Source organism: Phocoena sinus, chromosome 11, assembly GCF_008692025.1.
Source record: "Phocoena sinus isolate mPhoSin1 chromosome 11, mPhoSin1.pri, whole genome shotgun sequence".
Taxonomy (NCBI): domain Eukaryota; kingdom Metazoa; phylum Chordata; class Mammalia; order Artiodactyla; family Phocoenidae; genus Phocoena; species Phocoena sinus.
Window position 1 is genome coordinate 70,691,971 of NC_045773.1, and position 122,050 is coordinate 70,814,020.

The 122,050-nt window shown below is 54.7% G+C and overlaps 3 protein-coding genes across 3 annotated transcripts; 1 reads left to right on the plus strand and 2 right to left on the minus strand.

The window, feature by feature from the left end:
* The first annotated feature begins 22,873 nt into the window (after nucleotides 1-22,873).
* Nucleotides 22,874-37,244, plus strand: MDFI (MyoD family inhibitor). The gene is made up of 5 exons (XM_032649108.1): nucleotides 22,874-23,061; nucleotides 23,197-23,283; nucleotides 30,568-30,750; nucleotides 33,875-34,099; nucleotides 36,553-37,244. The coding sequence occupies exons 2-5, from the start codon at nucleotides 23,208-23,210 to the stop codon at nucleotides 36,804-36,806; spliced, it is 738 nt and encodes a 245-aa protein (XP_032504999.1). The 5' UTR covers nucleotides 22,874-23,061; nucleotides 23,197-23,207; the 3' UTR covers nucleotides 36,807-37,244.
* A 23,847-nt stretch (nucleotides 37,245-61,091) lies between these two features.
* On the minus strand, nucleotides 61,092-108,881 carry TFEB (transcription factor EB). Its single transcript, XM_032648575.1, is given in 11 exon segments — nucleotides 61,092-62,188; nucleotides 63,189-63,336; nucleotides 63,947-64,022; nucleotides 64,528-64,584; nucleotides 64,675-64,795; nucleotides 66,322-66,399; nucleotides 66,938-66,984; nucleotides 66,987-67,068; nucleotides 67,070-67,192; nucleotides 67,273-67,486; nucleotides 108,675-108,881. Coding segments are annotated over 10 exon segments (1,419 nt in total). The 5' UTR covers nucleotides 67,471-67,486; nucleotides 108,675-108,881; the 3' UTR covers nucleotides 61,092-61,699.
* A 1,572-nt stretch (nucleotides 108,882-110,453) lies between these two features.
* On the minus strand, nucleotides 110,454-119,099 carry PGC (progastricsin). Its single transcript, XM_032648574.1, has 9 exons — nucleotides 118,978-119,099; nucleotides 116,891-117,041; nucleotides 116,367-116,484; nucleotides 115,289-115,407; nucleotides 114,455-114,654; nucleotides 113,073-113,195; nucleotides 112,366-112,513; nucleotides 111,482-111,580; nucleotides 110,454-110,750 (listed from the first exon to the last, which is right to left on the minus strand). The coding sequence occupies exons 1-9, from the start codon at nucleotides 119,034-119,036 to the stop codon at nucleotides 110,595-110,597; spliced, it is 1,173 nt and encodes a 390-aa protein (XP_032504465.1). The 5' UTR covers nucleotides 119,037-119,099; the 3' UTR covers nucleotides 110,454-110,594.
* Nucleotides 119,100-122,050: the final 2,951 nt, after the last annotated feature.

A 122,050-nucleotide genomic window follows, 5' to 3' on the forward strand; every position in this document is an offset into this window, starting at 1 on the left:
AAACGCCCACAGTGGGCAGCCCCGTATCCACCACAGCATGGGCACTGGGTTACAGGAGGCTGGCCACGTGGGTCCCAGGGTTAGCAAGCTGGGCAAGCCAGGAGACTGTCTCAGAGATAGTATCCAATCGGGACCATGTGAAGTCTGGTGGTGTCCCAGGCAGGGTGGGGGGCTGGGATCCGTCTGAGTCAAAGAGTTCCTGGTCACGGAACCTCCTTCTCCCCACGTTAACCCCCAATGCAGAACCTGGCCTCCTGTTCCATCTTGCAGTGCCCTCCTCAGCCGGCTGCACTCTGGCCAGGGCACCAGAACGGTCCTGGACGAGAGCAAGTTGGGCGGCACCTCTCTCTCCCTCCTGGCGTGGGAACACGGGTTCTCCCCCAGTCTCCCAGCCAGCCCCTTGTCCTGCCCATCTTGGAGTTGGACAGACTAGGTCCAGTCTACACTCCAGCACTTTCTAGTTGTGAGACCGCGGGCATGGTGATGTCACCCTTCTGAGCCTGGGTTTTCCCATCCGTAAAATGGAGCGAAAGGTAACATTTCTCCCAGGGATGCTGGAAGGATTAATAACATGTGTAAGGCTGTTGGCGGTGCTTGGCATATGGTCAGTTGCCCACTGTTGTGTAAAAACTGCTCCAAAACATAGTGACTTAAAAGAACAGCTATTTACTTCTCATGATTCTGGGGGCTCAGCTGGGCAGTACCTGTGCTCCTTGTGGTGGTAGTGGGGCACTCATTGGGTTACATTCAGCTGGAAGTTCAACTGTGGTGGCTGGACCTCCTTCTCCAGCAAAGTGGGCTTCTCTCATGGCAGCCCAGGGCCCCAAGGAGTCCAGGCAGAAGCCGTCAGTTAATGCCTGGGCTAGAACTGGCACACTTCACTTCTGGTGCATTCTGTTGTTCAAGGTGAGTCCCAAGGCCAGCTCAGACTCACGGGAGTGGAGACAGCCTCTGTCTCCTGGTAGGAGGAGCAACATGGCACAGAGATGGGAGAGATTGTTGGGAGCTGTCTTTGGAGACAAGGTACCAGCACATAACGTTAGGTCAGTGGTAGATGGGGAAGTCTGGCTTGACCACTCGGCTTTGCACCCTCAGGAGTCTGGCCCAGAGCAATGTTTCCCAGACGATGCGGGCTGTTTCACTGGTGTCCCAGAGATGATTTGATGGCAAAAAGTAACTTTGCTTGGGACTTCCCTGGTGGCGCAGTGGTTAAGAATCCGCCTGCCAATGCAAGGGACACAGGTTCAATCCCTAGTCCAGGAAAATCCCACATGCCGCAGAGCAACTAAGCCTGTGTGCCACAACTACTGAAGCCTGAGCGCCACAACTACTGAAGCCCACGCACCTAGAGCCCATGCTCTGCAACAAGAGAATCCACCACAACAAGAAGCCCACACACCACAACGAAGAGTAGCCCCCTCTCTCTGCAACTAGAGAAAGCCCCCACACACAGCCAAAATAAAATAAACATAGCTAAAAATAAATAAATTAATTTAAATATATTTTAAAAAGTAACTTTGCACTTTGAGTCTTTTTTAATCCTTTTGATACCATCAAAGAGAAAGATGTTGGCTTAGTGCTAGCCTGTGTCTAACACGCTCTACCGCTAGCTATTGCTGGCCCGGCATTAGTGGTATCTGGCAGGCAAAGTATCTTGCCAGAACGTAGTATGTTGCTTTGTTTCTCATGCATTTTTAAATTTATTTTAATAAATTTATTTATTTTTGGCTGCGTTGGGTCTTCGTTGCTGCGAGCAGGGACTATTCTTCGTTGCAGTGCACAGGCTTCTCTTTGCGGTGGCTTCTCTTGTTGCGGAGCACAGACTCTAGGCGTGTGGGCTTCAGTAGTTGTAGCACATGGGCTCAGTAGTTATGGCTCGCGGCTCTAGAGTGCAGGCTTAGTAGTTATGGCGCATGGGCTTAGTTGCTCCACGGCATGTGGGATCTCCCCGGGCCAGGGCTCGAACCCGTGTCCCCTGCGTTGGCAAGCGGATTCCCAACCACTGCGCCACCAGGTAAGGAAGCCCTCATGCATTTATCTTTACAATCATCAAGTGAACTGGCTTTCCACTCCTGAGGGTAATAGAACATTGGCTGAAGTAAGGAGAATCATCTCAACAGAGTGGTCAGAACCCAAGTGCTTCCCAGCTCCAGGCTACAAGCTCTCTCCTGATAACCCTACTTCCAGTGAGTCTGTCATCCCCAGAAGAAAAGCCCTCAGCATCCCCACCGCCCTTACCTCCTTCACCCATTAAACTTTCCTCCTGTACGTTAAATTCCACTCCCACAGACATTCCTTGGCATCTTTACAGGCCTCTTTCAGAAACTCCTCTGTGCTTTATTCTTTTTTCCCCCCTACTGAAATATAGTGGGAATCGATTTATTTATTTATTTTTTGAATACAGTATTTTGATTATTTATTTTGATTTTTTTTTTGCTTTTGGCCATGCCGCACGGCACGCGGGATCCCAGTTCCCCAGCCAGGGATCAAACCCATGTCCCCTGCAGTGGAAGTGCGGATTCTCAACCACTGGACCACCAGGGAAGTCCCATTATTTTACTTATTTTTAAAATTAATTTTATTGGAGTATAGTTGATTTACAATGTTGTGTTACTTTCTGCTCTACAGCAAAGTGAATCAGTTATATATATACATATATCTACTCTTTTTTAGATTCTTTTCCCACTTGGTCTTTTTTTTTTTTTTTTTTTTTTTAGCAGTACTTGGGCCTCTCACTGTTGTGGCCTCTCCTGTTGCGGAGCACAGGCTCCAGATGCGCGGGCTCAGCGGCCATGGCTCACGGGCCCAGTCACTCCGCGGCATGTGGGATCTTCCCGGACCGGGACACGAACCCGTGTCCCCTGCATTGGCAGGCAGACTCTCAACCACTGCGCCACCAGGGAAGCCCTCCCACTTGGTCTTTACAGAGTATTGAGTAGAGTTCCCTGTGCTATACAGTTGTGATTTACTCTTCCCCAATACTCTCCCCGTTCTCTACTAGCAGGCAGTGTGGTGCAGTGGGGAGCACTTGGGGTCAGACCACTTTGGTGAGGTCTGGGGTCTATCACCTACTAGACACAGCCCCACATTTCATGTTTGCAGCCCAGGGCAAGAGTGCAGAGGAGACTCCCCAGTTCCATATCTTGAGAGTTAAAAGCTGCAAATAAAGCTAACAAACCATTACATTAAAAAAGTTCCAGCTTCCTAGGTTGACAAATATATCTTCCTTAAAACCAAAAATGTGTAAGCGTGTGTACACAGAGCTATGCTTTTTCTACGATGACAGACAGAAAAATATAAAAGTCACTGAATTTTGTGTAATTTTATAATAAGTCTTGAAATCAGTATAAGTCTTCCTACTTCTTTTCAAATTTGCTTTGACTATTCCAGATTCCAGTTTTTCTAGGTCTGAGAAAGTCTAGGTAGGTTGCCTTCATTTTGAAAGATATTTTTACTAAGTATAGAATTCTAGGTTGATGGTTTCTTTCTTTTCTTTTCTTTCTTTTTTTTTTTTTTTTTTTTTTTTTAGTACTTTAAGGATATCTCTCCATTGTCCTATGGCTCGCACAGTTTCTCACAAGAAATATGCTGTCACTCTTTTTCTTTGTTCCTCTGTCTGAGATGGGTTCTCTTCCCTCTGGCTGCTTTTACAGTTTTCCCTTTCTCACTGGTTTTCAGCAAGCTGATTATTATGTCTTCTTATGTGGTTTGCTTTATGTTTCTTCTGCCTGGGTTCATTGAGCCACTTGACTCTGTTGTTTTTAGTTTTCATCAAACCTGAAAAAAATTTTTATCATTATTTCTCCTTTGGAGAAATATATATTTTTTATTTCCCTGCCCCAATCTGGGTCTCCGATTTCTCATATGTTAGATGACTTGGTAGTATCTCAAATGTCACTGATGTTCTATTTATGTTCTTTTCCCCCCTCTTCTTTCTGTCTCTGGGCTTCATTTTGGACGTTTCTTATCGCTGTATCTGCATATTCACTGATCATTTCTTCTACAGTGTCTAATCTGTTCTTAATCACATTCAGGGTATTTTTTTGTTTAAGATATTATATTTTTCACTTCTGGACATTACCATTGGATTTTTTTTATAACTTCTGTTTCTCTCCTGATCATGTTCATATGTTCCTCTACCTTCTTGAATACATGAGACATGAGTGAGGCACAATTATATTATCTCAGTGTCTTCCTCTGCTAATTACTTCATCTCTTCATTTCTAAATCTGTTTCTACTGATTGATTTTTCTCCTGATTGTGGGTCATACCTTTCTACTTGTTAGCATGTCCTTTTGTTGTTGTTGTTTGTTTGTTTCTAGTTGTTTTTTTTTTTTTTTTGGCCACTCTGCACATCTTATGGGATCTTATTTCCCCAACCGGGGATTGAACCCAGGGCCGTGGCAGTGAAAGCATCAAGTCCTAACCACTGGACCACCAGGGAATTCCCTGTTTCTAGATGTTCTTTATCAGACTGAGGAACTTTCCCTTCTATTTCTAGTCTTCTGAAAGTTTTTCACAGGAATGGATATTGGATTTTGTCAGTTTTTCTACATCTATTAAAATGATCCTATGGTTTCCCTTTTTTCATTTGCTAATATGGCAAGTTCAATTGATTGGTTTTCAAACATTAAACCAACTTTTCATTCCTGAGACAAACCCCACTTTGTCATGATGTCTTACCCTCTTTTTTTTTTTTTTTTTGCAGTACGCGGGCCTCCCGCTGTTGTGGCCTCTCCCGTTGCGGAGCAGCAGGCTCAGCGGCCATGGCTCACGGGCGCAGCTGCTCCGCGGCATGTGGGATCCTCCCGAACCAGGGCACGAACCCTTGTCCCCTGCATCGGCAGGCGGACTCTCAACCACTGCGCCACCAGGGAAGCCCTGTCTTACCCTTTTTATATATTGTTGGATTTCTTCTTTTTTTTTTTTTTTTTGCGGTAGTACGCGGGCCTCTCACTGTTGTGGCCTCTCCCGTTGCGGAGCACAGGCTCCGGACGCACAGGCTCAGCGGCCATGGCTCATGGGCCCAGCCGCTCCACGGCATGTGGGATCTTCCCGGACCGGGGCACAAACCCGTGTCCCCTGCATCGGCAGGCGGACTCTCAACCACTGCGCCACCAGGGAAGCCCCCATATTGTTGGATTTGATTTGCTAAAGTTTTGTTTAGAATTTTTGCATCTATGTTCGTGAGGGCCATTGGTCTGAAGTTTGATTAGATGCTGGACATTGTGAATTTTCCATTGTTTGGTGTAGGAGTTTGTTGCATTCCTTTAAGCAGTGTTGGACTTTGTTCTGGCGACTTTGTTCTGGCACATAGCTAACATACTTGAAGTAAGATGTATACTTTTGAGGCTTGCTTTTAAGATTTTTAGGACAGATACAGAGTAGCTGTTAGTCGAAGGTTAATTTAGACCTGTGCTAAGGGGATACGCTTCTGAGGACTGTACTCAATACCCCGTGTATTATGAGGTCTTTCCACTCTGCCTGATGGGAACACAAACTAATCCCTGCCCTGTGTGAGCTCCAGGCATTGCTCTGCCTTCAGTGGCTCTTTTCCTAGCCTTTCCTTTCATGTGTGTGCAAATCAGTGCTCAGCCAGACTCAGGGAGACACCTCTGCAGATCTCTGGATATATGTTCAGCTCCACTTCCCTGGGACTCTGGCCTGTGAATTTCTAGCACCTTTCTAAATCTGTCTTCTCAATCAGCAAGACATCCAAGCTCTGTTTGCATTCCCTCCTCCCTGCACTGAAGCCTGGAAACTGCCGGGGGCAGGGAGCTGGGCTAATTACAGGACTCACCTCATTTGTTTCCCTCTCCCCAGGGACCAGTCCCGTGTTGCCTTTGTCCAAAGTCTGAAAATCATTTTTTCATCTATTTTGTCTGGAGTCCTAGTTTTTTAAGGCAGGAGAGTAAACCTAGCCCCTGTCACTTCATTATGGCCAGAGGCTGAAGTCTCATTCTGTTAGTAAATTTCTTTTCCCACGTGGCTGCGACATGCAGAGCCTTGGAAACTGCAAATCCCTGGTCGGAGGCCCCTTTGCCTAAGTCTGAGATCACTAGTAACTAGATGTGTCACTTTGGGCCAGTTACTAGTCCTCCTGGTGCCCCCATTTTCATTATGGTCAGATGGAGGGGACAATAATTGTATTGACTCTAAGGACTGTCGTGAGACATGGGTAAGATCTTATATGCTTAGCACCCCTAAAACAGTGCCCGACACATAGTGAATGGGTGTTTGATAAATGTGGATTATTTCAGGGACAATCTAGACCCCCCCCCCCCCCACCAGCTAGGGCTCCCTCAATCTCTCAATCTCCTCCCACCGTCTTCACTGAGAGAAAGAGGAATCCTTCCTTTTTTTTTTTAAGGCCATCATAGCCCCTGTCTGATGAGTTAAAAAGATCCTTCCTGGACATATTTTCTCCTGATTTCTCAGCCTCTCTCTCTTTCCACAGACTCTTTTCCCTCCGACTAAAACATATTCCCGTCTACTGCCTTCTAAACACCAAGGAACACAAACGTTCCCTCTCGTCTCCCTCCCCCTCACGCTCCCTTCCTCCGGCTTTATTTCCTTTCTCTGCCAAATTTCTTGAAAGAGAGCTCTGTGCTCTCTGCCTCCCATCCCTCACCTCACACTCACCCCACATCTCTGCACACCCCGCCCTACACAGACTCCACTCTCACCAAGCCCAGGGCCACCTTCTCGGGCAGTGGCCTTTTCTTAATCCTGTTCACTCAACCTCCCTGGAGAATGTGACATCGGAGGAAACCTCTTCTTAGGGCTTCCATAATCGTCTGCAAAATGACCTTTAGACCCAGACAACCAGAGTCTTTGACAGAATAAGGAGTTCATGAGGCCAAAGAGCATGCCCCCCCCCAACCCCCGGAGCACGTGACTTGTCTTCTAGGCCACGCTCCAGGTACCCAATATTTGGGCATCTTTGCCCAAACAGCTCAAGGCCCACTTCCAGAGCCTGCAAGGGCTTCCTGCCTTGGTTTGTCCTCTTGAGGGTGAAGCATGACGGGTGCGTGTGCCCAGGCCCTGAGGGGCAATTACGGGCAGCTGTTTGCAGGTGGAGAGCACGGACAGAGCTGGGGTTTATGGTTGGAATGTGCATGCATTCCATTAATAGAAGACCCTCACTCTGCAGGACAAGCAGAAAGTGTGAAAAGAAAGGGGGAGGGGCAGGCTGGGAGCCAGGAACCATTTGCATTTCCCAGGCCCTGCAAATGTCAGGGGTGGGCTTGATTTTGCCCCCTTGACTCTCCTGCAAGCTCTCTGACCACTTTGCCCTGTCTCCTTCGCTGACTTTGCTCCATCTCCCATCCTCCTGGAAAAGGTTTCCCAGGAGCCGGCCTTTGGCCTCCACACTCCCTCCTCTGCCCATCTCTCAGGGTGCTCACTGTGCAGCGAGGGGATTCAGCATCTGCCTGTCTGCCTTCTCCTCCAGATGGGAGCTCCTCGAGTCCCCTTGTTTCCCCTAACCCAGAGCTGGCACCCAGTGGGTGCTCCATCCATGTTTGTTGAACGACAAAGGGAATGGATAAATGAAGCTCACTCATTCTCGCCCATGAGCGTCTACGCTCACCCTGCTAAGCTTGCATTTCCCCAGCGGCCCGTGATGAAAAGACCAAAAACAGGAGCTCTGGAGTCAGACTGCCGGGCTGCAAACACCCCTCTCACCACTTGTAAGCTCGGTGTGTTCCGGGGCAAGTCATGTAACTGCTCTCTACCTCAGTTTATTCTTCTGCAAAGTGGGGATAATAATAGTACCTACTCCGTGGGCACCCTGTGAGGAGTAAAAGATCTAACCCACAGCCTCCACTTCTCTTCCTCTATGCCTTTGCTGGTGCTTTTTGTCCTACCTGGAATGCCACTGGCATCATCTCTGCTTAGTGAAGCCTACTTATTCTTGAAGACCCAACTTAAACATGCCACCTCCTTGCAGCCTTCCTGGATTCCCACATCCTGGTGCCTCCTCCCCAGTTAAACACCTATGACATGCTTCCTGAAGGCCACAGTCCTACTCTGCCCAGGTTACAATTATGCCAGTCCAAGGCCCACTCTCCCTCATAGGGCTGGAGCTTCTAGAGGGCAGGGGATACTTGGTGCTTAATGGATGCTTATTGAATGAATGAATGAATGCTTGCAGGATATTCCAGATGCTCTGGCAATGTCTGATAAATCTACCAGGACCAATTTTTAGGCAGCCCTGAACCAAGGCCTGTAAGATAGCAAACACATCTCCTCTAATTGACCCCTTGGATTTAAAGGGACTTTGACTTACTGAAAATCCACTTCCAACTTGAAAAGAGTTAATTATTAGCAGGGAGCTGACCCAGGAATGAAGAAGGGCAGAAGATCCTTCCCTCTGTCTGTTCTGTAAATTTGGAGACAGCATGGTGCCATGTGAAGATTAAACGACCCAGTGTTCTAAAAACCCCAGCAGAGTGCCTGGGGCGCAGCTGGCCCCCAAGAAATGGCAGCATCAGCACCAATGCTTTTTTGGTGCTTGCTGTTATTGTTCTGGAAGAACTGAGTTCGCAGGGTAAGAGGGCCGGAAAGCTGATTCATTTGCAGTTAGTAAGCAGTCATTTCTGCTTGAGGACTCTATTTCCACTTCCAACCACCGTGCTTGTCGGTACACGTATTAGTTTCCTATCGCTGTCTTGACCAACGTCAGCGGCTTTAAATACTGTAGGTGTATCACCTCGTGGTTCTGTAGATAGGAGGTCCAACACGGGTCTCATGGGGCTAAACTCCAGGCGTTGGCAGGGCTGCGTGCCTTCCTGGGGCCCGGGGCCTTTCCCTCCGCCTTCAAAACTGGCAACAGTAGGTCAAGTGCTTATGTTGCCATCTCTCTGACCCTCTGCCGTCCATGTCGAAAGCCACTGACCTTGTGTACCTTCTCTCTGTACTTTTATTTTTTAATAAATTTATTTATTTATTTATTTATTTTTGGTTGTGTTGGGTCTTCGTGGCTGCGCACGGGCCCTCTCCATTTGTGGCAAGCGGGGGCTACTCCCCGCCGTGGTGTGTGGGCTTCTCATTGCGGTGGCCCCCCTGGTTGCGGAGCACGAGCTCCTGGCGCGCGGGCCTCAATAGTTGCAGCACTCTGGCTCAGTAGTTGTGGCTCATGGGCTCCAGAGTGCTGGCTCAGCAGTTGCGGCACACGGGCTTAGATGCTCCGCGCCATGTGGGATCCTCCCGGACCAGGACTCGAACCCTTGTCCCCTGCATTGGCAGGTGGATTCTCAACCACTGTGCCACCAGGGGAGCCCTTCTCTCTGTACTTTTAGCCAGGAAAGCTTCTCCGCTTTTAAGGATTTATGTGATTAGATTGGCTCCCCTGGATGATCCAGAGTAAACTCCCCATCTCAAGGTCCATACCTTTAATCACATCTGCAAAATCCCTTTTGCTATGTAAGGCAACGTATTCATAAATTCCTGGGACATCTTTGGAGGGTAGGGGGTCATTATTCTGCCTAACCCAGCATACCGTCTTCCAAGTTGCCCTGAGTATGTTTTCTGTGTGGGGACCATCCAATCTCCTCTTCAGAGGGTCTCCCTATCGTCATCATAACAGCAATTCGTTCAGAAGGGTTACCACATGCCAGGCACCGTTCTAAGGAGCATGTATTTCTGCACCGATTCAGTCTTCACAAATTCCTTATGAGGTTCCCCACTCCTTAAGCATGGACTGTGCACAGCCACTTCCTTCCCAAGAGCACAGCCAGGAGAGAGGGAGGGACTTCACAGCAGAGAATCCTGACAAACACCACCTCAGCCAGGTGATCAGTCATAAGTCATGTTGATAGGATGTAGTATTGAGACAACACAACGAGAAGGGTGCTTTACCCCTGTGACCTTCTCCTCCTCAAATCTATAATCCCAGTCCAATCATGAGAAAAAGTCAGACACATTCCAGTAAAAGGGCATCCTGCAATATACCTGACTAGTACTCCTAAAAACTGTCAAGGTCATCACAAGCAAGAAAAGTCTGAGGGCTTCCCTGGTGGCACAGTGGTTAAGAATCTGCCTGCCAATGCAGGGGACATGGTTCGAGACCTGTTCTGGGAAGATCCCACATGCTGCGGAACAACTAAGCCCGTGCGCCACAACTACTGAAGCTCACGTGCCGCAACTACTGAAGCCCATGCACCTAAAGTCCGTGCTCCACAAGAGAAGCCACCGCAATGAGAAGCCTGCGCACGGCAATGAAGAGTAGCCCCCACTTGCCATAGCTACAGAAAGCCCGTGCGCGGCAACAAAGACCCAACACAGCCATAAATAAATAAATTTATAAAAAAAGAAAAGTCTGAGAAACCGTCACAACCAAGAAGAGCCTAAGGAGCCTTGACAACAAAATATAATGAGCTGTCCCGGATGGGATCCTGGAACAGAAAAAAGACCTTAGGTAAAACTAAGGAAATCTGAATAAACTATGGGCTTTAGTTAATAATAAAAAGTATCAGTGTTGGGTTATTAATTATAACAAATGTTAATAACAGAGAAAACTGGCATGAGATATACGGGAACTCTGTACTAGCTTCTCAATTTTTCTGTAAACCTAAAACTTTTCTAAAAAATAAAGTCGATCATAAAAACAAATAAATAAATAATTTTACAGAACTCTACAACATAGGTGCCATCATTATCCCCATCATACAAATAAGGAAATTGAGGCTCAAAGAGGTAACTTATCCTATGAATGGTGGAGCCAGGATTTGAACATTGGATTCTGGCTCCAAAGTTCGATGCTCTTAACCACCATGTTTTCCTGTTTCTCTAGGGGCTGTCTAATCTCCCCCATTAGTCCAGAAGTTCGCCAGAGTCAGGATCTGTCTCTTCCCTCAGACTAGGGCCAGTATTGTGCCTCCCTCCTCAAGGGGCAGGACTATATTTCTGCCAGACTGGGCACCATCTCCTGGCCACTGGCCATGTCCAGTATAGAGATACAACCTGAGTTTTGGGGATAGACCATTGCTTTTTTTTTTTCTTGGCTGCACCGCACAGAATCCTATTATCTGGTCAGGGATGGAACCCGGGCCCTTGGCAGTGAGAGCATGGAGTCCTAACCACTGGACTGCCAGGGAATTCTGACCATTGCTTTTCAACTGGAGTGCTTCCCTCTACCCTGCCCTGGGGACACTTGGCAATGTCTGGAGACATTTTCAGTTGTCACAACTTGAGGAATGCTACCGGCATCTAGTGGGTAGAAGTCAGGGATGCTGCTAAACATCCTACAGTGCCCAGGACAGCCCCAAAACAAAGAATCCTCTGGCCCCCAAGTGTCAAGAGTGCCAAGATGGAGAAACCCTGAGACAGACCCTATTTCTAACACTCTCTCCCATTTTCCTCATAAAGACAGTCACATGTGTCGAACCACATGTACCAATTTTTGGCTTGGGAAATCTTGTCACTCTAACTATAGCAGAGACTCTGCGATGGAGAGCTCCACCCTGGGGAACAGAGGAGGGAGGGTCCAACGCAGGGTCCTGCTCCTGCCTCTTCCAGCCCCTGTCTCCATTGACTAGCCTACCTGACTTCCAGCGTGGCCCTTTTGGCAGAGACGCGCCAGGATGCCCTATTTCCTGAGGCAGGAGGAAGTTCCCAGCCCTGAGGAGGTCACAGCTGAGTCAGCCCTTCTTGGCTCCAGCTCTGAGAACACTTGTAGACCTGAAAGAGACATCCACATCACAGCTTGCTCTGGGCAGCCAGACCGGAAGGCGTGGCGGGCAGTGGGGCGCCAACAGCTGCTAAGTCAGCCCTGTCCTCGCCCAAAACCTTCCCGAGACTTGTCAGACAGGCATGTCATGGCAGCTGGGTCCCTTTGGGCAAGTCATGACTTTCTGGACCTTGGTTCCTTCATACACTGAAAACGGAGAACACTCACTCTGTCTCCGTGGGAGGATAAAATGGTCAGGGAAAACAGCTTTATGGAGCACTGACTCAGGTACCCCATTCAAGGTGCTGGAGAAAGTGTGGTGGACAAACAGCACCCTGTCTTTAAGGAGGGCACCCCAGGGGAGGGGAGACAGAAAATTCAGTGGTCCACATGGGTCTGTTTCTGGTGGAGTCTGTGATGGCTGCTGTGACTTGCTGGTGTTCTGTTGGCTCCCAGCTTCATGTCCTCCCTTCTGTGTTCTGCAGGTGCTGGAAGCTAGCAAACTACATTTCCCAAACTCCAGTTAGGTTCTGCGAATGGGAGGAACCGGTGAGAGATGGGAAGGCACGAGGGAGGGAGAAGCAGAGTTTTCTGCTTGGGCAGGTTACTTCTGAATTGGCAGCAGCAGCGTGGACACCTGGGGTGGGCACTTCCTTAGCATCAGTGGGCAAGAAGGGTCCCTGCTTGCTGCTCAGTGGCAGCTGTTCCAGTGGCAACACTTCCAGCTACTCAACCCCAAGTGTGGGTTTGTGGGTTCCAGCCCGGGGATGGTAGCAGCTTCCTAGCCTCTGAGCATCACCTCCTCCCTTCTAAGACATTTGTGACCAATTCCCAGTGTTAAACCCCCTTCTGCTAAAAGCACCTAGAATGGTTTCTGTTTTCCTGTTTGGACACTAATTGATACGAATGGCAATAAGTGAGATGGTAATGAGAATGTGAAAACGGCTTGCTTCTTATTACTGCAAGGTCCAAAACAGAAAGGAAACCCAAATGCAAACTCTCCGTGATTTTCCCCTTATCGGGAATCTGACATTATCCCACCCATCAGCTTGGCGACTTTAAGCCAGACTGTCTATCACCCCAGTGGGAGACCATGGGCATCTTCAGGGGCCAGGATACACAGCCCCCCCCCAACAACCCCCCTTCTACTCCTACCACCACCTTCATCACCTGCAGTTCTGTTTTATTCTCTTGGCTATTCAGAAGCACTTTCTGATTATTGGATGCAACTCCAATCTCCATATATTTTGCTTTGTTTGTTCTCTTCAGCAATGTCAGGTTATCCTAAAAAACCCATAGACTCAGAGACAGGGCTGCGGACGTGAATAAAATTCTTTCTCCCCACCTTCAAATGTCACTGAGGCTTTCTGGGCTTCTATGGAGCTCCCAAACTTGTATTGGAAATGCTATGTTTATTGGAGGGAAGTTTTTTTGGAGAGTGCCCATAATTTTCATCAGATTGTCAAAGAAATATGAGATCCTGAGAAAGTTACAACCAGGAGGTTAAGGCAAGGCCGTCTGTCAATCACATATATTCTTTCAGGAAGAGTGGTGCATCATTGTCTCCAAAGCGGGATTCACGAAGAACACTTATTTATATTTACTTCATTATATTGGATTCATTCCTATTTACTCTTTGTCTCACCCTTTCACTTTAAGCATATTTATTATGTACACTGTATATAACATAATAGCACAGGTATATAATTTATAAGTAAATGACACATATGGGGATTGATGGGCAATTTTATTTTGTTTTGTTTTGTTTGTTTTGCGGTACGCGGGCCTCTCACTGTTGTGGCCTCTCCCGTTGCGGAGCACAGGCTCCGGACGCGCAGACTCAGCGGCCATGGCTCACGGGCCCAGCCGCTCCGCGGCATGTGGGATCTTCCCGGACCGGGGCACGAGCCATGTCCCCTGCATCGGCAATTTTAAAAACTTGATATAGGTGCACTGTCAAAATACTTAAGAGAGGGGCTTCCCTGGTGGCGTAGTGGTTGAGAGTCCACCTGCCGATGCAGGAGACAGGGGTTCGTGCCCCGGTCCAGGAAGATCCCACATGCCGTGCCATGGCCGCGGAGCCTGCACGTCTGGAACCTGTGCTCCGCAACGGGAGAGGCCACAACAGTGAGACGCCTGCGTACCGCAAAAAAAAAAAAAAAAAAAAAAAATACTTAAGAGGAAGCAGGGCTTGAACACTAATGTCCATTGTAGCATTATTCAGAGTAGCCCAAAGATAGAAACAACCCAAGTGTCCATCAACACATGAATGGGTAAAATAAAAATGTGGCATATCCATACAATGGACTATTCATTCACCCATAAAAAGGAATGAAGTTCTGATACATGCTACAACATAGATGAACCTTGAAATATTATGCTAAGTGAAATAACCAGACACAAGAGGACAAGTATTGTATTCCATTTATCTAGGATAAGCAAGTTCATGGAGACAGAAAGTAGATTACAGAGTGCCAGGGGCTGGGGGAAGGGAGGAATGGGGAGTATTATGGGTTGCATTATGCCCCCCACGAAAGATACATTGAAGTCTTAACCCCCAGTACTTCAGAATGTGATGTTATTTGGAAATAGAGTGTGCAAATTTAACAAGGTTAAGATGAGGTCATTTTAGAACTGGCCCTGATCCAGTATGACTGGTGTTCTTTGGACACAGAGACAGACATACACAGAGGGAAGGTGATGTGAAGACACAGGGAGAGGATGGCCATGTGACTGGAGTGATGAATCTACAAGCCAAGGAACTCCAGGGATTGCCAGCAAACACCAGAAGCTAGAAGAAGCAAGGAAGAATTCTCCCCTAAAGCCGTCAGCGAGAGCATGACTCTGCTGACACCTTGACCTCAGACTCCTATCCTCCAGAACCGTGAGACAATGCATTGCTACTGCTTTAAGCCATCTAGCTTTTGGTATTTTGTCATGGCCAAGCTAAGAAACTAGGGAGTTACTGCTTAGCAGTTGCAATTTTCTATTTAGAGTGATGAAAAAGATTTGGAAATAGATAGTGGTGATGGTTGCACAACATTTTGAATGTAATTACTGCCACTGACTTGTACACTTAAAATTATTAAAATGGAAAAATGTATGTTATAAATGTTTTACCATAATTTAAAACAATTAGTAATGTAATATACCAAAACCTACTAAATCGTACACTTTAAATGGGTAAATTGTATGGTATGTGAATTATATCTTCATAAAGCCGTTAAAAAATGGTTTGTATATGGAGGGGTGAAAGACCCAGAGTACCCAACACATTATTGAAGAAAAACAAAGTTGAATAACTGACACTACCCAACATTAAGACTCACTATAAAGCTACAGTAATCAAGAAAGTGTGGTATTGGCAAAGAATAGAAAAATAGATCATTAGAACCGAATAGAGAGCCCAGAAATACTCACATAAATAGAGTCAATTGATCTTTGAGGAGCAAAGGCAACCCAATGGAGCAAAGACACTTTTTTCAACAAATGGTGCTGGAACAATTGGACATCCACATACAAAAAAATAAAAATAATCTAGACACAGACCTTACAGTCCTCACAAAAATTAACTGAAAGTGGATCACAGACCTAAATGTAAACACAAAACTATAAAACTCCTAGAAAATGGTGTAAGAGAAAACTAGATGACCTGGCAGTTGTCAATGACTTTTTAGATATAATACAAAAGGCAGGGCCCATGAAAGAAATAATTGATAAGCTGGACTTAAAATTTTAAACTTTTGCTCTGCAAAAAGCACTTTGAAGAGAATGAATAAACAAGCCACAAACTGGGAGAAAATATTTGCAAAAGACATATCATTTTTTAAATTTTAAATTTAAGTTTTCTATTTTTTAAAAATTAATTTATTATTTTTTGGGGGCTGCGTTGGATCTTCATTGCAATGTGTGAGCTTCTCATTGTGATTGGCTTCTCTTGTTGCAGAGCACGGGCTTTAGGCATACAGGTTTCAGTAGCTGCAGCACGCGGGCTCAGTAGTCATGGCACAAATGTTTAGTTGCTCCACGGCATGTGGGAATCTTCCCGGACCAGGGATCGAACCCATGTCCCCTGCATTGGCAGGCTGATTCTTAACCACTGAGCCACCAGGGAAGTCCCACAAAAGATGTATCTGATAAAGGACTGTTACCCAAAATATACAGAGAACTCTTAGAATTCAACAATAAGAAAATGAACCACCCAATTTAAAAATGGGCAAAAGGGGCTTCCCTGGTGGCGCAGTGGTTGAGAGTCCGCCTGCTGATGTAGGGGACACGGGTTCGTGCCCCGGTCCGGGAAGATCCCACATGCCGTGGAGCGGTTGGGCCCGTGAGCCATGGCCGCTGAGCCTGCGCATCCGGAGCCTGTGCTCTGCAACGGGAGAGGCCACAACAGTGAGAGGCCCGCATACCGCAAAAAAAAAAAAAAGGGCAAAAGACCTGAACAGACACGTCACTGAAGATGATATACAGATACAAACAAGCATATGAAAAGATGCTCAACTTCATATATCATTAGGGAAATGCAGTTTAAAGCAACAATGAGATACTACTACACACCTATCAGAATGACGAGAATCCAAAACACTGACAACGTCAATGCTGGTAAGGATATGGAGCAACAGGAACTCTCATTCACTGCTGGTGGGAATTCAAACTGGTACGGCCTCTTTGGAAGACAGTTTGGAACTTTCTCAGAAAATTAAACATACTCTTACCATATAATACAGCAATCATGCTCCTAGGTATTTACCCAAATGAGCTGAAAACTTACGTCCAACAAAAACCTGCATACAAATGTTTATAGCAGCTTTATTCATAATTGTCAAAACTTGGAAGCAACCAAGATACCCTTCAATTAAAAAATGGATAAAGAAACTGTGGTCCATGCAGATAATGGAATATTATTCAGTGATAAAAGAAATGGACTATCAAGCCATGAAAAGACCCGGAGGAACATTAAATATATATTATTAAGTGAAAGAAGCCAATCTGAAAAGGCTACATAATGTATGATTCCAACTACACAACATTCTGGAAAAAAGCCCGAGAAAGCCCACGCACAGCAATGAAGACCCAACGCAGGCAAAAAAAAAAAAAAAAAATCAGTGGTTGTCAGAGGTTAGGGGGAGGGAAGGATGAATAGGTGGGGCACAGAGGATTTTTAGGGCAGTGAAAATACTCTGTACGATACTATAGTGGTAGATACACGTCGTTATATGTTTGTCAAAACCCACAGAATGTACAATGCCGAGAATGAGCCTGAATGTTAGCTGTGGACTTTGAGTGACAATGATGGGACAGTGCAGGCCCATCAGTTGTAACAAATGTAGCACTCTGGGGGGCATGTGGATGATGGGGGAGGCTGGGTATGTGTGGGGCAGGGGGTGCACGGGAACTCCCTATACTTTCCACTCAATTTTGCTGTGAACCTAAATCTGCTCTAAAAAATGTCTTTTTTTTCTTTTAAGACTGGCACTGTCCAGAAAATTTTAAGAGGTTTACTTATAATTGTTATAAAGTTGAATTACTTAAAAAAAAAAAAGTTCGGAGGCCAGTGCATAAGGGCATTTATACTTGTTTAACAGCAGCTCAGAATTCATTAACTTTCCTGGGGGATGAAGAGGATCTATCCAGTAGAGGATCAGCCCTGAGACCCCTCCCTCCCCCCAGGGAAGATGGTGCTGAAGGGAAGGCTGTGAGGCTTTAAGCAAGTTGCTGAACCTCTCTGTGCTTCTGTTTCCTCACCTGTGAAATGGGGGAAATATTGGTACTTGATATTTAATGTTGTGACTATTAAACTGGTTAATTCATGTAAAGTGCTGTGAACTGTGCCTGTCGCATAGTGAGCACCAGGTAAGGTGCTGGACACATGCCCTGTGAGGCTCCCCTTGCTTGCTGCCGGGTAAGCGTCAGGGAGGGCAGACCCGGACAAGGGAGCTACCATTTACTGAAGCCTCTGGTGTTGTACCAGGTGCTCACTTAATTTCTTCCCAATTGTGAAGTGGGAACCATCCTCCTGGGTTTACACAACAGAACTGGAAGCTCAGAGAGTTCAAATGACTTGCCCCAAATCACAGACCTAGGTAGAAGTGAGTGAGCCAGGATGCAAACTGGGTCTCCACGATACCAAACCAAGCCCCACTCTTTCTATGCGGCCAATTACCGATGAGACAGAGGAGGGGGGCCAGGACCATGCTTCCATCTCCAGCAGCCAGCTTGGAGGTGGGGGACACATCCCGAAGAATATCACAGTTCTCTCTCTGTGCTAAAGGCCATGTCAGGGATTGGAATGAGCACTGCAGTGGGCTTCAGAAATGTGGCGGTCCAGTGGTTGAGACTCCGCGCTGCCACTGCCGGGGGCATGGGTTCAATCGCTGGTCAGGGAACTAGGATCCTGCATGCCACACAGCACGGCCAAAAAAATAAAAAAAGAAATGTGGTACAAGTCCCGGCTGCAACCCATACTAGTTGTGTGGCCATGGGCAAGTCACTTCACCTCACTGTGCCTCAGCTTCCTCACCTGTAAAATGAGGATAACAGCTTTCCGGACTGTGTGGGTATTAAAGGAAACAACATGGGAGGGAGACGCAAGAGGGAGGGGATATGGGGATATATGTATACGTATAGCTGATTCACTTTGTTATACAGCAGAAACTAACACAACATTGTAAAGCAATTATACGCCAATAAAGATGTTAAAAAATGTAAATTTTAAAAAAAGAAAAGAAAGGAAGCAACAAATCTAGAACTATCCAGCAAGGGGCTGGCATATAGAACATACCCAACTCATGTGTACTGAATGTGACACACCACCGTCTCCTGATCACCAAGAATAGAAGAAAGGAAGAGAATCAGGCCTGGGGCCCAGAGCTGCCCTCCCACGGTCGCATGCCATGTCCTTGAGGAAGGGGGGATTAGAGCCCCATTCTCCACTCTGCTCATTAGGGAGGGTGTTCCTATCTAGTTGTTCAGTTCCTATCCAGCATCCCCCTCCCCCCACTACACACAAACACACCCCCTTCAACACAGCCCTCTGCAGGGAGGTCGTGCCACAATGGCCTGCCCCCCATTCTCCAGGGTATGGAGACCAAAGCTGTGGTCCAGCTGCGGAACCCAGCCCAGCCACTGACCAGCCCTGTGCCACAGACAGGAAGCCAGGAAGAGCTGTGCCTGCCTGCTGGACACTGGAGACGGGTGGACGCCGGGGTCTGGAGCCTGGCCAGGCTCTGTAATCACATTGTGTGGAAGGGAGCGTACAGGAGAGCTGTGCAGGGTCGCCCTTCGCTATCTGGAGGGCTGTGGGGGTAGGGGGTGAGGATAAGCCCCAGGAGGCAGGAAACAGCACTGAGTTGGGAGTCTGGAAACATGGGATTTAGTAAGCTCTTGCCACCAACTCACTGCGTGCCTTGCTATGCCCTTCCCCTCTCTGGCCCCTTGTTTTCCATCTGTGAAACGAAATATTTATTGAGCTCTCTGGGTCAGACCCAATTCTAGGGAATACCCTAGCAGACAAAGCAAAGTCCCCTCTCTCCTGGAGCTTTCATTCTACTAATCAACAAGAGGTGAAAGGTTTATGAAGAATAATAAAGTGGTGGGAAGGGACAGAGAGTGAGCGGTCTGGGATGCCCTCTCTGAGAAGGTGACATAAGTAGAGGAAACAAGGAAGGGGGCCAAGTGAATATCTAGGGGAAGCACATTCTGGGCAAAGGGAAGAGCAAGTGCAAAGGCCCTGAGGCAAGCACATGGGGCAAGTTGAAAAAACAAACTCAGGGAGCAGCAAGCTGGAAGGAAATGAGTGAGGAGAGATGAAGGCGAAGGCAGGTCGAGCCCAGCTCTTGGAGCCTGAAGGCCATTGTAAGGACTTTGCATTTGACTCTGAACTGATCAGTGGGCCCCAGGAAAGCTAGGCCTGGGCTTGAATGCAGAGCCTACCTGTTGTTGAGGGGGGTGGTGAGGGGGGTGGAAGCATCTTCATCCTCCCGCTCATTTACTCTGCAGTCCTAGCCAGGTCCTTCAGGAGAAGACAGTAATAGGCCAGGGACAACGGCGAGGTGTGTAAGGCCTAGAGTGAGTGAGGCTCAGGTGCAAAACTTAAGGGAGCATCAAAAAACTCGGTAATTACAATTACTTGGTAATTACTCGGTAAACTATATTTTCCTGCAATATATCTAAAAATCAAAATTAATGCAAAAAAATCTGTAATGAACAAAATGCCAATATTTTAAATAAAGACAGGATCTAACCCTGAACTTGCATGATCCCATCTCACTGGCTTCACCCTAATCCTGTCCCTGTTTCCAATAAAACTTTATTTATAAAAATAGGCAGCTGGGGAATTCCCTGGTGGTCCAGTGGTTAGGACTCGGCGCTTTCATTGCTGAGGATCTGGGTTCAATCCCTGGTTCCATCCTTGGTCAGGGAACTAAGATTTCGCAAGCTGGGACTTCCCTGGTGGCACAGTGGTTAAGAATCCGCCTGCCAATGCAGGGGACATGGGTTCGAGCCCTGGTCCAGGAAGATCCCACACACCGCAGAGCAACTAAGCCCGTGCGCCACAACTACTGAGCCTGCGCTCTAGAGCCCGCGAGCCCCAACTACTAAAGCCCACTCACCTAGAGCCCATGCTCCGCAACAAGAGAAGCCACCGCAATGAGAAGCTTGCGCACCGCAACAAAGAGTAGCCCCCGCTCACTGCAACAAAGAGTAGCCCCCGCTCACCGCAACAAAGAGTAGCCCCCGCTCACCGCAACTAGAGAAAGCCCGCGCACAACAACGAAGACCCAATGCAGCCAAAAATAAATAAATAAATAAATAAAATAAAATAAAACAAAAACGATTTCACAAGCTGTGAGGCACAGCCAATAAATAAATAAATAAAAATAGGCAGCTAGCTGGCAGGGCTGTAATTTGCTGATTTGGCTTTTTAAAAATATTGAATTAAAACATTTTTTCATCTTGGCACCTTCCTAAATTTTGCACCCCAGAGGAACGTCCCACTTACCTCACCCTAGTCCTGGTCCTGGATAACAATGAAACTATTAGGTTCCACACGGAGAGCCCCAATGTTCATCCCTTTTGAGGCTCAGAGAGGTAAAGGGACTTCTCCAAGGAAACACGTGGACGGTGGAGTTGGGATCTGGAACTGGAGTCCCTTGCCTGGTCATCACACCATACTGTGTTTTGCCCTAGAATGTTGATTTTAATGAGTGTTGATTTTTAAAAACATTTTATTCAAGTATGATAGCCATATAAAAAAGGGTATGTACCTTAAATGTTCAGCTTGCTGGATTTTCACAAACTGAGCACACCTGTATAACCGGTATGTGGGATTAAATGTAAATATTTTACATTTCCAACAAACCAGACATATTAATTAGTGCTGGGCCAGATTGAGAGGACTTTGGATCCCAAGCAGCTGATTTCGGACAGTAAGGCTGGGAGACTGGGCCGATCCAGAGTTTAGGGGCCCTGGATAGAGACTGAGAAGCAGGGGGGAGGCGGGGCGGGTTAGTGGTGTAGGGCTAGGGTCTGTGGTTAGGGAGGGGGCCCCACATTCAGGAGAGGATGGAGAGCGACGGTGGGGACTGCCCTGGGGACCATGTCCACCACCCCGCCCCCTTACGCCCTTCCACTTCCAGTCTTGGCGGCGGATGAGGCCAAGCTCGCGGACCCAGGTAAGCTGGTCAGAATGCTGCAGTCGCCAAGCCCCGCGGGCACGTCCCAGTGACTCAGCCCTTGCCGGGAAGGGGGAGTCCGCCCCGCTCCCCAGAATTTCCATACAACAGACTGATCCGGGCTGGCTCCCGGAGTTCCAGGCCGGGCCCCGCACCAGGCTGCGCGGCCGCGGGAGCCGGACCCCTCCTCCCGGCCCGGGGGCCCCCCACTTCCGGCCGAAGCCACCTGGCCTCATCGCGGGGACGCGGCCTCGGGTGGCGAAAGCCCTGGGGACCACAGCGGTCCTGGCCTCGACGGCGCCGCGAGGACCTTCGAGCGTCGTAAGTAGCGACTGCGGGAACTGGGGGACACCAAGGAGAGGCCCTGAGTCCCTAGCTCGGCCCCCGCGTCCCAGCCCCAGCTTCAAGCCCGGGCTGGAAGGCGGGACCGGGAGAACAGGCCTGGCGCCACCGTCGCCTCCCTAATTGCTCACGGCCCCTCGTGGTGGGGAGCCCATACTCGGCTCCGAGGAGTCCTTGGTCTAGCTGTCACCACAGCGGGCGGCCCCACCTGATCATTCCCACGGGCTCGCCCACCCCCACCCAGCGGGCCGCAGGCTCCATGCCCTCCCCCATCCTCGGGGACCTGCTCCCTGGGCGACGCTGAGGGTCCCTGAACTCCCCTCACCCCGACTCTCTGGCCACGGCTCCTTCCTAACCCCGGCCCTGAGGAGGGACCCAGCTCACAATTCCAGATGTGTCGCCGGGCTGCCCCCGCCGGGAGGGGCTCCCTGTCTCCCCTTTCCCGAGCGCCCGTAATTTGGAAGGCCTCGGATTCCAGTCTGGAGCCAAAAGAAAGGCTGAACTCGAGAAACTCTCTTTGCCTCCAAAGTTGGGTTTCTGACCAAATTCCCACGCACGGCTGGTGGAGGTGGGGGAATTAGGGCTGCTCTAGGACACGGGATGCTAGGTGGTCACTAACCGGATTTCCCGGAGGGACAACTTCTGGTCTGTGCCCAGGCTTAGGACCCCGGGGCAGAGACCAAGGGGGTGGGCAAAGGGTGCCTGAGAAACTTGATCACTCCCACCTTTGGGACAACGAGATTTGGGGGCCACAGATATTCAGGCAATTGGCTCGAGGTGGTCGTGGTCACCATGGTTTCTCTCTCTCTCTCGTTCTCTTGCTTTTTCAAAAACTTTCGCAGAGTTTAGGACAGGCGAAGGGGAACGCGCGCGGCCCCTTTTGCACGCCTCCCGGGGCGCTGAGCCTGGGAGGGGGGCGGGGATCTGGGGAGACTGGGCCCAGCTCCGAGAGCGCGGAGGAAACGCGCGGAGCCGGCTTCCTGTGGGGGCTCCAGCCGCAGCGCCCCGCGGACAGACATGTCCCGCCCAGGCAGCGCCGAGCCCGGCGCGGGGGAAGGGACGTGGGGGGGGGGGGGCGCCTGGGAAGGCGAGGAGGGGGCGGGGAGAGGGTGGGCCGGGGAGGAGGGGAGGGAAGAGGAGAGGCAAGCAGGGGAGGAGCGAGGGGGCTACAGGGAAAGAAGGCAGAAGGAAGCGGGCCAGCGGCGCGCGCTGGCGCCGAAATGGGAGAAAGGAGCGAGTGAGAGGGAGGGGCGCGGAGCGACCGCAGTGGAGCCGAGCTGCCCCTGGGCTGGGGCGCTCGCGGCCGTCGTGCATGGCAGGCCCAGCGCAGTGATCCCCGCGGCGCGAGAGAGCGGCGCGCAGCTCGCACGAGTAAGTCGGTCGGGGGCCGGCCTGGGAAGGGATGGGCGCACGGCTGCCGCTGGATCGCCCTCTGCCCGGCCCCCTTTTCCACTTTCGCGCGCGCGGGGACCTTCCGCTCCGCCCGCTGAGCCCTGTTTCCCGCAGGTCCCGGGCCGATGTCCCAGGTGAGTGGCCAGCGCCCCCCTCACTGCGACGCGCCCCATGGAGCCCCCAGCGCAGCCCCCGGCCCAGGTAGGACCGAGGATGGAGAGCTAGACTGGACGAGAGCCGGGTAGGGGGTTGGGGGCGGTGGTCATTCTCCCCCCTCCTCCCTGAGAAGCGGGGAGAGGGTTCGGGGAAGCTTGAGTGGAGGTGGAGGCGAGGAATCTGGGTATCGGGGACCGGGTCCAAGGAGAGTGGAGGGCTGAGGCGATGGGGGTAGGGCCCGAACGGAGGCGGTGGCCGCGCCAAGTTGGCTCCAACACTCCCCACTCCCAACACCAGACACACACACACCGCAGTGTCTGTCTGTCCGTCTGGGATTTGTGTCCCAGCCTTTTCTGCCCAGTGTGTAAATATTTATGGGGGCCTCAGGCGGGGTGGGGGTGTCTGAGTCTTTCTCTCCTTCCCTTCCCCCAACCCAGCCAGAGCCTAGTGCATCCAGAAAACTTTTGTCCGACAGGACCTGGCCCCTCCCCTCCTTGCCATTTCGTCTCGCTCGTCTTCCTCCCCACCGGGGCCCGGCCAGTCCCCACCACCCCTACCCTGCAGGGACGACACACACACACACACACACACACACACACACACGTTTTATCTCCTTCTCCGCCTCTATCTCTCTCTCTCCCTCTCTCATTCACTCTCCCCAATCAAGTGCTCACCACCCAAGTGAAACACCCCTTCCCTCAACTCACAGGGTCTGTAACCTCCCTGGGATTCCTGCAGGAGCCTCCCAACCCGGGAGGGTTTGTGACTTCCTGAGGGGGTCCAAGGAGGGGGCAGAGGGGAGTCCTGGGGCTGTGGCTCTCAGTCAATCCCCTCACCATACACATGTGAGCTGAGGCTCACAATGGACCACAGGGACAGGGAGAAGTCAGGAACATCTGGGATTTGTTGCGGGGGGCTGGAGGGGTTGCATGCAGGAGTACAGGCCCAGATTTCATGCCTTTACTCGCAGCTCTAGGTTAGTCTTATCTTCTGCCTTCCTCTCACCCAGCCCCATTCGCCCTTTCTCCCCTCTTTGAGTCTCTGAATAACGGAGGTCTGGTCCTGGACCTCTGACACTAACTCCCTGCATGGCCTTGGACAAGTTCCTTCCCCTCTCTGGCCTCAGTCTCCATATCCGCCCATGGGAGCTGGTCTGCCCATTTGGAGAGGCCCAGGTCTACCTGGTGTAGATGCTGGCCCTTTGGAGACCGAGGGCTGTGGAGGTGCGGGGTGGGGCTGGGGGTCTCCTAGAGTGAGGACAAGTGGGAGACGTTTGGTCAGGGGCCGGCATGTACGTGAGACTAGTGTGTCTGCTGTGCATCCCACCAGCCCTCAGATTCCCCCCTCTGTGGGGACCCTGGAGTAGGGACTTCTGGGGAATAAACTTCGCCAAGAACTGGGCTCCTGCAGCCTGGAGAGAGGGCTAGGGGCAGAGGCCTGGGAAGGCTCTTTCTCTGTCCCTCGCCCCTCCTCTCTTTCTCAGCCTCCTGCTTCTCTCCAACTCTCCCATTCTTCCCCTGCTTATCCATTTTCTGTGCTCTCGCCTCCACTCCTTCCTTCCAAGATCCTCGCCCCTGTGTGACCCATTTCGAGCCCCAGTAGGGAAAGGAGGGGCTGAATGTGCTCGGGGCAGGGGCAAGGGCCAGAGTGGGCCACTGGGAGGGTTAAGCCCTGGGCTGTAACTTGAGGCCCTCCAGTGCCCCAGCGAGCCCCCTCCCCAGCCTGGGCTGGGCCAGACAATGTGGCTTTCATAACACGAGAAGGCCTGGCTCTGCTGCCTTGGGAAAATGAGCCTGCTGCCCAGGAAGCCCAAACCGCAGGAGACCCAGCCAAAACCCCACAGACGCCTAAATCGGAGACCAGAATCCCCCACGCTCCCTGCTGAGCGTTGACAGAACAGCAAGGCCGAGGCCCTGCTGGCAAGATAGCCAGGGAGTAAGTCAGCCCCTCCCTCAGCCACCTAAGATGCAGACCGGGGTGCAAGGGGACCCAGGGCAGCTCTGGTTGGGGAAGGTGGCCAAGCCCGCACACCCTTGGCTCCCCCAGTGGCCTCTTCCCATCCAGCCCCGAATGCCCCAGGAGCCTGGCTCCCTAACCCACAGATTTCTGTCCAGCACTGTGGTGTCACATTCCTGCTCTTGGTTCTAAATTGAATTTCCTGGGGAATTGGAGCCTTCAGACCTAAAATAAAACCAACTGGACCCAGCCTAACTGGCCATCTCAGGCCCTCACAAGTCCTTAGCCTGGTGACCTGAGCCTGTGACCTGTGTGTCACAAGTGTGTATCAAACGAGTCCACATTCTTGCCTTCTTGGTGCTGGGCGCCAGCCCTAATTCTCACCTTCTCATTCTCTCTCCTCCTGACCTGGGGCTCCAGGCCCCAGAACTCAATCCTCAGCAACAGACATTTGCTAAGTGCCTACTGGGGGTGCAGAGACAGACTGGGGCTGCAGTCTGACTGAGGACCCGCACTTCACTCCCTAGTTACGGTTTACAGCAGGGAACCCTGGATGCTGAGTTCTCAGTAAGTGGCCACTCCGAGGAGAGACTATTGGCTCGAGGGTCAGGGAAGGCTTTCTGGAGGAAGAGGTGAAACTCCAGCTGGGTCATGAAGGATGAGCTGGAGTTGGGGAGAGGGGAGAGGTAGGACATTCTGATCAAGGGGAACAAGATAAGCTTCCCCTTGATGGGGAAGCTTGGATGGATTGGGCAGAAGGCCCTGTGGTGGCCTGGGGCCATGGAGAGGTCGGCCGGCCTGGAACATAGGATCCTGGTCCATTGAGTAGGCTGAAGATACAGACCAAGGCCTTGAATACCAAGCCAAGGATAGATTGGAATGTGGGGCTTTGGTCACTACTCTCTGAGCAGATCAGATCCTGGCCCTGTCTCTGCAGAGATGGTCGGAGCTCCAAAGGGGAAGGCTGGGTCCACTGTCCACGAAGACACGAGAGGGCTCGGCTGGAGGCACCAGGCACTGGAGCTTGGGGACGAGGGCCCTGTGGACACTTTCCAGGCTTGGAATGAACCCTTCCCACCTGGAAGAGGTCCCCCGAACTCCTTTCCATCCAGGGACAGCAGGCAGAGGGAGCGCACAGGGTCCGGCTGAAGTTTGGGTCTCTCTGCTTCGCTCTCAGGCTTACGGATTTAAACGTGACTTTTCCACCCTAGAACTCAGGGCATTGACCTGAACCTTATCCCATGTTAGGGATGAGAATATGTCGAGGCACACGGGCTCTTGCCTTTCTGTGTTTCCCCCTTGGAGATGGGGACTCTTGAGAGAAGTGCAGGGCTAGGGCTTCTGCTCAGAGACGCCACCAGCATGGCTGGCCCGCTGTGCACATTATTATTTTGTTTAAGTTTATTTATTTATTTATTTTTGGCTGCACCGTGCTGCTTGCAGGATCCTAGTTCCCCAATCAGGGATCGAACCCGTGTCCCCTGCAGTGGAAGCGCGGAGTCCTAACCTCTGGACCGCCAGGGAACTACCCCCTGTGCACATTAGAAAAAGGTGGCTCTGGTGGGGCCCCAGCCAGGGACTCCAGCCCCACCCCGACCCGGGGCAGATGCCTTCACACACAACTTGAGTTTCTTGTCCACACAGTGGCCCTTGTCCTTTGCTGGCCTCCCATTCTCCTGGAGTTTCTCCTCAGAGATGTTCTCCCCTCTGTGGCTGGGCAGGGGTCTCCTGGTAGCAAGAAGGAAAGCAGGGCTCTTTCCGTCTTTTGATGGTTGAGCACATGGGTCCCGCCTCTAGTCTGGTTTTTCGGCTCCATGTGCTTGCAGGGAGAGCCGTTTCTTCTCCAGCATCTTGGCGTCGGGGCCCCTGGGCAGCATGTCACCCGCAGACCAGGTCCTCCTGCCACTTCTTGTTCCTTCTCTGCCTGCTCCCACATCTCTGGGCCCTCAGCACAGTTTCCTCTTCTGCCCTCAGCGCTGCTCCCCCAGTGTCTGCTGGGTCCCCTCCGCAGCCCTCCCGGCTCCAGGAGGTCTGTCCCTCAGTGTTTCCAGGTCAAGATGACTGGACTAGATTTACTTTCCCCCCTGGTTTCCTTCCAAGGTCTGATGCTCACCCCAGAATGGCAGGTTTCCTGCAGGAGGGGCCTCCTTGGGACTTTGTCTGTGCTCTCTGTAATTTCGTGTTCCCACCAGATTCAAGGTCACCAGCCCTGTAGGTGACTTAGGAGAGACTACCCAGAGAGTGGCAGGCCACATAGGGGTAGGAGGGCCCAGGTGAGGACCAGTCTCCTAACTCCTAACCAGGCTTCCTCACCTTCCTCCCTCTTCAACCCTGGGGGCCAAGAGGCTGCAATCCTGGCTCCTTCCACTGCAGGACTGACAGGGTCACCTCTGTGTGCCCTGGTGACCTCAGGAGAAAGCCTGGGAAGTGACCACAAGGCCCACCGTGCCTCAGTTATCATTCTAGTCTCCCCTCGTTCATGCTGTAGCTGTTCACACTGGGCTCTTGGCTTCTGCTGGTTTTCTCGAAAGGTCCTTTTCCCCTTCTTTGCTGACTGATTGATTATTTAATACCCAGCGTAGGCATTGCCTTCTCCAAGCAGCCTCCTAGACACACACAAACACACACACACACACACACACACCCCTGGGGTAAGTGCCCACCTTCTGTGCTCCCACAGTTCTTAGATGCCCCTGCTGTAATTCTTGCCCTGCGGTGTATGTGACCGACCCCAACCCCGACAGAGAACTCCTGGGGGAGTGACCAGGTTTTCTCATTTTGGTCCACCCAGTGCTTGACGTATTGGGAGGTGCATCGTAGCTGTTACACCAAACAGCACAGGAAGGAAAGAGGAAAGGAAGGAAGGGAGAGGAGGGAGGGCAGGCAGGGGGATGGGCAGGTGGAAGGGTATGTGAGTGGCCCCCTGCATGCCAGGCTCTGCTGAGTGTTTCATTTACTCTTTGAAACCCTGAGGGACAAGCATGGTGAGCCCCCTTTCACACAAGGTGACCCAGTTCCTGGTAACTCGCCCAAGCTGGTATCTGGTAAAAACCAGGGCTTGGGGCTTCCCTGGTGGCGCAGTGGTTGAGGGTCCGCCTGCCGATGCAGGGGACACGGGTTCGTGCCCCGGTCCGGGAGGATCCCACATGCCGCGGATCGGCTGGGCCCGTGAGCCATGGCCGCTGAGCCTGCGCGTCCGGAGCCTGTGCTCCGCAACAGTGAGGGGCCCGCGTACCGCAAAAAAAAAAAAAAAAAAAACCAGGGCTTGGGTCTTCCAGCTGCTGGCTCAGGCCTTTGTCATTACACCACCTGCGAGAGTCAGCACTCCGCTTCAGGGCTTTGGCAAGACGCCTCTAGGGCCAGAGGCTGGAGCTGGGCAGCCCCCTCCCTTTCTGGGAATTAGGACTCAAGCCGTGAGCCTCCCTCTCCAGGCCAGGTTGGTCGTGACCCTCCACTGTCCTGTCCCGTCTGTGCTGCCGTAGACCAGGCTCTGGGCTGGGAGAGGTGCCATGGAGCAGGTGGCCTGGATCCCCCTTGGGGGTCATCTCTGCTTCCCTGCTCCCCCTCGTCCGAGCCCTGCGATCCTCCCAAAGCCATTTGACCTCTCATTAACGCACAGAGCTCTCAATAGGCCCAAGGAATGGATGGGGCTGGAGGGACCTGCCCCCTGCCTCCCTGGGCACCAGGGGGGGTTCCCAGCACAGAACTGCCACCGTTCAGGAGTGGTGGGAGCCCCAGCCCTCCCTGCACCCTGTCCCAGCTCCCAGCTCCAGGCAGGGTCAATGGTTTCCCTAGGCAGGTGGGAGCATGCCGGCTGCTCTCTGTACCACCCACGTGGGGTCTCTGGGGCCTCGGTCCCCCTGGCCGTGGGAGACCAGGGTCTTTGGAACAAGGACTGTTCAGGGGTCTCTGAGCCCGTGGATCGTCCCCCCCCCTCAGGATGTTCCCATCCCCCAGACCTACTTGCCCAACCTGCATTGATCCCTCTAATGGTCTCCTTCCCTACCCCTCCGCCCCCATTTGGAGACAGCTCAGGGAAGGAACCCCTATGTAAGGCCCTCTGTGCTCTGTGATTCGTTCTGTTACTGTTTCCAAGACTAGCTCTTGTCTCTCTCTGTCGCTGTGGGTGTGTCTCGTGATTTCTGTGTGTGGTGTGTACGGGTGGGCGCTGACCTGTTACTCTCTGGGTTTCATCACCCTTTCTCTTCATCTTTCTCTGTGGCTCCCTGTGTCACTCTCCTCTCCCTGGGCCCTTTGGTCTCTGTGTCTCTCTGAGTCTCTCATTTCTGTCTCCCCTGCTCCCAGTGCGGCCTGGGGGAGGGGCACCCTCTTGAGGCCCCTGTCATTCCCGCTGCACGACCTGGGGGCTGATGGGAGGCCCAGGCTGCACCCTGTCATTGCCCAGCCTGGCCCCTGGCCCCATGACCCTGGGCTTCACCCTTCCTGTCCACCCTCAGGCCTTCCCACGCCCAGTCACCTTTCTGCCACCCTGCCCCACCTCTCAGCCCCCAGAACTTTCCTCCCCTGGGCCCAGGGGCCCCTAGTCCTGCTGCTCAGGAACTGTAGGTGGCTCCATTTCTGCCTTCCGCCCACCCTGCACAGAGGGGCCGAGCCATTCACTGTAATTACATGTGGCTGCCATACGCCTCTTCCAGCCCTCTTGGGCTGTCTCCCCGTCTCTCTTCCTGCCCAGAGCCCCTCCGCCTCACCCCCCAGGGTTCTCTGACTCTTTCTCTTGCTATCATCCTCTTTCTCGGCCCCAATTGCTCACTGTCTGTCTCCCTCTTGCTCTGTCTGTACCCCACTCCCTCTCCATCGCCTCTGCCTCTGATCTCACCTTTATCTTTCTCTCCATCGCTGACTTTCGCTCAAGAGTCTCCTGCCTGTCCCGGGCTGTCTGTCACTGGGCGTCTAGGGCGCCCCCTCCGTGCCCAATCTCCCACATTCTGATGCACTGTCTGTCTTTGCTTCAACCTTCCACTGTGCCTTTGATTCTTTCTCTCTCCACGTCACTCTGGATGCCTGTCCCTGTCTCCCCATCACTGCCTGTCTCTTCTCTCCTGCGCTGTGTTTCTGCCTCCCCCCACTTCCCTTATACCATGCATCTTGGGCCCCACTCCCTGACGGTGCACACACAAACACACACACACACACACGTGCACATGTACACACCCTTGCTTGTTCACGGGCTGTGGTTTGGGAACTTTCTATTCTAGAGTCTGGCACTGTTGCCAGGTAGGGTAAGGGCTGTGTAACTGGTACTGAGTCCGAGAATGAGGGCTCACGGCATTCTGGGCCATGGGAAGGGGACCAGGGCTGGGCAAACAGGAGGGCACCAGGAAAATGTCCTTCAGTCGTCTGCTTTTTCCCTAGCCCAGACCCTATCCCTCCTGCCTGGGCTGGAGGTAGTGACAGGATCTGCTCAACCTGCGGAGTCAGCGCTAGAGGAGGGCTCCCTGGAGGAGGCGGCACCCTTCATGCCCCAAAGCAATGGTCCTGGGGCCTCCCAGGCCCTGGACAGCACTGACCTCGACATCCCCACAGAAGCTGTGACACGTGAGTCCTAGGGGTCAGGGGATTGGGATGGCAACATGTAGGGGTTGCTCTAGGGAATCCAGTGCAGATGGGCTGGCAGAAATGCCATGGGTGCCTGTGGGAGCCTAGCGGTGGGCTAGGACCTTGAGGTGTGGGCAGTGGAAAGGTGTAGGACGTTGCCCTTTCTGTCTAGGAAGAAGACCTCCACATACAAAATGATTCGGATAAAATTAGTTCAAAATGAGTGTGGACAGGCTCCAGGCGATGTGGTTCAGGACAAGAGAGCGTGAGGCCAGGGCCAGGGAGCCAGAGCCTGAGGCAGCCCAGCCTTCAGCGTGTCAAGAGCAAACCGGCAGGAGAGACACCCGCAGTTGCTCTCTGTAGAAAGGAGCAAAACTCAGCTCTATTCCCAGGTTTAGCTCAGTGTCTCCAAGGAAGTCCTGGAGGGGGAGAATTCGCCACTGTCACCCTCAGAAGCAGGGGAAGGGACACCCAGCATCATTTTGTGATTACCAGTAAGATCCGCAAAATCTACGGACACATCGGCACTTCCCAACTTTCTTTCCCTGCATGATCTTACGCACTTTCCAAATTGGCCTGTATGGAGGCAGCAGGATAGCTCTTGCCAAGCGCATTTTACAGATGAGGAAACTGAGGCACAGAGACCCACTCTCCCTGAACAGACTGCGGAGCTCAGGTCTCCTGGCCCAGTGCTCTTTCCTATGCCTGCCTGCCCAGCTGGCATGGCCGAGTGTGGAGCCACCTTCAGCCAGGGCATCTGGGGTAAGCTGGACTCCCTGGAAGTCAGGGTTACTAAATCCTGCTAGTGCACTGCCCTCCAGACACACACACCAGCAGAACTGAAAGAAAGAGGTGAATGCCGTGGTCACGGAGGAGGGGGCCTGGATGGGAGTTGGACAGACACCCCTGTGTCTATGGGCCCTGAGTGTTTGCTTTGTGACTCAGCCACCACGACCACTGCCACGGCCATGGCCACAGGCGAGCTCTGTGTCTGCCCCAACTTCCTGGGCCCTTAGCTCACCACACGCTCCCGCCCTCTGGTCACTGTGCCCATGTTTAGGCAGCAGGGCAGGGGGCACCGAAGCTGGCCAAGGACTCAGCCCAGTCACTCACCATGGGGCCAGGAGGTGGGGGCAGGATGATTCAGGCCTGGCCACTTCCCCTGGCCTTAGCCCTGTTTACCCAGATGCAGGCACCAGCCACTGCTCAGGGCCAGAGGCTCCCAGCACGGTCCTCCCCAGAGCCCTGTCTCCCATTGTATCCCTGACTCCCCGGCTTGTCCTCAGCTCCTTTCTCCCAATCTCCATCCCCTCCCCCCTCCATTTCCTAGCTGTGGAACCTCTGGCAAGTTTTACCCTTTCTGGGCCTCAGTTTTTTCATTTGCAAAATGGGCTAGTAATAGTAGATCTGTTTGATGCTTAAGGAAGTTACTACTGGGAATTGCTGGTGGTCCAGTGGTTAGGACCCAGCACTTTCACTGCCATTGCCCAGGTTCAATCCCTGGTCAGGGAACTAAGATCCCACAAGACACTCGGTGTGGCCAAAAAAAGAAAAGCACATAAGGAAGTAGTTACTACACTTAGAGCTCTTAACACTGTGTGTGTCTGGCACCTAGTCACAGCTCAAACCATGTCAGCTACTAGTTTTAAGAGTAGTGATGGTTGTGATAGTAGCAGCTTATTCCTCAGTCCCTTGCCTCCCAACCTCTGCCCGCTCCTTGCCTCTCTGCTCTCGGAGTCCCAGCTTTTAGCCTCCAGGCTGGTCCCACCTCTGACCCTTCGCTGTGTGACCTTGGACAAGTTACTGTACTTCCCTGGGACTTGATCTCCTCATCTGTAAAAGGAGGATACTGCCCTCTAGAGATACTGAGAACAATTTGCGTGCCAAATGCTCCGAACAGTGCCCGGCGTGCACTGAGTGCCCAGCAATGTGCTCCCACCATTACTAAAAGGCCCAGCCCCCTCAGTTAGGGGAAGCGCTGAGGCCCCCTTCCGCTCTCCTCAGCCTCCAGCTCCTGCCCCAGACACCCACTCCTGCCACAATCCAAACCCAGAGACCTGGCCCAGAGGGAGCTGGGGATCTAGACCACAGGGCCTGAGAGATGTAAGTGCCCCACGTTCACGTTTACTGAGGGTCCTCAGGGCCAGAGGGTCCCGCCCAGGAGTCAGGGGCCCTGAGCAGAGGGATCCTCGAACTCTTGTGACCCCTTCTCAGACTTACACACACACACACACCTGCCCTCATCTCTTGACACACACACACACACACACACACACACACACACACACACCCCTGCCCTCATCTCTTGAGAACAGAACCATGCCATCCAGGTGGGCAAACCTGAGGGAAGGAATGGGGTGTTTGGAGGGATCTCCAGGGCCAGCCTCCCCACACCCCACTGATAAAGCTGTTTTGTTTCCTCAGCCTGGGATGGGGACCCAGGGTTCCCAGCTTCTGGGGTCTCCCTGCTTGGCCTCCCTTTTCCCTTCTCCCCCTCCTCAGACCCAAGGGGCCCCTCAGCAAGCCCTTTCTGCAAGTGCCCCACAGAGGCTGGATGGGGCAGGGAGCTGGAGGTGGAAGGAGCGGGAGATAGGGGGCTGCTCTGAGGAGCCCCTGATTCCAGGGCCAGGGCATTCATCTCCAAACAGATGTTTCCAATCAATCACCTGGCACACGAAGGGCAAAAGCAGCAGGGGGCTTGGCAGGGGCCGAGGTGACGCTTAACTGCTTCCCTGCTGCCCCTCCACCCCCAACTGCCACTGCTCTCGCCAAAATCCCAGGACCCCAAGAGCAGGAGAGTGGATTTCACGTCGGGTAAGAAGGTGGGGTCCAGGGCCCTGAGCCTCTCCCTTTGCCTTCACCTCTGTCTTTTCTGGAATGAGCACGGACCTGGGAGTCAGGAGCCAGGCTCGACTCTGTGGCTGTTTCATGATGTGCCACTGGGCAAGTCAGTTTCCCTGGGCCTCAGTTTCCCCATCTGCAAAATACAGATCAGCTAGATGACCTGTGGTGTATCTAGGAACAAAGCAGGCAGGATTCAAGCAGAGCCCCGGGAGGCTGTGCGGGGACCCCCACCCCCACCAGCTCCCACTTCCCCCATTGCCCTTTCTCATCATCTTCCTAGGCCAGCCTCAGGGGAACCCCTTGGGCTGCACCCCATTAGTGGCGAATGGCTCTGGCCACCCCTCGGAGCTGGGCGGCACCAGGCGGACAGGGAACGGTGCCCTGGGTGGCCCCAAGGCCCACCGGAAGTTGCAGACACACCCATCTCTAGCCAGCCAAGGCAGCAAGAAAAGCAAGGGCAGCACCAAGTCTGCTGCCTCCCAGATCCCTCTCCAGGCGCAGGAAGGTAAGCACCCCGTCTCGCCTCCCTGTGGGAGAAGCCTCCAAAGCTGGCTTCCTCGAAGTCTGATGCAGGGGCCAGCGGCAGCATCTTTGCAAGGTTGCCCGTTAGACGTGCAGCATCTCAGCCCCACGCCAGGTCCACCAGATCTGAACCTCTGGGTGGGGCCCGGGAGTCTGGGTTTTAACAAGCCCTCCAGGGAGTCTGACGCAAGACGCTTAAATCAGAGAACCTTGCAGAGGACACATGTTGGGTAAGGTAGGGCACGTGTGAGTTCTCAAGGCCAGCCCCTTCTCATCCCTACTCTCCCAGAGTTGCTCTAACAAGAAGTGGAGCCATCTGGGCTCGTCCAGCTTAAGCCACCTCATTTCTGGAAACAGAAATTTTCCTTGAGGAACGGTGGGGGCTGCAAGGTTCAGTGGGAGGTCAGAGCACCCAGATATACCAGCCATTGTTCCTGCCACACAGAGGTCCTCTGAGGGACTGACCTGGGCAGCCACGTCCCCCTCCCCACCAGGCATCAGTTCAGCAGGGGTGACAGCTACCTGTAGCCCAGTGATGCTTGACCTCCACCCCAGAACTTTTAAGTAATTTCTGCCCATGCTGGGGGACTCTGGCTGGTCCTCTGCAAACCGGATTCAGTGTACACATTTGCACACAATGTGTTCATTAACTTTCACCCCCCAGAGCAGATTCTGCCCAACAGGCTTGTTTATGAAGGGGGTGTTCATGCATCTGAAGTGAACTGGGCATCTGCTGTGAGCCAGGCACTGTGCTGTGTGCTGGGTACCCAGGCCATGGCCTCGTAAAGCTCTCATCAGAGAGATCCAAAGGTAATCACTCTGTGATGTGATAAAAGATAAATGATGATAAAGTGAACACAGGGGGACACCCACAGCAGCCCAGAAAGCTGGGGAAGGCTCCGGAGGTGTCTGAGCAAGCCTTAAAGGATCCATTGGAGGATCTAGCCGGGGTGCCTTAGCACAGAGGTGAGCACTGGCTAGTGTGGCTAGATTTTGAAGTTCCAGGTGAGGAATGGTGGGAGGTGAGACTCCAAGCAGACCGGGACTCCTGCAGTGGAGGGTACATAGTAAGCTGCATAGTGGGTCTAGACTTCATCTGGAAGACAGTAGGGAGCTTCGAAGGGTTTTAAGCAAGGTGGTGACCTCATCAGATTTGCACCTGAAGAGAACTTCCTTATCCAGTTTGCGGATAGATGGCAGGGGTTCCAGCTCTGCGAGCCCCCATTCCCTGTACACAGGACTGGGTGGGGACGTCAGAGCCTGTATGGTGATGTGAGATTCCCACAGGACCAGCAGCCTCGAGCCAGGGGCCCGCCTGGTCAGGGGAACTGGACACTGCCCATGGCCCGACCCCTGGGAGGGGTGCCAGCCCAGCATCTTGGCAGCACGCCAGCGGTTCAGAACACGGGCTGCTGAGCCAGCACCACCGCGTACCAGCTGGGTGCGCAAGGCAGGATCGTGTGTGAATTCACTTCCTGTGTATTTACTCAGCACCCACGATGTGCCAGGCACCGGTCTAGGGACCGTAACAGCCAAAGACGCCGGCCCCTGCGGTGCTTGCCCTGTAGTAGGTGGGGAGAGCTGTGTAAGCCGCGGGAGGTGCTAAGTCCTGGGCGGGGAGGCAGAGCAGGCACCGGCAAGGGGGTGGGTCTGGGGCCCGGCAGTATAAAAGAGGGTGCTCCCGGAAAGCCTCCCCGAGAGGGGACATTTGGGCAAAGATGGAGGGGACAGAATGAGCAGAGCACGTATCTTGGGGCTGGAGCACCGGGGGGACAGGGGGCAGTGCCTGCGTGACCAGGAGTAGCCAGTGTGGCCACAGCAGAGGGATCTGGGGAGGGGCCGTCGGAGCTACTGGGAGCGCTTGGGCTTTTCCTCCTGTTGAGGTGGAAGCCATTAGAGGGTTCTGAGGGCAGGAGGGGTGGAATCCAACAGAGGTTTTTCAAGGGTCCTTCCGGCCTCCGTGTGCGGAGTAGGTGCGTGCGGGCCCGGGAGCAGTAGTCAAAGGCAGGGAGCGGGGAGACCAGCGAGGACGCAGTTGCTGTCACCAGGCAAGAGCTGAGCAGAGTGGTAGGATTCTGGAGAGATTTTGGAGTGACTTCTCTGTGCCTCAGTTTCTTCATCTGTACAGAGGGGCTAATGCAGCCCCACCTCAAGGAGTCGTTGCAAGTTTAAGTGAGTTTAATTTGTGCCCAACGCTTAGAACAGTGCCTGGGACACATCGTCCCTCCGTGTTCGTTAACTAGATGACCGAGGGTGGTCAAAGCAGGGACTCGGGATCCAGGCTGCCGGGGCCCAGACCCTCACTCCACGTAACTCTCCGTGTCTCGGGGTCACCTGGATGGTGGGAGCCGGGGGAGGGCCGCGCGAGCGTCATCTCCGCACTCAGCGCACCTGCCGCCCGCGGCTGGTCCCGGCCCCTGGCCATCTCGCCCGCAGACTGCTGCGTCCACTGCATCCTGTCCTGCCTGTTCTGCGAGTTCCTGACGCTGTGCAACATGGTCCTGGACTGCGCCACGTGCGGCTCCTGCAGCTCCGAGGACTCGTGCCTCTGCTGCTGCTGCGGCTCCGGCGAGTGTGCCGACTGCGACCTGCCCTGCGACCTGGACTGCGGCATCCTGGACGCCTGCTGCGAGTCGGCCGACTGCCTGGAGATCTGCATGGAGTGCTGCGGGCTTTGCTTCTCCTCCTGACCCACACGAGGCTGGACCGCCCCCTCCCCCGGGCCTCTCCCACCCTCCCCAGCCCTCTGGGCACCCCAGCCCGCTGAGAGTGCGGTGCCGGTCCTCCTTGCTGGTTTCCCTGGACAACAGCACCTAAGACCTGGGGGGAGGGGGGACCGTTCCGGCTCAGCTGCCAGGGCTGCAGAACACTGTGAAAGTTGGGGGAGGCGGCCGGGACATGGGGGAGGCTGGGGTGCTGGGGCTGTGCGCTTTTCTACCTCTCACTGCCCCTGTGCCTGCCTCCCCCCTCCCCTGCCCCCAGGCTTAGAGGACAACAAAATGTGAAAAGAGACACCCCACCTGACCTCAGCCAAGCCCCTCCCCGGTCTCCCCTCCTGTGGGGCCTGACCCATACAGTGACCCCAGAGGGCAGGGCTGGGCTCGGGCCCAGGGTGGGGTGGGAGGGGGGAAAGGTATAGAAAAGACTGGAAGGGGAGAGGGAGGGAATGGAAGGAAGGTCTGTTCTATTTGTTGCTGTAAATAAAGATATGGGTCCGTCTCACATGTCCTCAGGACTCATGAGTGATGGCCATGAACCACGACTCTGAAAACCAAACACTCCCACAACCCCCCTACAAAGTCCCCAGATGGATGGGGCTTTCCTGGCCTCTGAGGTCCCCTCCCTTGTTTCATGTTCCCCCCTGAGGGAGGGAAGGAAGACGCGTACACACGCCCCACCTTTATTTCCTTCGGAGAAGCCCAGAAAGGGAAGAGTTAACCCTTGGCATAGAATTAATTAACAGCAGATGTGTTCAGGTTTTGATTAATTAATCTCCTGCTGACTCCTGCTTCTCAAAGCCATAATGGCTCCAAGGCGTAGGGTGACGCCTATGTCAGTGGCAGAGCAGGGCCTGGGGAGGGGGCAACCCTGGGAGGCAAGTTTGGCCTGAATGGAGGTCACATGGCCCAGCCTCAGTTGTCCCCCTGATTTCCAGGGGGCCTGAGATAGAAGAAAACTATCAGGGCTGGCGGGAGCCTCAGAGGTCAGGTGTCCAGAGCCCTTGGGTGCAGGAAGGAGGGGCAGACCAGAGCACTGAGGCTGACAGCGGGGAGGGCTGTGTGGACCAAACCCCTTTCCACCCCATCCTGGACCTGGAGGAAGCCAGGAGAGGTCCAGGGTGAGTGAGAGGACAGCTCATGGTTGGACTTGGATTGTCCTGAGGAGAAGACATGGCTGAAGAAGGCCTTGAAAAGTGGAGACCTCATGGGAAACCGGTGGGCTGCTGCTTCCAGGAACAAAGGGTGGAGTGGCCCTGACGGATTCTGGAGGGGAGGAGGGAGCTCAGGAAGAGAGCCAGATGAAATCTGAGCTCTCTTAAGGAATGCCACATTAGGGAACAGCCCATGGCCTTGGGCGTGGGTTGCAGTGTCAGCAGAGGTGACAAGAGGTGGTGAGAGGGACCCCACCCCCACACCCCCTCCCCTGCAGCCCCTCCCTTCATACACGTGTACACAGGCCTCACTTTGCCAACACCAAGGTTTTCCAGCTTCTGGGACCACATAGGAAACTCAGGACACAGAGAGGAAGTGACCTCTCCAGGGTCACATAGTCAAGATCAAAGCCAGGAGAGAAGCCCCATTTTCTTGGCCCCCTCCATGTTCGTCTGTCTCAAGGTTTTTTTTTGTGTTTTTTTGTTTCTGCTTAGTTATTGTATGATCAAAGTACAAAAGGTTCAAAAGTCTCATCAAAAGTGCATACACAAGCATTTACCCATATCATTTTTCTTTTTTTTACAAAATGTCAGAATCCCATGCACGTTGCACCATTTTTATCACTTGACCATTTGTTTTGGGGCTCTTCCTTATCAGCACTTTGAAGAGCGGCCTGGAGCTTCATGGAGGCATGAGCCACACATGACCCAGCTGCCCAGCTCCTGCTTAATCCCTTCCATTAATTTCTCTGTTATAAACAAGGTTGCGTGAGCATGTCCTTTTGCACAAATGAGCTGTATCTGTAGAATATTCCTGAAGGTGGGATCACCGGGCCTCAGGGTGTGTGTGTTTGTGACTCTGACCTCGATGAGGGGATGCCAGTCTGCCCCATGGCTGCGGAGAGCGTCCACTCTTCTGCTGCACTCCTTTGTCTACAGGAGGATGGATGACTGTGGGAGGGCCTCCGTTCAGTCCCCGCTCAACCCAGCTTCCCCCCAAGGCTGAGGATCGAGGGACGTTAGGGAGGACCAGCGTAGGGGGTTTGCCTGGCCAACTCAAGGTCTGCTCCAGGTGGGCAGGAAGGCCCCTTCCCGGCCCTCTCCCCTCCGTGGCGGCCGCTGCAGGAAGAGGCACCTCTGAAGTCCAAATAGCGGTTTCCTGCAGGACAGGGGCTGAAACTCGAGAGGCTGAGCTGGGTAGGGGTGAGACAGAGGCGGAATTCAGCCACACACAAACACAAACACACACTCTCCTTACAGCCACATACATACATTCCACAAAGACACACACATACCGCACACACACACACCAGACAGAGACACACACATGTGCTCACACACTGCACATTTCAGAACCTGCAACACCACCAGCCCATTCAGCCTGATCCTTGTGTCTGCTACCCGCCCCCCTGCATCCCACACCTTCTCCACCTTCCCCAGCCCCCGCGTCCTTGCCCAGGTGGCCTCATCTCTGCTGGGAAACAGACGGCATTTATCTTAGAGGCCACTGACCCTCCCAGCTCTGCTCACATGTCCTTCCAGGGCAAGCCCTGGTTCTGGACCGTTCCCCTCCACACCGTGGCCCTTCTCTGTTGGCTCCCAGTCTCTGCTTTCTGACCAGTTGATCTGAGCCGGGTTCTGCTGTAGGTCCTGGGGAAGAGGCCCTTTCACTCTCGGGGCTTCAGTCTCCTTGTGTGTACAATGGAACAGTGATGAGGCCCTGGAAATCTAATGGCGGCCACAGTATCCAGGGAAGTCGCCTGCTTCTCTGGTTTTCTTTCAACCCTGGAGCAGCAGATCAGGAGATCTGCTTTGCCCAGGAGACTTCCTGAGGGCCACTCTCCTGCCCTGGGTCGTCTAACTCAAGACAGGCATTACCACATTTGTGGGAAGGCAAGGTGGTGAGGCCAGGCTGAGTTGTCCCTGGCCAGGACCGCCCATGACCCCGGGGTGATCTGGTGTGTTTGCCCTGTAACCAAGCAGGCGACTGAGCCAGGGGCTGGCTTGCGTGGGGAGGGGTGCTCTGCCCGCCATGCCCCAGCCTCCCGAGCCTGCACCAGCTTCTCCCCATTCTTTGGCACATTTAATCGGCATTCTCTGTGCTTGTACTCAGAGCTGGGCCAACTCCAACTCGGCTTCGGGCCTAGACACCCCATGTCTCCAGGGCAAGGAGGGGACACCTTGAAGCAGCCCCAAGGCTGGACTGCCTGCAGCCAGCCATGCCCTGGGGCCTTCACCAGCTCCCTGGGCAGAGGAGGCAGTGGTGGGGGACTGTGGGCTGGTCCCCAAGGCTCAGGACAGCTGCTGCAGACACTCTCCGTTGCTGAGCGGGGGCAGCAGAGAGGACAGAGATCATAGACCTGGCCCCTTGTCACTTCCGTGTTTATGCTCCTTTCCACATTCTGACTTTCCTAGAATGATACGGAGACAGGCATGGGATGGTATCTCCCACAGCCCCAGCCCTCCCCTCCCCACCACCTCCTCCAGAGAAAAGCCCCTCCCAGCCTTCCTTGCCCCGCACCTGGTTTTCCTATCTTTCCCCGACCTTGTAGCGGCCTCTGTACCGCACAATTCCTACCATCCCTGGGTTACAGCCTCATTCCCTTGTGATGCGGACAAGTGTCCAGGGGTGCTCGGAGGCGGGAAAGACAGGTGTGTTCACGTGCTGTGTCTCAGGCATTTCTCAGTTTTGCCACCTCAGGGGGCCCAGGGAAGGCAGTGAGGCCCATCCCTGGACCAGTCACCATGGCAGGGGACAGAGGGCTACAATGAGCCAGGCCTTTGTGGCCAGAGACAGTGGGTTACGTGGCTGCCCTTCCAGAATCAGGTAGGCACATTTCCCAAAGAAATAGGGGTGCTGTGACAAAAAGTGGGAGGGGGAGGATGGCAGATTAAAACAACAGAGGTCACTATAGGTGGGTCCAGAGGAGGCACCTGGGTTGGGGAGGCCTGGCTGGAAACCTTGAGCTGCACAGGGCATCTGGCTGGAGAGGGAAAGACAAGGACAAAGCCTTTCAAAAATCTGAAGCCTGGGAGGAGAGTGAGGCTCAGTCTAAGCTCCAGTGGCAGAGGTAAGACCCAGAGGCAGAGGTAATGACACGGGGAGAGAGAGCCCAGCCCCAGGCAAAGAGAGAGAACCGCCCCAAGGAGAGCGCACTGCAGCAGTGGTAGGGGGACCTCCCGGTTCCAAACACTGTTCCCGGGGACGGGGTGTCAAAGGGGTCCCTGCCCTGGTGTTGACTGTTGGCAGGGAGGACAGATGGAGGAGGGTGGTTACAGGTGGCGCCCACAATTCCTGCTAAGTCAGACCTTCTGTGGCTCAACGATGCAGCCAGTGACCACCTGATAAGAGAGAAACAGAGACTGAAGGTAGACAGGCTGGAGATGGAGTGAGATGCAGAAAAGGAGGGGAAGAGACAGCGAGGCAGACGGGACAGTGCGGACAAAGCATCCCCAAGCCCTGGAGACAGAAAAGCGAAGCAGGGAGGCTGCGGGCATGCATCCCTCGGCTCCTCCTCCCAAGGTCACCCGCCACCGGGGCTTTGGGGGCAGCGGTGCCCCTCCTTTTGGTCCCGGGTCCCTCCCGTGCCTGGAGCCTCTACAACGCTGGGCAGCTTGGCATTAATTAGGGGCCTGGCTAATGGCTCGGAAGATTGGCCCGTTCCAGGGACGCTGCTGAATAGAGACCTCGGTGAGATTTATTCCTAATTATCTCATTTGTCTCCCCCCATTACTCTTTATGGCTGGGATTTATGGGGCCATTAATGGGGCCTGGCCAGGCCAGGATGAGTGTGAGCCTTGAGACGCTTCATAATAATAACAGTAGCAACTCTCACCCTGGCCAGATTAATGGGTTCTTGCCCTCCCCACCCCCTGTCCTTGGGACCCCAGCTACCTGCTGCCTAGAAGTCCCTCTCGCTTCTGGGACCCCTGGTCCTCAGCCACCTGTGGAGTTTGAGCCCGTGGCCCCTCCTCCGCCCCACTGCACCCCAAGCCTGTGTCTTAGTCCTTCTCTGGTGTCACTAATGGGGAGCTTCAAGGTGGTAGCAGGAGTGGCGAGTCCAACGGTAACAACTCTGGGACGAGGCCTGTATCAGCAATTGATGAGCTCGGCTGCAAGCAGCAGAAAACCCAGCTGAAGGTGGCTTAATCTGTAAGGACATGCACTGTCTCCTTAACAGAAGTGCAGAGGCAGGTGATCCCAAGCTGATTGGGAGACTCAAAGATGCTGTCGAGGAAGCTGGCTTCCATCCTTTCACTCTGTCATCCTCATCATGTGGTCCAGGTCTCCCCTCCTTGTCACAAAGTGGCTACCACCGCCCCAGGCATCAAGCTCACACAGCATCCACACAGAACAGAAACAGCAGAGCGGGAAAGAGAGACCTTCTCCTCCTACGCCTTTCACCAGAGGGGGGAAAAGCATTTCCAGAAGCTCCTAACAGGTCTACTTACATTTTTGTCCAGACTGGGTCACATGTGGTCTTAGGTTAACTTCCCCAGAAGCAGGCCCTAGACAAGGCTTCAAGTGCAAGTAGGTTTGTTCAGGAGGGGATTCCAGGAAACATCAGTGGGGGAGGAGGGGAGTGAGACTGGGAGGGAAGGCAGACAATAAAGGGTGTGTGATCGAATTGGTTACCACTGTGGGTGGATAGCACTCGGTCCTGCCTCTGAGGGAGCTGAGGTATTTATACACCAAACCCACCATCACTGGTTGAAGGCTCTTCCCAATGGAGTGTCAGTTCTCTGGTGCTTGCTGCCTGGTTGGGCTGCTGAAGGAAGCCCTCCGGCAAAGGGGCAGAGACGCAGAGAGGCAGAGGTTGGCCAGAGAGCTCTTCACTGGTAATGCCTGAGGGCACAGGCAGCCCCAACGCCTGCAATGCGTGTGCAGTGACTAACAGACAGACCAACCTGGTCCACTGCTGGGCAGGGAGAAGGGGGCCGGCCGTTGAGATCACCACAGGGTCTGCCACAGCCTTCGCCCCGTCTCTCCAGGGGTGAGACTCTGCCACCAGAGGCCAGTCACAGGGGCTGAGCAATTTCCACATCAGTGTGAGGGACAAACCCCACAGAGAGGAGGTGAGTTTCAGTCCCGGTGCTGTTGGAATGTGGAGCTGTCACCTCAGCCTCCTCTACCTGCTTAGCTCAGGAGGAGAGCAAGAGACGGCCCTTCCAGACCGTTCTGTGGCCACCCTCCCTACAGGCTGCCAGTCCTCCTCCATCCCCATTCCTGGGTGTGGTTGCCCCGCCTTCCCACTGCCACCCACTCTCAGGATGGAGAAGTCCAGCTTTTTCCATCCAGGCACCAGCTTCCCCCCATTTTGCTGTAGGTAGAGACTGTCTTACCTCATGTTTCAGCACCAAGAGCCCTTGTACACAACCGCTGGGAGCGCATCTCCTTTGGCAAAATAGACATGCATCAGCCATTCAACCCAGCGATTCAACTCCCTTCTGGTGGCATATGAAAAAGGTCTACGTACACACACGCGCCAAAAGGCACAGACTAGAATGTTCACCACAACGCTATTCATAGTGACCCCCAACTGGAAACCCAATTGTCCATTAATGGTAGAATGGAAAAACAAACTGTGGCGCAGTCACCTGATGGAATTTTGCACAGCAGTGAGAATGAACAAACCCGACCCAAGGGAAAAAAGCCAGACACAAAAGAGCAGACTGTGTGATTATTTTTACATAAAGTACAAAGACAGTGGAATCAATCCATGGTGTTGGAAGTCAATTACTCTTCCCCATTGTTTCTTCCTTCTCTGTTTACCGTACCTATATGAGATGATGGGTGTTAACTGAACCTACTGTGATAATCATTTCACAATATATGTTAAACAATCGTGCCATACACCTTAAACTTATATATATCTCAATGATTTCTTGATAAAAGTGAAAAAGAAAACATACTGACTGGGCTTCCCTGGTGGCACAGTGGTTAAGAATCCGCCTGCCAATGCAGGGGACACGGGTTCGAGCCCTGGTCCAGGAAGATCCCACATGCCGTGGAGCAACTAAGCCCGTGTGCCACAATTACTGAGCCTATGCTCTAGAGCCCTCGAGCCACAACTACTGAGCCCGTGTGACACAACTACCGAAGCCCACGTGCCTAGAACCTGTGCTCTGCAACAAGGGAAGCCACCGCAATGAGAAACCCATGCACCGCAACGAAGAACAGCCCCTTCCATCGACAGATGAATGGACAAAGATGTGGTACATATATACAATGGAATATTACTCGGCCATAAAGAGAAATGAAACTGAGTTATCTGTAGTGAGGTGTATGGATCTAGAGTCTGTCATGCAGAGTGAAGTAAGTCAGAAACAGAAAAACAAATACCGTATGCTAACACATATATATGGAATCTAAAAAAATAGAACAAAAAATGGTTATGAAGAACCTAGGGTCAGGACGGGAATAAAGACGCAGACGTAGAGAATGGACTTGAGGACACAGGGAGGGGGAAGGGTAAGCTGGGACAAAGTGATAGAGTGGCATATATACACTACGAAATGTAAAATAGATAGCTAGTGGGAAGCAGCCGCATAGCACAGGGAGATCAGCTCTATGCTTTGTGACCACCTAGAGGGGTGGGATAGGGAGGGTGGGAGGGAGATGCAAGAGGGAGGAGATATGGGGATATATGTATACATATAGCTGATTCACTTTGTTATAAAGAAAAATCTAACACACCATTGTAAAGCAATTAAACTCTAATAAAGATGTAAAAAAAAAAAAAAAAAGAGCATCCCCCGCTCACTGCAGCTAGAGAAAGCCCACGCGCACCAACGAAGACCCAATGCAGCCCAAAATAAATGAATAAAAATAAATTAAAAAAAAAAAAACATACTGACCGATCTACTTCGCGTCTTGTGACATTAGTTGCTCTGTGAGAGGAATGAAGAGTTTGCCCCAAAGTCTTATTTTCCTGGCGAGGAATCCAGAGAGCTCTGCATCTACCATGCCCGTGACAGAAATCCTATGCAAACCAACTTAAACAAAAAAGGAATGTATTGGCTCTCATAGCTGGAAGGAACACTCTGGTATTTGAAAAATTAAAGAAAGATCTTCAGCAATCGGTGGGAGGTGGGGACCAAATGCCACCAGGATTCTGTCTCTCTCCTTCCCTCTGTCTCAGGTCTGTGACCCCCTGAGTGTTGGCCTCAGCGTCTCCTGTTGCAGACACATCTCCTCCATGTTGGTGGAGGGGGGAGAGAGCAAGGCGGATAGAAGCTAGAGATGCCAAGAACCCCAGTGAGGAAAAGAACTCTAATCCTAGGAGAGGACTCAGGATGGCTCTCTGAGATCACATGTCCACCCTCTGGATGGATCACTGCTGCCAGAAGCATTGGCTACACTAATTGATGGGCCTGGATCATCTGTTTACTCCTGTTGGGGAAGGGGCTTTGGTAATTAAGAGCCTCATCAGAGCCCCAAGGAGGGGAAGAGGAGCAGTTCCCCAAAGCAGGGACATTATTTTAGAAGAAGGAGAGAAGGGTTGCTGGGAAGACAAAAGAAGAGTAGATGCTTAAGACACATCCACCTGCCCAAGGAGAGAAGCCCCCTCTAAGGGGTTCTTTCTACTAAAAGTTGCCCTGCATCTCGCTGGTACATTGAGTGAAGCCAACCCCACTGCCCAGAGAAGTACTTCCCATTGAAATCCTCCAGGGGCCCCTGACCCCTGTGAATGGTGCCTCTTAAAGCCAGACAGCGTGTGGCAGCCCTGAACTTGACCATGTCTGGTTGGACCAGGGATGGGTGGCTGAGCCATGAAGGAAGAATTGAAAACGATGAAATACTTAGTGAAAAATCTGACCAAAAATGTGCAAGACTGGTTCACTGAAAAATTAAAATATTCAATACGTTGTTGAGAGAAATAAAAGACGAAATGGGTAGACTGTGTACATGGATCAGAAAACCCAATATTGTTAACATATCAATTCTTCCCCAAACTGATCTGTAGATTCAATGCAATCCCAGTCAAAATTCCAGCAGGCTTTTACATGGATATTGACAAGTTGGTTCTAAAATTCATATAAAGAGACAAATGACATAGAATAGCCAAAACAACTTTTAAAAGGAAAAGCAGTTTGGAGAACTTACACTCTCAGATTTATAAATCTACAGGAATCAGGACAAATTGATGGAACTGACAGACGGACAAATGAATCAATGGAATAGAATAGAAAGTCCAGAAATAGACACATGCATATACGACCAATTTCTTTTCAACGAAGTTGCCAAAGGCAATTCAAATCTCAAAGGTGGCCCCTTCCTAGTCCCTGACATACAGTAATTCTATGTCACCAGAACCTGGTTGGATGCTACAAAGGCAAAAATACAGATGACCCCCACATCCCTGTGGTGTTGCCTGATGGTTTCCAACTGGATTGCCAGCTCCTGGAGCTCAGGCAGCAGGACGGGGACACAGACCAGTGGGAGGCATGAGGACCAGGCCTCCGGGTGACATCGAGGGATGCGGGGTTAGAGGCAGGAGAGAGAGCTCAGATCATCTAGCTTGTTTTCTGGGCAAAGCCCCCAGGACAGAGAAAACCAAAATGTTCTGATTACATATTCCTTCCCCAGATTTCATCCTGGTAGAATTACTGGCCAGTAATTACCTAGCAAATTAGAGAATCTACCAGAACTGGTCCCTAATTAGAGAAAGTTGTCAAATGGGAACAATTATCTCTGTTCTGTTTCATTTCCTCCCCCCTCAAGCCAAATGTCTCTGCTTCCCCTCCCCCACTGGGCCTTCCTGCTACTCTCGAGACCGGGGGTTGGGGTGGGGGGGGGTTGGGGAGGTAGAGGCTCCTGTCTGTCGCCACCACTAGCACCAGCCCGGGAGGTAGTACCAGGGGCCTGTCCTGTGTTCCCAGGAGCCCCATGCCCTCACCACCTTGTTTTCGAAGGGCTTGTCTCTTCTCCCACTAAACTACCGGCTCCCTGCGGGCATGGGTTCGTCTTAATTCTCTTCCCATCTCCGGATCTAGCCCAGGGCCTGGCTTCCAGGGAAAGCTTAGAAAAGATTGTTGAAAGGACGACTCCGGGTCCCAGAGTGATAGCCTCCATCCAAGCACAGGGGAGGGGGCTGATCGCCTGACCTCAGCTGCTCTGCCATAGCCCAGAAATGCCATCCTGCCCACATCCCGAGGAGGAAGCCTGGCAGGAGGTGTGTGACTTCAGCCAGCCTCCTGCGTTCTGTGTTGCTGTGAAGTTGGAGACGTCACTTCTGGGTTGAAGGCTCAGGGAAAGCTTCACGGAGCAGCTAGTGTTTGGTTTGGGGATTTAGAGTTCAGAGGAAATGCCAACAGAAGCAGCACACACAAGAGGAACTTGGTCTGGCTGAATTAGTGGAAGTTTGCAAGAGGGAAGGAAGGCAGGAAGCCATGAAGGAAGGCCGGCAGGCAGGCAGGCAGGCAGGAAGGGTGGAGGGAGGGTGGAGGGAGGGGCGAGGGAGGAAGGGGGCTGGGCTTGTGATAAACCTTCAAAGACCACCAAGGAGTGTGGGCTGCCTCCCATAAGCCTTGGGAAGCCATCCGGCAAAGACAGTCCTGGAAGCTGAATCCAGAGTCGATGCTCACGATGGAAGCAAAAGGAGAAAGATGAGCGGCAGAGAACGGAGGCCTGAGGTGGGGGCAGGGGGGATAGCACAGGAACTAGAGGAAGGCGGCTGTCACCTGTCACCGGGCAGGGATGCCCCCAACAACGCTGATCAGACAGTGAAGGCAGGAGGGAGTGGGGAGTCAGTTAAACAAAAAGCTTCAGCTTCTGTCCGAGCAATTTCCCTTTTAGGAATTTACTCTGAAGAAATTATTCAACATGTACGTGAAGATCTTGAGTTCCATGATGTCTATCACAGTATTTCTTTTTTTTTTTTTTTTGTGGTACGCGGGCCTCTCACTGCTGTGGCCTCTCCCATTGTGGAGCACAGGCTCCGGACGCGCAGGCTCAGCGGCCATGGCTCAGGGGCCCAGCCGCTCCGCGGCATGTGGGATCTTCCCAGACACGGGGCACGAACCCGTGTCCCCTGCATCAGCAGGCGGACTCTCAACCACTGCGCCACCAGGGAAGCCCTATCACAGTATTATTTAAAATAGTATTAACAAGAGAGGGGAAAACATTATGCTAAATAAAAGAAGCCAGTCACAGAAGACCCCATCTTATTTGGTCCCATTTATATGAAATGTCCAGAGCTGGCGTATCTGTAGAGACAGAAAGCAGATTAATGGTTCCCTAGGGCTGGGGTTGGGGGTGGAGGGTGGATTAGAGGGTGACCACTAATGGGTATAGGGTTCAGTTTTGGGGGTGATGAAAATGTTCTAAAATTAGATTATGGCAATGATCAGATAACTCCAAATGCACTAAAAGCCACTGCATTGTACATTTAAAATGAATGAACTTTATGGTTTGTAAATTGTACCTCAATAAAGCTGATCAAATTGTTAAACAGCGCAGGGGGATACTGTGTACTGTGAGGAAAGTGGTTTCTGCTCGAAGCCGTGGTCAGCCCTGGACCCCAACAGAAAATGAAGCCTCCTGCATTAGGAGATGGCGCCCCTCTGGAAGACAGAGGGACGAGGTAGCAGGGGACGGGAGAGCCTCAGGGAAAACAGCTGGCTGGGAGCTGAGGGTGAGAGAAGAACCCGCTGAGTGTGATGCTCCAAAGATGACTGTTATCCCAAGTCCCTCCCTGTGGACAGCCAAGCAGTTGGGGCCCAGCTGCCATGCTCTACTGCACGGTGGCTCTGCACCCAGCCACCAGGTCAGGTCCTGGCTGAGAAACAGAGCAAGGTGGGGTGCTCAGGTAGGGGCAGAAGAGAGAAAAGCAAGAAGAAAGAACCCAACAGTCTTGGAGTTGAATCCCAGATCTGCCACTTAATTGGCTGTGTGACCTTGAGCAAGTTACTTAACCTCTCTGTGTCCCTGTTTCCTCACCTTCCTCAGAGGAGAGCAGCTGAAGTTACCGGCTTTAGCAGGTGTAGAGAATGGGGTGCAATGCCTTAAGGGCCCCCTGTCATAGGAGCTGTGCAGGGGCCTCATCACTCACTGGGGTGAGCAAACCCTGGCGATGGGGGAGAGCCTCGTGAGGTCGCCAAACCTCCATGACCAGAGTCAGTGCGGGTGGAGCCAGGGGTCAATAAATCACGGATCCCAGAACTGCAGGGGGCACAACAGGAGGAAGAGGGGCTCCCCTGCAATGCCTGATGACTCTCCTAGAATCCACCTCCCCACCCCACCACCCCCACCTGCCATTCCAGAAGCTTCCAGCATGAGGGTCTTTCAGGCTTCTCTGAAGAAGACACTAATTAAACCTTAATTGACACAGCACTAATTAGCTTCTTAATTACATGGAACCACATGATTAGCCACTCAGCAGACACTAATTGTTCATTAGGAAGCAGCCTCCCCTCTCCCCCTTCCCTTTTCTAGACCCTACCAACTAAGGCACCTGAGGGGCCCGTGGTAGGCGGTGCCCCCGGAGCCCAGCCCAGCCTCTGGGCCCATCCTGATGGTAGAGGGGGGCAGCTAGACGAGCTCACGCTGCCCTGGCCTGAAGTCAGGTGCCCTTCTGTGATGAAACACTTCTACCATTTTGAGCATCTCAGATTCAGGAGCCTGTAGCCTTCCTCCTTCAAGCCCCTGGCCCCGAATCAGGATGGAACTGTGGACTCTGGAGCCCCGAGTTTTGGCCTCCTTGGGGTGAGGGGAGCCCAGGGCAGGCCCAGCTTGGAAAGCAGGACAGGGACCAGTGTGCATGAAATACCCACCTTGGGCCAGTCAATCACCTCCCACAGCTTAGTGTCTGGAGCCTCTGACACCCAACAGAACAGTATTTTCCAGACGGGGAGACCGAGACTCCATGAGAGTGAGAAGTGTACCCGGGGGGTTCACACAGCTAGTAAGCGATGGAGCCAGAGTCAAACATGGGTCTGACTCCAGAGCTGAGCTACTTTCTACTAGTCTTGCTGCTTCCTGCAGAATTTCCCAGATCTCACGACGTGCAGAACTGGGAACATGTGCGTCCGTCGACACAGTTTAACTTCCCTATAAGCCAGGAGCAGGGCCTCAGAGAGCAGGGACGGGCCGCCTGGGTTCAGATCCCAGATCTTTCTAAGTTGTGGGGCATTGGGTGTGTTACCCTCCAGCTCTCTGTGCCTTAGCTTTCTCTTTTCTAAAATGGGGTTAATAATAGTACCACTCCCACCCCCAAGGCTTGCTGTGAGGGTCAGGTGAGTGAATGCATGAAAAGCGCCCAGAAGAGTGTCTGCCTTGCAAAGCCAGTGCTTTATAAGGGTGGTGGTCACTATTTTCTGTAATGGAGGTTGTTGGTACCTCCAGGAGAGCACCTTGGGATTTGGGGTCCCCCACCCCTCCTTCCCACCTCTCAGATTTTCCTCTCCACTGTCTAGCCTCGGAAGCCACTCCCAATAGCTAGGATGTCACCTCCACTTCCTGAGATTCTGCCCCCAGCTGTGACCCTCTCTATATGCTTCCCCGGGTCCAGGTTATGCTAGCTCCTGAGGGCCCCAAGGTGGCCAAGCCTACTGGCCAATGGGGGCACACAGATGCCCCAGCGCATCCTACCAGAGGTGTGGGCAGGAAAGGGAGCAACATCGCATATAGATCTAGTGACCACACATCTTGCTTCTCCCAGGACAGGCCTACTTTTTGCCTATTGCCCTGATGTAATTATTCATAGGGCCTCCTTCCACTTTTAAAGGGCCCAGATTTGGACAATAAATGATATGACCCCGGGACTTCCCTGGTGGCGCAGTGGTTAAGAATCTGCCTGCCAGTGTAGGGGACATGGGTTTGATCCCTGGTCCGGGAAGATCCTACATGCCGCGGAGCAACTAAGCCCTTGTGCCACAACTACTGAGCCCTCATGCCACAACTACTGAAGCCCACGCACCTAGAGCCCATGCTCCACAACAAGAGAAGCCACCGCAATGAGAAGCCTGCGCACTGCAACGAACAGTAGTCCCCGCTCGCAGCAACTAGAGAAAGCCCACATGCAGCAACAAAGACCCAATGTGGCCAAAAATAAATAATTTTTAAAAAATGATATCCTGAAATGGAGCAGGACCCTATGGTCCTTCCTCCCCTCATGCCCTCCACCTGCCTTTTGTCTGTGGAAAAACTTTAGCCAAAGAATAAGTTTAATCAGAGAAGCGAGCAAATGCAAAAACAAAGGAAAACAGTCCAGCAAGACTAAATAATAATAGTGTAGTCATTATGCAGAGTCAAGGACCTTTAGTTCCTCCTCAAGGGCTGTAGATAATATTCTGAGCCATGCCCTGTGAGCGAGCTCTTATGGATACTGAAACCCCCAGCAGGTGGAAGAAGTTAACTACATGATGACCAGACGGTAGCCATGATATAAGCTGCCACAATTCTGAGAACTGGCCTCAAGGAAAGGGGAACAAACCGACCCTGGAACTGAAGATTAACTATACCTAAAACAACCAAGATGATGCTGGTCAGACCACCGATGACCAGCTTCAAGATGAACGTCAGAGCTGACTGTGCAGTTTCGGCATGTAACCCCCTCCCTCAGCCTATAAAAGCTCTTGCCCACTGGTTGTACGGGAGGCGGAGTCGGCCTTTGGACAGGCATCTGCCCTCCACCACCCTGGTTGCTGGCGTCCAAAGTAAAGCAAACTTTCCTTTCCACCAACCTTGCCTCTTTATTGCCTTTGGAGCAACGAGCAGCCGGACCCCACTTTCGGTTACAATCCCACAGTGTACACACCACCCCCCCGCCCGCCATTGGCCAGGTGCTGTCCACACCAATGGGCCGGAGGCAGTGCTCACCCATCCCAGGGACTCCTCAACCTGAGGGGTAGGGTTGTCGGGACCCCCTCCCCTGACAGAAGAGGCAAAAACAGAAGTGTGAAGATATGGGTGGAGGGCTTCCCCAAATTCCTACCACCAGAAAGGGGAGGAGTTGAGGTGCTAACCCACGACTGGGGGGGCCTCGGAAGCCCACTCCCCTTCTCCTCCTGCCCTGCCACGCTCCCTTTCTGACTTGGCAAGAGGGCACTACGAAAGAAGGGTCGTGTGGGATGAGAAGGTCTAGGGGTACATGTGGGGAGAGTGGCTGGCGCACACTGGGATTTATGAAAAGGAGTTAAAGCAACTCGGTGTCTGGAGGAAAGGCTGCTGGGGGCGGGCAGTTCTGGGGGTGACAGGTAACTGAGTGGATTGGGAGCAGGTGAGAGAGGAACCTGGGGACAGGGGCTTAGGCCAACTATCCGAAGAACCACCCGACCAGATGAAGCGTATTCCCTTACTTGTGTTCTGCCACTGGCCTAAGGACTTGAGATACGGGGGTGGGGGGTGGGGGCAAAATGCCTGAACCAAGAGCTTCAGGGAGGATGGGGCACTGATGTGGGCTGGGTATCGAAAAAGGCACCGCAAGTGGGAAGAGCTTGTGCAAAAACTGAAAAATACATCTCTGATCTCTTCGAGGATGATGAGTGCACCAGCTTGGCAGGCCTGGGACGCTTTAATGGACGTGAAGCCAAAGGGGATATTGTGGCCTGTTGGGGAAAGCTTTGGGTGCCCTGGTGAGCATTTATTCCTTATGGAGGAATCCAAGGGAACCAGCCCCTTGGGTGCAGCCATGCTGGCTTCAGGGTTGTGGGCAGAGATTTGCTCATGGCCCCTCAACACCTCCTCCCAGGCCTTCTTGCCCTCCTGAGTCCTCTTCTGGTCTCTTTCCAGAGGGCCAGGCCTGGTCTCCAGGGCCAGGATGCTCAGGACGACTCACCCCTTCCCTAACTGGTCCTTGGTTGCGGGAGGAAGAGGTGAAGATGCCCCAGCATCTTAGGGAAGTGCCGGCCACCCCACCCCCACTCCCACCAGTGTGTAGCTGCAAGAGACACAGCAGTTAGGTGAGAAACCCCTCCAGGTGCTGTTACGGTGTATCAAGGAAAGCCCTCTGGGCGCGTTTTCCCATCTGTACGCAGGCCTCTCACTGCTGTGGCCTCTCCCGTTGCGGAGCACAGGCTCCGGACGCGCAGGCTCAGCGGCCATGGCTCACGGGCCCAGCCGCTCCGCGGCACGTGGGATCCTCCCAGACCGGGGCACGAACCCGTGTCCCCTGCATCAGCAGGCGGACTCCCAACCACTGCGCCACCGGGGAAGCCCATGTTGCTCTATTTCTGACACATGCTGCTCGCCCACCTGGAATTCCCGGGCCCTCCTCTCCTCTCATCTCAGCCCTTCCTGTCTTTGGACAAGTTAACTAGTCTCTCTGGGTCTTTTTCTCCTCATCTGTAATGTGGACATGACAGTACCCACCTCCTGTGAGCCACAGAAGATTCAAGGGATTAATTCATACCAAGTGTTTAGTGCAGGGCCCAACATGCAGCCTTTAGACACATTTCTGCACGGACATGATCCACGTGCAATGACCACAATTAGGTTGCTCAATTAATGGTGGCTACAGTTCTTCTCAAGGCCCAGCCCAAAGCCCTCTTCCTCCAGGAAGCCCTCTCTGACCACCCCAGGCTTAAGTGGGCACTCTGTCTTCTGCTTTCCACTGTCCATCCTTCACTGCTTGTCACATTCTGATGTGCACCCTTTGTGGCCGATACACACCTTGCCCCGACATCTATTGGGAGCTTACCATGTGCCAGGCACAAGTGCTTTACATCTGTTAACTCATTTAACACTCACAACATCCCTATCCCATTTTACAGAGGAGGAAAACAAGACACAGAGAGGTTAAGTAACTTGCCTAAGGTCACACAGCAAGTAAAGTGATGGACCCAGGCCAAGAACCCAGGCAGTCAAACTCCAAAGTCCATGCTTTTACCCTCTACTATAATCAGGCTGATGAACATTTGCCCAGGGCGGGGGGTGGGGGTGGAGGGTGGTAGGATATACACATGACAAGTACCATGGGCTTTGTGGAGTTTCCAGTTTCACTGCTATGCACACTTGGGGCTCTATACCAGGGCTGTGCGTGTGTGGTCATTGCACGTGGATAATGGCTGTGCAGAAATGTGTCTAAAGGCTGCATGTTGTATGCACAGAGAGCTTATACGCCACACTTTCAGAGTGCGTGCACATCTGTACAATGTCTGTGTGTGCACCCGGTGTGTATTTCTGCACGGGGGCGGGGGGGGGTGTTGTAAGAGGGCACGTCACACGCCTTTGTGTAGCTGTCATTCTTCCTTAACAATAGTTAACTACTTGGGAGGGAAGTGGACCAGGACTTACTTCCCTTTCTTTAGAAAATGAGATGCCAGAGCCTGGAGCAGCTGCATGACTAGCACCCTGTGTGCACGTGGAGTATGAACAGCATGTGATCCAAGCACGTACGCACGTGTGTGTAACCGTGTGTGTGCTAAGTACACCCATGCATCTGTGTGTCGACAGTGCCTGGGTGAATGTCCACACAGTACATTGGTAGCTGTATTTGGGTGCACAGAGGTTGTATGTGACCTGGGTGTGATAAATATACGTGCGTATGCAGGCGTGCATGTGTCTGTACTCGGAGAGGTGTATAAGCAGGCACGCGTGAGAGGAAGCGTGGTGGGTGCCGAGACTGCAGAGTGAGACGGACCTGACCTCCGCTCCCGCCTCTGCCGCTGTCCAGCTGTGTGATCTTGGACAAGTTGCTCATCTCCCGAAGCTCAGTGTCTGCCTCATAAAGTGGGACTCAACCTCCCAGCTCAGGAGGGTCGGGAGGATGAGAGGGAACAGACCTGAAGCACAGTAGGCACTGAACATACGTGCGCTATTTAAGGACGTGTTTGTATGCACACGTACGTGTGTGCCACGAAGGTGTGTACGTGGATCTTTGTGTGTTCCCAGGGTACGGAGTATCGGGGGGGTGGGGAGCATAATGGGTGAGCACGGTGTGCTGGGCACACGACGGGTGTGTGCTCAGGCTGCGAGGGGCACAGTGGTGTAATTGCAACGCGTGTGACTGTGTGTGCGCTGTTGCACACAGTGTGTGCATGGGGGGCCGGGCCCCAGGCCCCTGCTTTTGGGAGAGGCTGGAGTTGGGGGGTCTGGCGGGGCGTAGGGGGGTATCTCTGGCTGTCAGGCCCGCGGTGGGTGGGGGCGCCCCCGGCGGCGGTGATGGAGCGCCCCGCTCTCCCGCCAGGGCTGCCAAAATACAGCGAGACAGGGTGTAATTACCGGCACTTACCGCGACCATTACCCCCCTCGCCGCCGCCGCGCGTGACACACGACCCGTCAGCTCGGCGTTCGCACCATTAAGGGGCCTCATTAGCATCCCGGCTCAGAAGCAAAATTACCCTCACTGCTCATTTCAAGATGTCATCAATTTTAATTTAGGGCCCCAAAGATAGTACAAAGGGAAGCCCTCCCTGCCCGCCGCACACGGAAAGGGAGGAGAGGATGGGGGAGGGGTGGGGGGCAGCCAGGCCAAGGTGCGGGGGGAAGGAGGAGAAGGACAGCGGTGGGGCGGGTAGCAGAGGCCCAGCGGGGAGGGGAGGAAAGCGCTGGTCTCCCCCTGCCCCCAGAGAGGTCCCCAGGCTATGGCCTCCGCTGGCGCCCCCTGGGGAGGAAACCGGAAGTGCAGGGACAACCAGGGACAGGGCCCTGACCCACCCGCCCCTCGAGGGCCAACTGGAAGTAAGTCTGGAGCCACACCTTGAGCAAGATGCTGTGCCTGGCATTTCCCTTCAGTTATTCCTTTAATTCCCACAACAGCCTTGGGAGGTAGACATGGCAGTCCCCAGTTACAGAAGGGAAACCGAGGCAGAGAAAGTCTCCCCCACTCCTCTTAACATGGCAAGCCGCGGCACAGCCCACATTTCAACACAGGCCCGTTTAGTCCTGCTGCTCCCTGCCTTCCTGGACCCAAAACCTGTGCCTCGTGGAACAGTCTTCTGGTCAGTGTCTGGGCCCCCCAGCTTCATCTGCTGCCAGTCTCCCCAGCCCTGTGGTCCACCGGCAGCCTTCGCACACTGTGCCTGGAATGCCCCCTCCATCTCCTTGCCAGCCTGGTCCCTCATGATTCAGTTGAATACTGCCTCTGCCTTCCCATAACCCCCTTGCTGAATCATCATGGCTGTTCATGTGCCTGTCTCCTCGCCCCCACCTGCCTGGGGACTGGCTCCTAGAGAGTAGGGACTGTCCCGTATCCACCAGGACATCCCCAGCACCCAGCACAGAGCGGGCTCTAAGGAGTGCTCAAGGTTTGCTGAGGGAATGAATAACCACTATCTCGCAGCCCTCAGGTGGAGGCGGGCTGCTGTCTGGGTGGAAAGGGACCACAGACGTCTCCCCAGCCCACCCTCCATCGCTCAGATGAGCACCTGGGGCTCAAGATGTGGTCGGTGGGCCCTCCAGAAGGGCTATTTCAGTCTGTCCGAGATGGCACAAGAGTGGGCATGCCACAAATGTTTGAGTGATTGAATGATTGAACACATGAATGAATGCACAAGTGGGTGAGAGGCGTGCTCCCCAGGGTGCTTTCAGGGCTCTCCAGTGTCAGAAGTCTTAGCTATTTCCTCTCCAGGCCTCACAGCAACTTGACTTATCAGCTCTCCTGGGACATTTTCACTTTACAAGCAGAGCCTGGGCACGTGCTATGCCCTTAAAGAGCCTCTTTCTTCTGAAAGGGGAACTATACAGGCCAATGGAGATTTTCCAGGAGGCAGGGGGAGCCTTCTCATTATTCCAGCCAGCTCCACCACCCCAGTCTGTCTTAACTCATAATGGGGTTCAGGTCAAGGCCCTGAACCCAGTGGGCCTCGGTTTCTCCAAGTGTAAAGGAGGAGGCCATAACCCACACCGCAGCTTCTCAAGCTATGGCGTGTGGCTCAGCGACCAGGCAGCAGGAGGAGGGCCAGGCTGAGGGCAAAGGGCACTGCCAATCACTGGACCTGCCCCGGCCCAAACCGGGTCCCGCCTGCTACCCACAGCCCCTCCAGCTCCCTGGCCACCTCCAGAGGGAGAGGAGGGGGAAGGACCCCCTTCCTGAGCCCTGAGACAGGGTCCTTGCTTGCGGCAGGCACCACTCCCCGGCCTCACAGAAGACAGATCGCTCCCTTAATCACTCTAGAAAAGAACCCCAAGCCGATATAATATTATAATTAATTAATTCACTAAAAAGGTATTAAATTTCTCTCCCCCCTGAATATTATCTGAATTCATTGACCTTTAGAAAAATCACCCTCTAATTGTAACCAGGTCCAAAAGCATTTGCAGCCCGTCCCTTTTACATTAATAATATCTTCCTGGACTCGGCTCTGGCGGTTTAAATATTGTATAAATTTCACTGCCCCCCTCAGAAAAGAGAGAGCAAAGAAAAAAGATGAGGCTGGAGGAGCCCAAGAGGGGGATGGGGGCTGGACCCTGGGAGGTGAAGGTCTCAGGAGGTGAGGGACAGGAGGTGAATTGAAGGAGCTCTTTCTAGCTGCTCCAGCTGACATGCCAGGTGGCGTGGAGGGGCCTGGGCTCTGAGATGGGGAGGGAGGCATGGGTTGGGAGCAGGAGGGTTAAACTTAGGGTTCGTTGTTAGGAGGCTATGTGGGGGGTGATATCCATAGTGTATCGCTCATCCAAGCCAGTATCTCCAAACAGTGAAGAATTTCTGATTTAAAGGAATGGTGGGTGAAAAATCTACAAACAATAAATGCTGGAGAGGGTGTGGAGAAAAGGCAACCCTCTTGCACTGTTGGTGGGAACGTAAATTGATACAGCCGCTATGAAGAATAGTATGGAGTTTCCTTAAAAAACTAAAAATAGAATTACCATACGAACCAGCAATCCCACTACTGGGCATATACCCTGAGAAACCATAATTCAAAAAGAGTCATGTACCACAATGTTCATTGCAGCTCTATTTACAATAGCCAGGACATGGACGCAACCTAAGTGTCCATCGACAGATGAATGGATAAAGAAGATGTGGCACATATGTACAATGGAATATTAATCAGCCATAAAAAGAAACGAAATTGAGTTATTCGTAGTGAGGTGGATGGACCTAGAGTCTATCACACAGAGTGAAGTAAGTCAGAAAGAGAAAAACAAATATCATATGCTAACACATATATATGGAATCTAAAGGAAAAAAAAAGGTTATGAAGAACCTAGGGGCAGGACAGGAATAAAGATGCAGACGTAGAGAATGGACTTGAGGATACGGGGAGGGGGAAGGGTAAGCTGGGATGAAGTGAGAGAGTGGCATGGACATATATACAGTACCAAATGTAAAATAGATAGCTAGTGGGAAGCAGCCGCATAGCACAGGGAGATCAGCTCGGTGCTTTGTGACCACCTAGAGGGGTGGGATAGGGAGAGTGGCAGGGAGACGCAAGAGAGAGGAGATACGGGGATATATGTATATGTATGGCTAATTCACTTTGTTATACAGCAGAAACTAACACACCATTGTAAGGCAATTATACTCCAATAAAGATGTTGGGGGAAAAAAAAAAAGGAACGGTGGGTGATGGAAACTTGAGAAATTCCAAGAAGGACATACTGAGGTCCTGCTTCTCCCCGCTCCATCCCCACCCCAGGCTTCACTCCACTTCTGGCTTCCCAGACAGCCCTGTCCTACAGATGGTGGAGCAGGCCTTGGAGGAGATGCTGTTGGACGTCCAAGACTTCCCCGTGCTGAGGAGGTGGGTATAAGGAGCCGAGAGCCAGCGCCGCCCCCGGCCTGTCCTCAGCAGGGCCCGGAGTCCACTCTTGGCCTTCTATCTGAACAGGCAGGGAAACGCTCCACAGACGTCAGGGGTAGAAAGCTGACTTCCTGTGTGTACACCCCGGTGAGTGTGTCTATTTTCCTTCATGGGCCTCGGATCCCAACTTCCTCCCAGTACAAGAGGTGAGAAGCCAGCAGCTGGTGGGGGAAGGACAGGCGGATACAGGGGGTGGAGCTGGGGATGGCAGGACCCTCACACCCAGTATACCTGCTTGGCTTTGGGGCTCCACAACCCAAAGGAGCTGCAGCTGCTTGTCCTCCCCCCAACCTGGCTTGGACCCCTTCCCAGACCCCATGACCTTTTCACACTTTGGCTTGTTCTCAAGGCCGTGGGGTTTTCCTCAGTGAAACGAGGGGGTTTCACAGGTGCGTCTCTGCCTTCACACCAGTCCCTCACCCACTCCACCTTTTTACAGTTTCCCCGTCGTGGACCCGACGTCTGGAAAGATGTTGTCTACCAAGTAAAGGGTGTGGATGAAGACTGCATCCTCTTCTTACTTAATCAGAGATGTTCATAACCACCGGTCAGAAGCTGGTGGCCGACGCCATTCCAGCCACAGGCTGAGGGTCATGCAGACCAGTCTCAGATGCACGAACACTTTCTGGTGGTTTGCTGAAATTCTGGAGGTAGCCTCTGGGCCTGCTTGAATCAAACCTGCAGGGCCTGCAGGCACACAGCTTGAAAATCACAATTAAGCTGAGACATCAGCCCCACCCACCCCTGCCAGGGGAGCCGGCAGCTGCCCCCTCCTGGCTCTGTGGCACCCTCCTGTGGGCAGAACCCTCCCCCCCCCCCCCCCCCCCCGCCCCACACTCACTCCCCAGTGCTGCCCCATGGGCTGGCTATCCAGACCCTTCTTCCCAAGCTGCAGGTGGTGGCCAGGCTGAAGGAACCTCGGGGCAGGAGCCTGCAGGAAGGTGCAGGGGGCATACTATGGTCTTGAGGGGCTGCTTGAGGAAGCAGGAGGGCAGCTCTCCACTCCACTGAGTCAGTCCCCAGGGTGATGGGGGAGAACAGATGGGGGTAGGAGAGAGTCCTCAATGGCCTGAAGGATGGCCTTGGGACTTCCACACCGCCATGCCTCCCCCATCAGGTATCTCCCAGCCAGAGTCCAGGACCTGCCCCAGGAGGGGCTGAAAGGGAGGTTCCCAGGCTGTGGGCAGGTCCCGGGCAGTAGGGTGGCGCCTGGAACTGGAAGGAGGTGCCAGCACCTGGGCTGGCTCCAACTCACAAGGTCATCCACGGCTCCATCTGACCTTGAGATTAATCCCCAGCCCAGCCGCCATCAGCACCCACACACCCGGCCCCCTTTCCTTCTCTCCCGCACACGTTAATTGTTCCCTCGTTGATTCAATCTCCCATTCTGCAAGGAGGAAATTGCCCACTTAGCCATTTTCATCCTGGGATTTTTCTTTTTCTTTTTTTTAAATTAGGCCCCTTTTGCCTCATAGGGCCCCATGAGGGGGAAGCCACTTTGGCCTTTGCCTGAAGAGACTGTGGGAAGTCGAGGGAGAACCAGGGAAGGCCCCCAGAGGCCCTGTCCTCCCTCCCTCCCAGAAACCCAGGGCTCAAAAAGCTCCCCCTTCACCCCTCTCTGCCCCAAGCCCGTTTCCCCTTCCTGGGTGAGGTCATAAGGTCCCAGGATCTTGGAGCAGAGGCCCCAGGAACTATTGTGCAGTGAGGGAGCTTTAGCCCAGAGAGAGAAAAGGGTTAGTGGGGACCTGACTGCCTGATGGTGCCGGAGCAGAACCCACACCCTGGGCACCACCCAGCGTCCTGTGCTCCCACCTCCTCCCAAACTGGTTTACATGGTCCCTCTTTCCTCAAACCCATAGAAGGATGTAGCCCCTCACTTCCTAGGGAGCCTGTCCTGCTAGAGACACTAAGTCAGAGGGCAGAGGGCCTTGTCCGCACAGATCAGGCAGCCCACCTACGGAGGGGAAAGAACTGGGGGTGGGAACAGGAGAAACATGCCCCCCATCCCCGGCCAGGAGTAGCCTGGACCCACAGTGCCCAAGAGCAGCAGTTAGGAGCAGTAAACTTGGTTTACAAGCAACGGGGTCTCCCACATCACCCGGGTCAGCGGTCTCAGGCCACAGCTGGAGGTGTGAGACCAGCAGGGCTGTGGCGCCACCTTGTGGCCGCGAGGAGGGACAAGGCCCCCCGGCAGCTCCCGAGCCACCTAAGTAAGGCTAGATCTCCAGCTTCCCATGGGGCAGGGCTGGGGAGCTGGGGAAAACTAGGTGATGGACTCAGTCCCTCCTGCCTGTAGCCCCCTTCCCTGATCCCCATGGGGGCATTTGAACTCTGAATCCAGAAAGGAGCCCACTGGGTTGAATCCTCCCATCTCTGTTGTCCCCAGACCCCCCTCCAAAGAGACAGGACAAACAGGTACAAAGCACAGTGTTTACTAAAGGCACAAAGTGGGGAGACTGGAGGGGAGCTGCTCTTCCAGCAGTGACCCCACTCTAACTTGAACCCAGCGCCTCCTCTTCTGGCCACCCCCGCCCTCACACCACTTGGTGGGGAGAGCTGTTAGCACCAAAGGGGGGTGCGGGGAGTGCCAGGCTGGAGGACGGGCTTGTTGCCATCAGAGTCCAGAAAGGCAGGCCTGGGCACCCCCTGGACCAGTCACTGCCTCCAAGAAGGAACCTCTGGACCCCTGGTCCCAACGAGTCCTCCTTCATCGGTGGGGGGACCAGGCTCAGAAGGTAAGACCTCGTCTTACCTCCAGCACACCCTGTATCCTCCCTCACCCTCATGATTTCACCTCCAGGAGCCGGGCTGAAGGCCTATTTCTGCCCAGCCCCATCAAGAGGGCTGCCCCTGGGTGGGGGGCTTCCGACCCCACGGACTGCCAAGGGCACTAAGCCCAAACAGGGGGCCGACAGGGCGGAGTGAGGCAGGGCAGGGGCTACTTCACACACAAGTACAGGCTGGAGGGTGGGAGGGAGGTGGCCCTGGCTCTCCCACCCCCCAGGCCCACCCCCGTGGCCCAGGTCACAGCACGTCGCCCTCCTCCATGCTGAAGCTGCTCCTACGGCTGCTGGCTTTGGAGGCCTCGGGGGACATGGTGGAGAAGAGAGGGTCCGAGGCCAGTGGTAGCAGTGAGTCGTCCAGGAGCATGAGGTCCAGATCCTTCTTGGACAGGTTGGGGAACGGGGAGCCATGCTCTGGCCCCAGAGGTTCGGGGTAGCCCGGGGGCCCTTCGTTGCCCCCGCCCCCAAAGCTCAGGCTGTGGCTGAAGTCCAGGTGGTGGAATGGGGACGGTGGCTGGGCTGGCTGGGCTGGCGGGGGCAGCTGGGCCTGGGGGGGCAGAGCCGGCAGTGGCTCAGGGTCGGGGACCTCGGCCCCCAGCAGCAGGGCCTCCCCCGGACCCTCCTCGCTGGGTAGCTCCTGCTTCACCACCTGCTGGGCCAGCTCAGCCATGTTCATGCCCGAGGGTGAGGTGGTGGGGAGGCCGTGCACTCGAGCCTGCATCTCCAGCTCCTGCAGGTGCGGCAGACAGAGGCTGGAGGCGCACAGCCGTGGGCACCCGTTGCCCGCCCCCCACCTCCGCTGCAGCCCTTGCCCCTCCCTTTGTGGCACCCAAGACCACAAACTCTCTCAGCTGGGAGGAAGCACAGGGTAGCTCTAGAGTCTAGACCAGTGTTTTTTCAAACTACAAGTCGCAACTCATGAGCGGGTTGGGAAACCACTACAGTGAGCCTTAGACCAGCTCTCTATTTTTTTAATTGAAATAGACTTGCCTAGGTTAGACTAGACGAGAAACTATCAGAATGCACTTCATCTATTAAGGATGAGGGTTCTTTCATGAAACTTTGATTTTTCACTTTGAGTATGGCTATGTGTGCCGGACTGTAATGTGAATTGTATTATCTACCATAAGAAATAGAAGGATTTTAAGCTGTAGTCCAGCTGCCCTTTGTATATAGGTGACCAGCCTCAGGTCCAAAGAGGACAAGAGGCCTTCAACACAGAGCCAGGACTAGGCAGCTCTAGGTGGTAGGATGGACTCTCCCAAGCCTTTGTTCTTTCTCTTGTCCCCTGTGGTGATTCTTAGCATTACCCACCATAAAGTCCCAGCTCTCTGCCTCCCACAGGGGTAGGTTTGCCCTTTCCTGCCCCCTTGACGTTAGGTATAGGCATGTGCTTGCACTGATGGAGGAAATGTGAGCAGAAGGGACAAGTGTCACCCTAAGGGTGACACATGGCTTTAAGAGCCAGCTCTAGATGTGCCTGTCCGTCAGCTTGGGTCCCAGAATGAGGGTCTCACGGAACAGGCCCTCCAACTGACATCTGCTGCTTAAAGCTGCTGGGGATTGTTTGTTACCGAGCTATAACATCCTGACTGATACGTCCTCCCTCCTCATGGGCATCATCCCCATGTCTCCAACTTCAGAAGTATAAGCACTGCCCCTGGGGTCAGGACTCAGGCCAGGGGTCAGGAGTCAGAGCTACCCAAGAAGTCCAAGTTCAGGGGCCAGACCTGGATGCGGAGCCAGAGCTGCTTGTTGGTCATCTCCAGGCGCCGAGAGTGGTTCTCCAGCTCCCGGGACTTCTGCAGGTCCTTCTGCATCCTCCGGATGTAATCAACAGAGGCCTTGAGGATGGTGCCCTTGTTCCAGCGCACATCCCTGTAGGCCAGGCAGAATCAGAGGTGCATGCTCAGGGGAGGGGGCAAGTATTTGCCAGGAGCTTAGTGGGTGGAAGTAAAACCCTGTTCGGAGCTTATGTCGCCTCTCCCAACTTTGCCCCAAACCCCAGATCCAGCCAACCCCTACTTATGAAGGAGGCTGATCTCCATCTGCACAGAACGGGCCTTCCCAGGTAACTGTGGTGCTACCACCCACGTCACTAATCCCAGGAACCAAGCAATTTGAAGCAGCCTCCTTCCCCAGGCCTCCCATTCCTGCCACCAAAACCCACACCCACAGTCATCCTTGACTCTCACTACTCCCGTCCCTGGACCACCTCTGCACCAGTCCTGTGGCCTTGCCAAACTTTCCCAGCATGACTCCTCCTTCAGGAAGTACCCCTGACCCCACCCTCACTTCTGGGACGTCTGCTCCTCTGTCTTGAGCCTTCCTTATTTGGGGGAGGGAGGAATCTTCTTTCCCAAATAGATGATAAGCTCTTTGAGGCAGCAACCAAGGGATTCTCTTCTCAGCCCTTCCCCCTGGCGACCAGCAGGTAATACCTGTGAGCTGCTGCCCTCCCTTCCCTTCCTCCAGGAAACCCACTCACAAGTCGTTGGCCTTGGGGATCAGCATTCCCAGCTCCTTGATGCGGTCATTGATGTTGAACCTCCGTCTCCTTTCAACTAAAAGTAACAAATTCCAGGAGGGGCCATTAGGGGGATGAGGACCCCACCTGGGACGAAGGGTCCAGCCCAAGCAGGGATGCCTTAGTCCTTCTGGGAAGGAATGGGTGACCAACCAAATGGGATTTCTATGGGGGTGAGGGGGTCGGGGGCAGGTCGGACACAGCTAAGGGGGTCAGGCTGTAGCAGGCGAAGCTGCCGGGGGAAGACTCTCTCTCTCCACTGCCCAGAACTCCTTCCCAGACTCCACGTCCTAAAGAAAACAATCTGATAAACTCATTCCCTCTGAAGTGCTGGGAATTTCATGAATATCTCTTCCCTGGAGCGCCTCTCCCACCCCTTCCTAGAAAGGGCTGACGGGAAGAGGGCTGTGCTGAACCCAGTCACACCAGGGCCAGGATTTTAAAGCCTTGGGTAGGGAATCCTTCCTAGAAGCTGTGCAGGTCAGAGAGTGGCTTTTGAGCCAGCCCAGGTGAGGGGAGGAAGAGGGGCTGGGGAGACTCACTGAGGTTGTGATTGTCTTTCTTCTGTCGCTCCTTGGCCAGGGCCCGGCTCTCAGCATCTGGAGAACAGGAGAGGAGAGAGGAGCTGGGAGGGGAAGGGAAGCAGCAGGACTCGGGAGCTGGGGCGCAGGGAAGCAGCGGGCTGGTACCTGTAAGCTCTCGCTTCTGGGTCAGGTCGGCTGGGCAGGAGCTGCTGGTGACGCCCACCAGGGAGGTGGTGACCTGGGGGTCTCCACTGTACACATTTAGGTGACTGCTGGACAGGGGCAGCTGCAGGGTGAGGTGGGGAAGGGTACCCGATGAGCAGCCCCCTGTCTTCGGGGGGCTCTCCCCAGGGCCCATCGTCCCAGGATTCCCCGGGACACTGGGGGAGGCTGTGCTGGGGTCACCCAGGGCAGAGTCCAGAGCTGAATAAGAGGCAGCCCCTGCCCTCAAGGAGCAACCAGCCAGCGCTGGGAAGCAGCTGGAGAGAGAGGAGATAGTGGGTGAGAGGATTTCCCCCAGGGCCTTTGGAAGTCAAGGGGAGGGGCACCTAATCTATTCTGGAGTATCTGGAAGGTTTCCAGAGGGCGTGGTGAGGAAGGGCACTATGGGCTGGGGGATGGCTGAGCAGGGAAGCAGCCTGGACACAGCATGAGGTCAAAAGCACCTCAAGCCCAAGGAGCGCAGTGGTGGCGGGGGAGTGGGGGGAGATCCTGCCGGACGCCGGAGGGCAGGTTCCACTTGCAGAGACCCTGGGACTTGGTGATGAGCAGCCATTGGGGGTTTACACGGGCCCCACAGGGACAGGTTTGAGCTCTGGAAAGATCTTCCCAGTTCCTGCCACACATTCACACAGAGCAAATCACAGGCCCAGAACCCTGCAGGGTACCCTGGCCCCCACTAAAGGGGCCAGACGCTGTGCCCTCCTCCCTGGCCTCCCAGCCCCCGATGCCCCTGCTGGCAGCAGGCTTCCGACCCACTGGCCCCTGCCAACTCCTGATGAGCCCCTGGGCACTGTCACCAGGCAGCGGGGATTGAGGACTGACTCCTTGACTTCCCCCAGCAGCATGGGCTGGGGCCCAAGAGGCAGGAGTGGGCAGCTAAGGTTCAGGGATCTCCAAAAAAAAGGGAAGGGGACGCCTGCAATTCCACCTGCTCAGTGTAAGTACCTGTCCCCCTTGTGCAGAGCTAGCCCCCGATTTCTTGCCTTATCTAATTTTCCCACCAGCCCGTGGGTAGAAGGCATCATCCCAGGGGCTCAGAACACTTAAGGGACTTCCCAGAGTCACAGCCAAAGCCAGAATCGAGGCCGCTTGATTCCAAGCCTGACCCCTTCCCACCTGCCCTGTCACCTCTGCCCAGGAAGCCCAGAGAGCACCAACGCTGCCAGGAGGCTGCCAGAAGGAGGGAACGGAACCAGCCTGAAACCACTCGCCCCTCGGAGTGAGGGACACGGGCCTGTGCTTTCTGGGTCCTGGGCTTGGTAGAAGAGGGGGCCCCATATCTCAGAGAAACTCATCAGCTCCAGGCCTTCCTGGGGCCACACTGCTCCCCTCAGTACCAGTGCCTCCCGCCCCACCTCCGACCCAGGAAGCCTTCCCCAGCCACCTCTCCCCCCAAGCCCCACCACGCACGCAGGCTAAGGCGCACTCTCTGGATTCACAGCTCTGCGGGACCCTGGGCCCTCGTCACATGATTTGATGGAGGTGACTCTCATCTCTGTAGGAGATATTCTAGTTCTCTCCAGGCTCACAGCCGCTGTAGGGCCACTGCCCCTCCCTCTGACACACCCACCCCGCCCTGGCCAGCAATACCGTATTGGGAATCTGAGTTTCGGGATTGATGAAGCCCAGGACGTCGTCCAGACACATAATGTTGTCGATGACATCAAACTGAAAGGGAAAAAATAGTCCATATTGTGGGGTGCCTACTCGGAGAAAGGCAGGGGAAAGGGGGCACTGGGACAGCCACTGACCTGAAGGGACCTTGGTGCCCACCTCACCCCATCTGCTCACCTGGGGGGGAAGGAAACAGACCCAGAGAGACGATGAGCTGTCCAGGTCCCCCAGGCCCCAAGGCCCAGGCCAGGGCTCTTCCCAAGGAGCCAAGTTGGCCAGGCAGATGGCTTTATATACCTTCTGTCAGGACATGGCTTTGCAAGTGTGCTGGGCATTCCTGTATGAGTCTCCTGCTTCTCCCTAGCAGAGGTTTCCAAAGTAGGGGTGTTTCTCCTGGGAGACTGGGTCTCCCTGAGGGCGGGGCCGTGTCTCCCCTCAGACGGGGGCTCCCCGAGGGCGCGGCCGTGTCTCCCCCCAGACCTGGGCTCCCTGAGGGCAGTATCTTGCCTCTGCCATTAGACTAGGAGTCCCAGGAGCACAGCACGTGGCCCCAGCTCTGCTGGTGGCAGGCACCGGCCAGCTCCTCACTCACCTCCCGCTCAGGGTTGGAGCCGATGTGCAGCATGGCCATGGGGCTGTTGGGAGCACTGTTGCCGGCTGAGGACGACAGCACGTGTCCGGCCCGCACGCCCGGGGAGGCGGCTGGCAGGGGCTTTGGGGAGCCCTGAGCAGGGCTGATGTGGGCAGCAAACTTGTTCCCGTAGGTCTCAGACAGGTACTCCCGCACCTTCTGGTCCCGGGACTGCTGCAGGTGGTAGGAGGTGGGGTTCTCCAGGTAGGACTGCACCTGGAGCCGGGAGGAGGTAAAGGGCTCAGGGCGGGGGCTCCAAGGACCGGGGCGAAGGGACAGGGTGGAGCAGGCCTTACCTTCAGCACCTCCCCGGGCACGGGTGGCGGAGACTGGAAGTGGACGGGGGTGTTGATGGCGGGGGTGGGCGGCGCCCCCAGCTGCTGCTGCTGCTGCATGTAATGCACGACGGCCTGCTGCTGCATGCGCTCCCGCTGCTCCTCCTGCTGCGCCTGCTCCCGCATGAGCTGCATGCGGAGCCCGATGCGCGACGCCATGGTGGCCGCTGGCTCCCTGCGGACGGGAGGGGGCAGTGCTGGGAGGCACGGTCCCCTTCAACGTGCGTGGGGTCTTGGGACTTCCCTGGTGGTCCGGTGGCTAGGACTCTGTGCTTCCACTGCAGGGGGCCCGGGTTCCATCCCTGGTCAGGGAATTAAGATCCCCCAAGCCACGCCGTGCAGCCCCAAACAAACAAAAAACGTAACAAAGCGCACGGGGTCTTGGGGAAGGGGCCAGGACAAGGGCAACCGCATTTTACAGGAGAGGGGGAGGGGTTTGCCCAAGGTCACCAAGCAAGTGGATGACAGAGACTTAAACCCAAGTCTGCTGGTTCTTGGGCCAGAGATGGAGACTCCCTCCAGGTCAGCCTCCCAGACTTGAAGTCCACCTTGACTCCTTTCTCTGTCTCATGCCACCTGGTGAGCCTCCAGATCGGGCCTCAAATACACCCTCCTCTGCCACTGCCTCGCTGCCCCAGTGTGAGCCCAGCCCCTGCTATGCCTCACCTGGCTTCCTGAAGGCGCCTCCTAGCGCCAGACTCCCTCCTGCTTGCCCCATGACATTCTACTTGCAACTCAGTAATTAGAGGGGTGCTGTTAAAACCAAAGTTAGATCCTCTCCCTCCTTCGGCTCAGAACTCTCCATGGCTCCTGTTTCACTCAGTGTAAAAACCAAAGTCCTCACCATAAAAGCCCTCTATGATCTGTCCCCACCTCATGATCCCTGTGACCCCATTATCTCTTACTCTCCTCCTTGTTCCATCTGCTCCAGCCACACCCAATCCCTCAGACAGACCAGGCACGTTTCCTACCTCAGGGCCTTTGCACCTGCGCTTCCCTCCGCCTGAGGTGCCCATCCCCCAGACACCACCATGGCTCATTCCTTCACCTCCACCACTCAAGTGGGTCACCTCCTTACAGAGACCTTCCATGACTACCCTATTTAAAACTGCAAACCCCCCACCAGCCCGCCCCCCACTTTATGCTCCTTCCCTGTTTTGTTTCTCCATGTCACTTACCACCATCTTAAATATTACACATTTTTGCTTAGTTATTTCAATTCATTCTCTATCTCTTTGTCAATAGGAATGCAAACTCCCCTGAGGGCAGGCATTTTGTCTGTCTTGCTCACTGCTGTGCCTCAGGCTTCTATGAACATGTGCAGGGAATGGTTACTATTTATGAAGCAGCATTGGCCATACAGCAGCGAGCCAGCTGCAGTCCCTGAGCTCCTGGCATCTACAGGCCAGTAAATGAGAAAGGCAAGTCCTCAGGCCACTGTAACCCTGTACAGGGAGGGCCACTGCAGGGCACCTGGTCCTCCCAAGGCCTAGGGAGAGCTTTCCACCACCCAGCACATCAGCCCTGATCTTTGAAGGGTCTCAGGAGGACAGGGGACTAAGGCCTATTTGGGAAGGGGGCAGGACAGGACAGAATGAGTCTTGCAGCTGGTCGCACTCTGTCCCTAGCCCACTGAGTGACCCTGGGCACATCCCTCCCCCTCTCTGAGCCTCCATCTCCCCATCCACAAGATGAAAACGTTGGACTGGGTGATTTCTAAGGTCCTTCCCAGCTGGGATGGGCTGAGACTCTCTGAGAGGTGCAGGGGCCCTGGGGGTGACCAGATGCCATAAGGTCCTGACAGGGGCTGCAGGGTCCCCTCTCAGCGATATTGCAAGAGGCGGTACAACTTTGTAGTTGAGCAAGTGCTACAAACAGGGCTTGAATCTCAGTTCTGCCACTTCTTTGCTGTGTGACCTTGGGCAAGTCACTTAACTTCTCTGAGCCTCAGTTACCTGACCTGTAAAGAGTTTCAGAAGATTGGTGAGAGCGTTAAATGAAAATAATGTGTCTTCAACAGTGTACAGCACTTGGTAGGCTGAGCGGGTGAGTGATGGATCAGCACAAGATTGGAGGGTCAGCCACAGCGTAGACCAGACGCCAGAGCTGTGCCCAAGGTCCTAAGAATGAGACCAGACCTCTGGGGGTGGCAAAGGAAAGCAGCACAGGCTGACATGTTCTGCCTAATGCCAGACATCAGACTAAGTCAGCATTAGCGGAAGGTACTGGCATATATTCAGTGAAAATCACCGGATCATGGAAATAATAATAATTTGCATCTATCTGAGCATTTACTGTGTGCTGGGCACTGTTCCAAGCACTTTAACCTCAAACAGCCCCATCTGGTAGCTTTGGTTATTATTCTCCTTCTACAGAAAAGGAGAAACAGAAGCACAGGGAGGTTAGGTCTCGGGCAGCGGGGACAGTGCTGGGACCCAATCCCACATTCTGGCTCCCCGGCTCATGATGGGTGAACGTGAAGGGTCTTCAGACCGTCATGTCTCCATTTAGAGCTGGGAAGGCATTTGTCCCAGGTTGGACATCTGGTTGACCCAGGGCCGCCCAAGCCACCTGACCCCGGAGCCAGGGCTGCTCTAATCACCCTGCATCCTGCCCTACAAAGTGGAGCAGCGCTACCCAGCTGGAGGGCTGAGTACTCAGCGGCCCTAACCTTACCTCCCTTCCTCCCTTCCCTGTCCCCGTAGGCCAGGAATTTGTGACGAGGCTGCCTCAGCCCCAGGGGTCTCTCTGCCCAGCTCCCTATGGACAGTTCCCAAGGAGAAAGGAGCAGACACACCCTTTCCCCCCCTCCTCTGTCCTGTAGCAGGGCCACATCTGCAGCCTCCATCTCTGTCCTGTGCTCCTACAGAGGGGTAGCCTGTCTTTGCCTGCACTGCAGCCCTGCAGACCTCACAGGCTCTGACCCCAGCCCAGCTCACTCCCCTCGCAGCTGCACCCCCTGCCCGCTCACAAATGCAGCGAGCCCCTCCCCCTCAGGAACAATCTAACTTCAGTTGGCCCATGGGGGCAGGGGTGGGGTGAGGGTGCAGACACCGAGCCTGGCAGTGCCAGCCGGCACGGGGAGGACTGAGGGAGAACGAGCCCCTTGTTTCTCTCACAAAGGGCTGGGCGCCCATCCTGGGCTGGGCGAGAACATGGGCTCAAGCCTGCTCAGCCTCTCACTGCCTGCACCAGCCTCAGTTTGCTCATTTGTAAAATGGACGCAGGAATCCCTGCCCCACCACCCAGCCGGGGTCTGTGAGAGCCTCCTGGGGGAGGATATTGAATTATGAACCTCAGCTGTCTGTGTATCAAAGAGTGTCACAAGCCTTAGCCTGTCCCCGGTCCTCTGTCAGAAGGTGACTCTCCCACCCCCAATCCTGTTGTCAAAGTTTTCACCCCCCTCGCAGAGCTGCTGCTACCTGCAGAGTCCCAGCCCCCTGCCCTGGCTCCCAGCCTGGGTTGCTCTAAGCGTGGCCAGGTGGGATGGGTGTGGGGTTAAGGGCGGGAGTTGAGGGGTGAGGGGATCCAAGGGCGGATGGGGTGGTCCAAGAGAGACCCTGGGGGTGCTAACACCCCCCCAACCCCCAAGCACTCCTGCTCACTCAAAGCCTAAGGGCCACTCGCAGCCTCCCCCAGTGCCCAGTCTGGTCAGGAAGGGCTGAGAGGAGGAACACGGGAGATCTAAAATGCCCCAGACCCTCCCCACTGTCTGACGTCAGACCCACCAGGCCTGGAAAGGGTCCACCGTGCATGTACTCGGTAACACCGGGAACTCGAGTGCCCACTACGATGCAGACCCTGGGGCTAGGGTGTTTCCCTGAAGAACCTTCGCCCCTGTCCCCTCCTCCTGAGGGGACCAGGGGGTCTGATGCTCCAGAGAATTCCTGCCCCTGCCCAGTAGCATGGAAAACATAGCAGGGGCTTAAGTTGCAGCCGAGGCAATGAGAGCTGCCCCCATCTGTACCCTCAGAGTCCACAGGTCGCCTCTGCTGAGGTTCCCCCAGAGCCTCCCACCTGCCTCTACCTTCCCTAAGCTGTGTCGGGGATCTAGTTTAGTTGTGACCAAAATGGACTTCACAGTCAACAGAGGTGGCCGAAGTGCCTGCTCTGCCCATATTGGCTGGGTGACTTTGGGAAAGCCACTTAACCTCTCTGTGCCTTGGTTTCCTCCCCAGTAAAATGGAGCCAATAATGGCACCTGCCTCTTGGGGTCGTTGTGAGGATTCAAGGAGACACAGTGAGTGTGCAGAACGCACCTAACAGAACAGCCCTTAGGCGCTGATAACGGGTGGCTCCTGGCTCCCCTCCGAAGCTGTGCCCTCCTCTGGTCAGGGGCCTGAGGTGGTTTCACACCAGCCTCCCTCGTCAGTCATTTACGCCTTAGTATGAACAGGCTGGTCAGAACCTTTTCCAAGGGAAGATGTGGACAGAGGGAGGGGAACGATGGGGAGAAATCAGTGGACTCCATGAGGAGACGCAAGGAGAAAGAGGGTCCCAGGACAGAAAGGTCTCAGATATAGGAAAGAAGATCTCAGAGATACAGCACTGAGTGGACAAATCAAACTGCAGAATAAAATGTACAGCCGGAGCCCACTTAGGCAGGAAATGAGTAAATGTGTAGAAAAGACTAGAAGAATCAAGATGCTCTTTGAATCCTTGCCATGGGTCAAGGCTGGGCTGGGTGCTTTTCAACTATTAACTCATCTGTTCCTCACAACAACCCCAAGCAGTGACGACTATTATTGCCTTCAATTTTCAGGGAGAAACTGAGGCCCGGAGAGGTGAAGTCACTGGCCCTAAGTTACACAGCTGGTAAGTAGCAGGAGGGCAATTTGGACCAGGCAGCCTGGTTCACAGCCCCCACGTTTTATCCACTCATCCGGGCACCACCCCCAACACCCAAACTGTTCACTGTGTTACCTCTGGGGAGGGGCAGTAGAGTGGGGAGGGGAAAAGAGGGGTTTTTATAGTTTCTCATTCCACTTTCGAAGACTTAACTCCTAGGATGTGAAGATGCGTTACTTGTGTGATTCTTTTAAAACAAGGGAAAAGGAAGTAGGGCAGCTTCTAGGGGTTTGTGAGGGGCCCAACCTGCTTCCAATCATGTCCGAAGTTGGGTCCCCCCAGCTCCACCTGGAGTCTGGCCCGAGCCCTGCCCTGCTCAGCGTGATGGTTGTGAGGCCAGCTGAGGACCCCCGGTGAGGATACCGAGTGGCCTCTGGAGGCAGAGGCCAGGGTCAGAAGCCACATGCCAGCTGGAGCTGGAGGGCCAGGACCCAGGGCCTAACTCAGTTTCCACTACAGCCCTGACACAAGCCTTCGGAGGGGACATGATTTTCATGGAGGGCCCCCCAAAAAGCCCTGAGCCGAGGCACCTCCCTTCAATTAATTGTGGGGCCTGAACTGCCCTGGGGATTTTTCTGCCTTCCAGATGATCCTTTAAAAATACGAGCAGAGGGCTTCCCTGGTGGCGCAGTGGTTCGTGCCCCGGTCCGGGAAGATCCCACATGCCGCGGAGCGGCTGGGCCCGTGAGCCATGGCCGCTGAGCCTGCGCGTCTGGAGCCTGTGCTCCGCAACGGGAGAGGCCACAACAGTGAGAGGCCCGCGTACCGCAAAAAAAAAAAAAAAAAAAAATACGAGCAGGAAGCAGAAAATACATAGTCGCCGCCATGAGCCAGCAACTCCCTTCCTAAGTATCTGCCCAGCAGAAAACCATCCATGTGGGCACCAGAGGACACGGACCGGAAAGTTCACAGCAGCGCTATACATAGTGGCCAAAACTGGACACCACCCAAACGTCCATCAGCAGGAAGATGGATAAAGAAGTTGTGGTACCTCCATGCCCTGGAACGCTGCTCAGTGATGGAAGTGAACCAACTACTGCTACACACAACTCAGATGACTCCTGCAGACATAATAGCAAACAAAAGAAGGCAAACACGCACACAGCACGATCGATGTATAGACGGTTCAAAAACGGGGGAAACGAATCTTGCGTGTTAGAAGTTAGGATCCTGGTTACTCTTGCAGGGGGAGTGACAGGGAGGTGGCACAGGACAGCCTGGGGTGGGTGTGGGGACTAGGAATGTTCTGTAATTTGATGCCGGGGTTGGCGACACGGGAGTGTCCAGTTTATGAAAATACATCCAGATGCTCACTCAATAGTCTGTACACTTTCCTGTAGGTGTGTCCTACTTTCACTAAAATTGTACGTAAGAATGAGGGCAGACCTTAAAGAATGTAAAAGAAAAGTTGAATGAATTACCCTCTCCCCTCCCCCACCCAAGTGTGGCTACAACTTTAAAATGCCTTTGGTACCAGGCAGCTTCAATGCAACTACCGGAATGTAGCTTGGTACATCCTCTTTGGAAGAGCAGTTTGGCAATATGTATCAAAGCCTGAAAAAATATCCACTAGCCTGAGGAAGAAATCTCAAATGCAGAAAAGGCTTTTTATGCATAAAGATGCCCATCACACTATATAGCGAAAAATAAAAAATAATCTCAATGTCCAGCAATAGGACGGTTAAATTATGTTGTGTTCAGGAATTCCCTGACCATTCGGTGGTTAGGACTCTGCGCTCCCACTGCTGAGGGCCCAGGTTCAATTCCTGGTTGGGGATCTAAGATCCCGCAAGCCACGCAGTCCAAAAAAAAAAAAATTATGTCGTGTTCCTCCTCATCAAATGTTGTATTTACAACAAGTAACACAGGGATATGGCAAGTGACAAAAAGTAGGATGCAAAATTGTATATAAAATCTGATCATCATGTACAAATATGTGTAGAAAAACCTCTTGGGAGGAAATATACTAAAATATTGCTGACTTCTTTGGATGATGTAATCGTGAGTGATTTTTTTTCTTTTTTGTTTTTTTTTTTTGTTTTTGCAGTACGCAGGCCTCTCACTGCTGTGGCCTCTCCCGTCGCGGAGTACAGGCTCCGGACGCGCAGGCTCAGCGGCTATGGCTGATGGGCCCAGCCGCTCCGTGGCATGTGGGATCTTCCCGGACCGGGGTACGAATCCGTGTCTCCTGCATCGGCAGGTGGACTCTCAACCACTGCGCCACCAGGGAAGCCCGATTTTTTTTCTTTTTACCTGTGGAATATTCTTCTTTTTCTCTAATGAAAATGTATATCTTTCTTTTTTTTAATTAATTATTTGTTTGGCTGTGTCGGGTCTTAGTTGCGGCGTGTGGGCTTCTCTCCAGCTGTGGCGTGCGGGCTGTAGAGCACGCAGGCTTAGTTTCCCCGAGGCATGTGGGATCTTAGTTCCCCAACCAGGGATCAAACCCACGTCCCCTGCATTGGAAGGCAGATTCTTGACCACTGGACCACCAGGGAAGTCCCTGTATATCTTTCTAATGAGGGAAAATATTTTATACTAATGCTTATGGAGTACTTACTATGCACCAGGTATGGTTCAAAGCACCTTATTTAATTATCACAATCACTTCACGACATGAATACCAGTACTGTCCCCCTCACACACACAGATGAGGAAACAGGCACAAAGAGGTTGTCACTTGCCAAAGGTCACAGAGCTAATAAGTGGCGAGGCTGGACGCTGGCAGTCTGGCTCCACCACCCTAGTCCTGGGACTTAAGAGTTTGGCCTTGGTCCTGAACTTGGGACAAGGTAGCCACATTTTATTTTAGGGATTTCCACTGAAGATGCGCCTCTCCCCCCGCCCCCCACCAATCAAAGTGTTTCAGCAGCTGATCTCTTTCATTCTAGCTCAGGGGGCCAGAGGGTGCCCAGGATGAGGGAATGGTCTGGAATCCCCAAACACAAGCAGAAAAAATTCTGCCCTCCCTCAAAGGGCAGAGATAATTTCCTGTATTCCCAGAAAAAAACATATGTCTGGCGGCTGAAACAACAAAGTGTGGAAGCTCAGAGGCCGGGATGCTTGGTTAAGCCGTTTATCACATTCTGCACCTCTGTGGTAGGAAGAAGTTTTCTTCTGACCCAGTCTGTTACAAACTACCAGTTGTGTGGGAGCTGCCCAGTCGTGGCCGAGGGGAAATCAAACCAACCACTAAAGGAAGGCCTCCTGAACAGGTGCCGAGGCTCCCGGAAGCAGGGCGAAGGACCCCGAGACCTCCTGGGTAACCTTTCGGCCTTGGGAAGGGAAGAGAGGGGAAGATTCCAGGTCTGGGGTTTGTTTTATCTGCTCTGAGCCCCCTCTGGCCGAGGATGTGGCAAAGGAAGGCCTGATGAACTAGGAAACGGAACAAGAATGTCCACGCAACCCCCTCGCCTTAGGACAGGGCCGTTCCAAATTACCAAGGCAGTCACGGGTCCCTGCAGGGCCTGGCGGGCATCAGTTGGGCCAAACCCGAAGAGAGCTAAGGGTAGGGAGGTGTCATAAGATCCCCAGGAGCCAGCACGCCTTCCCACAAGATGCTATGGGAACTTGGCATCAGAATGCTTGGGGATGAATCCCAGACTTGGGCCTGACTCAGTGTCTGAGCCTAGCCTCAGCCTTTCCAACACTCAACTGGGACTTACCAGTTGGGGAACCTCTCCCAGAGAGCTGCTGTGATCTAAGTTGGATGCTGGGTGATTTCCCCTCTGCAAGGGTGAAATCATGGGCAGAAGGGTGATACCATTCGGTCACTGGTTACTCTCGTTTCATCCATGCCCACCGGGGGCATCCCTGGGTGAGTCTCCTCTTTCTATTCTTAAATTTCTTTTGAGAAAAGGGTCCCATCCATTCCCCCATCCATTGACACACACACACACGCACACACACCCCATAACAAGGCCCCAGGTGGGGGGACAGCACTGCCTAGTGATCACCAGCTTCTGTCTCTCCTTACAGACTGGCCAGAAGCAGAAAGGCCTTGGCCAGCTTTTCCCAATACCAGGCACCCTCTTTGTTTCCTCTCGAAAATCCCTGTGTTTTAAAAGATTTTCTTTTCTAAAACTTGTATATTATACATAATTCACTGTGGTGCTATGGGAGAGGCAGGTGGGGAACAGTGAAACCCACCTCTCTAAGTTCTAAAGAGAACCCTTAGCCCAGGGCTCAGCGCTGGAGACACTTAGTCATGTGGGTCCTTATTATCTTAGCTGATCCGTGGTTCCTTAGGGGTCATGAAAGGCAACAGTGGGCTCTCCGGATGCTTCCAACATTGAAAAAAAGCAACTGGAATTCACACTTGCCCCGGTAAGTGTGCACCACAGGGTGCTGCTGAAGGCCCTGGGGTGGGGGGAGTACAGGCAGGGGCTTGTTTTAGACAAGCCTGAACACAGGCAGGAGGTGGGGAGGAGGGAGAGGAAGGAGAGGGGAGATGAAGGGCAGCCACAGGAGCTCCCGGCCTGCTGAGTGGCCTCCAGGGCCCAGAGCTCAGGCCCATCAGCCTGAGGACCCAGCTCACATCCCGCAGGAAAGGGTGGGAGCTGGCACCTCCTGGCTGGCCTGGGGCAAGGCAAGGCAATTGTGCGGCAAGAGGGGTAGCTTCAAAGGCAATCCCAGACCAGAGAGGTGCCTGTCTTGTCCCATAGGGATCAGCTGGACCCTGGCATGAGGCCTATCCCAGGAGGACTGCCACTGGGCTTTGAAGGATGGGGGGCCAGGGGGACATGTGGCTGAGGGAAGCACGGAGGGAGAAACCAGAAAGGTCCTGGGAGATGTCCACCCTGGGATACGCATAGACTCAGTCCAGCCACACATGCAGACCCTCTGCTGTCTGTCTGTTTCTGTCTCTCACACACAGATACACACGTTGCAGAATCCCTCACCCTGCCGCTCAGTGGGCAGCCACCTGTCTCCTGGGTTAGAGTAGGGCAAGGGGGCTGAAACCCCCTTCTTCCCCTTCTCCCCTGCACCCCCAATCCTGGACACCCCATCCCCTTGAACAGCCTGCCTGTGGCCACACTACTTTGTTCTCCAGTTGTTTCCTAATCACCTCCAGTCTCCCCAGCTACAAGGAAGCTCCCAGAGAAATCAGCTTTCTTCTTTAGAACCTCCACCCGATCCTAGCCGGCAGACTTCCCAGAACAAGGCTCAGGGCCCGGGGAGGCTGCTCTTCCAACCACCCATCACGTGCTCAATTACCACCTGTTCACTCATTCAGCAGACGCTCCAAGTCCCCACGATGGACCAGGCGCTGCACTCAGCACGTGACCTGTATCAGATCCCACCAGTCCCCCACAAACACTTCATGGGACAAACAGAACCTCTGCAGATGAGAAAACCAAGACTCAGAAAGGTTAAGGGCCCAGTGCAAGGCCACACTGCAAGAGCATGGTGAAGTGTTCCTGGCCAGCCCAGGTCTCCCTCAGGTGTGCGACCACCACCAGCTCCAGTCCCATGAGGTAACCAGGGGCCCACAGGGAAGACCCCTGTAGATAGATGGATTATTGTTCCCGTAAACTCCCAGCCCTGCCTCACCCCCTCACCCCGCGCTGCCCTCAGTGAACCCTCCAGAGGGTCCCAGAGAGGCCCGCACACCCCTCAGCCCTCCTGGATGCCCCAGGACACAGGCCAGGCCCCGCCCACCTGCAGGCTCTCTTCTTGCCGAACAGCCAAGACCATCCCTGCCCAGGGCTCAGGAGACCATATGTCTGGATCTCACTGAGGCGGTAACGTGGCCACACGAGGGCCTCAGGGGGAAATTATATCAAACTGGCTGGACAGAAATGCGATTACATGGACCAGAGATCTGGCACTGGACGGCAGCAGAGCTGTACATGCAGAGGGAGGGGCAGGGCGGGGAGTACAGCCCACAGATGGCACCCCAGACAGGAAAGGGGCCTGAAGAGCAAGGGGAGGATTTCCAGATGGGTCTCCAAGGGCTTCAAGCCCCATGTGACCTCCCCCGCCCACCCCAGCCCACCTGATCCCATCCCCCTGCTGAGGGAAGCTCAGCTAAGTTTCGGTGGATGCTAGGTCAGCCCATAAGGTCACCGATACCCCCACCAGGGAAGATGCGTCTCAAGGCTCCGCCTGATTGGTCACTGTGTGCCATCATGGATTTGGGGCCCGGGAGTTTGGACCCTCTGGAATGAGTCTGTTCCGAAAGGGCAGAGTGGGATCAAAAAACCGCGTTTGGCTATATCACGACCCAGTTGTGTGACCTCAGACACGTCCTGTCCCCTCTCCCAGTTGGACCCCTGGTTGATCACGTGAGGAGGCTGGAAGGGCCGTGGTGGCCCCCTTCCTGCTCTGTCCAGGAAGGTGCAGGGTTCGGGCAGCATGGATGGGTCTGGGGCCGGGTGCCCGGGGAGCCAGCCTACAGGCCTGTGAGAGGGAGAGCCGGGCGCTGCTTTCCAACTCTCAGGAGCTCCCTCTCCAGAGCTGTGGCAGCATTGGAGACCCAGTCTTCCATCGTCCACCTCCTCAGAAGAGGAGGATGCAGCCCAGGGGCAGCGAGGAGCGGGCAGCCGGCACACGGAGAGGCTTCTGGCTCCCAAACCTGAGCTCCAAACCCAGGTCTCCCTGCCACAGGCCGGGCGCCTGGCTCCTAACCCCCGCCCTTGGGGGCTTCCTCTGCTTCCTCCCTGCTGCGAAGGCCTCTCCAATCTCTGCTTGTCCACTGCAATGAACTCCTACTGCTTGGCTTCCTTTTTAAGAATTTAATCTGCCTCTGAGGACTTCAAAAACAACCTCTTTAAAACTGAAGTATCCAGGCTTTGCCTAATAAAAGAAGGCTTTGGAAGACTGCAGGGGAAAAAGAAGGAAGAAAAACACCTATGAGCCCTGACAACCGCGTTACATTCGCAGAAGGTGGCCTATGGTCTCCGGGAACAAACCAGCAGGCGCTTGTTACTACTGGCACTGAGCGATTCCTATGCACCAGGCACGGCTCTGAGTCGATACATGTTACTGATGTAATCCTCCAGGCACATGCTACTGGGGAAGTAGTAGTATATCCCCCACTTCACAGGGGGACAACTGAGGCAGAGGGGCTGACCACTTGCCCAAGGTTGCACGCTGGTAGGCAGTGGGGCTGGGGGGCCTGGTCCGCACACCCAACCTCCGCAGACACAGGTGAGTGCACAGGGGCACGGCAGCAGGCCGGGTGCCCAGGCGGGGAGTCAGTCCAGAAAGGGCCTGAGGAGGCAGGTAGGGAGTCGTGAGCCCATCAGCGGAGGGGCCCTGGGCTAGGCAGGTGGGGCTGGATGTTCCTTGCAGCTGCGGTCCCACCCCTCACCCAGCCCCCCTGGCTGCATCTCAGCCTTCTGAGTCCGCTCCCCGGAAGATGGCTGGGTTTACTGGAATGCTCATATGCTCTGGACCTGACAGACCAGAGTTCAAGTCTGGTTTTGCCACTTTCCAGCTGTGTGACCTGGGACAGGTACTCAACCTCTCAGAGCCTCAGTTTCCCCATCTGTAAAACAGGATGGCAGTAATGCCACCTCCTTCAGAATAGGTGAGGGGATCAAAGGAGCCGGAGTGCACCTAGGGGGTGGCCCCTGAGGCTTAGTTCCCTGGCCGGATGAGCAGAGTCCATCTGGATGGAGTTTGGATGGAAGAGGGCCAGTTAAGGCTTCACCACTCAAAGCAAGATCCACAGGCATCACAGCCCCAAGAGCTGGTTAGAAATGCAGACGCTCAGGCCCCAGCCGAGACCTACTGAGTCAGAATCTGCACTTTCACATGGACTTCTAGGACATCTGTGGGCACGTTAAAGTCACTTTACTTGCTGCTTCCTGGAGGCTTGATCACCGGCTGGCTCCAAGTGTGACAGGTGGGAGGGGAGAGCCGGGAGGTGGAGAGAGAGCCTTTAAGGGACAGGCACAGGCCTTCTGAGCAGCACAGTGAACCTGAGCAAACAACCCAAACTCTCAGGCAGGCCTAGGAGCCAAGGTGGAGGCGGGAATGCAGGGCTCCAGGCCATCTCTGGACTCGGGCTTACTCGGTGCTGGGGCTCTGGCTCGGGCAGGAGGGGAAACAGTCTGCAGGAACTGACTGGAAGCTGATATGGTTCCCAGTGGGAAAGCAACCCAGACAGGCCGTGTGAGACACACCTACTCACACACGCTCACAGCATCTCCTACACACACACACACCACCCCAGGACTCAGCTGCCCAGAGAACAGCTCCAGCAGAGAGCAGACAACCTCGAGGACAGGCTGTGCCTGCACGCCGTGCGTGAGGCGTGGGAGACTCTGGGGCCCTGCAGCGGGCCTGGGAGACCACCCTTCCCCCAACACTGCTCTGCCCCTCCCCACCCCGCCTAAGCCCCAAACCCAGCTGAGCGACAAGAAACCCAAGTCCTGCTCACCTGAGCTGAAGAGGGACCCACATTCTAATTGGTCACCTGCAACGTGCCTGCTGACAGTCCCCCGCCCCAGTGCATGAAACCCACCACCCCAGGTTGCCGGGGGGTAAATAGCCGGGTGGAGCGCTGACCTCAGGGCCCCCCCACCCCGGGGGCGGCAACACACTGCGGATGGAGACCGCACCCATCTCCCACGCACACAATCACACGAGCAAGAGCAAAGCACACCCTCTCCCTGACCACACAGCTTCAGGAGTGGCAGGGACCCCCATCCCCCCGGCCCACGGGTGGGTAACACTCTCATCTATACACCCTCATCTTCAGCTCAGAAACACACACCCACTGACCTCTGTCACCTCCGCGGGCTGGACGGCCAGGGGCCCCCAGGCTCACACGGGCTCCAAAGAAATCCTAAAATGTGGGGCCTCAAGCAGGCCTAGATGCCCAAGAAAGAACCATTGACTAGGGGGTCAGTGGGGGCTGCTGCAGGGTGCGTGATGTCACGGGTTCTGGAAAGGCCCTTGGCCCCAAAATACCTCCCCTCCGGGTCTGGAAATCCCTCCCAAACCTGTAAGAGTCACTGCCGGGAGAGGCTCCCACCTGAAGCCCTTGTCAGCTCACAGCCCTGGAAGAGGCGGCTGACAGCTGGCCTGAGAGCAGCGGAGGAGGGGCAGTGCTAAAAGCCACCGACCATCCTTCACCCGGTCTGCTAGTTCCCACCAGGAGGGGGCACCCTGCCCTCCCAACACCCCAGAAGGCCGGTTCCAGAGAAGCCAGCACATCTTGGTCAGGGAGGAGGGGTCCAGCAAGCAGAGGAGCTTTAAGCAACACACCCAGCCCCCGACATATGGGCCAGGGGACATCAAGTCTCGCCCCAACCGTCCCCTCGAGGAAGGCAAAGAGCTGGCGACAAGGAGGTGGGGGGAGCCCTGAGTGATGAGCGCTGGGGGACAGAAGGGGGAATTAACCGGTTTCCAAAATAGCACTGCTGGTTCTGCCTCACTTCACCCTGCGCAACGTCTGGCAGCTTCTGCTTTCGGTCTGACTCATGCCCGGTGGGGGCAGGACAGGGCAGCCGGAGCAGGCAGGGGCCACTGGACAATCACAGACTGACTCCCCTTGCTACCCGCACCCACCCGGTGGCTGGGCCTCCTCCCCAGCCCCACCCCGGCGTGAGCTGAGCTTCTGGGAATGGTCCGTTGGGGCACAAAATCCAGGGGTCCCTTGCCTGGGTCCTTGCCTAGCCCTCGCTCAGCCCAGGACTTCCCCAATGGCAGCTGCCCCAGACCCAGAACTCAGCTTCTCTGTTGCCCTGCCCAGGTACCCGGCTGACACCTCTACCCCATCTCCCTCTGGGAGCCAGAGGAGACCTCTCCCCCCAACAAAAGAAATGACCTTGTACAGCAATGTCCCCCCACCCCAGGCACCTGGAGTGAGGGAGCCGCCTCCACCTGCCCCATCCAGCCTCCCCAACACACACAGGTATGAGATGAACCCTATGGTGGTCTCACTCTCAAAACGCACACAGCGGCCCACCCACCCCTTTTGCTGTCCTGAAACGCCACAAGAAGCGCTTGCCCTCTGCCGGGCAGGGAGAGGAACCCAGTGCCCTGGCTTCTGTGCGTGTTGGGTGGGGGAGGAGCATCAGTCACTCTGCTCTCCCCACTCACCGTCTCCCCCAACCTGTGTCCTTCTGTCTCCCCAGCTTCCCCCATGGGGGTAAGACTCGGGCAGCCGACCTGCAGCTGCAACTTCTCCTCCTCCCCCGATCAAAGATGCTTAAGCTCCATCCTGAGACAAACCGAAAGCCTCATCGTAAGTGCCCCCTTTCTGACCTCGCGCGAATGTCTCCGATGTCCTCCCAGCCCTCACACTGACGCGCCTGCCCCGAATAAGTACAGCCATCTTTCTATCCAAGTGGGGCAGGTACACGATTGACGTTTGCTCTGCCAGCGCTGGCCCTGCCCACGGGGTGGGAAATAGATACCACGGGTAAGTAGGAGGAGAACGTCGAAGGGAACGAGCTTGGCCAGCCCAGGTCAACACACTCCTGCCCCCGCCGCCCTGGCACACGCGCCCTGACCAAACCTGGTTTGGAAGCGAAAACATCAAGGGGAAAGTCTGTGGGTGGCCGCTGGAGAGATGAGTCAAAGGGACTGGGACTTGGCAGTCCTGCCTGTGGCCCAATACGGAGTTTGGAGCATGTGTTGTGTGTGCTCCCGCCAGGCCCGGCACCTGCCCCAGCCCTGTTGCCTGCCCTCCCCTGCCCCTACAGCAGGCGGCCTTACCTACACACCACCTCCCTTTCTTAACTCTGCCCCCTCCCGGGGCCCTACAAGGCAGGAGAAAGTAGTGGGAGTGGAGTCTGAGGGGTGGGGGCAGGAGTCAAGAAGGAGGAGGGCCCTCTTCAGGAAGCAGGCACCAGGCAGGGCTTTCACCGGGGACAAAGAAGGGTGCCCATGAATAAACCCCCCCCCCGCCCCCCTGCCATTGCACCGTGAATTGCATCCTGTTCCTCATAGAGACTCGGAGGGAGGGCGCTAGAAGGCTCAGTTCCCGACTGAAGAAGGCAGCCACGTGGCAGCCATGCGGCTAGTGGCCCCATGAGGGAAGAGGCAGGGGCAGCGAGAGAAAGGAAAAGGAAGTCAGAAAAACCGCTACAATCACAGCCTCGACAGAGCCGGGAGGTGACTCAAAGGTGGCCCAAGCTCTGTGGCCACCCAGTCTGTCGGCCCCGCCCCCAGCCTGTTGGCCCCGCCCCCTAGGAGAGACCGGTAGAGCTCAGAGATGGGCGGAAAGGGCTGCCGCGTCTGGCGGACCAATGGGAAGGACCTCCTTCACGCTGGATCCCTTTCCTCTGCTGTGAGCATCTAGAGGGGTCCTGGCAGCTTCCTCCTCTTCTGGTGGCACCCGGCACATAGTAGGTACTCCTTAAGTATCTGCTGAATGTAATGAATGTGGTACCGGTGACTGGCCCCAGTGGGAAGGGTCTGCCTGGGGTAGAGTGGCGGGCGTGGGTGGGGTGGAGTGGCAGCTTCGTGGGCATGGAGAGAGGAGGGCTGTAGGAAGGGGGTTTGGCCAGAGGCACACTCCGAGGGACTGGCCGGGCCACCACACCTGGGTTCGGTGAGCACGGCAGAGGCTGTCAGGGCCCCTGGACACTCCCAGTCCCTCCTGCCCACCTGAGCACCTCCAACTGCCAGCACCTGCACGCATCTGTGCCAGAGCCAATGGAGGCAGCACCCGCCCTCCCCCGGCCAAAGACCAGGGGGAGCCAGGAATAAACCCCCAATTCCCTCACGCCATCCCGCGGCTGGGAAGCTCTAAAGCACGTTCTCCAGAGATCCGCACTGAGACAGCCTGGTGCCCACAGCCGTCACCTGCTCCCGAACACACATCTCACTGGCTCCCTTCCCCTCTGTGTCTCACTCAGCCTGCTCCACTAGCCGTGCTTCCTGGGGTCACTTCCCAAGTAGACTGCTTGCACTCACAGCCCTGTCTCGGCCAATGGGGCCCGAGGAGGCAGTTTTAACCTGAAATTGTGCAGCTAACTCCACAGCTTAGAAAGAAAGGCCAATAAAGGGGGCAGAGTAAAATGGGGGCTGGGTGTCCTATGGACAAGCTGGGAGACAGGTGCCCAAGAGCCCAGTTGCTGGGCGAGACTGGTGGGGCTGAATGCAGTGGCCAAGCACATACCTAGAACTTTCCTACCTGTGGAAGACAGGACTGCCCTCAGAAGCAGAGCTAGCCTGATGAAGAGAAGAAACAGGCACGTGCTGGGTTGCAAGTTACGTGATCAAGAAGCCTCCACTACAGGGGCAGCAATGGCAACACTAGGTTACCAGTAGCAAATGCCAGTACAACTGGAAGCCCAGAAGAGCTTCCCACCCCAGGCTGCTCCTAGGATGGAACTATGGAACTCCAGCATTCCAGAACCTGAGTGTGCCTGTCCATTCATTCAATAGCAAAGCTGTTATGTTCCACGCTCAGAACGAGGCCCTGGGGACACCCAGGGAGGCCATCTGATCCCACACTATGAACATGTGTTTTGAAGCAGGTAGAGCTGAATCCCAGATCGCTTACTGGCTGCGTAACCTTCAGCAACTTACTTAACTCCACAGCATCCTAGTATCCTCATGTACAAAATGACGATAGTGTCCATCTTGGAGAGTTTCTATAAGGATTAAACATAAAGTATCTAATTTGGTGCTCAGTAAATATTTGGTAGATGGATGCATGGATGGATGCATGGATGCATGGATGAATATAATAAATGAAGTGATGGACAGACGGATGGATAGATGGATGGATATGATGGACGGATGGATGGATGCATGGATGGGCATAATGCATGAAGTGGTGGGTGGATGGACGGATGGATGGATGGATGGATATAATGGATAGATAGATGGATGGATGTTTGAAAGGAGACAGAAGAGACACAGTAGTTTTCTACAGTCTGGTTCCCATGCAGTTCAATATCCTTTTAGGCTAAATTTAATAACAAGAAAATGAAGGCCCATCACTCTCTAATTTATCTGTTAGAGAAACCTGTATCTCCATTTATCAGGTTGACAAATGCTAAGTAAATTCTTCCTAATGAGCCTTAGCCACACTGTTGGCTGGGGGTGGGGGTGCGTCATTCCCTGAAGGGGGTAGCGGGCTATGTCAGAACAGGGTGTCCTGGCTCGGTCACCATTACACGGGTTCCCACCATGTGGTCACACCATGCCTGTATCCCTCTCCCCTCAAGTCCAAGTCCAGCCAACCCCAATCCCAGGGAAGATGGGTCAGGGGCCAGGGAGAGGAAGGGGACAAGAGCAGGCAGGGGGAGCAGGCTAGTACAGCTGAGCAGAGAAGGCCAAGAATGGAGCATGGATATGTGGGCTGGGGGTGCATATGGATTGGAGAGAAGGGACTGAAGAGCAGAGAGAGGGTTTATTGTCTTTGGAGAAGTGGAGAACACTTGGACAAAACAAAATGGACTAAGCAACAAAGAAAGGTCATCCCCCTGCTTCATCACCCCCAGTGGCTCCCCACTGTCCACCAGATAAAGTCGTAACTCCCTAGATGGGCCTTTAAGGCATCCAGGATCCCCCTGTCCTCACCAAGTCCTGGGCTCAGGGGGCTTTCTCACTCTCTCCCCAACACAATCGAGGCCTCCAGATGTACCCCTTGCCCCATCCTCCATCCACAGATTGTCTAATGCCTGTGCATCTCAGGAAGCCCTATTCTAGGGCCACCTCTTCCAGGCAGCCCACCCTGACTCTACCCTCCTCTGATCACCATTTAAAAACAATTACTTAATCTGCTCCAAGCCAGGCTCTGTGCCTGACGCCAAGATACAGAGATGAGTAAGACAGTCCCTGTCCTCACCGGTATGCACAACCTAGTTTGGAAAAAACAGCATTACCTGATATCATATATTGTACTTCTTCTACTAGAATGACTACTACCACTATGACTACTACCAATAAACCTGAACTGAGCACTTACCATTTGTCAGGAACTGTTCCTAAGGGATTTACCATGTCTTAATTCATCTGCCCTTCTCAACAACACTGGGAAGTAGGAAATATTAGTGTACCCATTTTATAAATGAGAAATTGAGGCACAGAGAAGTTACTCTGCCTAGTTTTCTCAGCTGTAGTAGAAACTCCCTGAGGGCTGTCCCCAGGTGTTCTCTTTCTCGGCATCTCCCAGGGAGAAGGCACTCAGACTTGGCCCTTCTGGGTTTGACGTGCCCTGCTGTGGCCTTGGATGAAGATGTGTTGGCTGTCTTGGGGGACAGCATAATCGGGGTAAGCTGAGCCCAAGCAGACTGGGAAAGCAGACAAGACTCCAGAGTGGGGTGAGAAGGGAGCTGGCCTTGGTGTCCCTTTCCAGCCTCTCTCTTCCCCACCTGTCCCCAAGGCCCAGCCCTGGCATTGCACAACCGTGTGGTCCCTGCAGACTGCCCTGTCCATTTGCTGAGAGGGCTGAGGTGTCACCAAGGGGGAGCCAGGCCTTGTGCCCGCGATGGGCAGGGGACAAGGAGGTTGGGCCGAGAAGAAGGGAGGAGCTTCAGCTTTGCCCAAACCCATGGGGTCGGAGGTCATGAGTGGATAAGTTGAGACCCATGGAAGTTGATTCTGGGCACCCTCCAGCCTGGCCTGAGGGGCCTGGGCGCTAGGCAGAGATGGGATCCCCTCACAGCCTAGAGCTAGGCTGCCCCCTTGGCAGGCTCTCCGGCCTCAGAGGACCCTTCAGGCTGGGAAACCTGAGGAGATGGGGCAGTTCAGGACAGACTCTAAGAATAGAAGCAACAGGAGGCCTTGGTCTAGGTTGGGAAAAGGGAACTTCCCAGCCAGCCTATGGAGCATCGGAAAAGGAGATGAGGGTCCAGGTCTCAGCCCTGGCCACACCTCACCTCTACATTCTTATGCCCTGCCAAGAAGCACAGGGGATGTTCAGGGCCAGTGGGGCAGGGAAACTGAGGCACAGAGCCGCCTTCCGACTCTGGAGACTTGCTCTGCCTGTCCAGCCACCAGTATCATCCTTGAAAACCACCACGCTTCTCACAAGCGCACAGCTCCAGACCCTACTATTCCAGGGTCCCCTTCCACCCTGGGGACATGTACTTTCCAGAAAGTAGCCTGCCTAGCTCCTCAATGTTGGGCTGGGGAAAGAAGAAGCACTGCCTTTCCCCCAGCCCTGACCTGGAGACTGGGTATGTAGCACAGTAAGGGGTGCAGAAAAGACTCTGGACCAAGGCTGCCTGAGCTCGAACCCCGGCTCCATCCCTTGCTAGCTGTGTGCCCTTGGGCAGGCTACTGCAGCCTCTCGGGGTCTTGATGCCTCATGTGAATGGGGGACAGTGCTCCCCGCCTTGTATCCACAGTTGACAAAGAAACAAATGTATGCATTTGGCTCCTCAGGCATCTGCACGGCCCCGGCGCCTCGGCCCCGGCGCCTCAGCTCGGGGCACCCTCACTCACAACCTAATCGCCTGCCCTCCCTCCTCCTCCTCCCCGGGGGCCCAGTGGCTCGGGCCCTGGCAGGGGGTGCTGAGGAGCTGACGGAGCCACTGCTGTTGATGGAGCTGGTGCCAGGCCCATGGCGGGCACAGGGCCCAGGCGTACAATGGGGCTGTGTGTGCACCCAGCGTTAGCCCGGAGCAGAGCTGGGCAGGCCGGCATCTGGGGCCAGGCCAGGAATTCATTTCCCTGGAGAGGGCCTCCCCACCCCCTCCCAGGCTGCCCAGCCCCCCCTCACAGCGGGGGGGGGGGGTTGTGGGAGGCACCACCCACTCCCCCAGCGAGCCGGGCACTGGAATGGGGACGTGCGCTGGTGGCGGGCACTGGGGAATAGGGACTCCTGAGTCCAGCTGCCAGGCTGGGCCGCTTACTTGTGAGGCATTTGGGACCCATTATGTAATCGGGGGCTGCGGCAAAGGGAAGGTGAAGTCTGCAGAGGCCAGAGGACACCAGAGAGGTCTGCTGCGACCCCTCCCCGCACAGAGGGCCTCACTCCTCCCTCCCCAACTTTCTGAGCCTGGGCCGGTGCCCCAGGAGAGGAGCCGGCTCAGTCCCCGGGGGAATGAGTCACAGGCAGTGGCTGCAGCCAGGATGGCCGGAGCCGGGGAGACGGTGGGCAGGTGGAGCCTCTCCTCACCCCTCCCCGCAGGTCTCCTCTGGCTGGAAAACCACTCGGCTGGTGTGGGGTGGTGACCACGGCGTCCCAGGCTGGGCCTCTGAAGGCCACTTCCTCTGGCGCAGGGGCTTAGCTGTGCCAGGCTTGGGGGCGCACTGCCTTCTAGAGCTGCAGGCATGGACCACACCCCCGCCCCAAATGCCACTGAGAGGAGGGTCAGACTGCAGGTCTGGGCAGCACCCTACCCCAGAGTGAGATACAGGGTCTGAGGTGAAGGAGGAGGGGGCCATGGGCCTCTGGTGAGTGGGGGCAAAGGAGGAAGCCAGGCCACCCTATACCTCAGGTCGTGGCTAAAGTGGGGAACTGGGGGGGCGCCCCTTTGCATGAATCACTTTCCATTCTCCTCAGAGCCCAGGAAGCTCCCAGCAACAGGAGGTAAGTGCCCTTGCTCCCTGGCTGGCTGGATTCACACACCCTTTCACACCCACTCACAAGGACACAAATGTGTTCCTACTGGCGGCCACCCATACTCCAGAGGGTCACACACAAAAGTCATGGTGGCGGCCCCGGCCCAGCGGACATGTTTGGTTGCCCACCCTTCCTCTCACACCCACAGCCCCCCACATCCCCACCCCAGCCATGGCCCAGGCACATCGCACCCTGGAGGCCCCAGTTGGAGGCCCCAGTCGGAGCCCCGGGGCATCCCCAGCTTCATCTTGGAACCTGAGGGCCCTGCCTGGTGATGGGGGCTGGCCTTCCGCCGGTGTGCATGTGACCTGCCCTGAGAACAGAGGTCACAACACCGGAGGAGGCCTCCCAAGCCAAGCCCATCATCCTCATTTCACTGATGAACGAACTGAGGCTCAGGCTGAGGAAGTGTCTTTGTTCAAGTTTATGTGCGAGGCCGAGCCTGCCCCCAGGGCTGGGGTAGCTTAAGACTGGTCAAGCAAAGCAGACGAAAGGGAAGGGGGAGTGGAGGGCAAGGAGGAAGGGGAAGAGTGGGGATCTGCCACCCTCTCAGAGGTACCGCTGCCCTGGGATGCTGCGCTGGTGCCACTTCATTCATTCCTTTCAAATATTTCTTGAGCATTCACTACAAATGTACCTGCCCTGTGGCACGTGCCTTTCTGCCCAATCTCAGCCCTCGCTCCTGCCTGTGAGATTTTGCCTGTGGGCACCCACGTCCCACAGTCAGCGAGGCCAGGGCAGCGCTCAAATCTCTCCCCCAGGAGCAGCCTGGAAGCCCCCTCGCCCCTTGGGGAGTGCCAGCACCCTCTGGGCAACAGTGCCCACGCACAGGTCACCTCCCAGAGTCACTGCCACGTCGGAGGGCACAGACGTCCGACGACAGGAGCCTGGGAAGTCACCCACCAGAGATTCCCAGGCTGTTTTCAACAGCAGAACCCCATTTTCAGACAAATTTTACCTGGAAACTTGATAGTAAAACATGAGAATGAAGCAGCTTTGTGGGGAGGGGGAAGGGCCAGACCACCTGGCCTCCAACTGGGGGCCTCTCCCCCCACCACCCAGTTCTGGTGCCTAGTCCTTCCCTGAGGCACCCCCAGGGGTTCTGAGAAAGGGTCTGAAAACCAGAATTTTCTCTGGCCTCTTTGTGTTACAGAAGACCATGGGAAGCTATGAGTGTGGATCACATAGCTCACTGAGAGCTAGGACCCCAGCCCCCGCCGTCCAAACCTTCCAGACCCAGGGCACCCTATCTGTCACATGGGAAAGGGACACAGCAAAAAACAAACGAAAGAAAGTCTCATGGATTCAGGTCCTACCATGTGCCCAGCACTGGGTAAAATGCTCCACGAACATCAAATGCTTTATTTTCCACCATAACGCTATGGCCTACGTAGTATCATCTCTGTCATGAAGGTAAAGAAATGGACGTTCAGAAAAGTTAAGTGAGTGGGTGGGAACGTAAGTTGGTGCAGCCACTATGGAAAACAGTGTAGAAGTTCCTCAGAAAACTAAAAATAGAATTACCATATGATCCAGCCACCCCAGTCTTGAGCATGTATCCAGACGAAACCGTAATTCAAAAAGATACATGCACCCCCAGGTTCAAAGCAGCACTGTTCACAACAGCCAAGACATGGAGACAACCTAAATATCCTGACAGATGAATGGATCAAGAACATGTGGTACATATATGTAATGGAATACTACTCAGCCATAAAAAAGAACAAATAATGCCATTGGCAGCAACACGGATGCAGCTAGAGGTTATCATACTAAGTGAAGTAAATCAGAAAGAGAAAGACAAATACCATATAATATCACTTATATGTGGAATCTAAAATATGGCACAAATGAACCTATGTGCAAAACAGAAACAGACTCACAGACATAGAGAACAGACTTGTGGTTGCCAATGCGGAGGGGTGTGGGGGAGGGATGGGTTGGGAGTTTGGGATTAGCAGATGTAAACTATTACATATAGGATGGATAAACAACAAGGTCCTACTGTATAGCACAGGAAACTATTCAATGTCCTGTGATAAACCATAATGGAAAAGAATATAAAAAAAAAAAAAGAAGAAAAGAAAGAAAAGTGACTCACCCAAACTGTGAAGGGCAAAGCCCACATTCCAACCCACCTGTGTGCCCTTGAACCCTCGGGGAAGCCTGGCAGAAATCACCCCATCACGATGCCTGTGTACAACCACTCCCTTTGAGCCCCATGCCAAGCTTCACCTCACTCAGAGAACAGCCAGGACGCCTCCTCCCCAACTCAGGGCACACACAGAGCTTCTCACTAGTAACAATAACAATAGCAATAATGACAATACCACCAGCTCCCTACTATACAGCACTTACTAGGTAGGCACTTGGTACATTATTATTTTACTGAATCCTTACAACACTCTACTCCCACCCCAACTTCACGGATGAGGAAACTGAGGCGCAGAGAGGTTGATGACTTGCCCAAGGTCACACAGCTAGGAAGGAGCAAAGCCAGGACTTGAGCCCAGGCAGTCTGGCCCTGGAGCCTGCACACTCACTACTGAGCACCCTCCTTCCCTATAATGTCTGCCGGCTCCTCCCATAGCAGTGGCTGTAACAAGTGCCCCAGCTTGGGGCTTGCCCTCCTGCTCTGAGGAGGCCCTTCTCTTCAGGGGTCAGAGGCCGAGTGAATCCCTGAGGGATGGACGTGGGAAAGCCCACCCGATGAGCACCATCAGCCCGTGCTCTCCGGCGGGATGGTAACCCCCAGCCCACCTCCCCACCCCCACCGACAGGCGCTGGAAGGATGAGGTCGTGGGGGAGCCAACAACATTCAAGCACAAATAGGACGCCTACTGCATGCCCAGTTTTAAGCAGTGGCAGGTGCAGGAAGCAGAAGACTCTGTCCTTGCTGTCCTGCCAGAGGCTCTGGTCCCCAGCAATGCCCAAAGGGTCGCCCTGCCACCCCCACCCCCTTCAGTACTGTCTGCACCAGATGTTGGCAATGCTTAGAAACAGGATTAAAAATAGTCTCTATAATGAGTCAGTGCTAAGAATAACCTGGGCAAACAGCCCTCGGGGAGAGGACACTGCCAGGGAGGCACCACCACCTCCCACCTCCCAAGCCAGCCTGGCCCACCCCCCAGCCTTGCACCCGGAGCCCCCCGCAGCCCGCAGAGAGCCTGGGATATTTATACCCCAGCTGCTGAGTGGACAGAGATGTGGGCACGCCTGCACACACTCCCTGCCTGAAGGGGCCGGGAGTTCAGAGGAGCGGGCAGATTCTGGAGACCACCATGCTCGAGGCGGAGCCGTACTGAGACACCGAGACACTTGAGTTTCCTTCCCAATTGTGACACCAGCTCCCCACAGGACACTGGGAAACCATACCCCCGGCTCTCCTCCCCTCCCCTGTGAAACGGGTCCCTAGTGTCAGCCAGACCAGCCCACGTCCTAGGTGACCAGGGGAACTGAGACCAGAGAGGGCCAGCAATATACTAAAGGGCAGACATCAAATGTGGGGAGCAAATCGGAACTTGGGAGTCAGAACCAAGCCAGATCCCACGGCCAGGGGCTCCCGCATTTCTTCCATGCTCTTCCCTCATCGCCCCCACCCCGAAATGATCAGAATTGCTAGACTCATGGACATCTGGACATGAATTGAAGATCAACAGAGCACATTCACACAAGGTGTCAGAGCTGAACCCCTCAGTACCTGCAGGTGAGAGACAAGGTGACGAGTATCACTCTACAGTTGAAGAGACCGAGGCTCAGAAAACTGAATTAACTTGCTAGGAGCCCCTTAGCTGGGATGAAGCCTTATTGCCATCTACCAGCCCAGAAGCATCTCCCAGGAGCCCGTATGCCCCTCTTCCAGTGACACCCAGAAGGAACAGGACACCCTCTAACGCTGCTGGGAGGCAGAGGGAAGGGGCCAGAAAAAGGTGAGGAGCCTTCAGGAAGGGAGCAGACCACACACGTTGAAGGAGAGCAAGAAGTCGGTGTCCTGCTGAGCACGGGCCATGGAGTCAGGAGCCCTGGACTCTAGTCACAGCTCTGTTAGCGATAACTGCATGATCTGGGAAAATCATTTCCTAGGCTTCACTCTAGGTCTCAGTTTCTCCATCTGGAAAATGGAGCTTTGAACACCAGGCCTTTGAGAAGTATACCATGACCACACACTGGAGGTGCATAAAGAATATTAGCATATCAAAGGCTCTGACAAGTCCTGTAGCAAAGAAATCCATTTTTTTTTTTTTTCAAATCTCCCACTCCTGCTTGATCACCAAACCCTTCCACAGAACACTTCTCGAGAAACTCTGGAGTAGATGTGGGGTCAGCACTTCAAATGCCTCCACGGGCCAGCAGGAAACATGAAAGCTTGAAGCAGGCCCAGACAAAATACATCGGGACCTGCAGTTAGCTCCAAGCCCTGAAAAATTCCTGGTAGCTCTGGGGGCTGAAGAGTCTAGCATTTCTGTTCTGTGAAGGCCTCCCCCAGGACCCATCTGGGGTTTTGATCCCATCTGATCCTCAGCAATTCTGTTGAGAAGGGCAGGGAAGGGGTCAGTACCCTGTGTCACACAGCTGAGGAGACTGGGACCCAAGGAGACCAGAGAATGGGCCCCAGGCCACACAATGGTTCCCTGGTACAGACAGGAGAGATGGTGTCCTAAGTACCAAGCACGTGACCTCCATAATCTCATGGAATTCTCACAACAACCCTTTGAGGAGGGCACTGCGGTTATACCCATTTCACAGAGCAAGAAACGAACGCGCAAAGAGGTTCGGGCTTTTGTCCAAGGCTGCACAGCCGGCAAGTGCTACTGTCTGGCTTTCAACCCTGGCAGCCTGAATCCAGAACTCATGCCCTCGGCCCAGCCCTGCCACTCACTAGCCAGCGAGAGAGATTTGACCATTCTGAGCCTCAGTTTCCTCACCTAAAAACGGCATGATAAAAAGACCTGCACGTGAGGTTATTGTGAAGATTCAATTTGCACATATACTAAAGTGCCTGGCATACAGTAGGTACTCAATATTCGTGGCCTCTCATTAAATACCACATCCTCCTGTGGGAGCTCACGCCTGAGCCTCTGGGCTCTGGGTCTGGCAGCCTCAAAGCCACCCACAGCTTCCTGAAAATTGACCTCTGCCAAAAGTCCAAGGACACAGACCCTCCACCTGGCATCACAGGCCTCCAAGCTGGGGCTCCTCGGGTACCCCATGTAGGTGGGAGCTCTGGAGGTTGGGTTTCCCAGACCCAGGCCAAATCTGGGTCTCATCCCCTGGGGCCCCTAATGGGCCACCTCCCCCTCAGAGCCGGGGATATCCCCAGCTCACCATGGGTCACAGGCCTCTCCCTACCCTTGCCCCAGGTCATGGGGTGGGGAGGTGGGGGGGCTCTCCAGCGAGGCAGCTGATATCCTCATGACCTGCCCCAGCCCTCCCAGCCTTAGAGACAACAGTTACAACCCACCCAGAGCTCGCCACACTTCCTGTAGCCAGCTCATCCCTGTTAGGTCACAAGGTGGGCATCACCACCCAGACGGCTGGCTGCTCAGGGATTTGTACGCCCACTTTAGAGATGAAGAAACGGAGACCCCAACTTAGCCCGGGCAGAGATCTAAGTCATAGAAAGGCTTCTGGCTCCTGGACCAGGGCACAGGGCTGAGCCAGGTCCCAGGCCAGGCCCATCTGAGCCAGCCGGGGCAGCAAAAAGGAGGAGAAGACTCAGGAGACTCCCAGGGGCCAAGGGGAGGAGGGAGAGTATCTGAGCCCTGAGTCCCACCCATCACCGCAGATCCTGCAAGTCTTGGGGTGGGCAGAACATCAGTAAACCTGAGTCCTCCTCTACCCCACCCCACCCCACCCCAGCCAGGGAAAACGTGCACAGCCCTCACCCAGTGCCTTGAGACAACTCTCCCCCTCACCTCTGGCCAGGCCTGGCCCCGCAGCCCTCCACAGACAGGGAACCCCCACTGGGGGGCTCTCTATCTCCAGACCCCAAGTCAAACACTCACCCCAGACATCGCCTCCCCTCACTGTCCCCACCCCATGCATGTCATCACCCAGGAAGCCCTCCCTAACCACCCCCTGCCCTCTGTGTCTGCTGACCCCCACCGGGCCCGCTCACCCAGCCACCTTGCTAAGAATTGGGTCCCAACCCCCCAGTCTGGCTCCCACATGTGGAGCTGGGTCTTACCCTGAGTACGTGCTCCATAAACATCACTGCACGGGAGGGAGATCATCTCTCAGGCAGTGGCCCCAAATATTTTGACCATGACTCACAGAAAAGTATATTTTATTTGACCCAGGACACACACACACACACACACACACGGAGTGCGTGTACACATGCACATGAAACTCCAAAAAAGTTGTACAAAACACCACTTCCCAGTACTGTGCAATAATGCACTTGGATGTTTCCCATCATTCTTTTCCATTTAATTTATTACTTCCTTTTCATTTCATTTTCATTGAGACCCACTAAGCTGATTTCATGGCCAGATTAGGGTCCAATCAGTTGCCCCGATCCACAGTTCAAAGAATGGCCCTCCAAGGATATCTGCATAGCCCCACTCCCTGCCTGGCACACGACTCTCTGCGTAACAGGTGCCTAAGAGAGGCATCCATGTGGCGGACACTGACTCCGGCCAGGCCTGTGCTAAGCATTCTGTCGTGGGATCTCATTTCATCCTCACGATCATTTTAAGAGGAAGGGACTGGGAGGAGTTTTACATGTGAGGAAACTGAGGCCAGGGTCACAGAGTAAACGGCTTAGGCAGGGGTCAGAGCCAGGGCTGCCTGAATCTGGAGTCACGTTCATGACCATCCTGCCCCGTCCTGCCCCCCAGGTGAGTGGCCTTCAACTCCTCTCGAAAGTCCACCCACGGGCAGGGAGCTCTGCCCAAGGAAGTCCACTCCCTCCCACTACGAAAAAGCCGTTCCCTATATTAATGTCATTCTTTATATTTGTTGACTATGTTATTGGAAATGATACAAAGAGAAGACAGGGCTCCTGGCCGGAGCTGACTGGCCGTGAGGCGGGCCCCCACCCCTCTCACAGCACACCCTACTCCCTCCTCTCCATCCGCCCACCTCCAGCCGAACCCAGAGGAGGTCCAGCAGGGCTAAGGCAGACCATTCCGCTGTTCTCCTCACTGACATCACTGCCCTGGTAAGTCACGCGATGTCTCTGTGCCTCCGTGTCCCCATCTGTGAAATGGGGATGATGACAGCGCCCACCTCATAGGGTGAGTGTGAGGGTCCAAGGCGCTGGTACAGGTCAAGCATTTGGCCCAGCATCTGACGTGGAGTGAGGCCTGGAAACAGGAGCTCTTATTAGTATCCCCAGGCCCCACTCAAATCCTCGCCATCAGAAATAATCACCGTGAACCTGGTGTTTTGCTGTTTGCACACAAACATGCTCACGTACAGGTAGGACATGAACCTGTACCAGGTGCTGTTCTGAGCACTCCCCGTGAATTAAGTCTTTTAATCCTCAGAATGAACCCACACGGTGGGCACTGTAACTGTCATCTCCATTTTACAGAAGAGGAAACTGAGGCCCCAGGATCACAGAGCTGCAAAAGCGGCAGGGCCAGGACTTGAACCCAGCTGGCCCGGCAGCGTCTGCTCCCAGTCTTGACGTCAGTGCGTATTTCCTGCAGCCTGGCCGCCGGGCTAAGTGCATCACGCCCATTACCTTCTCACCAGAGGCTCAGACGAGCCCGGGAGAGGAGGAGAGGAAGCAGGGAGCGCGTAGTTACACTGCCCGGGGCTGCACGGCTCCGCAGAGGTGGGACTGGCAGTCTGCTTCTCCTGATGTCACATGCTTTCCACCATCCCATCCTCTCCCCAGCCCCTCCCTTCACCACCTGCTTCCCCAGCCCTGACTCCGCTCAAAAGATACCCACATGCCAGCGCAGCCTGCGGGACCTCATCCCCACTAACTCAGCTCCCCAAAGACATCCCTCCACCCCCCCACCCCCCGCCACACGCACGTGCACCCATGCCCGCGTAACTGGAGAGGGGAGCGCCCTGGAAGGAGGCTCCCAGGAACGCTCAGCTCTTCGGGGGTCCAGAGCCCAGGGCCGTGCCCCTGGCCCCTGTGCCGGCTCCAGTTTCCTCATTTTCCCCAGGGCTGTTTCTCACCCAGCCCCCCGCACCTTGGCCTGAGAGGAAGTTGCACAATCCCCTGGGAGCTGCAAGTGTGGCTGAGGATTACTCACAGTGCAGAGGGAACCACACGCCCGGAAGGCCTCTCACACCACAACACTACCCAACGCAGATGGGCTCCCAGCTCCCATCTCGTGGACCCGGGGCTCCAGGCCACCTACAGGGTCCCTCCCTACTCCAGACTGAGCCAATGACAGCCCCACTGCCCACAGAGCCACACAGGGCCCCAGGCCAAGCTGCCCCTGCACCGAGACGGAGAGGCACAGAGGGGCAAGAATTTGCAGGACTCCTACTAGGTCCCGGGCGGGCCAGACCCTAACCCACACATCCTCCCTGTCCCTCCTGGAGGTGTGTGCCCCCTTAGCCAGAAGCCCCACGGTTCACCACTTTCCTGACTGACCCCACACCTGTGACCTCAGCCTTTGGCCTTCCCAGGGCCTCCAGACACCCAATTCACACTCTCACTCTGGCCCGCCTTGAAATGGGCCCTGAGACCCAGCACAGCCCTGTGAAGCTCTGGGGAGATCTGAGCCACCATACGGTTCTCGCCTGTGGGAAAATGCTCTTGCTACACTTGAGATTTCAGAGGTTCCTCAGCCCCCGAAGCACTTCTCTAACAGCCTGAGACACTTGACATTTCGCTAGTGTTTCTTTCTGGTGGCTAAGGGACTCCCATCTCTGGTAGTTAGATACTGCTTGTCAAGCAAGGCAGGCAGTCACTGAGCTGTCGTTAGTCATCTACACCTCAGGGCGGATGAGTTTACTAGGCCCTTTCACGAGAGTGTGTCTCAGGAAGGGATAGTGTAGTGGCGGGGAGACTGGGCACGCCAAGGCTCCTGAAGACGCATGGGGTGAGGTGAGCCTCAGAATGGGGAGGTCAAAGAGGCCCAGAGAGCTCGGACCCAGACTCTGACCCAATCCTGGGCCCTCCCTGAGATAGCAAACTCCAGAAGGACACAAAGCTTGGCCTGGGTGTACAAAGCCCCTAAGGATGACCTCTGGCTCCCACGCTTCACCACCGGACTTGAAATGGGGCCTCAGATAAGGAGTATGATAAGCACCTCTTATCACCCCAGACAACCTTGGACTCCCACCCAGCTGAGGACAAAGTCAGAAATGGTTCTTCCTGGGCCCCAGGGCTCCCCAGAGAGCCCCTCATTTCTGCAGCCCTCATCAAAAGGCAGGGGCCCTCAGGGCAGTTCCCCCACAGCCCTCTGAGACCTGGAGTAGCAGGAGGCTCACGGCCATCACCTGATGCCTCCAGCTCACTGGATGGCCAGGGAGCACAGTCGAGGGGAAGGGCCGGCGCTGAAAACCCCCCACCCCCTGGACACAATGGCCATGGGCCCCTTTGCCGGGATGCTTCCCAAGATGCCTACACAGCCACCCTCTCCCCAGTCCTGACAACAACCTATGAAGGGGAGGGGGCAGCAACACTTGCCACCGTCCTTTTTAGATGAGGACACTGAGGCTCAAAGCATTTAGTCACTTCCCTAGGGCCACACAGCGAGGTCATGGCAAATCTCAGGTTCCTGGATCCTTCCCTAGAACAGAGTTTCTCAACCTCAACACGACTGACGCTTGGGGCCTGATAACTCTTTGTTGCCGGGCTGTTCTGAGCATTTTAGACCCTTTAGCAGCATCTCTGGCCTCTACCCACTAGATGCCAGTAGCATTCCCTGAGTTGTGACAACCAAAAATGTCATCAGACATTGCCAAATGTCCCCTGGGAGACAAAGAGAACTACTGCCCTAAAAGGACCTGAAAGCCGGGCACCTGCCAATTCTAAATTGAAGGGTATCTGCTGGAGCCCTAGATGTGCCAGGCAGGAGGGCCTGAAGGTGCTGGTAAGTACCCTGTCGGCTCAGTACCCTCTGGGCAGAGCTGCCTCATTGGCAGCCAGTGCCACTTGGGAATCTCGTCCCAAGACCACCTACCCCCCGCCAACCTATAAACCAGCCCCCTCCCTGGCATTCAATATTTCAGTGGTCTTTCAATTATCTGATCACTCACCCCTGTGAGTAAAAAATTTTGAGCACCCCCAATATTAGTTCCTTTTCTCAGGAATTGCTTATAAATACCAGTGTATTAATATATCATGCATGTGAGCAAACATACACAAAAATAGATCTATAAAAAAGGTGAGAAGGGAAATATAAATTACACCCATGATGAGATACTGTTACACGCTCACCAGTGGGACAGAACTGAAACAGTCTACCAATACCAAGTGTTAGTGAGGATACAGAGCGATAGGAACTCTTAGGTGTCACCAGTGAGGAGTAAATTGGTGAAACCACTTAACGCAGTATTTACTAAAGTTGAAATATGCATTGCATACCCTGTGCTCTAGCAATTCCGTTCCGGGTTATATGGACTCTGGAGAAGTGTAGAAAAGGAAAGCAATCCAAAAGTCTATGAGTGGCGGGATGGATACAGATATGGTAACAAGTTCGTACAGGGGATACTATACAGCAGTGAAAATGAACACACCACAGCTACACACAAAAATGGTGGACGGATCTCACAACGTCACAAAAGAACATGTTCAGTGTCATTCCAGCTCTAGAAACTCAAAACCATGCAAAACTAAACTCTCTTGCCAAAGGATGCAGGTACAGTGGTTACATGATAAAGGAAAGCAAGGAACTGATTATCTCGAAAGTCACAAGAGTGGTTTGCTCTGGGGGAGGGGCTTATGACCAAGGTGGGGCACACAAGCTGATTTCAGAATGCAGATTACATTCTGTTTCTTCATCTGGGTGGTGGTAACCTGGGTGTTCACTTTTTTTTGTTTGTTTGTTTGCGGTACGCGGGCCTCTCACTGTTGTGGCCTCTCCCGTTGCGGAGCACAGGCTCCGGACTCTCAGGCTCAGCGGCCATGGTTCACAGGCCCAGCCGCTCCGCGGCATGTGGGATCTTCCCGGACAGGGGCACGAACCCGTGTCCCCTGCATCGGCAGGCGGACTCTCAACCACTGCGCCACCAGGGAAGCCCGGGTGTTCACTTTTATAATTATTTATTACATTATCCATTTAGGTTTATGCTCCTTTTGGCAATTATGCTATATTTCACCATAAAAGGAGGGACAAAACGATGAGATAGAAGTACATAGAAATAGAAGTTCTAATATTTTCTTCTCACCCCTGGCTTTGAAAACCATTATGATTAGGCCAAACCTACTGGATGAAAAGCTATAGTTAGTCACAGGTCTGGAGGAGCCAGTGACACCCAGGGCTGTCTGTAGAGGGGCTCCTCCAGCTGGCCCAGACTATGGGCTGCCCCTCAGCCCACAGGACCAGGCCCTTTCATCTCCCACCCACCCCGGGGCATCCCAGCCACCACATGCCCCTGGTGGCCACGGGCAGGGGGTTGCATGATGCTGGGCTCCCTCGCACCCACCTCACCCTGCCCTGGGCCATTCCTCTGGGTCCCCGACAGCAGAGCTCAGAGGTCCACACTGGGAAGGCCCTAGGGGAGCAGGGCGGGCCTCACACACCCTCTAAATACACCAAAAGAAGGAGGGAGGCAGAAAAATGAAATGAAGAAGATGAAGCAGGACAGGGAGACACACCCGCATCTAGGCCTGATGTTCCAGATGCCGTGGAACTAGATGAAGGGTCAGAGGGATAGGGGTGTGGGGGCAAAGGAAAGAGGGGGGAAGAGAGGGATGCTGGAGGTGGGGTGGGGGAGCAGAGGCACTACTCCGGTTCCAAGCCCAAGTCTTGGGGCTCAGCAACAGGTGTGCCCAAAGAGGCCTGAGCTGTTGTACCCAATTTAGCACCGTGTGCCCCAGGGCCCAGGGCTTCAAATGACAGGCGGGTAGCTCAGGAGCCAGCAGCCTCCCTGTGGCCTCACCTCTCACTCAGCAGCCTCTAGGCCTCTGGGAAGAAAGGACCCTGTCCAGGAAGGAAGGCTCCTGGGCCTGCCTGCAGAGGTGACCCTCGGGTGGGAGGACCAGGGATCAAGAGAGCCACCCTTTCTGGAGCTCAAGGGGTGAGAAGGGCTGAGCCAAGGTCTCAGTGCTGGCATGAGCCCTTCTGTAAAAACTTTCTCTGGACCAAGGAAGAATGCCCTTCGGGGGGGAGGGATAAATTGGGAGATTGGGATTGACATATACACACTACTATATATAAAATAGATAACTAATAAGAACCTACAGTACAGCACAGGGAACTCTACTCAATACTCTGTAATGACCTAGATGGGAATAGAATCTAAAAAAAGAGTGGATATGTGGATATGTATAAACTGATTCACTTTGCTGTACACCTGAAACTAACACAACATTGTAAAGCAACTAGACTCCAATAAAAATTAATTAAAAAAAAAAAGGAAGAATGCTCTTCAGACCAAAGGGCCAGGCGTCAACACATTTGTGGTCATTTAGTCCACGGCTCTGTACTGTCTCACATCATTGCCTTTCACTGTCGTCTGCAGTTACTGAAATTCCCCACCAGGCTATCAGTTTTGGGAGAGGAGCCGTGTCTTTATTCCCACCCACCCTGCTTGGCCGGCACAGTGCCAGGCCCCCACTCAGTCCGTGCCTGCTGACCCCAATGGATGCTGGAGCGGGTCCCCCGCACTCCCTGGATCCCGGTCCCCTCCTCTCGACAACACAGGGGCTGCACCAGCCGGCCTCTGAGGCCCACAGCCCTGCAGCGCCAATCAGCCCATGGCAAAGCCAGATGGTGCCTCGCTGGCAGGGGCAGCTGAGAGCACACCTGGCCAGGGCAGGGAGGGGACAGAGGCGGCAGGGGGTGGACAGGATAGTGTGTCACCTCCTGGCCACACTGCACCCCTCAGGGATGTAAGAGCTGGGGCAGGTGCTGTCCCCAAACCAATTGTAAACAAGGCAGAGGACAGGCTGTGATTTCCCTAGGCAAACAGGAGAAAACAAACCGGAGCCCCACCCCACAGACCCACTGGTAGAACTCGGGTGGGGGGGTAGGGGGCAGGGCTGCTGCTGCAAACTCTCCGCGGGGACGGACAGGCTGTGAGCCCCATGCTAGAGCCAGGCTGGGCCTGGATCACTGTGGGCAGAGGCGGGGAGCTCCTCCTTGTACAAGTCCCTGGGAACCAGTCCCTGGGTCTTAAATGGCGATGTTCCTGCAGGGCAGAGACCACGGGTAAAGCATTTGTGTGTCCTCGTTTCTGAGCACACGACCGGGGCCCGATTCACGCTCACTCACTCACTTCATAAAGCTGTACTGAGCGCGCATTACACACCAGCCTCTCTCCAGGCACTGGCGATACTGCATCCTACAAGACAGACCCCACCCCTGTGCTCAGAGTGTGACCTTGGAGCAGTCCATTCATCTGTAGATTGATGGGCTCCGACTCCAGCTCCTCTCACCACCCCCCTGCTGGGCTGGAGGACCTACCATCACCTCTTCTCACCTCCCAGAAGGCTTCCCTGAAACTTCCCCAGCTTCCAAGGAAGACTCCACCCACACAGGCCTCCCAGTGAAACCCCACTGTCATCCGGCTATCTGCTGCCCTCAAGGCCCAGGACCCCCTAGAAGATGATGGACACATCCCTACTCCGAACAATGACCCCCACCCACCATTCCAAGTCTCCAGGCCGGGTGAAGAAAGGAAAAGGAAATGGCTATTTCTTTCTTTGTTTTTTTTTTGCGGTACGCGGGCCTCTCACTGTTGTGGCCTCTCAGGTCACGGAGCACAGGCTCCGGACGCGCAGGCTCAGTGGCCATGGCTCACGGGCCCAGCCGCTCCGCGGCATGTGGGATCTTCCCGGACCGGGGCACGAACCTGTGTCCTCTGCATCGGCAGGTGGACTCTCAAGCACTGCGCCACCAGGGAAGCCCGGAAATGTCTATTTCTTGCATGTGTATTATCATTTTTATTATTAACCAAAAAATGCAATTCAAACAGTGATCAAACACCCTCCACAGGGCGGGAAAGTAAAATAACATGATGGGTCTTTCTACAGCCTTATTTTGGGCTGCTTTGGACACCTCCACCCCGGTGCCAGCAATGCCACCCTGGCTCCAAGCACTTTTACGGGAGCTTCAGACCCCACCGCCCCCATGTCCCGATGACTCTTGGGGCTGGTGCTGTCCACCTCACCCTGCCTTAAGCAGTAACTATTTCCTGAGCACCTGTCCTGAATGGTGGGGCTAAGACTGGACACTGGTCAATTTAATGGGAGGTGAGGGCAGAAAGTCAGGATGGGGGAGGGAGGGCTGACCATACCAGAGACTAGGGGTCACCAAATGGTCTCAGAGTGGTTCCTACCCCTGGGGACCTGGATTCGAAAAGGAGACAGGTCTAAGAGACCCAAAGCGATCAGAGACCCAGGAAACAGATAGCTCTGGCCTGGGTAGCTGCAAAACAGTAGGTTATCAAAGTGGGGTCCCAGTACCAGAAGCATTAGCATTGCCAGCAAACGTGTCAGAATTGCAAATTCTAGACCTATTGGAATTTGCAGACCTTCTCAATTAGAAACCCTGAGAGTGGGGCCCGGTAATCTGTTTTAACAACCCTGCAGTTGATCCTGATGCCCACTTAAATTTGAGAACCACTGTCCTAGAGACAGGGCTTTAGAATCATCAGACAAAATGTTATTTTTTCTTTTTTTTTAATATTGATGCCTAAGCCCCTCCCTGAAGACTCAGATACAACAGTTTTTTTTTAAAAGAGCTCCCCAGGGCATCACAACATCCAGCTGGAGCTGCAGACGGAGCAGCCCCCTGGCCTCCTGGAACGGTGTGCCTTTATGGACAGAGGCTTTGCCTATAGGGAGGGGAGTAGGGGAGGGGTTGCCAGGAGAAGGGACCAGCATGAACAAGGGCTGGGACGAGGGAATATGGACCATGGGTTTTTCGATGGTCTGTTGGAATTCCTGGATTAATCCCATGGCATCACATTTGATTCTGGGACCCCACTGTATGGATAGAAGACAAGAAGGTGGCCTGGACCCAAGGAAGCTGGACAAGGGTAGGGATGACCAGACCTAATTTCTCTTCCTCCTCATGCCCACACTTAAGAGACAGGAAAGAAAACTGGTGATGACTCTGCCTCTTGCTTCTGCCCCTCTCGGCTGCCCTCTGCTCTCACCCACTGCCCCCACTGCCCCATAGCCAGCAAAGCACTTCCTGTGGGCACGGTAAGTTCCACATCCTGCCTTATGGCTGAGATTTTATCTCTACTTTTAGTGGCATTGCAGACAAGGAGATCTGTATCTCTGGTCAGAGTGCAGGAGGGCCAGGCAGCAGGAGGGCAGGGGAAGGGCCTCTGGTCAGGAGTGAGTAGTAAGTGACCAGGCCAGATGCTATCCTAGGAGTCCCAAGGGGCAGGGCAGGGCAGGGCAGGGGAGGTAGAGATGCTGCAGGCATGGCCAAATCTGCTACCTTGTTAATTGTGGAGACCGAGCAGGGTGTGGTACAACAGGGAGTGGTGGGGACTGTGGCCATGGAGTCTGCAAAGCCCCATATAAGGCATTTTGCTCGAGGCTGCTAGACCCAAGGGAGAGGTCTGTTTGCAACCCATAGGTCTTTATTTCTCCCCTAGAGCTCTCTATGCCTCTGTTTCCTCACCTGGAAATGAGAAATAAAGACATTATAGAAGTTAATTATGATAATTAACATTTTTTGAGCATGGCACTGTTCTAGGTCCTGTACATGCAGCAAGCACCAACACACTTAGCCCTCCCTACAGCACTATTAGGTAGGTGCTACTATACTCCTCGATTTCTAGGTGTGGAAACAGAGACACAGGGTCACACAGCTGGTAAGTGGCAGAGCTGGGATTGCAAGCCAGGCAGCCTGGCCCTGGAGCTCATGCTCTAGGGTACACTTAGCCCAGCCCTCAATACATGGTAGCTACGGCTCTGTCCCAAGAAAAACTGGCTGGTCGCTCTACGGGGCCAGGCTTTAGCGAAAGCTCTATTGAGTGGACTTGGGCAGCCCCTCCCCCCTCCCCTGCACCCCATGCCCAGCCCTTTCTGAAGCCTCTCCTGCCTTGGTGCCTTTGCGGAAGATTGATAGAACGCTCGCACTGGAGGGGACTCCACAGATGATCTAGGTTCACAGATACGGAAACCGAGGCTGAGAGAGGCAGGGACCGGCCACGGATACACAGAGGGAGAAAATTTGGGCCACCTTTGCAGTCCACCACACTAATAAAGAGAAATAGGCAGGATGGAGGAGAGGGTTGAATAAGGGTGGGAATGGGTGCTAAAATGTGAGGCAGGTCCCAGGTCATGTCAAGGTATATTTTATACAATATCGCTATAGTTATTTTGTGATACCACACGGCCTGTCAGCGCGGGGTCTCCTGGGTTCTTCTCACGACTCCCTACTGTCCCCTTCTCACCCAATAGCCCCCCAGCCTTTTCTCCACATCTGATTAAACAAGTGCCTACTAAGGGCTTCACTGTAAGGGAACGTTTGAGGTATCCAAGGAGACCCAGGAAGCCTTGTCTGAACCCATCTCTTCCCCGGGCCGGGCAGGAGAGTTCTTGCCAGGGGTCCTTCGTTACCTGTGTCAGCAGCTCAGAAGAGCATCCAGGAGACAGGTATGTCCTGGGGCAGGGGCTTCAACAAGTCCCACCCCTGCTCAGAGCAGGAGACCCCGGAGGGGGAAAAGAAGGTTCCTGCACCACGACACACCCTGCCTTTTAAGACAGAACTCCTGGGAAACCCTGAAGTGGTCTTCTGCAGGGATTGAGAACATGGATTTCGGACTCAGTTGGGCCTGGGTTAGAATCCCTACCACTTCCAGGCTATGTGACTTCAGGCAACCTGCTTAACTTCTCTGAATCAGTATAATGAAAATAATAAGTCCTACCTCATTCTGAAAAGTAAATCTACAATAGATGTTGACAACTATTATTGTAACTAAATTTTATTACAATATTGTTCTATTATAGCATAAAGAGAATAGATGCATATTCTATTAATGTTAAGTTATCGTTACACTCTCATAGACATGCATATACACAATTCATCTATATACATGTATGTAGATACCTATAACCTCATAACCACACACACAAACTCCCATCAACCACATACACCCCACACTGACATACAGAGCAGCACCCTGGACTCACCCTGTACCAGGCACCTGACTCCTTACAGCAGCCTGTGAAGTTTGTACACTTTTATCTCCCTCTTTTCACATGAGGTTACATATATTATATGCAAAAACACCCACTGTATCCTGGGATGTGGACACTTCTGGCAGCTCTGGGAACTCTGAACTCCCTCCCTCTGTATCAGAGGAGGCCAACCCAATTTCCACTGTCATCTCCAGGGCAGCCCCAAGCTGGGCCCCAAGTGCTGACTGCCCTCCATCCCTAGGACAAAGGCCCAACCTGGCTTTCATGCCAGCTGCGGTTGGGGAAACCCCTGTTGCCTGCAGAAACCAAGCTGACTTTGAAAAGGAAGAGACAGAAGCCAGGGGGTGGCTAGGCCACTCCCTGTGGGGGCAGGTGCTAAGTAACTCTATAAACTCTGGCTAATGATGCAATTACAGCCATAAACAGAGCCCCAGGAGGGATCCAGGCCAGAAGCCAGACCCTCAAAGGGCAGCCAGGCCTGAGAGGTGGGAAGCCCCTCCCACCTGCTTTCCAGCCGAGAGGCTGAAAGGGAGGCCTCACCGGCCGTGGAGGTGAGCACTGGGTACTCCCATCATCCCAGAACCCTGGATGGGCTCCTGCCTGCCCTGGCCCACCCTCCTACCCACCACTGACTGTAAGTTACCAGGCCATCAGCCCACAGAAGCCCAGGGGCTCTCCCTGGATTGAGTGCTCACCTGAGATGTCCTCAATCCCTGCACCCCTTCCATGGGACACAGAACCAGGAGACCTGGGTTCCCATTTGGCTGCACCTCACAGAGCTAGGCTGAGGACAAAATAGCACTGCAGCTGTAACAGGCCTTGTAAAGTGTAAGCAACACTGGCCGCTCTCCCGCACAAGCAGAGCATAGAGTCACCCTAAACAGCCCTTCATTAACACTCTCTGGTTCCCGACTCACATCTAGAAGCCAGGAGGCAGGCAGAATGAAGGGGTCCAAGTAAATTCCACGGCTGGGGAAACTGAGGCGTGGTACAAGCACACCTCAGACTACCAGGCAGGGCTCCCAAGGCAGCCAGCCCTTCCCCTCTCCAGCCTCTTCTGGCCTGGCTGTCTCTCTCCCAGACTGCGATCTCCCTGAAGGCAGGGCCTGGGGGCCATCTCTCAGGCTGGGAAGAGTGAAGGCCTCAGAGGGCACAAACCAAGGAACCAAGAACTGCGATCTGATCTGAGGGCACCCACATCTGGCAGCCTTGGAGGACGCCAGAGACCGGCCCTCTACCTTCCCAGCCACCGCCAGTTGCCCAAGAGTGCCAGGTCTTGGGCCGGTGGAATCTCAGCTCGCAGGGTCCTGAGCCCACATCCCAGAGGTGTCACTGGGGATCTGAACCGGCCTGTCCCCTTCCCTGCTCACCCAAGCACCCCTCTCTCCGGGTGGGGGGTGGGGTCTGGGCGGCAATTAACTGACACTTCCCCAGAGAACACTAAGCCAAACAGCTGAAGTTTAGTCCAGAAACTGTTCGCGCAGAACCATCCCCAGAACAGACGGGCGGCAGGAGTGGACGGGGCATCTGAGAAGGCCCCCGCGGTGAGGGGCTGGCCTGGAATGAGGAGGGGGTGGGGGAGCCCTGGGCAATGCGGGCGCTCGCGCAGACGAGCCCCGCCCCAGGCGCCCTCTCCCCCTCCCTCCCTTCCTCCCTCCCCCTGGGCGCTGGGCTGGGGCGCGCCGGGCGGCTTCAGCGCGAACCTGCTCGCGCAACCCTGAGCAGCTCGGGGCAGCCGTGCGTGAAGCCAGAACCCCCGGCGGGAGGGGGCCGAGGGGCGGGGGAGCCGAGCTAGCATCAGCCCGCTCCCTTCGAGAAGGCGAGCGCACTCGCGGCGGCCGAATAGCTGATCGGGGTACCGGGAGGAGGGGAGAAGAAGGAGCGCTGACTCGGGGGCGGGACAGCCTGAGGTTGGGCGGTGCGGACTCAGGGAATCGGGGGGAAGGGGGCGTGTTTTCCGGGATTCGGGACCGAGAAGAAGGGGGATACTCAGGGGGCGGGCAGACGGCTGGGAGCTCCAGGGAAGGTAGAAAGAGGGGCGTGCAGTGGGTGAGCTCTGGGGTTGGGGTTCACTAAGGTCGTGGAATAATGCAAGGGGGAGAAAAAGACTGCGCTCAGGGATACCGGGGGACTCTGGCAGAGGCGGCTTCTTCAAGAGACCGAGGGGGAGGAAGGGACGGGAAGGGAGGGAGGGATGGTACTTCCACCCGCCCCCCCCTCAGCTTCCAGCAGCCCGGCCCCCGGGGCGTGGCGCCGCTCCGGCCCTCCCATTCCCCCGGACCATCCAGGCAGGGCCTGGCCCGGCCGCACTCGGCCCCCGCACACCTCCCCTACCTCCGGCGCCCTCCCCCGTGCCACCCGCCCCAGCCGCGTCCGGTGGAGAAGAAGTGGGCGCCGGGCCCACACGCCCTCAAACTTCTTGCAAGTTCACTCCCACGTCTCCCGCCCCTTCGACTCCCAGCTCCCGGGCCGGGAAGGCCCGTGCCCGCCACGGCCCCTCCCGCCTGGTTACATAAGGTCGCAGAGAAGCCGCCCCCCGGCCCTGGCCTGAAGGGAGGGGCTGAAGGGGCTCCCAGGCTCCGCAGGCCATGCGCCGGGCGTCCCGGGCTAGACGGACAGCGGGGCGGGTGGCAGCGCGGCGCACACGGTCTCGCTCCCCTTTCCAGTCGACACCCCCACCCACCCACCTGTCTCCCGGACCTACTGGATCGGAGCAGGGGAGCCTGGGTCGGGGGTTCCGGGCCCTCCGCGCACCCCTTGCCCCCCAGCGCTGCTCACCTAACTATGAAGGTCAATCCGTCCGCCGCCCGCGCCCCGCGGCTCCGGCAACTTGTCCCAAGTTCAGGTGTCCGGCCCGAGAGCTGTGCCGGCCACCCCCTCCCGGGCTCCTCAGGCTCCGCGCCACCAGGGAGGCCCGCCCCCGTCCGCCCTTCCTTCTGCCGTCGGCGCCGCCGCCGCTCCCTACGTCCAGCCGGCGGCCGCCGCCTCCGCTGTCACCGAGCCCCGCGCCCGGCGCCGGGGCTCCTGCTGTCACTCCGCACCCACTTCCCGCCGCGCCCGGCAGAGGGCAGCACCCTACCCCGCGGCCCCGCCCCGCCCGACTCCGCCCCACGTCGGCCTGCCGTGGAGCCCGCTGGGAAGCGTAGTCCTCCCTGCAGCTCGGCTAGGCACGCCGGGATTTGTAGTCCCGCTCTGTGAGTTCAGGCCTGTACAGGGACTTGGCGTTTAATTTGGAAACTTCGTTCTACTTCGTTTCTACCCCTTTTGCAAGTTTTCTCTTTTCAATAAGTGATGTCCGAACCACGCAGATCACCACAATACACCCTGTGGCCTATCTGACCCCAAGGAGAGGCTTGCAGCGGGCTGGCTTTCCTGGAGTCTAGGAAAGATGTAGGGTCCCAGATGGTGTGCTGTTGCCATAGAAACCCCTCTGCGTCAAACCTCAGTTTCCCTCCTGGTTTGGAGTTGGGTACCAGACCTGGATCTTGAGCATAAGGGACAAGGTTGGTCAGCATGGTAAAGGAAATATGACTATAAAATAGAGCCCACCTCCCCTCTAATTGTGAGTTCCCCATTTATATATACCCCTGCCCCACCTAGACCTCATCAGCCTGAGCTTGCAGGTACCCCCCGCTGCCATGTTGCTGGACAGAAATTTCCTGACCTCTTTCGTGTCACCTTCCCCTGCTGGAAGTTACAGGGTGCTGAGCTATCATTCTTTGCCTTTTCCTCCTCCTCCTCCTCCTCCTCCCCCCACTCCCCATACCATGTCCCTCCCCCACCCCCACCAGGTTTCCGGGTCTTTTGCTGGGAGGGTCCTATGGAGGACAGGAATGAAGTCCAGAAGGACAAGACCTCTTGCTCAGTTGGTTAGAACAAATGAGTTTGATTTTCATGTGATTCAAATAGCTATCCCTCTTGTCTGTGGTTGAGAGCCAGCCCTTCTTTAAAGACAAGCCCTGGGACATAGGGGTCTGGGTTAAAATATGATAGGCTTAACTCAGCCCAGATCTTCTGGAGCCCTCCTGGAACCTACTAGGTTCTGGTGGCATCGGGTGATCTCTCCCTAAAGGATCCGTGACTGTTACAAGTGTGTATTGGCATCCAGCCTTACTCTGAAAGCTCCTAGTGGAACTTGATCACAGATAAGGAGGAAGAGGCTAGATTTAGGATACATTGGACCCCTAGTCACACTGCTAGTGCACATGTGTGGGGTCACTCTGGTGGTAGTTTGGTAAATTAGGTCAGCAGAGCATTTTGGATTGCCCATTACAAAGGAATGTCCTGCTTCCATGCCACTACCACAGTCTTCCCTCTCCAGAGAGAAGCTGTGAACAGACTCCAAGCTTTGAGGGATGCAGGGCCCACCCCCAAGCCCTATCCTGTGCCCTATTTCTCTTAGGTTCTCAGTGACCCACTGCAAACCTCCTAGAAACTCAGGGAGAACATGGCGCAGCAGAGGCAAATCTGCCCCTGACTCTCATTGCCCCCTTGTCTGAGACCAGGGGCTGCCTTACAGGCCACAACTGCCCTCTAGAAACAACAGGCTGGCCGATATGGAGAAGAAAGATTTATTGTTAGAGAAAGTCCAGAGTCCAGAGAAGGGAGGCTACATGCAGAGAGGAAATGCAGAGAGAACCCCCTGTAGCCTGGGAGGCCCAGAGGGAGAAGGGAGCCCGGGGAATCCAGGCGCTGAGTCTAGGCGGCTGTGGCAAAGCCCACCCTGTTGTTGCCCAAGTCATAGACGGAGTAGTAGGACCTGAGGAAGACGTCCCCAAGGATCCACAGGGGCTGGCCGTTCTGGGAGGGCACGTAGGTGGGCTCGACCCCCAGCATGCAAAAGCTGTCGTCGTTCTGCACAACACAGAAGGGCAACACTCATTCATCCGCTCACACAGTGATGGGGCACTGCTCGGCACAGAGCCCCAGGCCAGCAGCACAGGTGCAGAAACAGGCGAGCCAAAGTTTCTGCCCTTGAGGGCTCACAGGCCAACTGAGCCTCCGGAGCCAGAGTCGGGCTGGTGGGGGATTCTGGCGTGGCCGAGGGCAGGCTGCAAAAGGCCTCCCTCTGCAGGGTCTCCTTGACTCCCTCCTGTTACTGATTTGGAGCAGGTCAGCCTGGCGGTAAAGTCTTGGAGCCAGACCAACTTGGGTTCAAAGCTTAGCTTCACCCTGACTAGCTATGTGGCCTTGGGCCAGTTACTTAACTCTCTGAACCTCCAAGTTTTTGTTTGTAAAATAGAATCAGTATCTCGCTCGTTGAGTGTTGTGACGAGTAATCAGGGAAATGTAGACAAAGTGCTTCACTCAGTGGCTGACTCTCATAAGTGATCAACAAAGAGCCAGCGCCCCTCCCCTCTAATTAATAATAATCATTAATAATAGGTGGCACTCTGCTCTTTCATAGCCTCGTTCCAGAGACGGGGGTTTAGAATCAATGGATGGGGAAAAGAAATCAATGCTGCAAGGCATCAGGAAATGGCGCGAGGTAAGGAGACCCAGAGTTTCTGGCTACCCACCCCTTCCTCCCACCCCTCACCCCATCCCCCATCCCCCAACCTCTCGATGCAGGGGCCAGGACTTACATTGAGGATGTAGGAAGCGGGTGGCAGAGGGAACTGCACACCATTTATGATGAACGTGAGGGTGGGCAGGCTCTGGATGCTGTTACAGTCCACGAAAAACTGCAGAGAGGAACAGGGCCCGGGATGCCTCATCTCCCCCCCTGAGAGGACCTGCCAACCCCATCGCCTCAGCCCCTCAGGACCCGGGCCTGAGCCCCAAGCCTGCTTTGGGACTGGAGGCTGCAACACCAATACTGCTCGTGTTACACATGAGGACTCACGTGCAGAGGGTGGGATCTGGGGGGACCTGAGCATCTTTCTCACCCCCAAACATGACTCTTGCTTGAATTTTCCCCATGAGAGAGATTAAATCTACACCCCCTTCTCTGCAAGTGTCCTTTTAAAACACGCAGGTCTGTAGAAAGCATGGCCCATCAGTCCACCAAAGTTAGTGGGAATGCATTAATTAGGCAAACCCTTTGGTGGGCTCAGGAGGGGGCACGGGGCAGAGAGCACGGCCCTGTGGAGGTGAGGGAGCTGTGGACTGAAGGGTTATCCCTTGTCACTCATGGGCTTGGCACCACAGTCTAGTTATTTCCCTCTTACTGCAAAGCCCGGCAGGTGTGTTACCTGTTTCCGCTAAGGGGCTGAAGCTCGGAGGAAATTCTGCCTGGTAGTGACCTCCCCACACCCTTTTATCACAAGCATCTGGCTCCCCTGGATCAGCCTTCGGGCCCCCAGCCAGCTCCCAGCCCCAGTCATCCTGGGGCCCCCACCTCCAGTGCCTGGGGGCGGCGAGAAGCACGGAGGCCAAGGATCAAGCTATTCCTGTGCTCCCAGGAAAAACCACAAATGCCCCCTGGCTGGCCTCCCCCAGGAAAGGGGCACACCTCCACCACACGCACCTGTCCATACTGGTCCTCCTCGGCCCCTGTGGCCTGCAGAAGGGAGCTCATGAACTGCTGGGGCACGGTGAGCAGAGACGTGCCAGTGTCCACGACGGCCTGGCAGCCCTGGGAGCACCAGCCCGTGGCCTGGTCAGCAATGAGGAACCTGAACGGTGAGGAGATGGGCGGCCTCAGCACCTCCCAGCTCAGGGCAGCTAGGGGATGAGCTGCAACCGCAGAATCAAGGTGCACCTCCAGAAGATAAGGACTCTGCACAGGTCAATCCAGCCATCCTCCTGCCTCATACCAAAGTCTGTCAAAGGCCACCTATATGGCCTTGGAATCTCTTTCTAAAAAGTTCCAAGGATGGTTTTAGAAACACTGAAGGCCAGGGTTACTGATTCATTGTAAGTACTTCGAGCAAATTATTCCCTCCCCCTCACACACCCCAGTTTTCTAATGTCTAAGCCCCTAGGGTTGGACTACAGGGTCCAAAATGTCTGGGATTCCCAGTCCCGCCCCTTCCTATGTTGTCCCCACCCCACCCTCCTTCTCCAGGCCGACCTGGGCCTTGAAACCCCAGCTGAGGGCAGCTGTGGCTTTGCAGGCGCAGGCCTCTGGGGTCCTCTGTCCCCCCGCCACCCGGCAGTACCCGTGTGACATGAAGTGCCTCCGAGCCTGCTCCGAGGAAGTGCCCACACCCCCAGGGCCCACCACAGACTCACTCCTCAATGCCAATCTGCCAGTACAGCTCCTGGGTGACGGGGGCCCAGTGGATCTGCCCTGTGTACAGGCTGCTGTCCACACCTCCGAAGATGAGTGCTCCCCCGTCCTGAGAGCCCTGCTGGCTGCAGGACTTAAAGCAAAAGTGAGTCAGGCAGTGGCTGTGGAAAAGGCAGGAAAACAGAGATCCTGCCCTGGCTCCAGACTGGGGCTCCCTGAGGAACGGCTGTGTCTCCCCTCAGACTGGGGCTCCCCGAGGTCGGGGCCGCGTCTCCCCTCAGACGGGGGCTCCCTGAGGAACGGCTGTGTCTCCCCTCAGACCAGGGCTCCCCAAGGGCAGGGCCGCGTCTCCCCTCGGAATGGGGCACCCTGAGGGAAGATGTTGTGTCCACCCCCCACCCCCGCCTGGAGCTCAGGCTTCCCAGTGCCTCAGGCTCCCAGGTACTCCACCAAGCGCTGCCTCTGGGGAAGCCTCTGGTCGTCTGGCCCCCCACCCTGCCACACACCACGTTCTCCATTCCCTTTCACTTTGTGCTGCTGGTGGAGCGTGTCCACGGGAGCCTGACCCGGGCCCAGCTTATTTTTCTGCTGGGATCGGAGGGAGGTAGGGCCCAGGTGGAGGGGAGGGCAGGGCCTCCCCTGTTAGACAGAAGATGAACCTGAGTGTGGAACTGGGCAGAGCTCCTACAGGCTAAACTCAGGGTACTTGTAAACAGAGGCCAGCAACCGATGTAACAGGATAATGTGATTGAAAGATTCAGATGACTAAGCCCCAGAGAGTAGACATTGAGTATCTCTAGAAGGTAGTTGTCTAATTCTGGAGAGGAAAGAAAGTCCACCCCAGGTGACGCCCCCACCCCCACGCCTCCTACTGCCTGGCACCGGGGCCCATCTACATAAATCACTGAGTTGGCTTGTGTTTGTGGTAAGAATAACAACTCGTTAGGAGTTCATGGTGGACCTAGACCAGAAGACTCCAGGACCTGGCTAGAACAATAGATCAAAGGAGATGAAGCAATAGATTTCTACACAAAAGAGGTGTCCAGGTAGAAAACATTTGGTCAGAAGGAAATGATCTAACTGGGGCTCTGGGCAGGAGGTAAGCCCAAGAGGTATGGAGAAAGCAGTAGCAATGCTCAAAGAAGAGCTCAGCTGGAGGAAGGAGAGATACTGTCATGGCCAAGATATACAAAGAAGAGGCCGAGTGGGCAGGGACAGATGCAGGGGTCGGGGAGGGGAGGAGGAAGAGTCAGAAGCCCAAGAGGAAAGGCCCTGCCAAATATGCCTGCTGGGAGGCCTTCAAATCCCAAAGTGTTGAACCTCAGCCGTCCAGGGCCACGGGGCGAATGGGCTGGGAGCTGGGGACCACCAGGTGGTTCCTTACCTGCTGAGGTAGAAGCTGAAGACTGGGCTGGTGAGGGCACCCTCCTGCAGCATGCCCTGCAGGACGGTGGGGGCCCCGCCCGTGGACAGGGCAGGGTAGGCCATGCCCATGATGCCATCGAACTTCGCATAGAGGAAATTGGTACCCGGCTCTTTCTCACTCAGGCCGAACTCCTGGTTGGGGACCTTGATGCCCTGGACCTGGAGGGGAAAGAGAGGATGGGAGATGACAAGTGTATCTCCACCCACCTCCCCCAGGCTCCCCCTCCTCAGACCCCTCAAGGGTCTGTTCTTCATCCCTCCTTTGCTTCTGCTGCCTCTCTTCTTGTCAGGTTTGCAAAAGCCACTTTCTCTTCCAAGAAGCCATCCCCGACTGCTGCAGCATTCCCCACCCCAACCTTCTTCTTCCCGAGGCTTTAAGTTCCTTAAGGACCAGGTCATCCCAACCATTGTGGTGCCCTCGGTGCCTGGCACATGATGGCCCGCAGTGAGGGTTCAATGAGTGAATGGATGAGCTTTTTTTTTTTTTTTTGTCTGCGCCTTGTGGCATGCGGAATCTTAGTTCCCCGACCAGGAATCAAACCCGTGCCCCCTACAGTGGAAGCGTGGAGTCTCAACTGCTGGACCACCAGGGAAGTCCCTGGATGAGCCTTTATTGTACTGATTTTCTGGCCTGTACGGTAGAGCACTAGGTGTTTCCCATATTTTTCAGGGCCTCCATCTAAGTCTCCCCATCAGACTGTGAGGACTTTGAGGTTAGAATCCAGCTCACAGCCCCGGACTACCTTCCCCACATCTGGGTGTGGGGACAGGGGCAGCCGGCAGTATCACTCACTGTCAGAGTGTCATAGCCGAAGAAGCCGGTGAGGCTGCCACTGCCATACTGCAGGGAGAAGGTCTGCCCATTGGTGGAGTAGGTGGAGGACAGGCTGGGGTTGAAGCGGGTGTGGCTGGCTGCAAGGGAAGGAAAATTCGGGAAGTCAGGCTGGCCCACTCTCAGGCCTGCCGGACTGCCCACCTGTCTCCCAGCCTGGGCTCACATCCTGGGGACTCAACACTCCCCCCATGCCCCACCCCCCACAGGCCACTGAGTCAGGTGGTGGCCAGCTGACATTCCTGGCACTGGAAGTCCCACAAGAACTGGCCAGCCTTGACTCCAAAGCCCCCTCTGACCTACAGAATCTTGAGATGCCCTAGGATGGTGACCTCCCTATGGGCAGGTTATATAGAATCTATTCATCTCCCTGACCCCCAGCAGATCTCCTGACACATGGCGAGTGCTGAGAAATTACTCATCGGATGAAGGAGTGAATGAACCTCCAGGGCATCTGTGCATTCCCTGACCCTCACCTCACCCCGAGGAGGAGCTGGCCACACCAGGATCCTGAGATAGCCTAGGATGGAGCCAATGAGGGACCTTCTGGACTAGAGGCGTCAAGACCCAACCCCCAAGGCTTTGGCAGGGACCAAGGCAGCCCTAGGAAGTGAATATCTCCTGTCTCCAAATACAACTACAGGGAGGGGACCACATCTATATCCTTCTCCCGTGTCCCTTGAGATACTCAGTAAGAACTTAGTAAATGGGGTGGAGTAGCATAGAAAGAGTGTTGTAGAGTGGAGTGGGATGGAATGGCATTGCCCAGAGCAAACAGAACGGAGTGGAGTGGGCTGGGCCGGGCTGGAGTAGGTGAAGGGATATGTATTTGTGAGCAGGGAAGGCAGAGGGGCCACCCAGCTCCATGGCCAGCTTCTTCCCTCTGGCTTGGGCATGTGCCACATGACCCTGGACAAGTCCCTGGTCTTCTCTGGGACTGCAGCTCTCCCCAGCAATCTTTATGAAGTGCGGCCCTTCCCCAGAGGGTGTCAGTGCCCTGCCCTGCCAACCGCCCTCCCCTGCCCAACCTAGCACTCACTGCAGGCCTGGCTCTGGCAGTAGACAGAGGGCACCCACAGGTTGGAGGAGCCAGTATCAAAAAGGACCAGGAAGTTCTGTGGTGGGGTCCCGATGCTGATCTCACCAAAGTAGGCAGCCTGGGCAGGAGAGGGGGGACATGGACGGGCTGTTAGCTCTGGCGGGATCCAGGGACCATCAGGCCCAGTCTCCTCCACGGACAGAGTGACAGAGTGACCAGCCCCACAGCCCGCACCAGAAGCAGGGGCCTGAGCCTGCCCTCCACGCTCGCCCAGAACCCACAGACCTTTGGTCCAAGCCCGCCCGGGGCAGCTGCAAAGGTCTCTGTGGACTCAGCTGCCAGGTCAGCAGGGGGCCCTGAGTGCTCTGCCCGCCAATGAAGTCTCCGGGCTGGCAGGTCTGAGAGACGGGGGCAGGCCCCAGGGGCCGGGTGGGAGGGTGCAGAGAGGTGGGGCGCAGCTCATAGCCCAGGCCTGGTCTTTGGCAGCAGGGAGATGGGGAGCCCCGGGGAGGGTCAGGACTCACGTCCATGTATTCCATGGGCTCGGAGGCCACGCTGAAGTCACTGAAGCGGTACTTCTGGGCGGGGTCATACTTGTGGGTCCTCAGGAAGTCCTCCAGTATCCCCTTCTCTTTCATGGTCTCACGGATGGACTTTAACTTCTTCACGGGGACTCTGCAGAGGGCTGGGGTCAGGGCAGGACCTCCCTCTTTCCTACAGAGGCTCTAATATCCCAATCTCTCTCTCTCTCCATCTCTGTTTGCCTCAGGCTCCCTGCCGCTCTGTCCCCCGGTGTCTGCAGCTTGTACGTGTCTGTGTGTCTCCCTCTTTCTCCATCTCTGTCTCAATCTCTGGTTCTCTCTGGCTTTTTCTCCCTCTGCCTCTCATTTTCTTCCTCTTTCTTTCTCTTTCTTTCAAAACTCTTCTCAGGACTTGCTCTGAGATTCAGAAAACAACTGACTTCACCCATGCATGCCCCCACCCCATCGCATGGGTCCTCATCCCACCCTGGTCCTCCACTCTCAGATATCCCATAAACACTTTCCCAGGCAGGGGAGAGGAACTTCAGACATTACCTTTTGTAGGGTTTGTACATTTTTGTTCTGTTCTGTTTTGTTTTTGTTCTTTTTGGCCGTGCCGCATGGCTTGCGGGATCTTAGTTCCCTGACCAGGGATGGAACCCGCGCCCTCAGCAGTGAAAGCGCCGAGTCCTTAACCACTGGACTGCCAGGGAACTCCCAATTTGTGCATTTTTAAAAAAGGTTTCAGAGGGACTTCTCTGGCGTCCAGTGGTTAACACTCTGCTCTTCCACTGCAGTGGGACCGGGTTCAATCCCTGGTCAGGGAACTAAGATCCCACATGCTGTACAATGTGGCCAATAAAATAAAATAAAAGTTTCACAGATGGCAAAGTTCACCCCAAAGAAAGTCCTCTGGTACAGTGGCTGTCAGGCACCTGGTGCCGGTTGGCTGTGACAGAGCACAGGACCAGGGGAAGGGCACTAGACTGGGGACTCAGAAGACAGGGTCCTAGTTCTGCCCCTGCAGCGACTTGTCTGGCCTGGATCAATCATGCTCCTCTCAGGATGCAGGGACAGTGGGGAGGTTGGCCTGGTTGGTCCGGAGCCCAAATCAGCTCTGGAACTGTATGTACTGAATTATGGGTTTCTGCCCATGTCTTCCCAGACCTGCTTGCTGCCATTGCCTAGGGGTCTCTGCGGGTCCACCCAGGCCTTGTTCCAGGCTCCAGAATTCCTGCTGCTTTCACTTCTTTCCCCATCTCTTCCCCATTCCCCCAAGACCCTTCATTGTCCAGAAATTCTCTGCTAAACCCATTCACCTTGAGCTATGAAGGCTGATGGTTGCTGCACCCCATCACAGTTACAGAATTTGCATATTCAAAGAAGTTTCTGAGAGGAGCCATCTCTTGGCCAAAAAATCACTCTTTAGTGGTAGAATAGCAAGCAGAGTGGCAGGCCGGGAGTCCTCCTGATGTACTGTGAGCTGTGCCGCCTCTTTCCCTATCCCCTGACACCTCAGCGTGTAGAGATTACATGACGGGTGTTTCTGCTTAGATGATTTTGGCATCTACCAAATCAATTGGGGGCTTTAAGGAAAATACTAGCAAACGTCTCCCTCTCTAGAAATAATTGTACTGGCCGTTCAGCATCTGCTTGGGTGGTAGTCACCCTTATTCTCCCTGTTTCCTATCCATGTTTTCTCATCAGTGGGGGACGGGATGGTGCTTCTCCCTTTGACTGGAAGTTCCCTGAAAGCAGAGGCCATATCTCCTCCTACCGCTGAGTCCTGTCCTACACCGATTCAGGGAGCCTTCCCTGTCCAGAAGTCCCAGAGCGGAGGCAGATCATCCACAGAGCTTCCTTGTCCCTTCCAACATGTGAGGATAGCAAAAAGATGGGGGTATATGAACTAGGAAGCAGATTCTCGCCAGACACCAAATCTACAGGCACCTTGATCTTGGACTTCCTAGCCTCTAGAACTTGGAGAAATAAATTTCTGTTGTTTATAAGCCATCCAGTCTATGGTAGTTCATTTAAAAGTAAAAAAGGCTGCCCAGGCTCCTGCCCCAGCAGCCAGGCCCCAGACTCACTTGATCACGGCCGCCTCCAAGGTCTGGAGGCAGACGAGGGCTACCACCATCCACTTCATGATGCCGATTCCCAGCTGGCCACAGTAGAGAAGCAGCTCAGAGTTGTGGCGTCAGAGTGGAGTGAAGGCCTGAACACTCCTTCCTCCTTTATACCCCGAGGACCCAGCCCAGCCCCTGCCTCCCTGCCCTGCACCAGCATGACCTCAATCCCCATCATAACCTGGGCTCCACATATCAGTTATTTCTGTGTGTTTTCCCTTGTGAGGGTGGCTGCAAAGGACTTTTCATCTTATTGACTTTTCAGTACAAGCAGTGGAGGCCAGGAGGTGCGAGCGATAAGAAATCAAAGTTGCCGTAAGATGGAGTGGCAAATATGACTTCTTGTGCAGGAACCAGAGGTGTGAGGTAAGCCTTTTAGGGTGAGGGCCAGAGGAGGGCAGAGTGAGGGCCGTAGGATCTATAGGCAGGTTTTTTATCCTCAGTACTTCCGACACTTTCAAACAAAAAACTCTTTGCTGTGGACACTGTCCTCGGCATTGTAGGATGTTTAGCAGCATCCCTGGCCTCTACCCACTAGATGCCAGCAACAGTCCCCCAGTTGTGACAACCAACAGTGTCTGCAGGCATTGCCACATGTCCCTTTCGGGAGCAAAATTGTTGAGAATCGCTGGTCTATAGGTGATGCACTCAAAGATTCTGACTTAAGTCCTGGTTCCAGCACCCCCAACCCCTTGGGGGATGCAGTTAGGAGTGTCGGGGTTTGATGGGGTCAGTGGCTAGGATGATGGTAATGATAATGGTAGTGGCGAGCGTGATGCTGACGGTGGTGACGTTGGCGGCGGTATTGTTAGCACAGATGCAGATGGTGGGGCTGGGTTGCCAGTGGCTGAAGTCAGAGCTATTGGGGGCAGCTTTGGAGGTTTTCCTGGTCAAATGGGACATTTGGAGCAATTCTCATCATAGTTCAGCAAGCACTCAGGACACACCCACAGAGTAAGTCGCACTGGCTTCTGGTTGTGCCACTGGCGCTGATCTGCAGCAACAGGAGGCCTGGGCAGGGGCATGGGAGGAGGGGACATGCCAGCCCCTGCTTCTGTTCTTCGTTGTCTCTCTTCTTCTGTTCCATTGAGACTCCACCCACGTCTTTTTTTTTTTTTTTTTTTGCCTCACTGTGCGGCATAAGGGATCTTAGTCCCCTGACCAGGGATCAAACCCATGCCCCCTGCATTGGGAGTACTGAATCTTAACCACTGGACCACCAGGGAAGTCCCTGCCCATGTCTTTTGTTCTCCTAAAACGCCTGTGTCCCCCATTACCCTCTTCCCCAGCTCTCGTCTGTCCTTGTTCCTGCTCCCGAGCCTGATCTGCCGTGTCCTCTGTCCCTCATCTCCGGGTCCTGCCTGCTTCCCAGCTACAAGCTTCTCATTGCCTGAGGTGACCTGGAGCTGGCCCAATGCCCGCCAACCTGGCACTGGAGAATTCTCCATTCTGGGGTGAGTGGAAAAAGTCCCCACGCCAGTACCCTCTCTGCCACCTCACCCCTCACTCAGGGCTCCAAACAGATTTGTCAGGCTCTTGAGCCCCAGGCAGAAGGCCAAGACCAGGCCTGCCAAACACCGATATAATCCAGCCCGTGGGGACTTTCCACTCTGGCCACCTCCACCCACTGCCCGGCCAGAGCCCTGGAGTCTCCCCTGGCCCTGGATGGAGGAGGGGAGGGAGGGCACTAGAGGTCCACCCGGGCCTGGCACAGAGAGGGAGGTACCTGCCTGGTTGTGTCTCAAGGCCAAATCAGCTCCCATTCCTCCCTGCAGTCTCCAGGGACACTGGAGTGGAAGGCAACGTAACGAGGAAGTGCTTTCCCTGGGGTAGGGGAATCCGCAGGTTTGGAAGATCAGGCAAAAGAAAGTCATAGGACCCTTGGAATCTTGCCACATCCTGTGAATATAGCAGAATCCATGGGGTCCCCTAAGTCTTGTGAGGCCAACAAGACTCCACAACATGGTCCTCCAGGGACCCTTTCCTTATCTGGCGGGACCCAAGGAGTCTGATGGCTGTGGGCTAACTGTCCCCAAACCCCAGTCACATCACATCCCTTCTGAATATCCCTGGCCTACTGCATCGAGCCAGGGTACCCTGCTTGGCAGCCAGGCCCTGGGGCTTTACTGCCCCACCTACCCAACCTGACCTGACAGTCAGTCCCCTCAGTGTCCCCATACATCCTAAGTCCTTGTCTGCCCTGGCTGCCCTGCCACCACCCAGCCCCCCATTCCTGGAAAGCCCATTTCTCTTCCTTCTACATGTCCAAGTTCTGCCCGTCCTTCAGGACCTCTCCTCCTAGAGCAGGGATACAGAGTCTGGGGACACTTTAGAAGTCATCCAGGGCTACCTCCCACCAAGGACAGGAGCCCCAGTAAGCCTGACCCACTGGCTGCCCACCAAGTTCATCTTCTACCCCTAAACACTGCACACCCAGCTGGTGCCCTCCCCTTAGTGCCGGATCACACACTGTCTAGGATTGGTCTCCAGTTGTCTTCTGGTGTACGTTTCCTTACTCTATAGACTAGAAACTCCTAGAAGGCAGAGATGTGGCTTCCACCTCCCTGGGCTTGGCCCAGAGCTCAGGAAATCCTGAACACTAGATGGAGCCCATGGGATTGTTCTCAATAGGTCTTGGTTATATCTCCCACACCCCATTATCCCAGTGCTCTGATTTCCACCCCACACTCTAAAGGGATCGTGTCAAAATCCAGGGCCTGGCGTCCTCTCATAGAGATGGTTTCCCAGGAAAGAGGCATTATCTCATCACCCTCTGGTCTCCTCTCCCTCTAAGCACCCCCTGTCTCAAAACTCATCAAAGGCTCCCTGTGGCTAATTAAATAAAATCCAAACTCATCACCCTGACCTTGAGGACACACTCAGGCTGGCCCCTTCCTACATTTCCACACTTATCTTCCACTACTAACCTACACATGCTCTGTGCTCCAGCCATAGCAATCCCCTTGCTTTCTCCCAGGAGACCTGTTATTTTCCAACCACCGTGCCTTTATCCATGCTGTGGTCTCCATCTGCA

Excerpts from the sequence above, each read along its gene's own strand:
- PGC (XM_032648574.1), bottom strand. The coding sequence starts at position 119,036 with ATGAAGTGGATGGTGGTAGCCCTCGTCTGCCTCCAGACCTTGGAGGCG. Across the intron at positions 117,042-118,977 it reads TTGGAGGCGGCCGTGATCAA|AGTCCCCGTGAAGAAGTTAA; the intron begins GTGAGTCTGGGG and ends AGCCCTCTGCAG. Across the intron at positions 113,196-114,454 it reads TTCAGCTTCTACCTCAGCAG|CCAGCAGGGCTCTCAGGACG; the intron begins GTAAGGAACCAC and ends TAAGTCCTGCAG.
- MDFI (XM_032649108.1), top strand. The coding sequence starts at position 23,208 with ATGTCCCAGGTGAGTGGCCAGCGCCCCCCTCACTGCGACGCGCCCCAT. Across the intron at positions 30,751-33,874 it reads CCCCACAGAAGCTGTGACAC|GCCAGCCTCAGGGGAACCCC; the intron begins GTGAGTCCTAGG and ends TCATCTTCCTAG. Across the intron at positions 34,100-36,552 it reads CCCTCTCCAGGCGCAGGAAG|ACTGCTGCGTCCACTGCATC; the intron begins GTAAGCACCCCG and ends TCTCGCCCGCAG.